Source organism: Amphiura filiformis, chromosome 2 (assembly GCF_039555335.1).
Source record: "Amphiura filiformis chromosome 2, Afil_fr2py, whole genome shotgun sequence".
In the NCBI taxonomy this organism is placed as follows: domain Eukaryota; kingdom Metazoa; phylum Echinodermata; class Ophiuroidea; order Amphilepidida; family Amphiuridae; genus Amphiura; species Amphiura filiformis.
In genome coordinates, this window is record NC_092629.1 from 59585861 (window position 1) to 59730039 (window position 144179).

At 37.3% G+C, this 144179-nt stretch overlaps 5 protein-coding genes and 3 long non-coding RNA genes across 11 annotated transcripts in view; 7 read left to right on the top strand and 1 right to left on the bottom strand.

Moving 5' to 3' along the window:
• The window catches only part of LOC140146474 (lysyl oxidase homolog 2-like), a 35439-nt gene extending 3510 nt beyond the window's left edge, over nucleotides 1–31929 (top strand). For both annotated transcript variants that reach the window (XM_072168333.1, XM_072168334.1), the window contains exons 2-5: nucleotides 2880–3175; nucleotides 19871–20218; nucleotides 28774–29115; nucleotides 31421–31929. In XM_072168333.1, coding sequence (XP_072024434.1) covers nucleotides 3124–3175; nucleotides 19871–20218; nucleotides 28774–29115; nucleotides 31421–31620 — 942 coding nt within the window. In that variant the 5' untranslated portion in view covers nucleotides 2880–3123 and the 3' untranslated portion in view covers nucleotides 31621–31929. The remainder of the gene's footprint in view (nucleotides 1–2879; nucleotides 3176–19870; nucleotides 20219–28773; nucleotides 29116–31420) is intronic.
• Nucleotides 6186–10186, top strand: LOC140136370 (uncharacterized). Its single transcript, XR_011856654.1, has 3 exons — nucleotides 6186–6239; nucleotides 7857–7954; nucleotides 8996–10186. It is a non-coding gene; the product is annotated as an uncharacterized lncRNA (long non-coding RNA).
• An 8193-nt stretch (nucleotides 31930–40122) lies between the features above and the next one.
• Nucleotides 40123–64373, bottom strand: LOC140146475 (scavenger receptor cysteine-rich type 1 protein M160-like). 2 transcript variants are annotated; one of them, XM_072168335.1, is made up of 9 exons: nucleotides 64168–64373; nucleotides 56750–57058; nucleotides 55189–55506; nucleotides 54109–54426; nucleotides 53048–53356; nucleotides 50882–51187; nucleotides 47484–47789; nucleotides 42230–42729; nucleotides 40127–41515 (listed from the first exon to the last, which is right to left on the bottom strand). In XM_072168335.1, exons 1-8 carry the CDS (start codon nucleotides 64226–64228, stop codon nucleotides 42596–42598), a joined length of 2061 nt encoding a protein of 686 aa, XP_072024436.1. In that variant the 5' UTR covers nucleotides 64229–64373; the 3' UTR covers nucleotides 40127–41515; nucleotides 42230–42595. The 2 variants fall into 2 exon arrangements, with proteins under 2 accessions (XP_072024437.1, XP_072024436.1); XM_072168336.1 differs by lacking the exon at nucleotides 47484–47789 and having other exon boundaries at nucleotides 40123–41515.
• Nucleotides 64374–77602: 13229 nt separating this feature from the next.
• On the top strand, nucleotides 77603–82054 carry LOC140136377 (uncharacterized). The gene is made up of 3 exons (XR_011856655.1): nucleotides 77603–77686; nucleotides 79717–79865; nucleotides 82010–82054. It is a non-coding gene; the product is annotated as an uncharacterized lncRNA (long non-coding RNA).
• A 2583-nt stretch (nucleotides 82055–84637) lies between these two features.
• Nucleotides 84638–97835, top strand: LOC140171730 (neuronal acetylcholine receptor subunit alpha-9-like). Its single transcript, XM_072195047.1, has 3 exons — nucleotides 84638–84816; nucleotides 85572–85885; nucleotides 97300–97835. The coding sequence occupies exons 1-3, from the start codon at nucleotides 84737–84739 to the stop codon at nucleotides 97833–97835; spliced, it is 930 nt and encodes a 309-aa protein (XP_072051148.1). The 5' UTR covers nucleotides 84638–84736.
• On the top strand, nucleotides 86014–94137 carry LOC140171739 (uncharacterized). Its single transcript, XM_072195059.1, is given in 5 exon segments — nucleotides 86014–86043; nucleotides 89278–90060; nucleotides 90104–92361; nucleotides 92417–93531; nucleotides 93534–94137. Coding segments are annotated over 5 exon segments (4227 nt in total). The 3' UTR covers nucleotides 93575–94137.
• A 16306-nt stretch (nucleotides 97836–114141) lies between the features above and the next one.
• LOC140136395 (uncharacterized) lies at nucleotides 114142–133727 on the top strand. Of its 2 annotated transcripts, none has more exons than XR_011856656.1 (4): nucleotides 114142–114790; nucleotides 121199–121282; nucleotides 122056–122219; nucleotides 133641–133727. It is a non-coding gene; the product is annotated as an uncharacterized lncRNA (long non-coding RNA). The 2 variants fall into 2 exon arrangements; XR_011856657.1 differs by having other exon boundaries at nucleotides 122071–122219.
• Nucleotides 133728–137782: 4055 nt separating this feature from the next.
• Nucleotides 137783–143289, top strand: LOC140136406 (neuronal acetylcholine receptor subunit alpha-10-like). Its single transcript, XM_072158134.1, has 4 exons — nucleotides 137783–137890; nucleotides 138745–138972; nucleotides 139232–139545; nucleotides 142721–143289. Exons 2-4 carry the CDS (start codon nucleotides 138893–138895, stop codon nucleotides 143254–143256), a joined length of 930 nt encoding a protein of 309 aa, XP_072014235.1. The 5' UTR covers nucleotides 137783–137890; nucleotides 138745–138892; the 3' UTR covers nucleotides 143257–143289.
• The last annotated feature ends 890 nt before the right edge of the window (nucleotides 143290–144179 follow it).

Genomic DNA, 144179 nt, shown 5'->3' on the forward strand with positions numbered 1-144179 from the left:
TGTAAATCAGCTATATCTAGCTTTTCCGTCGTTATTTTTTTCTTTCGGGTCAAATTATTTTACCCTTTGCAATAAATGCCACTATTTTGCAAGAACAATTTTCCTGGTATTTTCCGGTATGGCGACTTGTAGATGTCACGTGCGTATTTATAAAAGCGCATTTATAAATATAACAGAAGTACACTGACATTTACAAAAACGTTATCCAAAACTGGATATCCCTAAAAGTAACAGCATCTCATAAGCGTCAGCGAGGGCAGTTGTCTTTAAGACCTTGTTTTTTAAAATCCCAATTAGCATTATTATAAATATATATATTTTTCATGTCGCGTCTATTTTCATTTATTGCGATTAATGGGATGTAAACCTAGTCTTTGTCAAAGACCTCGCGATCCTAGGGGGCCGAGCCGCGAGGTCTTTGCGCATATAACATTTACTCTGTGCAAGCATCGAATGTCAATCAAACGATGTCGTCATGGAAAGCCAAAAATAGTACCGCCCTATTTTTGTTGAACACAAGTAGTTCCGTAGTAAAAAAAGTTCCATTCCTGTACAGAGAAGATCGTATTTTTAAATAATATTGCAAGGGCTAAAAACACATTGAAAATAATATTTCGTCAGAAGCATGTCCAAAATATGGTTAAACAGGCAGGTTTTGACTTTTGGATTCAAAATCGAATAATAAAATACGAAAATTCTGTATGATTTTCACCGGGGATTTTCAAGCCGGTACAGCGCTCTGCTGCTGCGTGTGTAAACCAGCTGTGGCGATCTTTTAATGAAAAATTATCGTATTTTTCCTTCGCAAATACGGTCTAAATAACAATGTTTCACTTTGCCCAACAACTTTATACTTCAGAATATCAAAGATTGATATGTTTTTTTCTTGAAAAATAGCATAGTTATAGTTTTTAGCCAGGACTTCTTCTCCATCTCACCATTTTGCCATGCACAAGTTATTTATGGTCGACCACAAGCAGGTCGCGACCTTTCGAGTCTGATTGGACTTTTCCCAAGGTCATCCAAGTGATGAATATTCAATACTTCATGTACTAAACGGGGGGTGGTAGGAGTGGTGGGGTGGGTTGAGGAGTATGGGGTTGTTATTGAAAAAAATAACAATAATTATTATAAAAGGGCAAATAGTATGAAACGTGTGCGACTAAAATCAGTGGTTTAAGATAAATTAAAAATACAACTTGTAATCACATCTGTCTTGCAATTCAACATTAATAATTGCAAGTAGGGCCTACGGTAATTACTTAAAACATTACATTATGGGTGGTGTAATTCAGAGCGGGGCCAATTTAAGGGGGAAAGCAATTAGTGACTGACAGCCCATAGTGGGGGAGGGCAAGAGGGACCCCCCATTTTTTATTACCCCAGTAAGCAATAAGCATAAAAATCCATTATTTTGGGTAAAATCACTTTTTATTTTGAATTTTCTAATTTTACACCTTCCTCAGAAAAAAAAACTTGCTCCGCCACTGCAGAATTGTAAGAATTTGGCAATGCCGAGAGGGGCATTTTTTGATACCCCATTAAAAAAAATTACACCAGGGGTAAATTGCACAGCCCATTGAGGAACACACCATTCGATACTCAGGGGGCATGGGACTTGGGGCTGGTGGAATTCTTTTTCGCTACCCAAAAAGCGGCAATTAAAAAAAATAATGTATACCTTTATACAGAGTTGGGTGGGGAATTTTTTTAAAATCATCAGTGAGGTAAATTGTTTTCTCACTAGAGGCGGAAATATTTTTTCGTCTCGCTAGCAAGCGAAGTTTTTTCATCTTCAAAACTCTCGGAAATAAAATGGTGCACCCCGAAGCTGCAAAATGTACTTTCTTCTGTCATATCTTGAATTCCATGGCATCTTGGTATTTTAAAAACATTATTTTTTGTATATTTTTTAAAACATTCAGTAATTCTATTCGTATACTACTTATGGATGGATGCCTTCAGTGGAATATTATAGGTGGCGCTCCCACTACGGTGGTCCAGGCAGAGCCTTGTTGAAAGGCTAATGTAAACCTGACTATGGGATTGTACATTATGGAATGAACCGAAACAATGTAAATAACAGCCAAAGTGTTGCCAAAGCTATGAGATATTGGATGCATTATTTAAAAACATACATCAACACACAGGAAAATCTGAGCCTGAACAGATAATAATAAGAAGTAAAAATCAATGCGAATAAAGTGCAAGAGTTGAGCTATTATATATCAAACAATGTAAATAATAACACCCAAAGCTACGATTTGAATCAGATATTGGATGAATTATTTAAAAACATACATCAAAATACGGGAAATTCTGAGCCTGAACAGGTAATAAGAAGTAAAAAACAATGCGAATAAAGTGCAAGAGTTGAGTTATTATAAAGTCTGCACTAAAAGTAACTCAGCTGTTACAAATACGCCTGTAGCTTCAGAACTAATAATTATTTTTACAATATTTCAACAAGGATAGAAGGATGATTTATTTACGCGCATTTTGATACCCCATTTGTCAAATTTTGTTCAATATTAACAAATCAGTAGTGATTTTAAAGAAGAATACCCGAATTTAAAAGTTGCAGTTTACAGCGATCAATGGTTATTATGCTAGCACTGTAGCACGTAAAGCCCTCCATTATCTTCGCGCTTACTTCAAATCAATACAAATAGCTGCAACTTTTAAAATTGGGTATCTTTGTGTATCAAAATGCGCGTAAATAAATCATCCTTCTTTTTATGTTGAAATATTGTGAACATAATTTCTGAAGCTATAGGCGTATTTATAACAGCTGAGTTACTTTTTGTGCAGACTTTATAACGCACCATCACCGCTTCTACCTGCTTACAATAATTATGTTTGTCTTCTACACCACACAGGTGACATAATGGCCACTCTGTGATATGCAGCCTCTGCTTTATAACCATTACGGTTTCGTGGTTGATTAATACATTACCATCTTTCAAAAGATACGATGATATGTTGAAACTGTGCGTATTTGCCATCGCTAACTGCCAATTCTCACCTGAACACTAAGAAAGTATAATAGCTGTCTCCATTTTATGCACTGGAATACAAACCTGTCATCATATCGTATCCACCTGTATTGCGAACTTGGACAACATGTTGACGTACGCCTTTATAGTGACTATTGCCTGCTTTCCAACTGTGCTCGGTAAATACGATAATTCTCTTAATTAAGGCGAATGGGACTGAGGTCGGTCCTTTTGAACTGCTATGACCCCGGGCTATGACCTTCCCGCACGCACGCCATGTATGTACAGTGTTATGAACATCGCGTACGCGTTCGACTATTTTTTTCTGGCGTAGTAATTAAACGACGTAATCCGTTGTTTTATTCAAATCTCAGATTTTTTTTTCACAACTACGGCATCTAAAGCCTTGATTTTGGCCTTGAAAACCTCCACAGCAACACACACTATTCATCTTGGTGTCAGCTTTATTTGTCTCAATATCATTGAGTGCAAATACAACTAGGTCATATTCCCCTCCCACCCGCCTTAAATAGGATAAGAGATAAAAGGAGAGGAGCGGAGGGCGAGTAGAGGAGGGAGGAGTTCAGTTTATTCTATTCAGTTTAAATTTAATATTTCCTTAAAGTTGATTATAGGCATACTGCTATACCTTGTGCAAACTAGGTTCGTGGATTATCCTTCTATTAATAGCTCGATGGATATACCGTGTGGCGTGTGGCGTAAGATTATCAATATTTGGGCTTCCTAAACGAAACTGATCTTCTATAGAACCATGTACAAATGGTATTTTTCATATTTCATGAGCGGGAACTCACATAATTTGCGTCATAATGATATAATATGGAGAATTTTCGAGAACAAGAACAACAAGTTGATGTGTTGTAGTGTAGGAAAGTCAAGGACAATGAAGTCAAATTACATATCAACTCACTTAATCCCTTGCGTTTTCGTTTCTGAACAAAATACGAAAATCGAAAAGATAAAAAGGAGAGGTGTGCATGAGCATTTGAAGCTCCCGTCGGCCATAGGCCCCTTTAAGACCGCATTTCGTCTCATTTTATGCAAATAAATGAATGAACTTGACAATGCATCCACGGAGCTCTTTATCTGCTCTTACAATACAAACTCATTAGCAGTATTATCGTAGACGCCTGCGTTAGACTGTTGCCTTTGTTGTATGGCCAGTATGGGGCTTGTAAAAGAGACGATACTAAACATTATTGCAATGGATATTCATAACATAAGATTTTTCGTGAGCTGGGAGAAAGAGAGCCAGTCGGTGGATATGGCTCTACAGGCAGAACTTAAGTCACCAGCTTCTTTTGTTATGCATAGTCGCACCAAAAGTAGATCGATACATATTGAAATCAACACAATTCAGAGATACATCTTTTTGCGATGAAATTTATTTTCTCGGTCAAAATTAAATAAAGCAATATTTTCCCTTCAGAAATGTCAGTTAAAAAACATAGAGCTTGGATAAACATTTAAAAACAAATCCCGGTGTTAAAATTAGTGTATAAAGCGTTTTGATGTTTATAGGCTTTAACTTCGCCTGCGAGCTTTTTTCGGAATTCATTTTTTAGCGTTTCAAACTAAAGAAAGATATTTCCCACCTCTGTAAGGCACATCGTGTGGGTCTATATATTATAGTTTTGTCAGAATATCCGTTTTGATTTCACCCTTTTTCGCTTGCGACTGCCAAAATGTCCAACTCAGTATTTCGTTTCTAACAGCAGAACTAATCGATATTTCTATTTTGGTTTGCAAAATCATCCATCCATGGGTATATTCGCGAGTTGACTTTGACAACATTGGTAGTCGGAATTGAAAAATGGTGCGATCCAAACCGAAATTCTGACAAAACTATGATATATAGCTCACGGTGATGTGCGTTAGAAAGGTCGGAAAAATCCTTCATAAGCGAACTATATTACTTTGAAAAGCTAAAAGGTTGTCTACGGTTCTGCCTCTCTGGCAATGGAATAAACATCAAACAATCTTTGATTTCATAATTACTGCGTGATTATCAGTCCTGAAACTTCGGTTGGAGAAGTTAAAGTTGACGTTCGATGGCGATACAGTGGATCTGTTTATTTGACATCATGGATTGTCTTGTGCAAAATAAGAGGTATTTTAGCGCCGTATAATACGCGACGAGTCAACATCTGAAAATGTTTGTGTCAAAGTTCAAGTTCAACTCCCGGATATCACTACCTAGGTTGGATTTTACACTGATTTTATGCTATTTATTGGGATGAATTGGATGAACTGAACTCAGGGCCTCAAGGAAGAGCATAAGATTAATTGTGTTTTCAACTGATTGAGTGTCCCAGGTTAATGAAGAAGGCTAGGCTAGTCCTTACCTTACAGTTTGTGTGTGGTATTAAGAACTAATTTATAGTCATTTGGTCAGCATGTCAAGATATGTGTGTGGTTTAAGAAAGGCACCGCCCATGGCACGCACAATGTTTGAGCTCTACATAATAATATTGTTATATACGGGGGTAGTCTAGCCATAGCTCTATTTTAACTTTGATCGACATGCACTTGTAAAACTTATAGAAACTAAACACAGCCTCCCCCACATAGGCCTAACACTAACAGCACTATAGGAGCCATTAGATGATATCATATATCAATGCCTTTATGCGTTACTTTACGTAATTCAAACGCCCAGTCAGATGTACTTCACACACGGCATCTTTCGGCAAGAAAAAAGATTGCCCATGCCCATGATATCGCGGTCCATGCGGTACGCAAATAAACGGTTACCGCCCATCCCTAATACATTGAAAGCCCACGTAACTGCACGTAATGTAGCCCGAAATGGCCATTTTTTACATTCTTCCTAGAAGAAGATTTAACCAAGAGGTTGTAATGATATAGCTTAATTATAATATTTAAAGTGTTTACTTCACATTTTTTAATGAATCGTCCCGGGGCCAAAAAAAATTAAATGTATTTCATTCGAGCAAAATACACCATGTTAGGTGGTTTTGTTTACTCTTAATCAGCTGTTGTTCATTTCACACCCCATTCAGCGTAATTGGGTGTAATATTGCGATAAATTGGGCGTTAATATTCATCGACGACTTTCGCGTACGTAACAGTAAACGTATGTGGGTGCATTATGTTCTACATTGGGCGCAAAAGTGGACGCTCGGGTGTATTCAGAGTCAGACTTCAGACGCACGTGTGATGTTGTTATACGATTTTCTTCATCAAATCCCAATTGATTCCGTAAGTAAATCACACAATTCGTAATATAAACAGGCTTTTATTGTCTCATAGTTTAACCATATTACTTTTGAACGATCATGGAGTGCACCAGGCCGGTTATAACGCTTGGAAAAGTGGGACATGTTTATAACTTGTTGACTTGTCCGGAAAGCTTATAATTTTTTTCTATGTCAGTGCAGTATCAGTATTGCAGCATAGCCAGCTGATCAATATTGCAAAACAATCACGGTAAACTTTACATGATACAAATTTATACAATGCGCAGGGCTGTCAACTTTTTGGACTTGCTTGGCGTGAGACAAGCATGACAAGCGGCGACTGTACCAGGATTTGCCGACTCAATGGGGGGGGGGGTAGGAGCAACAAATTATTCATGACGATGCGTGAGATTTTGCTCATTTTCCAGCTTTTAGCTTGAGATTTACTACATAAGCGTGAGATTATACTACCTTGGCGTGAGAAAGTGACCCAGTGCGTGCAGCGTGAGACTCACGGCCAATGCGTGAGAGTTGACAGCCCTGAATGCGTACATTTTTCAATGTAAAATTAGCATTTTCAGTAGTTTTCGGTCTTCTCCAACAGTGCTCGAGGAAACGATGAGGCTTTTTTTTTTTTTTTTTTCATATGTGAGATTCTGAGGGATAAATCCCCCTAGAGTACCACAAAAAGACTTGGAAGTGATGCTTGTTCTCTAATAAACTTATTTATATGTATGAAGATTTCATAAATCATTCCAAAGTCTAACAAAATTGAAAAATCTAAAAAAAAAAAAAAAAAAAAAAAAAATCTGACAAATCCCAGAAATTGAGGAGGGAGGGGCGAGAACCAAAATATTAATTTTACACTAACACGGCCTTAATGAGGGGGGGGGGGGGGAGACCTCTCTGATACAAAGATGCCCAGCTCGGCATGGAAGTCGAAGGGGCCTATGGGGATTTTATGGAGTTGGCATACAGTTCCCTGTAGTTGCAAGGGTATCCGAGACCCGGTCGTACAATTAGTAGCCCCATTGATGTTGATGAGGTACATTGTATGTGTACATTCATAACCTCATTAATATATGCGAAACCTGTGATCCAATCAAAAGAAATTGATTGCCTGACCGCGCACTAATTGCGAGGTCATTAATAACTCACAACGACTCCTGACGTGCTACAATGACTTCTGCGCGCGCGTGCATGTATAAAGCTAAGCGTTATTGCAACGCATGCGCCTACGCGATGCCACCGCGTTTCTGTGATTGGTAGCTCTTGTTGTCGGCGCGAATGTTAAAATCGCAGGGTTGATTTTTTGTAGGGTAGGTCACAACAATAATTAAAACTGGTTATATTTTAACAACGTTTTATGGCATAAAATAACATAAAATGCTATTTTGATTTGTTCAAATTATTAAATACGACGGTAATGAATGACAATAATAACTTTGCACCATCTATTTTGAGTTCATTGTGTGAAATTGTCGGGTTTTGTTTTGGGCCTTGGTATTTTACCCTCCGATTTCACACAATGACCTCAAAATAGATGGTGCGCAGTTATTATTGTCTAATTAAATACCAACAAAGAGAACAGTTTTTGCAGTTAATTTACCGTAACTATATTCCACATTGTTATTTTCAGGTGTCATCCAATAATGGAAAGTTATAGTTGCCATTATACCAGAATAGGCCTACTGCAAATTGATGGAGTGTGATTACTACGTTTATGACTAAGTATCGGTATGTAAATGCAAGTTTATAATTAACAATGTGTTGCAATCTAAAAACCAATATAAATTCTAGACAAAAAAAAACAACTTTTCTACTGGGCCAACGGTCCCATGAGATTTTTTGTGGGTAAGAAATATAAAAAATCCTGACAGACCATCCCTACCAAAGTCCTTCCGCAGTAGAGCAGGGTTTGTTGATGTTGTCGTCTAGAATTATTGTTTTAAAAGTTTGCAACACTTTATTGTAAACATGAAAAAAAAATGGTAACTAAGGCATGCATTTTCGAGTTATTTTGTATCTGGGTACCCTACACATTTTTCGGGCAGGTAATCAGGTACCTGAAGTTGCATAATTGTGTCCCTGGACCTAGAGCTAAATGTTAGGATCATTTATGACTGACTGACCCCCCCCCCCCTCCTCCCGCAAAAAAAATTAATCTATCACAACATTGTTTTTGTCAACCATGAATGATCGTCATATTAACTATTTAGCATAGGTCCAGGGACACTCCAAAACCAAGAAAATAAATAACATAAATAATTTTAAAAAAAACAAACAAAAAACATGATGCTGACTCTCTTACCTGGGTAGTGAAATCTTGGTTGGGTACCGGTACCCGAAAACCGGACCGAAAATGCATGTCTTAGCGGTGCCTCAACAATGGCAAGATGGGCCAGGAACATGAGCCTGGATCTTGTCTGGGACTTCAACATGGGGCCAGGACTTTGCAGGGATTCACCATTCAAAGAGTTCATCCTGTGGACAACGACTAAGTCACTTGGGAAACTTCACCGTGGGCCGGGATTTAGTCGGGGACTTGTGTTGGATTTGTAACACTGTCCATGTCCCTGTGTTGCCCAGGGGACAGTGCAGTGTTACAATAGAGAAGGTGCATTGCAGCATTATACAAAGTAGATGGGGGAATATTAATAGAAGCATATTAATGAAACTTCCATTGCATTGGTTAGATATGTTTGGGTTCTTACAGTATCGGTTTACAAGAAATTAACTAATTTCCATTTTTATCCTTTTCATTTACACATGATGCAGGTGTCCAGAATTTGATATTGATTCAGCATGAGTGTGGCTTGACATCGCTGTATTCCTGACGCCATTGGGCACCGATCTGCTTTGTTACCAAAATGGGACTTGTTTGGTCTTTTAACAATACGAGCACAGTCAATTACAATCATGGATGTACATGTACCATTTATATGCAGGATCCATTCAACCAACTACATGTACTTGTGTACCAAACACAGAGCCATGTATATACACACAAATTCCATATTCTGGGCCATTTTTTACATCATCGTTGGGCAGGAAAAACCTCCTATGTGTCATTGGCCCCTGAACATGTTTAAAGCAAAACCTCCTATGTAACCTTTTTGCGGTTTTGTTTTAAACATGTTCAAGGGCCACAAGTACATAGGAGGTTTTTCCTGCCCAGTGACGATATGTAATTATGTTAACATTATAAAAAATAAGCGCCCACCCAAAATGACTTTCTTACGCTCCCTGGGTTGTTAATGGAATGAATATGGTAGGAGAAAATTGTTCACAGTGGACAGATATGGTGGATTGTTGAAAATTGTAAAATATTCCTGTTTCAAAGGAAAATATTATAAACTATTAAAATTTAGTAACAAGTTAGACAATCTGTCTTCAGTTCCAGTTACATCGTACTTTGTGTCGTTCACCCACACGGTCTTTGTATACCATGTATACTGCCTCTACATGTGTGTATTGACACTGTCAGCTATGGGGGACTCTTTTGCGAAATTCAGCAACCATACATGTAGCACCTACAGGAACAGAAGAATGGATGAGAAGACAACAAACCAATTTTATTTGAGAACATTATGGAGAAATAATGTCATATGCAAGTATACCCCAGTATGCTTGAAAAATGAATGTGCAGCAATTTACAATGCATGTATTATTGTACAATGCACTTTGAATTTAGTAAAGGGGGAAATGAACATACCAACATATATATACATATGTACACACATACATGTGAACATATTGAGCTAAATCCTTGCTCCACAAATTCATTTAGATGGATCAAAGAAATACTGATACAACTTGTGTCAACTTTTTTTCAGGAAAGCCCATGCTTTAAGGTAACCCACCACATGGGTAGCATCATGTGACTAAATTGTGCCAGCTGTGTTTTCAGGATTTTTTTAAAATTCATTTTATTGAGCCACAATCAATGATAAAATTGGAAAACAAACAAATTGTGTATTTGTATCTTTAATTCTTTAGTGATTATAGCGATAACATTGAAATTGAGAATTTGATTTCAATGTTCCGTGCCTTTTACGCAAAGCTTTACGAGGCCTAAAATCTCGATAAATTCCTTCATTTCAATGTGCCGTAGCTTTATCGGAATATTAAAATGGAGAATTTTATCAAGATTTTAGGCCCTAAGTTTTTACAAAAGGCCTAAAATCTCGCTTAAATTGAAATTGAGAAGTTTTAATTGATTTTAATGTCCCGTAGCTTTTACCCAAAACTTACGATGCCTAAAATCTTGAAAAAATGCTTGATTTCAATGTGCCGTAGATTTTACGGAACATGGACAATTTTATCAAGATTTTAGGCCTCGATTTATTAGGCCTTATCTCTCGATAAAATTGAAATTGAGAATTTTAGTTGATTCCAATGTTCCGTAGCTTTTACGCAAAGCTTTACGAGGCATAAAATCTCGATAAAATCCTTGATTTCAATGTGCCGTAGCTTTTACGGAACAGTAAAATCAAGAATTTTATCAAGATTTTAGGCCGTTTAAAGTTTTATTAGACTTAAAATCGTGATAAAATTGAAATTGAGAATTTTAATTGATTCCAATGTTCCGTAGCTTTTACGCAAAGCTTTACGAGGCATAAAATCTCGATAAAATCCTTGATTTCAATGTGCCGTAGCTTTTACGGAACAGTAAAATCAAGAATTTTATCAAGATTTTAGGCCGTTTAAAGTTTTATTAGACTTAAAATCGTGATAAAATTGAAATTGAGAATTTTAATTGATTCCAATGTTCCGTAGCTTTTACGCAAAGCTTTACGAGGCCTAAAATCTCGATAAAATCCTTGATTTCAATGTGCCGTAGCTTTTACGGAACAGTAAAATCAAGAATTTTATCGAGATTTTAGGCCTCTTTAAAGTTTTATTAGACCTAAAATCGTGATAAAATTGAAATTGAGAATTTTAATTGATTCCAATGTTCGTAGCTTTTACGCATAAAGCTTTACGAGGCATAAAATCTCGATAAAATCCTTGATTTTAATGTGCCGTAGCTTTTACGGAACAGTAAAATCAAGAATTTTATCGAGATTTTAGGCCTCTTTAAAGTTTTATTAGACCTAAAATCGTGATAAAATTGAAATTGAGAATTTTAATTAAATCCAATCTTCCGTAGCTGTAAATCAAAGCTGTACGAGGCATAAAATCTCAATAAAATCCTTGATTTCAATGTGCCGTAGCTTTTACGGAACAGTAAAATCAAGAATTTTATCGAGATTTTAGGCCTCTTTAAATAGGGGGGTGATCTCTGAACCACTTTGTGAGGTATTTTTTCAAAACTTGTGGAAATAGTTGTAGTGGCATTGTGTTAGTGGGAAAATGCCTTTTGTTTCATCCCATTTGGTTATTTTACCCCCTGGACATGGGGTCTGAAGATATCGAGCTTTTTTGCATGTTTTAGCACAGGCCATATAGGGCCAATACAATAATTATTTCTATGTTATTTTTGTAACATCACTTGTTATTAAATCTTTTACAAAATGGTATCAATGTATATCGGAAAGTATTTTCATTCTTTTGATATCAAAAGCGGAAAGATCCAACACCCCACTTGACATCACAATGACGTCATAATATAAAATTTAGATGTCATATTTGTGGGTTGCACCAATTAAACGCATGGAAGGTGGTGCGCAATGCTTTTTTTCCACCCCATATTTATGTGTACCCCAGGGTCAATTGTGTGTGTGTGTGGGGGGGGGTGGCAATGCTTTTTTGGCAGGTCGAAAAAAGAGGGGGAGGGGCAAGCGATTTTGGCACATATCTTTTGGGCACCACGTTTCTATATTATGCTCTAAAAGGTGTAGGAAAATGTTCAAATATGCAAAATCACTGTTCTGGCATTATATGATAAGACAATCTAAGGTTTTAAACTTGGGTTCCCCAAAATCATGTATGTGTAAGGGGGGGGGGGGGCAAAGAATCTTTTGTTTTGGGCATGTCAAAGGGTGGTTGGGCAAAGGTTTTTGGGGCAAAGGGGGGGTTTTTTGGCACAGCCAAAGGGGTGGGGTGGGCAAACGATTTTTGGCAGACCATTTTGGGAATTGACCACCCCGGGGTACACATGATTATTGCACCACCCCTTATAAGGAATATACTCTTAATTTCGGCGTCTTAGATCAAGTTTCTACCATAAACAATATGCCCAAATTTGTGTAGGTGTAAAATGTATAGATTAGAATTGGGTATTTTATGTTCCATATTTGAAACAAACAATCTTAATTGCAATATTTCGTGCCCAAGAACCAAAACTGGGTTCTATACTCTGAAAACATTGGGGTACAAATATACAAGTTCCAAAGTTGGCAATATGGGTCTGCTTTAATTGCATATTCATGACTTTCTTGTGATGGCCTTCAAGAGATGTGGCTATTTTCAGAAAAAGAGATGGGTTTTTTTGTACTATGCTTGAAGAATTTAGGCAAATATGAATAAGTGGCAGATGTATGATTTGTTTATGGATGACATTTGCTGTAATCAAGGAAATTATGTAAATGACTCCACACATGTGGCCAAAATTAGAAATGAAATAACCCCAAGAGGTCAAAGTTCCATTGATTTTAGTAGTCAGTCTCTCTCTCTGTGTCAGGTGGCGCTGTGTAGCGCTGCTGTGGTCTTCACAAGAGTACGCCATCTCACTCATTACATTACATTACATTACATTACATTACATTACATTAGTCCAAGATGTTGGTGGACGTCCTCTTCCTCGTTTGCCTTCCATGGCCCCTTGCAAAATCTGTTTTTCTACACCTCCATGTTTCCTGACAATATGGCCAAAGTACTTCAGCTTTCTCTCCATTATGCCGCTTCTGATGGTTAGACTTGTACCAATCTTGTCAAGGATCCAGGAATTTGTTCTCCTGTCTTTCCATGTCACTCGTAGAAGCCTCCTGTAACACCACATCTCAAAAGCATCTACTCTTTTCCTATCATTCTTGGTCATAGCCCAAGACTCGCATCCATAAGTGGCAATGGAAAACACAGTTGCACGAAGTAGGCGTACCTTGAGGTCAATGGATAGGCCTCTGCTTTTCCATATGCTTGACATGCCCTGCACAGTTGTCCTTGCAATAGCCAGTCTTCTCTTAATTTCAGTTGTGCTGTCACCACTGTTGTTAATCATTGAACCCAGATATTCAAATTGTAGTCAGTATAGTATTATATTATGGGTGATAATTGGTTGCGAGCACATTTATAAGGGATCCAATGCTGAAGGTCGGTAGAACCTTCATATGGAACATGGGGAAAGTAAAAGATAATATTCAATAAAATGGCTGAAAATAACTGGACAATTTCCATGTAAATCTTCAAGGTAAAATTGCCCGTCCCAGGTCACTGTTCAACAATTTTACAGATTTTCATGGCCTCTTCTCATGGATATTTCATTGGTTTCCGACCTCATATAGGGCCACCTCTCGACCGGAGTAGAGTGGGTGGTTACCCAGGCTGATGTACAAGTTGCATCCACCCCCCCCCCGATTTTTTGTTTACATTTTTTTTAATCATGACATATTTCGCCACTACCAATGATTACCTACACTGATTTAATTCAATTAGGAAATGTTTAATAATACTCTTGTGGAAGGGGTTGGATTAGGGAGTCAAAATGTTTTCCCGCCGCATTTCAACTAATCTTTATAATTAAGAGATTAAAATTCAGAATCCAACCAACCCCTACCATGAAAATATTTCTGAATATTCCATCAGAAACATCAGTGATTCTTATTATTCATTAGTCTGAGAGCACTGAAAACAATTATCATAAGTTAAATCACATAATTTATAGGGAGAGTTTCAAAACACATCTGCCGGTTGCTCGCCAGTTCCGCCCGGTTCTACCCGGTTATATCCGGTTTGCATTGTTCTAAACAATATGGAATACGGTTCAACCGCCACTATACTGCCAGTCAACCAGTGGCTGAGTTTTGAAGCCACCCATAAATTTTAATTAGCTAACATGCAGCCTATATACTGTACATTACAATGCACTAAAATGGGCAAAAAACGGGAAAACTTCAGAAGCCATGTCCAGGGGTAAAATGTCCAAATTGAATGAAATAAAGGCCATTTTCCCACTCACACCAAGTCACTACAAAGATTTTCACAAGTATTTTAAAACTTTGGTTCGAGATCACCCCCCTACTTTAAAGTTTTATTAGACCTAAAATCGTGAAAAAATTGAAATTGAGAATTTTAATTGATTCCAAAGTTCCGTAGCTTTTACGCAAAGCTTTACGAGGCATAAAATCTCGATAAAATCCTTGATTTCAATGTGCCGTAGCTTTTACGGAACAGTAAAATCAAGAATTTTATCAAGATTTTAGGCCGTTTAAAGTTTTATTAGACTTAAAATCGTGATAAAATTGAAATTGAGAATTTTAATTGATTCCAATGTTCCGTAGCTTTTACGCAAAGCTTTACGAGGCATAAAATCTCGATAAAATCCTTGATTTCAATGTGCCGTAGCTTTTACGGAACAGTAAAATCAAGAATTTTATCGAGATTTTAGGCCTCTTTAAAGTTTTATTAGACCTAAAATCGTGATAAAATTGAAATTGAGAATTTTAATTGATTCCAATGTTCCGTAGCTTTTTAAAGCTTTACGAGGCATAAAATCTCGATAAAATCCTTGATTTTAATGTGCCGTAGCTTTTACGGAACAGTAAAATCAAGAATTTTATCGAGATTTTAGGCCTCTTTAAAGTTTTATTAGACCTAAAATCGTGATAAAATTGAAATTGAGAATTTTAATTGATTCCAATGTTCCGTAGCTTTTACGCAAAGCTTTACGAGGCATAAAATCTCAATAAAATCCTTGATTTCAATGTGCAGTAGCTTTTACGGAACAGTAAAATCAAGAATTTTATCGAGATTTTAGGCCTCTTTAAAGTTTTATTAGACCTAAAATCGTGAAAAAATTGAAATTGAGAATTTTAATTGATTCCAATGTTCCGTAGCTTTTACGCAAAGCTTTACGAGGCATAAAATCTCGATAAAATCCTTGATTTCAATGTGCCGTAGCTTTTACGGAACAGTAAAATCAAGAATTTTATCGAGATTTTAGGCTGTTTAAAGTTTTATTAGACCTAAAATTGTGAAAAAATTGAAATTGAGAATTTTAATTGATTCCAATGTTCCGTAGCTTTTACATAAAGCTTTACGAGGCATAAAATCTCGATAAAATCCTTGATTTCAATGTGCCGTAGCTTTTACGGAACAGTAAAATCAAGAATTTTATCGAGATTTTAGGCCGTTTAAAGTTTTATTAGACCTAAAATCGTGATAAAATTGAAATTGAGAATTTTAATTGATTCCAATGTTCCGTAGCTTTTACGCAAAGCTTTACGAGGCATAAAATCTCGATAAAATCCTTGATTTTAATGTGCCGTAGCTTTTACGGAACAGTAAAATCAAGAATTTTATCGAGATTTTAGGGCTCTTTAAAGTTTTATTAGACCTAAAATCGTGATAAAATTGAAATTGAGAATTTTAATTGATTCCAATGTTCCGTAGCTTTTACGCAAAGCTTTACGAGGCATAAAATCTCGATAAAATCCTTGATTTCAATGTGCCGTAGCTTTTACAGAACTTTGAAATCAAGAATTTTATCGAGATTTTAGTCCTCGTAAAGTTGGCCTAAAATCGAGATAAAATTGAAATTAAAAATTTAAATTTATTTCAATGTTCCGTAGCTTTTATAAACTTTACGATGCCTAAAATCTTGAAAAAATCCTTGATTTCAATGTGCCGTAGCTTTTACAGAACTTTGAAATCAAGAATTTTATCGAGATTTTAGCCATCGTCAAAAAGCTTTACTAGGCCTAAAATCTAGATAAAATTGAAATTGAGAATTTATTGATTGTTCCGTAGCTTTTACGCAAAACTTTACGATGCCTAAAATCTTGATAAAATCTTTGATTTCAATGTGCCGTAGCTTTTACAGAACTTTGAAATCAAGAATTTTATCGAGATTTTAGTCCTCGTAAAGTTGGCCTAAAATCGAGATAAAATTGAAATTAAGAATTTAAATTGATTTCAATGTTCCGTAGCTTTTACACAAAACTTTACGATGCCTAAAATCTTGAAAAAATCCTTGATTTCAATGTGCCGTAGCTTTTACAGAACTTTGAAATCAAGAATTTTATCGAGATTTTAGTCCTCGTAAAGTTGGCCTAAAATCGAGATAAAATTGAAATTAAGAATTTAAATTGATTTCAATGTTCCGTAGCTTTTACATAAACTTTACGATGCCTAAAATCTTGAAAAAATCCTTGATTTCAATGTGCCGTAGCTTTTACAGAACTTTGAAATCAAGAATTTTATCGAGATTTTAGCCATCGTAAAGCTTTACTAGGCCTAAAATCTAGATAAAATTGAAATTGAGAATTTATTGATTGTTCCGTAGCTTTTACGCAAAACTTTACGATGCCTAAAATCTTGATAAAATCTTTGATTTCAATGTGCCGTAGCTTTTACAGAACTTTGAAATCAAGAATTTTATCGAGATTTTAGTCCTCGTAAAGTTGGCCTAAAATCGAGATAAAATTGAAATTAAGAATTTAAATTGATTTCAATGTTCCGTAGCTTTTACATAAACTTTACGATGCCTAAAATCTTGAAAAATCCTTGATTTCAATGTGCCGTAGCTTTTACAGAACTTTGAAATCAAGAATTTTATCGAGATTTTAGTCCTCGTAAAGTTGGACTAAACTCGAGATAAAATTGAAATTAAGAATTTACTTTGATTTCAAGGTTTCGTAGCTTTTACGCAAACTTTACGATGCCTAAAATCTTGAAAAAATCCTTGATTTCAATGTGCCGTAGCTTTTACAGAACTTTGAAATCAAGAATTTTATCGAGATTTTAGCCATCGTAAACTTTACTAGGCCTAAAATCTAGATAAAATTTAAATTGAGAATTTATTGATTGTTCCGTAGCTTTTACGCAAAGCTTTACGATGACTAAAATCTTGATAAAATCTTCGATTTCAATGTGCCGTAAGCTTTTACAGAACTTTGAAATCAAGAATTTTATCGAGATTTTAGTCCTCGTAAAGTTGGCCTAAAATCGAGATAAAATTGAAATTAAGAATTTCAATTGATTTCAATGTTCCGTAGCTTTTACGCAAACTTTACGATGCCTAAAATCTTGAAAAAATCCTTGATTTAAATTGATTTCAATGTTCCGTAGCTTTTACGCAAAACTTTACGATGCCTAAAATCTTGATAAATTCTTTGTTTTCATGTTGCCGTAGCTTTTCCAGAACTTTGAAATCAAGAATTTTATCGAGATGTTAGTCCTCGTAAAGTTGGCCTAAAATCGAGATAAAATTGAAATTAAGAATTTAAATTGATTTCAATGTTCCGTAGCTTTTACAGAACTAAAATCTAGATAAAATTGAAATTAAGAATTTAAATTGATTTCAATGTTACGTAGCTTTTACAGAACTTTGAAATCAAGAATTTTATCGAGATTTTAGGCATCATAAAGCTTTACTAAACCTAAAATCTAGATAAAATCCTTGATTTGTAATGTAAAATTTTATTTGCTAAGACTAAAATCTTGATAAAACTGAAATGAAGAATTTTAAATAACTTAATAGCCAGCCACCCAGCATTTCCACTGTGTATAGATTAAGCTTACCTACATGCTGATGCTACAGTCAATGTAGGCTAGTGTATAAATCACTGTAGAAGTCCAGATTTAAAATAAAATATAAAATAAAAACACTCGAAAATGTCTCAAACGTGTTTATATTACTAAAATTTGTGAAATAGTATGGCTATTCTGACACAAAAACCTAAACGGTTTCAACAATCAGACGTGTTTGTATGCATTGTGGTGGTCTTTACACTGCGCCGTAACTCGCGGCTGCGGTGACATGCATAACACGCGCTGTACGTAGATATGCGAATTGCCCCGTACTATAATGGCGATTTCATCCGTAAATACTGAACAAATCATGCCAAATTTATTCATCTTGAAGTTCTGTCCCCGGCGCACTTTTAGTATTATTGGAAAGTGTGTAGTGCTCTTTTCCATTTCCATACCACACATTCATATTTCTTTGTTGTTTTTTCTTTAAATTGATGAAATTCTGTACACTATTCTCGGTAAATTGAAAATGTTAATATTGTGCGCGCTATCGGCGGAAAACACGTCTGCCGCGGTATGATTTCAACGTACAATTAATAATTTGTTTAACTCTTAATATTTATTATATAGCAATTTTACAGCAAAATAAAGTTATTACTACATGAAAATTGAAACGTTAGGTAATTATTTATTTTATTCTTTGAGTTTGATGCATTTTTCCATCTGCAATTTTGTGCTTTCGTTCGTCTTTGCTTGCGCTGCGGGGAAGCCCTTGTTTACGTCATTTGTGTGACGTCACAGTAGTGCTTTCGCGAAATCCCTTACTGGAGGAAACAATTCACTCACCAATAAATCCAAATACTTTATTATCGAAAATGCGTGTATTGGCGATGCCGTGCACACGTGCCAAGCACAAGTCACCCAATTTCGAAAATTGGACGTTGAATGTACACTCTCATGAATATTGATTGGCAACATTTTCCAATATGTCAGCGCTCAAATCGGACACAATAGAACAATAGACCATGCAGTGCGTTGCCGACAAGTGCCTTATTTTGTAAGTTGTACGCAACTGTATGTAAACGCATAAGTAAATATCGACACGAGTGACAGGAGAAATTATGATCCTTGTTATATCATGTGAGGGCTAGTGATATATTGTTCCTTTGTATTGATTGATCGATAAATGTTAATTTTAGGGACAGTTGGCTAGTCTCATTCACAGCCGATTTCTGTAAGTCCTAACATTCATAGTTCGCAATAGACCATGTAGTCTGGGCGCGAGACTAAGAATCTAAAGCTATCTAGGTTGCGTTTACAAAGTAATGAGGTGAAGATTCGTTGTTTTAATTTAACTGATGACGAGCACACTTCAAGCAAGTGAAATATGCAATTATAATAATTAAAATGATTGATATATATGGTTTCAGACCTTACTGACCATGAGCACTGATGCATAATAGTGGAACGAGTACAATGGGAACAATGGGACATGGCGCGGCGTTATACCAAAGGATTAAACTCTCATTTTCCAAAAACATGGCTTTGCCACTGGACCATGAGAAGTAAACTACCATCTTTTATCGTCACTGGGCGGGAAAAACCTGTACTTTTGGCCCTTGAACATGAATAAAGCTTTGTAGGTGTAGACTTTATGTTGAAGAGTTTGCTTTATCCATGTTCAAGGGCCAAAGTACATGCAGCAAAAAACTCATCTTTACTTTTGGCCCTTGAACATGGATAAAGCCTTATAGGTGTAGACTTTATATTGAAGGGTTTGCTTCATCCATATTCAAGGGCCAAATGTACATATGAGGTTTTTCACGCCCAGTGACGATATGGGGAAAGAAGTTGCTATTTGATCATGTTGTTCGGCTTCATTAATCTCTTAGAAACATAATTTAAACATAAGTGATGTATAGCTCGACCCTGGTCGATGAACAATTTATACAATGAAATATGTTTTTCGATTCCCCAACATTGGCAATTTTCTTTTCTTCCTTATTTTATTTCACTCAGGTAAATTATTTAAAGTTCGCCTAGCGGATGGACCGTCTTCGTCAGAAGGCCGTCTGGAGGTTCTCATCCAAGATGAATGGGGTACTGTATGTGTTGATAGGAACTACGGCCGTGTTTTCAATAACTTCGAAGCGGACCTGGTCTGCAGGGAGCTTGGTTTTGATATAGCTATTGAAGTTATAGGTAGAAATTCATCCTACGGAACAGGCACTGGACCTATTTGGTTGTCTGATATTGACTGTACCGGTGAAGAGACGTTTTTATGGCAATGTTATTACGAGACCAACTCCGAATACACGAACTGCGATCATTCTCGAGATGTAGCGATTCGATGTGCTTCAGTGAAAGGTAATCTTCACTTGCAGCTTATAACAAAGCGTGGGGGTTACTAGTGTGCATGGAGATGGAAGCAGTGTTAGTTTGTGATGCGTGTTCTTACTAATAATGTTTACACTTTAATACGGGGGTAGCATATAAACATCTAAATAAAAAGTAACTAGCCCCCTTAAATAATGGCCATTATTCAAAAACGTATTATAAATGTATTACAAATCTGTAAAATGCGTTGGAAGCAGAATTTATTTTTGCACATTTTGACACCTCATTTGTAGCAATTGACTTAATATTGACGTCAAAGCGTACATTTAAATCAATGTAACCCAAGATTTTAAAGTTGCAGTAAATTCTATTGATTTGTATTCAGTAAAATGGAAGGAAATCTGTCTAATGATATCTGAGTGTTTTTGTATTGTTGTAAGTGCAACTTTCAAATCTGGACCTCACTGCATTACATTGTCCGGTGTTTTATTGTTTGTAATAAATTCTGCTTCCAACATTACAGATTTGTAATACATGTACAATCAACGCTCTGCAGGGTCTATTGTTCTATTGTTTCCGATTAGAGCGCTGACATATTGGAAAATGTTGCCAATCAATATTCATGAGAGTGTACATTCAACGTCCAGTTTGCGAAATTGGGTGAGTTGTGTTTGGTAGGTGTGAAATACATCTGACTGGGCGTTTTAATTACGTAACGAATAAAGGCATTGACATCGTCGAATGGCTGCCCAGTGCTGTTATGTGTTTAGTTATTATATAGGCCTAATAATTATCATTAAATGTATTCATCATTCCTTTCTTTTCCCTTCTCTGTACTTATTCTTTCCTAGGCCTACACTTTATCACTCCCTCGCTCTCATTGTCCCCTCTCACCCTCCCTCTCTCATTCCCATCATTTTCCTTATATTTCTATTTATCTACTTGTCTTTATTATATCTTTTTATCTCTCCCATCCTCCAGCCCTCTCTCATTCTTCATACCCTCTCCTCCCCTCTTCCTCCCTCCTCCCCTCCCAAGACTTCTCACAGAGGTGAATCTGCCCCTACCCAACCCCCTCCCCTCTTTGGGTACGCCACTATTTCTATACCTACCTACCTACCAGTCAGCTTCATGCATTTCTGCACATGCTGCCTGGCTCAAGAGATGCTTCCAAATCCTACGGTCCAAAGCTGCAACCTCAGCCTCCTTTACAGTCCACCCTAGGTCCAGCCTTGAGATGTCTCTGTGGATGACGTCTCTCCATGATGTCTTAGGACGACCAGGTTTGCGTTTCCCATGGGTTGGCTTCCAATGATAGAGCCTCTTTGGGGTGCGGTCTCCATCCATTCGTTGCAGATGGCCAAACCACTGTAGGCGGCGCTTTCTGATAACTGATGTGAGTTGGGGCTGTTTGGTCTTGGATCGAATACAGCTATTTGATATATGTTGTGACCATATCACTCGAAGAATTTTGCGTTGGCAGCGCATGTCAAAGGCATCAAGTCTAGCCTCGTCCCTCTCTGTGAGAGTCCAGCACTCAGCGGCATAAAGGAGTGTGGAGATTACACAAGCATTGTAGAACTTCAGCTTGGTCTCCATGTTGATGTTACGATCCTTCCACACCTTGTCCAGCTCTCTGAAGGCTCCTGTGGCTTTACCGATTCTGTTATTCAATTCTTTGACAATGGACCCGTCAGCACTGCAGTAGGCACCAAGGTACTTGAAATGGTCAACTACTTTGATGAGACCTTCATTGCCTAGGTGAACAGCTGGTTTTGTAACATTGGATCGGCTAATGGTCATGATCTCTGTCTTCTTATAGCTCATCTGGAGTCCTAGTTTACCGGCAGTAACACGGATGGCTTCTGTTGTCTCTGCCATCTTGACATCAGTCTCTTCAAGGAGAGCTATATCATCAGCATAATCCAGATCAGCTAACTTTTCTTCTGGATATCTTGAACTCCTCCTTGGCAATAGGATTAATCCTCTGTTGTTTTCATCAACAGCCCTCTTCATGATGAAGTCAATGGCTAAGCCAAAGAGTAATGGAGACCAGATGTCACCCTGTCTGACTCCGGTGATGATCTTGAACCAGCTAGAAAGGGTCCCTTCTGCTTTCACTGCACATATTGTGTCCCGATATGAACTCCTTATGATGTTAATTATCTTGGGAGGTATTCCATAGATGCGGAGAATTTCCCACAGGGAGGGCCTGTGCACTGAGTCAAAAGCAGCCTTGAAGTCAATGAAATTAATGAGGCAGGGTAGCTGTTGGTCCAAACACTTCTCAATGATCTGGTTTAGGCTGAAAATTTGGTCTTGACAAGAACGGCCCTTTCTGAAGCCTGCTTGGTTGTCTCTCATTTTCAGGTCCACTTCATCTTTTACTCTCTGGAGTAGAATGGTTGAAAACACTTTTCCAGCGATGTCAATAAGGGTGATGCCTCGGTTGTTACTACAGTAGGAGAGGTCTCCCTTCTTTGGCAAGGGTAGTATTATGCCTTTTCCCCACTCTGCTGGTGTAACCTCGTTCTTCCATACATGCTGGCAAATACGGAGCAACCATTCTCTGATGACATCTCCGCCATCCTTTAGGATTTCGGGAGTGATATTGTCTACTCCTGGAGCTTTGTTTCGTTTTAAAAGACCAAGGGCTTTATCAACCTCCTCCCTAACTGGTGGATCCATATTGATGTTTAGTTCTTCTGCTTGGGTGAAGACAGAGAAATCTATGGTTTCCTCAGGTTCATCAGCATTGAGAAGACCTTTGAAGTACTCGGACCATCTCTGAAGTCGTGCAGCTTCATCCTTGATGATGTTGCCATTGACATCTCTTATCTGAGATGCTCTCCTGGAGGTTTTTCCAATTAAGATGTTCTTCATTTGATATACTTCTCTCATGTTGTTACTTCTGGCAGCAGACTCAAGATCATCAGCAATCTTACTGTACCATGCTTTCTTATCATTCCTTAGACTTGCTCTTGTCTGCCTATTGAGCTCCCGATAGTCACTGCCAAGTGATGGTTTGGCTCTCTTTCTCCTTGATATCAAATCCCTAGATTCAGAGGAAATCCATTCTTCTTGCTTCCCTTTCCTGTATCCGAGATGTTCTCTTGCTGCCGAGTTCACAGTATCAGTGAAGTTGGCCCACTCTTCGTTAATATCGGAGGTATCGTCCAATTCAGCAAGGATGTTGAATTTGCCGCCAATTGTAGCATTGAAGCTTGCAAGTATGTCTCTGTTTGACAGGTTTGAGGAGTTGAACTTCAACTGCTTCTTTTGTTGTTTCAGGACTGCCAGAGATAAGCGGACGGTTGTGATAGCAAGGTTGTGATCGCCTCCAACATCAGCCCCTCTGTATACTTTAACATCTTTCAAAGAGTTTCTCCATTTTCTGTTAATCAAGGTGTGGTCAATCTGGTTCACTGTTTTACCATCTGGAGAGTTCCATGTCAGCTTGTGGATGTTCTTGTGCGGAAAAAGTGAGGAGCCAACAATAAGGTCATGTGCGAGGCAGAAAGTCAGAAGTCTGATGCCATTGTCGTTTAGGGCCCCTACAGCATGGCAGCCAAGTGCAGGTTTCCATGTATTCACATCATCTCCCAGTTGAGCATTCATGTCCCCAACTACAAGTTGTATGTCATGTTTAGGGATGTTTGATACCACATCATCCAGTTGGTTATAGAAGGCATCCTTATTTGCAGTATCACCAGGACGGGTTTCACTGTTGGTAGGAGCATAGCATACTACTATGGTGAGTTTCACATGCTTGCAGTTGAATCTTGCTATGAGCAGCCTGTCAGAAATGCATTCATATGACAGCAGGGATTTTGCAGCTGTGTGGGATAACAAAAGGCCGACGGGTTTCTCTCTTCTGCTGGTGTCTGGACCGGAGTGTATGATCTCCCAATTCTTGTGTCTACTCCTTCCTTGGCCTGGCCAGTGCAGTTCTGTCAGAGCGACTAAGTCCAACTTATATCTATCACATTCATCAATCAGCACATCGATCTTTCCTGGGGCATTGAGGCCCTGAACGTTCCAGTTTCCTATCTTAAGTTTGGTTTTTGTGATGTTTATTGAAGTTGTTTCTTTTGGGTTGTACCTAGTCTTCCTCCCTCTCATCGAGTTAGTGGCTTCCCTGGAGGGGCTTTCACCACTACCCTTCATATGGACTGGTTTAGTCTGAGGTGGCTTTTCGGTACGAGTTTTGGTAGTTTCTCTTTTGTCAGGTTTCGTAGTGAATAGGTTTTTTACACTGGATGGGACACTAGCCTGTCGCAATAACCTATGCCTGGATGATGTATTTCAAGAATACACCTTGGTTAGGGGAATCCAGATAGGCTGCTCCCCCTTTGGACACTGTGGTAGTTAGAAACGAGCTGTTATCAATGTGTCCTTACTCACATAATCACGAAAACAAGGGGGGAACCCTTGTTGGTTTAAATTAGGGTTTTCCTTCCCATACCCAGAGCCCCGTCTGTTTCCTCAGGCCGCAAAGCCTGAGTTATCCGCCTGGTACCAGCTAGGAGGTGGGGTTGAGTTGCAAGCAGAGTGGCGATTATGGACAAGTGGGCTGATGGAATTGCCACCTGTACATACAGCTGGGAGAGTTAAAGTGAAATTAGAATGAAGAAGAGTATAAAGGGGGAAGGCATGCAAGGAGAAATGCAGGGGTGAAATAAAACAGAGGTGAAAAATAAAGAGGAAAGCAAGCTGGAATTGCGCTTCTACAAGCCATATACCAGGCACTATTTCTATACCAATCTCCTTCTTAAAATAAAATGAAGTGGAAATTTCTTAAAAACAACCTTTATAGGCCTATACTTATACTTACATGTATACGTATAGCGATTACCATTATAGTGTAATATAGATATTTGGACTGGACATGGCAGCCTTCATACATTCTAATGTGTAATCGATCACCAAGAGCATTCAATTTATTTAAATAAAGCCTCCTTATTGTCTTCAGACCCACACAAGCACACATTTGGGATACATGAGTACAATGGTACCACTTTATTCGAAACAATGGTACCACTTTTATGAATAGCCTGTCGCAACTTCTAATCGGCATCAAACGAACAAAAGATTATATAATCTATTGCGACTCTATTTCTATTTAAAAGCTCTTTGTGTACAATAGTCCGTTTTTGAATAATGACCATTATTTAAGGGGGGTTAGTTACCTTTTTTTGAGATGTTTATTACACCGTGTCAACCGTGGCAGACTTATAAAGAAACAATGTTGCTCCAAAAACAATAGAAAACAAGCTTAAACTATAAATTAGCCCTCAATAGAGGACAGGGCCTGAAGAATGAGGGTAATTATGAGTATGGGTGACGGGTTCTCGATAACATAATCTCTTGCTAACAGGTTACTCTTGCTTTCTTGCCCTGCGGGGCCCTTATATTGGGTCCAACTTGGAGCGTTTAGTCGTCGTATGGGAGTCGCCGGCCTCGGGCCTGCCGGCGTGGCGGCCTTGATGTTTTTGTTGATACTGGGCCCAGTATGAGTAACCTTAAGTAGCAATAAAAATATTTTTTGTATTGTAAATGTAAAAAAATTGTAAAAGATTCTAACATACTTTGGGACACCCTGTATTCCAAAGTCAGTAGGCTCCCCTATCCTCTCACCAAATGAATGTTGTTTACTTCCAGTTTATTACTGCAAGTTGGGAATTAGGAATGCATTAAGTAATCCATTTTTATTCCACCCTGTATAACTTGAAGGCCACCCTGTATAATGAGTTTAAATGTATATATGTCAATTGCTTAAGCCTTCAGTTTTTCAAAAATGTATAATTTTGCTAGCTTAAGGTTGATAATAATTGTGGAGATAATCTAATTAGAAACTCGATTGGTATAAAAATTCATAATATTTGTGATGTAACGCTAAGGGTGGCGAGTTCAGGACACACGGTCATATAGAATACTCATCCCAGCACAGTATTTACCGTGTCAATACGATCGCATGCGCATTGACACAATGTGTTTCGTGTACATATGAAATTGTGTGTATTGGGTCCTTTGTGTACACCACATAGAGGAATATAGTTATCCACAACACGTTTTATCATAGCGTTAATTGTAGTTGTAGGCTACTCATAGACTAATCACCTAGACTTATGAGTGACAGGTAAAGCCACGTGTCCATGTCGATTTTGACCGGGTTACCGGAGTTATACCCAGCTAGCCAAAATACGTTTTTAGAGCGTTAAAAAAACGTTCCACTTTGGTTGCGAAAACGTTTCAATCTCTCTCTCTGTGTCAGGTGGCGCTGTGTAGCGCTGCTGTGGTCTTCACAAGAGTACGCCATCGCACTCGATCCGATGCCAAGTGTGTTGCACCTTGTATTCCCTGGTTAGAAACCAGCTTCACGTCATTAGTCCAAGATGTTGGTGAACGTCCTCTTCCTCGTTTGCCTTCCATGGCCCTTGCAAAATCTGTTTTCTACACCTCCATGTTTCCTGACAATATGGCCAAAGTACTTCAGCTTTCTCTCCATTATGCCGCTTCTGATGGTTAGACTTGTACCAATCTTGTCGAGGATCCAGGAATTTGTTCTCCCGTCTTTCCATGTCACTCGTAGAAGCCTCCTGTAATACCACATCTCAAAAGCATCTACTCTTTTCCTATCATTCTTGGTCATAGCCCAAGACTCGCATCCATAAGTGGCAATGGGAAAACACAGTTGCACGAATTAGGCGTACCTTGAGGTCAATGAATAGGCCTCTGCTTTTCCATATGCTTGACATGCCCTGCACAGTTGTCCTTGCAATAGCCAGTCTTCTCTTAATTTCAGTTGTGCTGTCACCACTGTTGTTAATCATTGAACCCAGATATTCAAATTGCTTCACCTCCTCAATCTGCTGTCCATCTATCACAAACTCATCACTTTTTCTCTCTCTGTCTACAACCATTATTTTTGTCTTCTTTGTGTTCAGGAGAAGGTGTTTTTCTTCACTGGCCTCTTTGATGCGCTTCAAAAGATCAATCAGCTCTACTCTGCTGCTACAAATAAGAGTGGTATCATCGGCGTACCTCAGGTTAGTAATTCTTGTACCGCCAAACTTCACTCCACCTTCAAACCCCTCCAAAGCTGTTCTCATTATGTCTTCAGAGTAGATGTTAAATAGGTTTGGTGATAGCACACAGCCCTGTCATAAGCCTCTTCCAATCTTGAACCAATCTGTGTCTCCACTACTTGCTCTGACTGCCGATTCTTGGTCTTCATATAAGCAGCTGATCAGATCCACAAGATGACTTGGAAAACCCATCTTTTTCATAGTTTCCCACATCTGAGGGTGGCTATTACGTTTAAATAGCAATTTTAATAAATAGTAAATAGTAATTTTAATGAATAGTAAATAGTAATTTTAATATTACGTTTAAAAAACGTAAAAGTGTGGAGTTTTGATTACGTTTAAATAACTTTCGCATGAAACGTTTCAAAAACGTTCTCATAACAATGAGTAACCTTAAGTAACAATAAAAATATTTAAAAACCCTTAATGTTAAAGCCTTAAGTAACCTTAATGTAACGACCTTGAAATGTAATTTTAAAAATACTAGTTTTTATATTCTATAGTGTTAAAAACTTTGACCACGTTGAAAATACATACTAAAGTGAATTATGACCAACAGAGGGCGCTATTACTGTACATAAGTATGTGGTATTTTGACAACGGGGTACACCGTGACCAAACGTATGCTGTAATATTGAAAATTCATCCCAGCACAGTATTTACGGAATGTGTTTCGTGTACATATGTGTGTATTGGGTCCTAGAGGAATATAATTATCCACAACACGTTTTATCATAGCGTTAATTGTAGTTGTAGGCTACTCATAGACTAATCACCTAGACTTATGAGTGACAGGTGAAGCCACGTGTTCATGGTGATTTTGACGGGGTTACCGGAGTTACTAGGCGCGGAGAAATAATGCGTGCATGTCTGGAAAGAAAGACTCGCTCTTGTTTGCATGATTTGCTGCGCCGTTATGGCCCGCGTCACATGCAACATGTTCCGTAGACGCGAACATGTCTACTTGTTTGCGTCTGGGTTTGCATCCTTGCCAAAATTGTTGCTATACAGGGTCGGCTTCACTACGCGAACCAAAGTCATTGTTTAGTCTAGGTGCTCGTTTATCTTGGGTGTACCTCACAAAGAGGGCCCTGCAAGGCCGGGTAATCTATCTGAATTGACATAATGTACCCCACTATAAGATCATCATATACCCTTATACGTGCGCGTGTATGGGGGTGGGGGATACTCTGCTCTCCTGGGGACATAATTGTTTGCATGGAAAGTTTGAATAGGTTTAAAGTCTCCTGGAAAAGGAATACAGAGTTTATTGCTGAATAACATTATTTGGATTCTGGCTGCGAAAGTTAGTATCTACATGCAGCCTAAAAATAAGTAGTACTGAGTCTGTGCAGCGTTGTGGCCATAAGAAATTCTCAGTGGTTTATCGGGTGTCTTTAGTTACCGAGTTAAGTTATTAATTGTACTTCATTGATCTGTTGTTGTTCTCATACTACGAGCAAAAATTATAATGTCATTATTTCAATCGATATGCAGATGGTGAACTACGTATTCGCTTATTCAAAGGTGACTATGAACCTAAACAAAACGTTGGCAACATGGAAGTGTTTTACAACGGGACATTGGGTCACATATGTAGTTACGGTTCCTCTTGGGGTATTAATGAGGCTAATGTTGCCTGCAAGGAGCTTGGATTCGAACGGGCATCTAAAGTAGACGCTCCGGAAAGACACGTGGAAACTATATATCAGCCCAATTATATTATAACAAAGATAGATTGTGATGGAACTGAAGACCATTTAGCCGAATGTGATATCGACTACTCGAGTAATTGCCGTTCCACCAATGTCGCTAGTGTGACCTGCACTAACACGAAAGGTAAGGGTGTGTTGATTGATGTAAAGCGAGGGAGCGAGCTGGTGGGGTTGTCTTTTTGAGTGAGTGTAAGTGTTTTTGGAGGGTACACCGTCAGTCCGAAACACCGCTAATCCGAATTTCAAGCTTACCTAACCCTAACCATAAACCTAACCCTGACCTTAAACCTAACCCTAACCCTAACCCTAACCCGAAACCTAACCCGCGAAACCTAACCCGAAACCTAACCCGAAACCTAACCCTAAACCTAACCCTAACTCTAAAAATTCGGACTAGCGGTGGTTCGGATTGACGGTGTTTCGGACTGACGGGGAGACCCCTTTTTGGATAGGATAATGAGTAAGTAGCATATGGCCTTGAACTACACCACATTTCGCCATAATTAATTCTAGAAACGCTTGCTGTTTGAATAAGAAAAATTTTAATGCTAAATTATTGCACATTCTAGGGAAGCGTGGTTACCGTTTTGAAATAACCGAGTGAGAGGGTTTTCAAGAAAATATTTTTCCTGTCAAAACTGAAGCATCCTCTGTATAAAAGAAAATATGAATATTAACTGCACATCATATATAACGATTCGTGATACCCAATTGTGGCACATTTGATGTCGTTTATGAGGCAGAGAATTTTATTTCAATTTTATATACGCCAAAATATTTTTTAATTGAGCAAGAATAAGGATAGAAAAAACGTTGAAAATTCTATGTATAAATAACATTAGACCCGGTAAAAGATTACTGTTTCGTTTTGATGGTAATCTAATCTTTTATTTCCTGAAAAAACATTTGGGGTCTAAAATGGATTTTTTATGTAATTGATAAAAACATCGAACGACATACAAGAAAAATGGTAGGTTCCTCTATTGTATTTTACTGACTATGGAAATGTACTGACACCGTGCGAGCACATGTCAAAATCGATATAATGTATTGTCCATATAGACGCGCATTTATCATGTTTATTGTCGGATTAACAACAATTGAGCGCTATTAATACACATTAATGTTTTTAGGAAATAAAATTCCAAAATATGGTACGTTTTCTGCTTTTGCTTGTCACGTGGTAGGCCTATATTGAAGTTGCGATTATATCTTCAAATAAGTTTCAAATGGATTCCATCAAGACAAGTGGCCGAGTGGTCTAAGGCGCTAGGCTCATAGAGCATATCCAAAGCGGCTTGGTGCGCCGTGAGTTCGAACCCCGCCTCTGCCAAACTTTAAAAGAAGTAAAATTAAAATTAAATTTTAACTTTTTTTAAATTTCATATTGGGGAAATGTGACTGGGAGAATTTATGTATGGCGTGGAGTGGTGTGGCCTTGAACCATGCCAATATGACTTTAAAGTCATATATTGTAATGGACGGAAGCGATATCTCCATTTTGATGTCGCCATTGAAATCTCCACAAACAATTCTAATGTGTTATATGCTGCATGCAAAAACAAACTTACGTTATTCTAAACCATTGGCATTCGAAAATTACCCCCATTGTATTATAGTATGTTGTTTTTCAATTTGTAACTGCTAACCGTCTATTTTGAACGGGCTGTCTTGTAGTTTGTCAGCCCGTACGTCACGTGTTGCGTGTCCTATATCGTCCTATACCGCCCTCAATGTTTTTCAAAATTCTATTTGTTTTCACGATTGTTATGTACTTTAATAAACTAACACACCCTGTAAAAATCAAAGTTTTAGGTTCTGTAGTTGTGACAAAATCTGAGATTTTGAATAAAACGACAGATTGCTTCGTTTCATTATCACGATCGAAATAATCGAATGCGTACGCGATGTTCGTAACACGTACATGGCGTGCGGGGAAATCTTAACAAGACAAAAGGACCGAACTCAGTATTGGTCAACAGAGATACGCATTGTTGACATGCGCTGGAATTAAATAGCGATTTTCTTTGCTTTGCATCATCTGTCTGACAGTGAAAACCAACATTTGTGGAAATGAAATACATTAAGTTGCAGTTCTAATGAAAATACTGCTTTAAGAAGTGTTTAAGTTGGGATCAGCTGTTGAAGGATTTCAATATTTTTTTCTATAGATAGGCGGAAAGAGTTATCGTCGACATTAATTTACTGCTCATAAAGATGATTACTACTGATGATGACGACGATGACAATTATTGTTAATATTATGCATTATTATGTATTATTATGTATTATTATTATTAGTAGTAGTAGTGGTAGTGGTAGTGGTAGTGGTAGTGGTAGTGGTAGTGGTAGTGGTAGTAGTAGTAGTAGTAGTAGTAGTAGAATTATTATTATTACTATTATTATTATTATTATTATTAAATTTACAGCTGGACTGTCTCCTGGAAAGGTTGCCGGTATTACAATGGCCTGTCTACTTACAATTACTATGTTCATAGTCGTCGCGGTACTCATCTATGTCTGTAGGAAAAGGAAAGCAATCCCACAGCAACCAAACCAAGAAGACGAAACTCAAGTAGTCTTTACCAATTCCCCAAGCAATATGCAGCAGCAGATGACGATGTCGTAGCCATAAATGGGCAGGCAGGGGAAATGGGCAAGCTGCCATGCTGCACACAAATCTGAAATATGCCGTAACAACCAACATAATCCAGCAAAAAGTAGTGTAGCATATTGTAGCGTATGAAAAACTATATATATTTTGGGGGCAGTTGGTACTCGAGCTCCCCCACTAGATCTGGCGCTTGCTTGACTTGAAGCAATTGACTTGGTTTCATTGTATTAATGTTTACTAAAAATGCTTGATATAAGTAAAGTAGCTGTATACCGTGTAAGTCAGGAATTGACGTTCAAAGTACAGGGTGTCCCAAAAAAAAGAGGCCCTCATTGCGCCCTCTTTTTCGCCTATTTCTGAAAAGTTGATCAAATATATTTTGGTATGTAAAGAAACCTTGAGTCGTTAGCTTAAATAAACCAAAACAATTATATTAATCGGCTCACAACTTTTGAAGATATACTCTTTAAGAGAAATGTACCCGTTTTTCACTCTGTCCACGGAGAAGGTTTCGCTACTTCAAAGATTGAAAAGGAGTACACATACCATGCATGAATATCAAACATTCCTCAATGATAACTTTATAAAATAACTTTATTTATGGAATGGGCTTTACAAGTGGGTTTATGGGCAATGGATTTTGTTAATAGTGTCAATAATTTGTGGGTAAAATGGATGCCGAATGGGACTTCTTTTGCTTTACTTGCAATTACTTATTTTTTCTTGGTTATTTATGCCTTTTTGTTTTATTATGTTTCTTACTTTCTTACTTTGTTGTTTCTTGCTTCTTTTTTTTATTTACAACATAAGTCAATTCTCTTTTTAGGATAAAAGGTAGCCCTAAAAGGCTGTTTGGTTTGTCTTTAGTTATTCTGAAGTGAGTTTACTGTGCTGCTCTGCCCTCTACCTGGTTGCCTCCTTGGCGAATACAGGTTTCAGCCCTGGTCCTCATTTCATCAATTGCGTTGTGTACCATCCTTGTGCGCCGGATACTTGCGAATGCATTCAGTAATACGTTTACGAAGATCTTAATAGTGGATTTTGCCACAAAGGAAAACAATCAAGTGGTGTGAGGTCGTGCAGGCCACTCCATAGCATGAGCCATCCCAACCACTCTGTTTGCTATCCGTGGACAGAGTGAAAAACGAGTACTTTTATTCAAAAGGGCATATCTTCAAAAGTTGTGAGCCGATTGAAATAATTGTTTTGGTTTATTAAAGCTAACGAATAAATGTTTCTTTACACACCAAAATATATTTAATCGATTTTTCAGAAATAGGAGAAAAAGAGGGCGCAATGTGGGGCCTCTTTTTTTGGGACACCCTGTACAATGTAAATGAAACGCTGAGTAGCCGGACTTTTTTATGTATGAAAAATCTGTTAAAATTAGCTCTCTTTTACGAGCGAAAAATCAATCTATTGTTGTCAAAAACGGCTGGTTTTACATTCGTACGTATGCAGCAAAAATATATCCCCCAAACCGCAAAATATGGCTCAGTCGGGCCGGTAGAACAAATTTGTTTTTGTCGCCTAAACGTAATAATATCCAAACATCAAAGCCATACGACTGCTAAAGACTCTTCAGTAAGAGGGTACACTCTACAAAAAAGTGTTTCTTTTTGACATTGTTTTTTGCGACTCCGTTCTTATTAGGTATACATAGTACAGATTCATCCCCCAATTCTGCGTATAAGCCCGGGCGGCGTATAAGTGAGGAAAGATTGAATCATTTCAAACAAGGTGAACAAAGGCTTGTTCGATACAAACCACCCGAAACGAGTATAACACGTTGTTCTCCTTGATAAAAGAGGTACACCCAGCAAACACAACACGTTTCGGACATCATTCGCAAAATGTTAGAAAAGGTTGTCAGAAAACGTTTAAATGTCGGGTTATATAAAGTAAAATGCTTTCATAACATTCAAAAACATTCGATGATATTATAAACCTAACTGCAAATATTCTAACATAATGTTATTTAAATGTTGACAAAATATTTGGCACAAAACCTTTGCAAAAATATTTTACAATAACATTTTGAAAACATTTTAAAAATATTGTTGTAGTGTGTTTTTATACAAAACGTTTTAAAAATAATGTTTTCTGAACCTTTAACCCGACATTTAATGTTATTAAAACGTTTTTATTTATTTAAATCAAAACCCAAAATATAACCTATTTAAAACGTTGTAAAAAGGTTTTTGTGTTTGCTGGGATCACTTCTCTGACCCTGAACCAATCTTCTTCACGGTCCAGAATACGCACACCATCTCAGTCGATACTATGTTGCTCCTTAGTGATGTGCTCGCCAACTGGGGATACGGGAGGCCCCATCGCTGCACCTTCAAGCTGGTTGTAGAATTATTCACCACGATACTGAAAATATGTGGTGGTCAGCTGAAACCGGAGCAGTTCAATGATTTGATCAACTGTTTAATCGAGTGGCATTTTAATACCTTACTTGGATTTACTTATTGGTAAAAGTACATTTTACCAGAAATGCCTCTACTGATAACATGACCAAGGCACATTCCTTGATAGATAGGGAGCCCCCCCCCCCACGTTCTGCGTTCAAGTAGTCGAACTGTTTGAATCAGTGAATTGATTGTATTGATAAGAATGCTCACATTCTGTTTGCAAACTTTAGGGTACAAATAAATCTTTCATGATTGAAAGAGTTCATTTATGAAACTGCCTCTAGCAATTCCGTTAGGGAAGCGTCCTTTGAACTACCATGAATCATGAGAGTCATTATTAATACTGGCTCCACATTCTTGATAGAATGTTGTTAACGTGTTATAAATTTCAATATAACAAAGCCGAGTCAGGATTGCTGGGCTCTTGATGCAAAAAATGTTTTTCTTTGGTTTTGGGCATGTTTGGTTTTCAAAAGGTATTACTACTAATAATTGGTTTTTGTCTCGTATTAACGCTTTGTAGATATGGCGCTTTCAAAGCTCTTTCGGCTCCAATTATAAATTTAGATATTACGCTGTTTTCAAATGTTTTTGAGGTGGTTAGGTACGAAGGTGCCGGGCGAAGGTGTCCGTCTTGAAGAAAGATTTTGCAGAGTTTGCAGTTCGGGTTTAGTTACAGATGCGCATCATTTTGTACTTGTATGTAACTTTTTTATTTTAACCAAAACCCTAGCTTTTTAAAATTGAACATACCAATGTTAGCTTCAAATAAGTATACTTTAAATAATCTGGCAAAATTTATGCTACTCATTTCCAAGAAAAGAAATCCTGTGTATACTGTAATAAAATCCACTTATGAGGAACAAAATTGAAAATTTATACCATTGCCAGTAAAGGTAATGTCTGGTGCATAGTATATATAATATAACACCACCCACTACATGTACAAATTACGTCATTATTTAAATAATTTGTTGTTTTTGTGACTACATCTTTTTGCAACACCTTTCGCAGTGCCCGATTTGGCGTAGTTTACGGCGTAAATATGAAAGCGGGTTCTGATTGGTTAATTGAATCACGTCATTGTCACATCAGCACCTCATTCATCTATCAATCTGCGTAGTATCGCGTGGCGCAGGCGTGATCTAGGTCTTTTTACGCTATCGGTGGGCAGCAGTGCGAAAGATTTTTGCAACAGCCTGTGTAGCTCATAGCCAACTGCTGTAAACGTGACAGGACGTTACCAATACACGCGTTTAAGTTGAGAGTTGTGTTGTTTTTGCAAAGTTGGCCGTACTGCCACAACACGATGTTACCAATCAACATCAAAGTTGAGACTACCTTTTTTCATATTATCATTTTATACAAACACCATTAATTAGGTCCATAATCACTTTGATGTTTGAAATATACTTTATTATATACTTAAAAATACATATTTACATGAAACGTTGTATATAAGAATTAAGGTGCCAGTTATGTTCACCAATACCTGTACCCCTTTGATTTAAGACCTCATTGCTGAAATCGGTTTGAGAATTAAAGAAATGGTGATCGGAAACACACGGAAAGAACGAAATCAGAAGTTGCATCATTTTAATGCTCAAATCAATGCAAAGAGCACGGCGCCAGTTCTCTTATTCGAGAACGCTTTGTGTACAAATCAATAGGACAACTTTTAAATTTGCATCTACCGCGGGATTTTAGATCCATGATGCAGTCATGTCTCCAGTTTACCACGACCTTTGCAGGACTTAAATCCCATTAAAAGCTATTAAACCAAGATAACACTCATTGAAAACAGCTCAACTAATTAAATCATATCTTCTCTGGTTAAATCCACACAACATATGTTTCTGCTTTACTGTGCAATGGAGGAATGAGCTGGTATTATAGTTTCAGTTGGGTGAACGATTATACAGCGAACGCTAGAGAACAATTCTGTGTGGGCTTTTGTTTACGAAATGAGACAATACTCTGCTTATTGTTAACCAGCGTTCTTGAAAATGAGAAGCATGGTGGTTTGCAGACTTAACACGGTTTGGAAATAATTTCTTCATATTTTTTGGTGTTATCTGTCGTTTACATATCCTTCCTAAAACACCAAAGTACGAATATTTCCAAACACCTATAAAAATTTAGGACATGTTACAAAACTATATTTTCTAGAATTTGAGTACTTTTAATATTGGCCGGTTATTTTTCACACAGCGACGTTAACTAGGCAAATCCCCATACTTCTAACATACGCTATTTGTAGAGGTTACGCGTCAATGGTAAGAGCAGTGTGTATTGTGTATAGGAAAACGGACAGTAACTGCAGTATGCATCGGTTTTTTTATGTCTTGACTGATTTCAGAGTTAAAAGATGCAGCTATTTTGGCTGCTGGTACTAATTATGACATCTGTGTTTATTTATGAGATACAGGGTGAAATAACTGATTACATGTATTATGATGCCTGTATGCATAGATGATATTTCCAAAAAAATTATCATACAAAGCTTAAAAGTGTTTCTAATTTGCATGTCAACATGGTACCACTTGACACAAATGAGTCGCAAAACAGTACGCTTTTTAGTATTGCTATATTAGCTATTGCTAATTGGATACTGCCTTTTAATTTTGAAAGTAAGGCTATTATTTCCAAAATCACATGGAAACTAAAGTTGGGTGAAACGCGCATGATATGTGTGTACAAAGGCATTTCAAGTTATGAACACAGGTGAATGCAATTCCGTAAAAATATATACATGTTAAATTTTAGACTGCGTATACTCATGTTTTAAGCATCAGAAATCTTATTACTTGAAAGTAAGGCTATTATTTCCAAAATAACATGACAACTAAAGTTTGGCGAAACGCGCATGATATGTGTGTACAAAGGCATTTCAAGTTATGAACACAGGTGAATGCAATTCCGTAAAAATATATACATGTTAAATTTTAGACTGCGTATACTCATGTTTTAAACATCAGAAATCTTATTACTTGAAAGTAAGGCTATTATTTCCAAAATAACATGACAACTAAAGTTTGGCGAAACGCGCATGATATGTGTGTACAAAGGCATTTCAAGTTATGAACACAGGTGAATGCAATTCCATAAAAATATATACATTTTAAATTTTAGACTGTGTATATTTTAAGCATCAGAAATCTTATTACTTGAAAGTAAGGCTATTATTTCCAAAATAACATGGAAACTAAAGTTTGGCGAAACGCGCTTGATATGTGTGTACAAAGCCATTTCAAGTTGTGAACACAGGTGAATGCAATTCCGTAAAAAATATATACATTTTGCAGAAATCTTATTCTAAGGCCGATAGAGGCACTTTCGAGTTTGTGCCCTGATATATCACCATTACAATGTAATAGAGCACCAACTGAAAAATAAATGAATATATCTCTCTATTTGTTCTACATCATTCTACATGTCCAAAATATTATATCCTTCCATTTGAGGAGTAGTCCGTTGATTGCCAGTTTAAATTCGGTTTGGTTTCTAACAAATGATTAATGATATTTTACTATAATAAATTCGATGATTCATGTAAATTAGGCAACAAATGAAATGTTGCACCACGGTTATTTCATGGCATGTATACTATAACCATATATAAGCAAAGTTGAAAACTGATGGCGCTATTTAAATTCATGGAGCCATGGAAAGACGTATGCTGAACATAACTATACGTGACAAAATCAGAAACAGTGACATAAGAAATAAAACTGGAGTCAAAGACATCATGGAAAGGATCGGTGAAGCAAAATGGAGATGGGCAGGACATGTGGCAAGAAAAAACGACAACAGATGGACAAAAAGAGTCACACTGAATCGCGTAGACGATGTTGCTTTGCTTGCATACTGCAGTTACTGTCCGTTTTCCTATACACAATACACAGTGCTCTCACCATTGACGCGCGACCTTTACAAATAGTGTATGAAGAAGTATATTGCATTTGCCTAGTTAACATCACTGTGTGAAAAATAACCGGCCAATATTTTAACTATTCTCCAAACTTCTAGCAAATATATTTCTCTAACATGACCTAAAATTACAGCTAGGTTAGATGTTCAGAAGGGGTCGCACTTTCGTAGAATATGAGTGAGGGCAAAGCATAGCTAGCTCATAGCTAGCCAACTCCCCGTGTTAATTGAATGGAGATTTGACCGAAAATATTGAGCTATATTGGTAACGGACCGCTCCGTTCTGAAGGATGCCACAAAAAAACGGTACAAGCTACATTTAAACTATTCTATGAAATTCTAGAAAATATAGTTTTGTAACATGTCCTAAATTTTTAGCTAATTTAGGTGTTTGGAGAGGGTCGCACTTTTGTGTTTTAGGAAGGATATGTAAACGACATCCAAAAATATGAAGAAATTATTTCCAAACCGTGTTAAGTCAACAATCATTATGTTGCTCATTTTCAAGAATGCTGGTTAACAAAAAGCAGGGCATTGTCTCATTTCGTGAACAAAGGTGCACATACCATTGTTCCCTTCCGTTTCCTTTATAATCGGTTACCCAACTGAAGCTATAATACCAGCTTTATTGCGATATCGCACATTGAAAACAGACACATGTGCACAACCAGAGAAGATCCGATTTAATCAGTTGAGCTGTTTCAATGAGTGTTACCTTGGTTTAATAGCTTTTAATGGGGTTTAAGTCCTGCAAAGGTCGAGATGAATTCTACTGTAGACATGACTGCATCATGGAACATCACTATCTCCTACGTCTCCGGACTTTCAGAGAAACTCCGTCGGATTTTTCGTGACAAAGGGGTACCGGTATCTTTCAAACCCAAGAACACTTTACGCCAAGCGCTAGTCCACCCCAAATATAAACAACCTAAAGACAAGCAAAGCAACATCGTCTACGCGATTCAGTGTCAAGACAGTGGATGCGAGGAGCTTTATATTGGGGAGACTAAACAAACGCTTGCTAAACGCATGTACCAGCATAGACGAGCCAGCACTGGTTGCGGTGACTCGGCCGTCTACACGCATTTGGACATTACAAAACATTCCTTTGACAACAAAGACGTTAAAATCTTGGACAGAGAAAGCAGATGGTTTGAGAGAGGGGTCAAGGAAGCGATTTACGTGAAACGGGAGGAGCCTTCACTTAACAGGGGAGGCGGCTTACGTCACAACTTGGCCGAAGCCTACAGTTCAGCGATCAGGAAGATACCTCTCAGGTTGAACTCAAAGGTGGTGACCTGTGATACTACAACATCCGTTTCACAGGTCAATGAACTTATGCCGCCAGATGATCAGTAGGGCTGATGATGCGTTCAGGATTGGACGTGAACATTTCCCACTCAAAACAGTAAGTCCAGTTGACTAGATTATAGTTCAATATTATTATTGTTTACTACCTGGATGAATGATAATTTTCACAAACGTATTAAACAGTAATATAATTTTTGAACTCGCACTTACTCATGGTCATGAAATTTGAACGAATGTTTAGTGGAAGATTGTTCCATAGCATGCACCCGCAGCTCTATATTGGGCTATTACAGAAGAAAAAGGCACATACCCTATAGAAGACAAATTTGACACATCTAACCTCGTAAATCAAAAAAAATTTATTTTGGGAATCCCATGTCTTCTATAGGGTAGGTGCCGTTAATTTCTGTAATAGCCCATTATGTATTTATTTATTATTTCCCCCCCCCCCCAAAAAAAGTTCATAATGCAGAACCATTTCCCACCACGCTAGTAGATGCCATAGTTAAGTAGTGTTTGAGTTGGTGTGGGTGGGGGAGGAGATATAATTATAGATAGTCGATAACCGATAATCAATGATCAATCAGTTATCAACGTTCAGTTAAATTCTAAACCGTAGCACGTAAATGATGAAAAAGACTCTCATGTTCAAATGGCTAAGGATGATATCCTTGTGGATACTGGGGGGTGAGTGGGTATTGATTATCGATAATCAATTATCGATTATAGATAATCAATAATCGATAATCGATAATCAATGTTAAAAAATTTATAGGCCTACGCAACCGACAAAACTGGGAATCGCTAAGGATGATTCCTTCTGGGTATGGGGGGGGGGTTTGTGCAGGGAATTAATTATGGCTAATTAATTATCGATCATCAATTATCGATTATCGATCATCAATCATTAGTTTATCAATATCCAATGTTTAAAAATGTATAGACCTACGCAACCGACAAAACGGGATATCTGCATTAATTTGAAAATATGATTTTCTCCAAAGTGCTAGAAAAGCACACTCTTTGACCATTTCTATGCACATCGTATCTCTTGCAACCCGAAGGAACGAAATTTGTTTCCGTTTTGGATTTCAACAGCTTAAAATTGACATTTTTCGTAAAATGCACATCAAATATTTTGTTCTGAATTGGAAAATCTCTCTTGGTATAAAATGAAAAATATTTCCGATTTTGGTTGTCAATTTCAAACTTTTTTATATCAATCATCATATCCGTGGGCACGTGGTACTCTATTTTGAAAGCCATCCGAGTCTCCATTTTGACAAACGGATAAAAACAAAAATAGTTTTAACATTGTCATCTATGGAAGAAAAATCACAAAACTGCCTTTTTCTCAAGAAAAAAAAATGGGACTCGAAGATAAATTTTCTTCAAACTCGTTTTTAGAATCTTTATATATGCTTAATAACTTAAAAAAACGAAAAAAAAATCCAAGATGATACTCCATGTAAATGATTTCGTATACGCTAATCCGAACCCAAACCTAACCATTATCCTTCTAATAACCCTAACCCTAACCCTAATCCTAATTTCGTGTAAAATAAGGCCTACATGATGAAGAAATAACCAAACTATATTAGAATATTGGCTCAATTAACTCAATAATAGCCTCATACCCCAACTCTGCCTGCTGCTTTAGCTTCACTCTGGAATCTCTGTTATGGAACTGTGACAGAAGATTGATATGCAACCTCTCAGAGCGTCCGAAGTTTTGTGTCACGTGACCTTGCTCTGTATGGGCTATTTACAGAAAAAAAAAGGCACATACCCTATAGAAGACAAATTTGACACATCTAACCTCGTAAATCAAAAACATTTTCTTTTGGGAATCCCATGTCTTCTATAGGGTAGGTGCCGTTAATTTCTGTAATAGCCCATTAAATGGAAGATTCTTCTTCTAGCAGAATATTCCACTCAGGAACAATCAGGGCATTATGCGTTTGACTTTGTCAGCAGTTGAGTGCACAAAAGTGTCAATAGATAAGATGTAGGATGGAGCAATTTGTTTCAGACACTTGAAAAGAAGAATCAGTGATTATTATCCCATCTCCCGGTCACATCTACATTACCCAATGCCGGTCTTCCATCATTTTGTCAATTGGAATCGTCTTCATAAAGAAGCATAGGAGCAAGCTTGTTTCGCAGGACCTGGATCGCATTATGATATTAAGCATTGAAATTATTCCATACATAACTACAATAGTCAAAATGATGGAAGACAAGAACTTGTCCTTAAAAGGTTGGTCTGAACCCTGGAATTATGAAAACTTTCGGGCCTCATAACTGCTAAATTATTAGTCTAAACAATATAAAAGTATACATTTTTAGAATGGAAATGACTTGATGAATTCATCTGCGAGGTCCAATTTGGGCCAAAATGCTCATTTTTGGAGAAAATCCCAAAAACGGGTTTTTTGGCCCAAATTTTTTCATGCAACGTAACAAAAAAATTGTTTGGCCAAAAAATTTTTTTATTAATTTTTAAAAACTAGATAAAAATATCTAGGGACGGTTTTTTCATTTTTTTGAATTTTGACCAACTTCACCAAAAATATTTGAAATTTGGGCGAAAATCGGGCTTTTTTATGATTTTTTTGAAAATTTTGCATTTTTTGACCATTTTTGGTGCAAATTTCTCAAAGTTGGTCAAAATTCAAAAAAATAAAAAAATGGTCCCTAGATATTTTTATCTAGTTTTTAAAAATTAATAAAAATTTTTTTTTGGCCAAACAATTTTTTTTGTTACGTTGCACGAAAAATTTGGGACAAAAAAACCCGTTTTGGGGGATTTTCTCCAAAATGAGCATTTTGGCCCAAATTGGACATCACAGATGAATTCAGCAAGTCATTTCCAGTCTAAAAATGTATACTTTTATATTGTTTAGACTAATAATTTAGCAGTTATGAGGCCCGAAAGTTTTCATAATTCCAGGGTTCAGACCAACCTTAAAGAGCCAAATAGCATGACGTTAGTCTTCTTAATGTTTTGTGGAATTGTTTTTATATAAACATTGTAAAACATTTACACGACCTTTAAACTGCCCGACATTTAAATGTAGAACATTTTGACAAAAATCAAAACACACATAACACGTTTATAATGGTTTTAAACATTATTATGATTGCTGGTACCTTAACCACTTCTACAACTCATGAGAAGGAATTGCATCCAGCTTGAAAAGTGAGGTGCGATTTTTTGCACATCAAGAAAAAAATCTTAATACCAGGGCTGACTTTAAAATGAGCTGTACCCTACGACGTTGCCACCTCTTCCTGGGGTTTATCCGTGGTTGAGGAATTCGGCGGACACATTAGAGGTTGGGTAGCTTATGGAATTGGTTTCTGTTTTTACTGGCGTAGATGATTGCAGTGATTACTATCAACATGGTGACGAAAAGCAAACAGGCTATTGTTATACCTGCAATCGTACCCGTGGCTATTCCAGCTGTTGATTAAAAATAAAAAAATAGTTAGGCTTTTTCGGACCTAATAATAATAATAATTTTCTTTTGAAGGGTCTTCAAAGTATGACATCAATTATTTTTCAAGGCAAAATTAAATTCGTAAACTCGGCATCACAATTTGAGATATTAAGATTCCCCCGCCCAAAATTCCTAACATATAGACCTTTTCCCTTCTTCCCATCATGCACTATTCCAGGGGGTATGAGTGTCGTTAAATACATCATCTCCCCGGGGGAGTACAGAGTTATGTTCATTACATTCTGGAATACGGACATTTCGGCTGGTGCCTTCATCAGAAGAAAGGAATCACGGATAATGGTGCACGATCCCTAATACCTTTCGACATTTCTATGCCTTATTGACATGGTGTCGTCGCGAACAAAAGTTTCCTGTTATTGAAACCTAACTTTGTGTACATTTTATAGACCTAGAGGTGAAAAAACTAATGACGGGACACGCAGTGGTATACGGTCGGCGTCCGTTTCACTTTTTTCAGACATGAAAATAAAACATAAACAATAATCTCTTACACAGATGTTCTGCATTGCTCCGTAACTGCATCACTATTGTATTCAATAATTACATAATTAGTAACATCGATGGCCTTTACGATAGTCCGTATATATGGAATCAGTATGCCCATATTAAGACAAAATAATTGCAAAGACCACCAGATGTACACGATATATGAGGTTATTTGACTACGTCATTCCCCCCTGGAATAGTGCATGATCGGAAGAAGGGAAAAGGGTCTATAGTACCAACATTTTAATTTTTATAACCGCATATACCAATCTTAGAAAACTTTGCCAATAATCATAATGGAGAGTGGCGGTATTCCAATCTGTACAATATTTCTTCTCTTTTATGAATGCCATTTCCTTGAACTTTTTATGACTTTTACAAATTGAATATATGAATACAAAAGCCACCCAAGTCCATACTTTGGCCAAATTGAGTTAAGCATGGGAAAGTGTTGCTATACATAGGCCTGTCATATGTTTGAAAGAACAACTCAAATTCATCCTCTGTGTCTATTGAGCATGTGAAAAATAGCACGTATGAAAGAATCAACCCAAGTCCATGATTTGAGTCTTGTAACACATTGATTGAAATCCAGTATGTATAAAAGTCCACTTGTAACATCTTCATTGCTGCAGAGTGACTTAAAAAAAAAAATGGGTTTAATCAAGGAAAGTGTGTGGTTTATATTACATGGCAGAATGCTTATCAACATTATACAAACTGTGTGCTTTATTTTGTATTATCTTACTAGTGGTAATATCATTCCAACATTATTGTCTTTGTATATGATTCAAAAAACCACACAAGTCCAGAATTTAAAATGAACCCCACGGAGTCCCTGAAATGCTAATCGTCATACCAAATACAGTTTAACCCACCCATTTGCACGTACAACTTACCATATTGACCAGGTAAATCTAACTGAAGGAATTAAAATGATACACAGGTTTTTTTCTCAAAATCACTTCCCATGGACTTGGGTGGGTTTTGGATTGTATAATTATGAATCATTTGTAAATCGTTCTACTCATATTTTATATTTTATACTGTATTGAATTGTATTTTGAAATCTTATGGTTAAATACCACTAATAGGCCTGGGCGATGCATGGAAATACGACGAGGAACTATGTCTTTGTGTGGCATCTGAAAAGACTGCTAGTTTAAAGTCACTGAAAGTTATAGCCAAATTTGATCATGTTGATGCTTTGAAATAGTATACTCTCAATATATGACATTTTTGATGTAATATTACCAAAATTCACCCGCATGGCGTTGGTTTTTAGTAAATACTGTAACTTTCAGCTTCGAGGGCGCACTCCCATTCAAACGTGTTTACGGTTCAGTGCGTTAAAACAAGAAAAGTCTCAGGTCAACCTGTATTGAGCTGTTGATCATTTGGCATCTAAATCATTCTATTTTCACCTGATATGGTGGCGTTTAACTGTGACGGTTCTGCATTTGAAATTGGGGTTGGAAAATACCTTCCCCTAAATAACAGCTAATAACAGTATTGCGAACCTTCAGCATCCATGGTTCGATGTAGAGAGTCTTTCCTATTCAGAGGAAATATTGCAATTACACACCTTATTGCCTTTTAACAGTAACCAATGACACTAGCACGTAATTCCAGTCAAGCACCAATCTTTAATCCTATTGTTGAAGAGGATAATAAGCTTATACTTATGTATAACATTAGTAAAAAGCTTAAGTCTTTGTTTGCTTTGGCTAAATCCTGTTCAAGTGGTGGGCTAACCAACAATTAACAATGAGAGGACATTCCTGAACCTCGTTCAGTTGGGGGTGATTTGAAGTGACCGCCAATTATGACCATTTGATATTTAATACCAGCAATGTGGAAAAAAAGAAATAATGAAGTGCCAAAATAATGTACCCATTTACGGAAGGAGCAAAGTTTAAGAAGTTATAACTCCGCTTCTGCAGTACGAATGTCAGCGGCGAATGTCAGGTTATTTATTTCCCAGTCTTTAAAAAAATGCAGGCAGAGGTGGGAATCGATCTCGGTACCTCCCGGTTAAAAAGCACTGTGCAAAACCACTAAGCCAACTAAATATCTGTTGTGAGATGCTTGACATTAATCTTTGATATTGCTTAATGGAACAAATCGCGGAATTAAATTAGTAATAAAAGAAGTATATAGATTCTTATTTAGCGGTCAAATTGGATAAAAGGGGAAATATTTGTCCCTGCTCTGAAGAAAATATAGGTTAGAAAATTATCAAATAAATTTAAATTAAAAATTGAGATTTTATATTTATTTCTTTCACGAGGCGGCATTATCACAGACAAACACTGTATAAGCTAAAAACTCGACCCTCATCACTAGATGCTGTCATAACTCAATGGTAGAGCATCAGACTGCTGATGTCAATATCGTTGGTTCGAGTCCTTCTGCCAGCAATGGTTATATTTATGATTTTAATGCTACGCTACAATTTGTTCAATTTTTTCGTTTATTTATTTATTTATTTATTTATTTATTTATTTATTTATTTATTTATTTATTTATTTATTTATTTATGTTTATTTATGTAAAAAATTTGATATATTTGAAAGAGGTATTTGAGCAATTGACATTTTGATTTTATAATCCTATGGGGTCATTTTGAATCCCCACCCCTCCCAAATTGCCAAACGCACAACACCTATGAGTTTGCATCATACATGTCATCATCATAAAAAACATTCTATGTATACCTGACGCCGCACAGTGACATCGCCCCGATATCTTCATAGTAGAAATCGCCATGGTAGGTTGAATCCACAGCCACCCATGACCATTTTATTCGGACCTTATGAGATGCATATTATTAGCGAAGTGACCTGACTAAGGCTACTGACATAGACGGGGTAATTGATTTCTCGCTCTGTGAGCAAGCTTGTATACGACATTGCGGTCAATGGATATACTCTCTCCACTTGAGTGAGTGCCGCTATAGCCTGCTGCGCGCTGTAGTCCATACAAGACCAACGCAATATAAAATTGAGAGTCTTGGTCAAATTTTGAGTTCAAAGCCCACGGCCAATTTTCAAAGCGCACGCTAACGACTATAATATCTGTTCAACACGTATTTTCAAGTGTATGAGACCACATCTGGTTTCTTGAGAAAAATTCATTTACGGGAGATATTCATCATTTTCTAACTCAGTATCCGAAGATTTTCGTCTGATATCAAAATCGTGCATAGCAATTCACGTGTATCGATCCCGTGTATTCATTTTAATGTCACTGCTGCACCAAATAATTATTAGCCAGGCGATGTCGGTGTGCGCCGGCAACTTGACTACTATACAAAAAAATAGTATCACATCTTTCCTGCTCAATCAATATATTATAATACTTGCAAATAGATCATAGTTTACTAATCTAATCCTGTAATATAGACCTGTTATATCACCTCCGTATATATGTGATCATTGTATACATGGTTTGTTATGGTAGGGATTAGCGTCCGCTCTCTGTAATGTAATGTAAATGAAGCATATTGATATGCAGGAAGAATCGATCAGGGCGCCATCTATTAGGGAAAGATAAACACTATTCAAAATATCAATAGACAAGAATAAAGGGATGTAGAGATTTGTAATTGAGTCATGCATGATTTAACAGAAGGTTCTTTCCAAACCCCAAACGTAATGGAATATGAGAAAATTCCGCCCGAAATTAGCGATTTTCCCATTGCAAACTGTGTGATAGATAATTAGTGGTGTTGAGCCTTATGTTATCTTTAATTTAAAGTGTTTGCAAGTGTCCCCAATAAGTAGACCTTGGTGCATGTTCGGGATTCCCCTGTTAGATGTATTCCTCCTGCAATCAACCAATCAATTAATCAGTAAATCAACTAACTAATCAATCAATCAATCAAATACAAAATAATACATTTGATCGCGGAAGATGCTTCACTTCAAATTGAAGTTTCTCGGGTGAAGTGTGATTTTTGTGGAATAAAAAGTATGTGATGAGAAAAACGTCTGCTCTTTTACCTGGAATGACAATGAAATTTGACTATAAATGGGTGTTTTTGCTACACTTCTTCCCTTAAATCGATCAACGAATTGGATCATTCTGCTAAAAAAGGTTGTAGCTTTAACACCCAAAAATTTCAGTTGTGAACTAAAGTTCAATTCTTTATGTATTTGATTACCAATACACATGAACGTCGTGCTAAATAGGATATTTGATACATCACCTTGTAAAGATGCACAGCGAACCTCTACATCCCCGCAACCATAAGATTTTGATTGGCGGTAACACTCCCACAAATAAGTCCTTTCACCGTCACATGTAAGCTGCCAACCTGTCCCAATACTTTCTCCATAAAATGCGTTTTTCGTGAAATCGAAGGAATGGTTATAGCCAAGTTGCTGACAAGCCAAGTCAGCCACGTCGGACGAAAATTCCCTATCACAGACCGTTCCCCATTCGCCGTTGATGTAAACATCTAGGCGACCCTCCGATGGAGATGTACCACCACTCAGACGAACGTCAAATTTATCTACATGATAAAATGAAAGGAACATTATTATTGATAGCTAAGCAATGATCAAAATGATAGCAGTCATTTTATGTCAAATATAATGGAGATACTTTGTTAAATTGCTGCCCACAAAATATGTTATTTATGCAAATAACCACTAAGTATGTCATTTTGGCAATTTGTATACAAAGCAAGTTGATATTGAGCCACAGATGGTCACAAGTAAGGTTCCTAAAACTTCCCATTAAGACAATTCTCCATTGAGTGATGATGTATTGTGCATGTACTATCAATCAGTACAATAAGCTATTGTATTTAACATCCACACTACCCCTGTGGAAGATTTAGCTAAAGTCTTCCACAGAGGGAGTATGAGTTTCGAATAGAATAGACAGTTGGGTAACTTCTATTAAATACTCACTGCAGTTGTGGGAGAGATAGGTACAGCCATAATAAAGGGGAGTATGGCTTTTAAAATGATTAACCCTGACCAATTACATTTGAAAAACATACTCCCCTGTGGAAGATGTTTTCAAAATATGGGTAGTGTGGATTTCAAATGGAATAGCCCAATGGGACTTGAAGCCACATGAAACATTTATCCTAGAACCATCTTTCCCATCTGAGATCATATCTGCAAAACTGTTTCATCAAAACAGCTGTGTTTTTGTATAGTTTGTTGTTGTTGCTGCATATGATAGCAGGATGCTGGTTTTTGAACCATATCACAAGTTGGGTCTACTTTCTCTTGAAACTCCATCGTAATAGAATGTAATTTAGGTCAAGGAAAAATGTCTAACCATTCAAGGGTTTAAAAAAAGAGGGCCAGTGGATTGATTTTGTTTAGGTAATAGATATATATCAGAGAACGAATTCAAGAAAAATACAAAATTCTATACACCACTTGACATCATTGTTTTTTAACTATGCCTTATTGACATGGTGTCGTCGCGAACAAAAGTTTCCTGTTATTGAAACCTAACTTTGTGTACATTTTATAGACCTAGAGGTGAAAAAACTAATGACAGGACACGCAGTGGTATACGGTCGGCGTCCGTTTCACTTTTTTCAGACATGAAAATAAAACATAAACAATAATCTCTTACACAGATGTTCTGCATTGCTCCGTAACTGCATCACTATTGTATTCAATAATTACATAATTAGTAACATCGATGGCCTTTACGATAGTCCGTATATATGGAATCAGTATGCCCATATTAAGACAAAATAATTGCAAAGACCACCAGATGTACACGATATATGAGGTTATTTGACTACGTCATTCCCCCCTGGAATAGTGCATGATCGGAAGAAGGGAAAAGGGTCTATAGTAACAACATTTTAATTTTTATAACCGCATATACCAATCTTAGAAAACTTTGCCAATAATCATAATGGAGAGTGGCGGTATTCCAATCTGTACAATATTTCTTCTCTTTTATGAATGCCATTTCCTTGAACTTTTTATGACTTTTACAAATTGAATATATGAATCCAAAAGCCACCCAAGTCCATACTTTGGCCAAATTGAGTTAAGCATGGGAAAGTGTTGCTATACATAGGCCTGTCATATGTTTGAAAGAACAACTCAAATTCATCCTCTGTGTCTATTGAGCATGTGAAAAATAGCACGTATGAAAGAATCAACCCAAGTCCATGATTTGAGTCTTGTAACACATTGATTGAAATCCAGTATGTATAAAAGTCCACTTGTAACATCTTCATTGCTGCAGAGTGACTTTTGAAAAAAAAAATGGGTTTAATCAAGGAAAGTGTGTGGTTTATATTACATGGCAGAATGCTTATCAACATTATACAAACTGTGTGCTTTATTTTGTATTATCTTACTAGTGGTAATATCATTCCAACATTATTGTCTTTGTATATGATTCAAAACACCACCCAAGTCCAGAATTTAAAATGAACCCCACGAAGTCCCTGAAATGCTAATCGTCATACCTAATACAGTTTAACCCACCCATTTGCACGTACAACTTACCATATTGACCAGGTAAATCTAACTGAAGGAATTAAAATGATACACAGGTTTTTTCTCAAAATCACTTCCCATGGACTTGGGTGGGTTTTGGATTGTATAATTATGAATCATTTGTAAATCGTTCTACTCATATTTTATATTTTATACTGTATTGAATTGTATTTTGAAATCTTATGGTTAAATACCACTAATAGGCCTGGGCGATGCATGGAAATACGACGAGGAACTATGTCTTTGTGTGGCATCTGAAAAGACTGCTAGTTTAAAGTCACTGAAAGTTATAGCCAAATTTGATCATGTTGATGCTTTGAAATAGTATACTCTCAATATATGACATTTTTGATGTAATATTACCAAAATTCACCCGCATGGCGTTGGTTTTTAGTAAATATTGTAACTTTCAGCTTCGAGGGCGCACTCCCATTCAAACGTGTTTACGGTTCAGTGCGTTAAAACAAGAAAAGTCTCAGGTCAACCTGTATTGAGCTGTTGATCATTTGGCATCTAAATCATTCTATTTTCACCTGATATGGTGGCGTTTAACTGTGACGGTTCTGAATATGAGAAAATTCCGCCCGAAATTAGCGATTTTCCCATTGCAAACTGTGTGATAGATAATTAGTGGTGTTGAGCCTTATGTTATCTTTAATTTAAAGTGTTTGCAAGTGTCCCCAATAAGTAGACCTTGGTGCGTGTTCGGGATTCCCCTGTTAGATGTATTCCTCCTGCAATCAACCAATCAATTTATCAGTCAATCAACTAACTAATCAATCAATCAATCAAATACATAAATAATACATTTGATCGCGCAAGATGCTTCACTTCAAATTGCAGTTTCTCGGGTGAAGTGTGATTTTTGTGGAATAAAAAGTATGTGATAAGAAAAACGTCTGCTCTTTTACCTGGAATGACAATGAAATTTGACTATAAATGGGTGTTTTTGCTGCACTTCTTCCCTTAAATCAATCAACGAATTGGATCATTCTGCTAAAAAAGGTTGTAGCTTTAACACCCAAAAATTTCAGTTGTGAACTAAAGTTCAATTCTTTATGTATTTGATTACCAATACACATGAACGTCGTGCTAAATAGGATATTTAATACATCACCTTGTAAATATGCACAGCGAACCCCTACATCCCCGCAACCATAAGATTTTGATTGGCGGTAACACTCCCACAAATAAGTCCTTTCACCGTCACATGTAAGCTGCCAACCTGTCCCAATACTTTCTCCATAAAATGCGTTTTTCGTAAAATCGAAGGAATGGTTATAGCCAAGTTGCTGACAAGCCAAGTCAGCCACGTCGGACGAAAATTCCCTATCACAGACCGTTCCCCATTCACCGTTGATGTAAACATCTAGGCGACCCTCCGATGGAGATGTACCACCACTCAGACGAACGTCAAATTTATCTACATGATAAAATGAAAGGAAAATTATTATTGATAGCTAAGCAATGATCAAAATGATAGCAGTCATTTTATGGCAAATATAATGGAGATACTTTGTTAAATTGCTGCCCACAAAATATGTTATTTATGCAAATAACCACTAAGTATGTCATTTTTGCAATTTGTATACAAAGCAAGTTGATATTGAGCCACAGATGATCACAAGTAAGGTTCCTAAAACTTCCCATTAAGACAATTCTCCATTGAGTGATGATGTATTGTGCATGTACTATCAATCAGTACAATAAGCTATTGCATTTAAAATCCACACTACCCCTGTGGAAGATTTAGCTAAAGTCTTCCACAGAGGGAGTATGAGTTTCGAATAGAATAGACAGTTGGGTAACTTCTATTAAATACTCACTGCAGTTGTGGGAGAGATAGGTACAGCCATAATAAAGGGGGAGTATGGCTTTTAAAATGATTAACCCTGACCAATTACATTTGAAAAACATACTCCCCTGTGGAAGATGTTTTCAAAATATGGGTAGTGTGGATTTCAAATGGAATAGCCCAATGGGACTTGAAGCCACATGAAACATTTATCCTAGAACCATCTTTCCCATCTGAGATCATATCTGCAAAACTGTTTCATCAAAACAGCTGTGTTTTTGTATAGTTTGTTGTTGTTGCTGCATACGATAGCAGGATGCTGGTTTTTGAACCATATCACAAGTTGGGTCTACTTTCTCTTGAAACTCCAACGCAATTTGGGTTCGGTTGTTATTATTATCTTGGTGGTTTTTTTTCGGCCGTCCAGATTTCGAGTGAGTGTCCATTGACCCATGAATCTCCTTTTTTCTCAAATTATATCGAACAGATCCCTCGTCAATATTCAATAATCTTGCAATTTCACGGTTAGATTTTCCTTCACTATGATATGCTTCAATCATTCCCTTCTGGTGATCGGTAATTTTTGGCATTTTGAGCCTGATCTTATGTTAAAACTGAACAATTTTGGAAGTCGAAATTAAACTATAATGCGCTGCTAGATATGAAATCCCTGTAGTGAGGCTGCATAATATTAACTGAATGGAAGTTATCTCTTTTGCATCGTGGCAAATAACATAATCGCATAACAATTACTAATCCGTTGTAATCAAGGGATACCTTTATTCCTCTAGTATCACAATTCATAACCTTGATCATTTGTTATGCATCACATGTTTTAAAAATAGTTCAAATACCCCGGGCGTCATCTGTGGTCGTCAAGGACTGACGTCATAACTAGCTAATTAAGCATAGCGCCGCCACTTTTCCTATGGGGATTTTGTACAGGTTTTTCATGAGATCATAAAAAAGTTAGTTTCGTTATTTTCCAGGAATGTTTTGATGTTGAAAAGTTTATTAAAACTGATTAAAGGTATTATAGATGATATTGAAGTAAATAAATAGGTTTCAAGTTATTAGTATTTTCTAAAAATTCAACAATTGTTACTGCGGAAAGACATTTCGTCGGCAGAGTATATGTTATAAATTCGTCCTACATAATGGATGTGTTATTTAAACATATTCCTTAAAACTTTATAAGCTTCTTGTGGGCTCTTTTCTGGGCGTCAGTTTGCACGGCAGTCACGCACTGCTTGCGCATTGCTATTAAAGCAATTAGCTTCCGGAGAAGCAAAAGTAGTCATGTGATGAATTATAAAACAAAACTGGCAAACATGTGTTTGCGCATTTCCGCGCATGTGCAGATAAACCAAAACTTGCGTCCACAAAATGTTAATCAACATTATACTGATAAGTACCATTTTGATGCAGCCAGAATACACACATGAGTGCAATTTCAGTTGCAAAATAGTAAAATATTTAATACATCACCTTTTAAAGTTGCACAGCAAGCCCCTATAGTATTTCTAGTATTGCAATGATGTTGTTGGCGGTAACACCTCCTTAAAGAAGTCCTATTACCGCCACATGTAAGCTGCCAACCTGTCCCAATACTTTCTCCATAAAGGGCGTTCTTCGTGAAATCGAAAGAATAGTTATATCCAAGTTGCTGACAAGCTAAGTCAGCCACGTCGTAAGAAAATGCATAATCACAGACCGTTCCCCATTCGCCGTTGGTGTATACATCTAGGCGACCCTCCGATGGAGATGTACCACCACTCAGACGAACTTCAAATTCATCTACATGATAAAATGAAGTGGGAAAAATTATTGATAGCCAAGCAAATGAAAGCAGTAATTTTTTGGTTAAATGGTTAAATTTCTGCCTACAAATATGTCACTTGTGCATATAACCAGTAATTGTTAATGTCATTTTGAAATTTTCAAAAATATCCGTTACCCATATTTCACATTTGTTCACAGAAAGGGTATTTTTGGAGATTAAGAGATAATTTGAGCCACACACGGCCGCAAGTAAGGTTTCAAAAAGTCTTCATTGAGTAATGATGCAATAATTGTGCGTATGTAGTGACTTGAAGTCATAAAAAGTTTAACATTTATTCTGTAACCGTTTTATTTGTACATGTTAGATCATACTCTTTTGAAGAAAACAGTTCTGTTTGTTTTTTAGCAATTGATAGCTAACAGCTGATTGTTGAAACACATTTAAAATATCACAACAAGTTCGTTGTTTTGTGGGACCGCTTTTTCTAGCTTTTCTGCATTGTAATGATATGTTACGTTAGGTCAAGATACAAGTTGTTGTAATAGAAATATGTCAGGGAACAAATTCGACAAAAAATGTCGTCCCCATGTCGTTTTATGGGGGATATCCCTCACCTAATCCCAAGAGAAGAAATATTATAAATAAAATGAAAATTAATCGTTTCATATTTATACATGCTTAAAATGGCTTAAATCTTTATAAGCTTATTGTGGGCTACTCGCTGGACGTCAATTTGCAAGGTGGTCTTGCTTTCTGAGCAAATTACCTTTCGGAGAAGCACAGGTAATCATGTAATTACCGCTGTAGCAAGAATGGACTTCGTTGTGAGCACACTGCCATAAGGTGGTCTCTGTACCGTCGCATTTAACAAACCATCTTGGCCCGACTACTCCTGGGGCGCTAGTAGGATATGTAGCTTCAACGGACATAATATAGCCAAGTTGCTTGCAAGTCAAGTCGGCAATAGTGCGTGATGAAGATTCACGATTACAGACTATCCCCCATTTACCCTGGAAAAAAACTTCTAGAAGACCTTCCGATGGAGACGGTCCATTTGTCAGGCGGACTTCATACGCATATGCCTCTAAGGGATAAATTAATGGACGAAAAAAGTTACGGTTAGCAAGATTATTGAATTAGTGCCTTTTAATCAATCTAAATTCAATTAGTCCAGCCGAACTTTGGCTGCACTATTGTTTCTCAGTGGTTACTTCTTTTTAGTTCAGTCGAGCTTCGGCTGGACTATTATTTTTCAGCGGCTTCTTCTTCTTCCTGATATAATTGCTTTAACTCCTTAATTATTTGACCGATAATAACTAAACTTAAGCAAAAGCTTCACTACCCCTGACTTTATGGGAGGTTATTTTTAGTGGTGTTGCCTAATGTCCTCTAGCTTTCATAAAGGTAGAACTGCCGCCTCAAGGTCCCTTCCCTGCATATTGTATCCAATAGTAACATCGTACATGAATGTGCTTGCTAAACGTGTAAATATCTTTTACATAGCATGGTGTGGGTCTACATGGATCTGCCACGCAGCCTTTCGGATGCTGACTTTCTCTAATACCTACCTTTGGCTGTTTTTGTCACTCATACCAATTTTCACCAAAAAACACCCACAAACCACACAAATTTGCCATAATTGGGCGCTTTAATGGGCACTTTTGACCAAATTTGACCAATTGGGTGTATTGGTCACCTCTGAAAACCCACCCATCGATATACCTAAATCGCTGAAAAGGTACCCCCAAAACGGTGGCATATCCCCGTATAGCTTCAACCAGGAAGAACCCATCCGGGGAGTCAATTTTTTGTACGGTGGCTACGTCTTACTCGTTACACAAATTACCTTTTGGTGAAGCACAGGTAATCCTGAAATCATCACGGCAATAGTGGTCTTCGTTGTGAGTACATTGCAGTAAATTGGTCTCTATACCCTGACACGAAACACTCCATTTCGGTTCTGTGGTTCTAGTAGGATCAGGGATTTGACGATGTGTACTTTCAACATAAAACTTATAGCCAAGTTGCTTGCAAACCAAGTCAGCAATTTCAAAGCTTGGATATTCACTACCACATACTATTCCCCATTTACCCTGGATAAACACCTCTAGGCGACCATCCCATGGATACGGTCCATGTGACAGACGGACTTCATATGATGACTCTGCGGATTAAATGGATGAAGAACATAACGATTAGAGAAATTATTGAAGGATTTAGTTGCCCATAGGGTATGATAAAGTACATGTATATTGCTGCAAAGAATTCGGTAAATAACTGGTGCATGAGAGCGTTTGATCTGTAACGTATGCGTTAAGTTTCGCTGTTGTTGTTTTGCATTTATTCCTTATATTTATTTAATTTTTTATTTCACCCACATTTCTGTGGGTGCATGTAAACTCTGCTTTAAGAAATGAATCGGTTAAGTGAGTGGAATGTCACTTGAAACACTGGATATCATATCGTTATGAGCTCGGTAGAAAATCAAAGCCGTCAGTGCTTCAGGCGATTCGTCGATCGCGAGTAGCGATCAATATATTGTATTGTTTGATGGAAATTCATATACTAGTATTGTATTGTTTCATCTGCCAACGTTACAACAGAGGACGACGACGCTTCCTGATTTTTTTTACCAGTGAAAAGTTTATACTTGGATAAACAGAACCCTGTGAGTTCCTAATGGATGAAAAACACAGTCAAATCGTATTCCTTCTACAAATCCTGGAGACTGCGAAACGACCAGACATCATCATCTCAGAATATGCCAAGATAGTAATATGCTACTTTTGAACTGACGGACCATCGGGCATAACCCAATGTAAGAAAGATATGTAAATACAGTGAACTTAATGTGAGAACCGATCACAGTGATGTGAGAACCGCTCTTGAGCCACTCACTACATCCTAATTGAAATAAGAAGCTGGGGTTTCGACCACGTCCCTGCCGAAATGCCTGCACTCGACATATCAAAACGGAAGAGGAAGAAAATAATGGATCATGCGGCAAACAGCCCTGGGATGCAATCTGTCTTCAATAGCAGAAACTCCAGATGATCTCCAGCTATCCAGAAGATGTCCTTAGTACCAAAGCCGGGAAACAATTCAGACGGAAGTGGTCTACTTCTTATATTTTAGTGGTATATCATGATACCCTGTTTCACAAGCGGGTTCAAATCCTAGCTAATTTGTTTCAAGACAGGGAAAATTACTGATAATTTATTTGGCGCGAGATTTGATTTAGTCCTTTCTGATGGCTGTGTCTCTTTCAGACACCCTCCCTCTGGAATCCAAACCACGGTCCGCCCTCTTAACACCCCTTAAGTGGCTTAAAATTTAATTTGGTATGGGCGATTTGCTAAACATCAATTTACATGTTGACCACGCCCTGTTTGCAAAAGTAAAATTACCTTTCGGAGAAGCACATGTATATATGGCATCAAGAACGCAATTTTGGACTTCGTTGTGAATACATTGCGATAAACTGGTCTCTGTACCCTCACATGAAAAACTCCATTGCGGTCTGACTGCTACGGGGGCAGTAGTAGGACGTACTATTTCAACAGAAAAATTATAGCCAAGTTGTTTGCAAGCCAAGTCGCCAATTTTAAAGCGTGATGATCCTTCTCCACAGACCATTCCCCATTTACCCTGGATGAAAACTTCTAGGCGACCTTCCGATGGAGACAGCCCATCTGCCAGGCGAACTTCATATGACTCTAAGGGTTAAATAGATAAAATCATTGTTAGACAAATTATTTTTTTTAATTTCTAAGAAATGTATTAGAAATGGTGGCGCGTAAGCCAAAGAGGTAATTATGCAGGAAAATAAAGTTGAAAATGAGTTTGAGTCAACAACTAAAATTGTAAACGTGAATGGGATTGTTTGTTGCGTTACATAGCATCAGTAGACATGGTAGAGTTGTTGTTGTTGTGTTGTGTTGCGTTTGTTTGTTTATTTGATTGCTTGTTTGTTTGATATCTTTACAACAATGACAACCTTATTAAGACCGCACAGTGGATTGCGTGTACTCTACACTTGCTGTCCGTGGCATAGCTTGGAACTTTGCCAGAGGGGGCAAGCCTGTATGGGACGGAGCCCAAACCCACCAAAAAGGGGTAGGGGCGGGTGGTGCGATGCACCCGTCCACCCATCACCCAAATGAAGAAAAGAGTGCACTTTTAGCAGCCAATATTTTGCCTTGCGTGTATACCTTGCAAAAACACAGAACTATTTGTAAAACGTTATAAACTTAACAGCCTGTTTATGAATTGAATACCTATATCTACAGCCTGTCTCAAAAAAAATTGTGCAAGTAAAAAGCGCCCTCTGTGGCAATTAGAAAATACCCTTGTGACATAATGCTTACATCAACGTCAAGGGCATGATAGTCTTAGCTCTCAAATGCCGTTTAGTCTGTTAAATTTGCTTGTTTTAATCTCGAGATATGCTTACGAAAGGGTAAAATCACAATTCTCGCTATTCACAATAAGGGCGCCGCCAGCGGTTTGCGATGTAATCGTGATGTATCATGGGAAAAGGTCGACATCCAAGTCCGCGCAATACGAATATTACCATGCTATTACATAGGAACACGTGACAATATTTGTTAGTTTGTCAAAATAAAGGTGTTACACGCGAATCGATATGCAATAATACTAAATAATGTGATTTGAAATGTGCACAAGTCATTTTTTCTCTATTGATTTGCGTGTAATCCAAAAATCTAAATTACATGATATCAGAAGGACGTTAATTCCGAATGCAAGTTGGTGTAAGTACTCTCAGCTCCCAAAATAAATATCTGAAAACGTCACTATCCGAGCCCTTAAAGGAATATTTCGTTATCCTAGCATCCTCTTTTTATGACATTTTTCAGTAGATATTTACGAAAACAGCTTATTCCCAAAATTTCAGTTGATTCCGATTTTGCGTTTGCGAGTTACGCATGATTATGTGTATTACACTACTCCATAGACAATGTGTTGTAATTTCGTTCTAGGATTGTTTATGTCTTACATTTTGTGTTTTAGATGGTTGATTTAGTGTTAAGCTCATATCCCTAACTGTGGTAAACACGTAGTAGTGCTTAGAATGTGTTACAAAGTAAATTTAAGCGTTTACAATATGTTGTTAGGCCTAAATATATTTTGGCCAACATTTTGTTGACATTGACACAACAGCAACAGGGTCTTATGATGAGTGGTGCCCTGGTGAAATAGTTTTATTATATTCTTTACTTTTTCTCTTTCCTTCATTGGTAAGTGTTCTTTATACTAGTAAATCAAGCTATGCATGCTCATACAAAGGTGTGCATGGTTTATGGTTATACATGACACTGTAGGGCGAATTTCTCGACGGGTGGCTTATCAATTGGCTTGTCTAGCCTCAAGGCTTAAGAGGTCGTAAGACCAGGCTTAACTGAAAACGTATTTCCCGAAGCACGGCTACCATAGCCTCGAGGCTTCGTTAGCCCGTGGGCCAGGCTTGTAGGATTAGCCCCAGGCTTCAGTAAAATTTGCATTTCTCGAAATCAGTCTTCTGTAGCCGTAGTCGCAAGCCTGTTAGACCAGGCTTACAGCGGCTTTTCTTGGCCCTGCCTCAGAGCAGGTCTTAGGTCGTAAGCCTTGGTCTATTTCAATTTACAAATTATATAAATTGTAACGCAAAGTTTATCTTTCATAGTTTTGACGGTCTTTCAATTAACATGAGTAAGCAGTCGCGTAACTAGGGGGGAGGGGAGCTCTTGCCCCCCCATGAAAAAGGTAAATTAGGCCTACCTCTGTGAGTTATTAATTAACCTCATATTTTAACCTTAAGGTTAAATAAATTGCATTTATCCCACTTTTGTACCATTGGCCTATATGTCACCAGCTTTAATAGCTTAATAGCTTAAATATGGCATTTGTACCATATTTTTTTTTTTCAATCCCACCCCCATGTCAAAAAGAAATCTACGCCAATGTTCCGGGGACACATTCCAAGCAGATCCCATAACTCCTCAGACCCACTCCACCCCTTACAAACCCAAACAGCATGAACGATGCCTGCCCCTCATTTATTATGTTTGCCCCCGCTGTCCCCCACCCCACCCCCAAATGAAAATGTCTAGTTACGCCACTGTGGGTAAGTAATTGTTCAATTTAGTTGAACATTTCAGCATTTTATTTTAGTGTTCATTTGAGTTAATAGTTTTTTTAAGTAGCTGTTGCTATCATAAGACTTACTCATTTTGAATGATGATTTTTTTAACAACGAATATAATTTAAAAAAATTCTTTCATGATGATGATGATGATGATGATGATGATGATGATGATGATGATGATCATCATCATCATCATCATCATCATCATCATCATCATCATCATCATCATCATCATCATCATCATCATCATCATCATGAAGACCTATATGATACCACCTGTCCCTATCCAGGCCTTAATAGTTTGATACTCGTACTTTTCATAAGTAGGCCTATTACAATATAATTTTGGAGTGCCTATATTATACCAGGTTGGACATCAATTTAATACAATAGAAGAAGGACAAAATTGGTAAAGATATAGTAAATATTTGACACGAAACAATAATGCATACAGTATTAAAACTGAATTTACGGATAAGATGCATATAATATTGCTATATCTTCTACTTAAATAATTATAAATATTGTACCAACAGATAACTTCATGTGAGATCTGAGAAGACTACTGATATCAGCAGTAGATAGCACGTTGGTTGCTTTCCTTTTTAGGGAATCGCAGATTCCTTTCCATTAGGCTTACAGTTTTACCCTTTTTGGGATGCAAAGAAAAAATCACGAGTATAAAGCATGGACTCATAAAAAGTCAAGTGGAAATAAAATAATACATAAAAGACACAAAAATAGACACGATTTTCTTGCATCAAGTTGTGTACGGTATAAGCCCAAGCACAAGACCGCGGGTCCAGGCTAGTCTTTGCGCCGGGAACATTGCGACAATGAGACGGCAACCTTGTTAGTACGGTAAACCGTGAGGACCACAGCTTTTGTACATCTACCTCCAACAGCCTATACAATTAAGTCGCTGATTGAAAGGGACGAGGTTGTCAAGCGTTAAGCCTGCAAGGCCACTAATACTAGGTTGAATTTCCGTTGAAGAAATCCGGCTAGAGTTAAGACTCGGGCTTCGAGAGCGGGCTAGGCTTAGTAGCCTCAAGGCCACCTTAAGACTACGGCTTAATAAGACTCCTGTCGGGAAACTCGCCCGTAGTGTCTGTTGAAGATCGTAAGCCAGTTCGTGCAGGTGAGTACAGAGACAAATTGCAGGCAAGGTATGATGGAGCAAAGCCATTTAGGGCGAGTTTCCCGACAGGAGTCTTATTAAGCCGTAGTCTTAAGGTGGCCTTGAGGCTACTAAGCCTAGCCTGCTCTCGAAGCCCGAGTCTTAACTCTAGCCGGATTTCTTCAACGCAAATTCAACCTAGTCTTAGTGGCCTTGCAGGCTTAACGCTTGACAACCTCGTCCCTTTCAACCAGCGACTTAATTGTATAGGCTGTTGGAGGTAGATGTACATAAGCTGTGGTCCTCACGGTTTACCGTACTAACAAGGTTGCCGTCTCATTATCGCAATGTTCCCGGCGCAAAGACTAGCCTGAACCCGCGGTCTTGTGCTTGGGCTTATACCGTAGGCTATACACAACTTGATGCAAGAATATTGTGTCTGTTTTTGTGTCTTTTATGTATTATTTTATTTCCACTTGACTTTTTATGAGTCCAACTTGTATGAATGATACGTCTATGCTTTATACTCGTGATTTTTTCTTTGCATCCCAAAAAGGGTAAAACTGTAAGCCTAATGGAAAGGAATCTGTAATTCCCCTAAAAAGGAAAGCAACCAACGTGCTATCTACTGCTGATATCAGCAGTCTTCTCAGATCTCACATGAAGTTATCTGTTGGTGCAATATTTGTAATTATTTAAGTAGAAGATATAGCAATATTATTATGCATCTTATCCGTAAATTCAGTTTTAATACTGCATGCATTATTGTTTCGTGTCAAATATTTACTATATCTTTACCAGTTTTGTCCTTCTTCTATTGTATTAAATTGATGTCCAACCTGGTATAATATAGGCACTCCAAAATAATATTGTAATAGGCCTACTTATGAAAATACGAGTATCAAACTATTAAGGCTTGGATATAGGGACAGGTGGTATCATATAGGTCTTCATGATGATGATGATGATGATGATGATGATGATCATGATGATGATGATCATGATGATGATGATGATGATCATGATGATGATGATGATGATGATCATGATCATGATGATGATAAAAGAATTTTTTTTTAAATTATATTCGTTGTTAAAAAAATCATCATTCAAAATGAGTAGGTCTTATGATAGCAACAGCTACTTAAAAAAATTCAACTAACTCAAATGAACACTAAAATAAATCGAACAATTACTTACCCAGAGTGGCGTAACTAGACATATTCATTTGGGGGTGGGGTGGGGGAAAGCGGGGGCAAACATAATAAATGAGGGGCAGGCACCGTGTATGCTGTTTGGGTTTGTATGGAGTGGAGTGGGTCTGAGGAGTTATGGAATCTGCTTGGAATGTGTCCCCGGAACATTGGCGTAGATTTCTTTTTGACAGGGGGGGTGGGATTGAAAAAAAAAATATGGTACAAATGCCATATTTAAGCTATTAAAGCTGGTGACATATAGGCCAATGGTACAAAAGTGGGATAAATGCAATTTATTTAACCTTAAAAATTGAGTTTTTAAGGTTAAAATGACCAAATAATATGAGGTTAATTAATAACTCTCAGAAGAAGGTCTAATTTACCTTTTTCATGGGGAGGGGGGGCAAGAGCTCCCCCGCTTCCCCCCCCCCTAGTTACGCGACTGCTTACTCATGTTAATTGTTGAAAGACCGTCAAAAATATGAAAGATACACTTTGCGTTACAATCTAAATAATTTGTAAATTGAAATAGACCAAGGCTTACGACCAAAGACCTGCTCTGAGGCAGGGCCAGGAAAAGCCGCTGTAAGCCTGGTCTAACAGGCTTGCGTAGACTACGGCTACAGAAGACTGATTTCGAGAAATGCAAATGTTACCGAAGCCTGGGGCTAATCCTACAAGCCTGGCCCACGGGCTAACGAAGCCTCGAGGCTATGGTAGCCGTGCTTCGGGAAATACGTTTTCAGTTAAGCCTGGTCTTACGACCTCTTAAGCCTTGAGGCTAGACAAGCCAATTGCTAAGCCACCCGTCGAGAAATTCTGTTAAACATGGTATTTTTAGATCGTTGTTACAATGATTCACTTTTTGTGACCGAACTGAAATATTATTATGGTATTTTCACTACCAAAGAAGAGAAAGTAAATTTCATTTCAAAGTTTTTTTTCCTTATCATTATAAATTATCCTCACATATGCATTATAAACACTGTTATAACCAAGTCCTTGCGACCAAGCCAATTGCTAAGCCACCCGTCGAGAATCAGTTTTCACATGTAAAATATTGATACCAAAAATAGTTGCAAAAACGTAGGAACTTAATATCACATACAAATTTCCCATTGTAAATGTGGTGCAAAGCTGCCGAATTCGACAGGCCTATTTTTGAAAATTAAAATGGATTTACTCAAAAATTGCTTGATGGTAGAATTTTTTTCTTTTCATGGTAGATATCTCCATTTGTTTCAAATCAAATATCTAAAAAAAATTGAAAATCAACCTCCCTTAATGTAGGCCTATAGCTATGTATGGTCAAGTATAGCCATGCATAGCTATGTATGGTTATGTATAGCTATATATGCTCATGTATAGCCATATATAGCTATGTATAGCTATGTATGGTCCTGTATAGCCATGCATAGCTATGTATGGGCATGTATTATAATAGCTATATATGGTCGTGCATAGTCATACATAGCTATGTCAGGTTATGTATAGCTATGTATGGTCATGTATGTAGCCATGCATAGCTATGTATGGTCATGTATGGCTAGGTATGGTCACGTATAGCCATGCATAGCTATGTATGATTATGTATAACTGTGTATGGTCATGTATAGCCATGCATAGCTATGTATTGGTATGTATAGCTATGTATGGTCATATATAGCCATGCATAGCTATGAATTTGCATGTATAACTATGTATCGTCATATGTATAGGCATGTATAGGTAAGTATGGTCATGTATAGCCAATGCATAGCTACATAAGATTATGTATAGCTATGTATTATCATGTATAGCTATGTATGTATTTGGCCGGCATGTACATGCATGGTCATGTATAGCCATGCATAGCTATGTATTGGCATGTATAACTATGTATGGTCATATATAGCCATGTACATGTATAGGTATGTATGGTCATGTATAGCTATGTATAACCATGTATAGCTATGTAATGGCACGTATAGCTACATGTATGCATGTGTATAGTCATACATAACTATGCATGGGCATGTATAGCTATGCATGGTCAAGTATAGTCATCCATATCTATGTATGGTCATGTATAGCCATGTATAGCTATGTATACATATGTATGATCCTGTATAGCCATGCATAGCTATGTATGGGCATGTAAAGCTATGTATTGTCATGAATAGTCATACATAGCTATGTAATGTTATACGCTGCTAGTGAGAGCCTTCTTTCAGAATATATGTACCATATTTGACTGGTATTATTAATACGTACAAGTCATAGCTAAAGAACAACGCATTGTGGATCAACGTCTAGCGTTGTGCCTGTGCGTGGCACACTATAAATCATTGCGCTTTATGATGTAGCCTATAGCAGCAGACTTACCTCCTTGACAAAAGACATGCGGGAAACACACAAGAGCCAAAAAACAAACGTAGATTAACATGATATATGGGTTTGATTTATATTTTGTAAATCTATAACACCAGGAGCGTGTTCATTTATAATAGGCCGATAGCCAGCTTTTCCGTAATTTTTCGTTTAAGTACATGTACTACTGCGAAATCAATATCAAGTTCCGTATACAGCTACAGCAGTGATCGCCGTACGTCAGAGTTTCTAGAATGCTGCTAAAATAAGAAACATTTTAATGCTAATTTATTGCACATTCCAGTGAAGTAATTTTTGTGTTAAAACTGAAGCATCCTATGTATAAAAGAATATATGAATATTAACTGCACATCATTATATAACAATGTGATACCCAATCGTGCTAAAATTTATGTGGTTTAGGAGGCAGAGAATTTTATTTCAATTTTATATACGCCAAAATATTTTCTGTATTTAGTCAAAATTAACTCTGAATTGATGGTGAAAATTTTATGTAAATTTTAGGTCCCCACTAAAAATTACTGTTTCGTCTTTATGGGAATCTAATCTCCAATATCTGGAAGAAACTTTTGGGGACCTACGTGGAATTCTCCTATAAATTACAAAAAATCCAGACCGTATATACACGAAAAATGGTAGGCTCCATACTGAACCACATGTATATACCCGTATATTATAGGAGTATAGCACGTGCAGCCGGAGCAGCCCAGCGAGTTTAAATCGATAATGTATTGTGCATGTATATCTGCCCATTTATTGTCGGATTTCTGTATGTAGAACACGCAGATATCAACAATTGAGCGCTATTAATACACATTAATATTTTTAAACAAATAAAATTCCAAAATATGGTACGTTTTCTGTCTTTGCTTGTCACGTGGTATGTTAAAGTAATGAAGTCATGTGGCCGAGCGGTCTAAGGCGCTGGTTATATGTCGATACTGTATACATGATAGCGACACAGTGCAGCGTGGGTTCGAGCCCCACCTCTGCCGAAATTTAATTTCCTCTTTTTTTAAAATTCATGTTATGTTAGGGAAATGTGGCTGGGATAATTTATGTATGACGAAGAGTGGTGTGGTATACAGCCACTATAAATACGCTCCAGGAAGAGCCTGCTTGTCAGTGTTGCCAGCTTTCTAATGTAAATTCGCCCAAGATTCAATCCGTTTTGCAAAAACCCAAAAACTGGTTCCCGATGCATGCAAGTGCCCATTGAACATGTACACGAAGGAGGGCTTCAATTGAAAGTGGTAAAAAACCTCAATATAACGTGAAGTAGTTGCTCTCACTACTACTACTACTAAAATAATGAGCGAAGAGTGTGTGGGGGGGTGGATGTGTGTATGTCTGTCCGTGTGGTCTCACGAGGATATGCATCTGTGTGCCTTTTTTTTTTAGTACAACACTACCTTGTTAGTGTTGATTTTTTCTTGTGTGTCTAGGCACAGAAGTAAGATCTTGCAGGGGAGTATAGAGGGGGTATAGAGCTCATTTTTGAAGGTCTTAAAAAAGGCACACAAACTACAACCAGTGACAACAACAAAAAGACACACAAGATGAAAAAAAACACAAGAAAAGTGACACAAGTCACACAGACACACAAGTATACCGGAGCCGCGTGAGTACGTGTGTCTGTCTGTCTGTCTGGCTTTGCGTTTCGCCGCGCATCGATGCGACATTTCGGATATGGATAGGTACCTGGAAAAGCATGTCCTTCGTGTGATTTTAAAGGTCATCGGAGGTCAAGGTCAAAGGTCGTGGATATCAAACTTTGTCCGATCGGGCTCAAACTTGGTGGGCGGAATAGGATACATAACCAGGGGATTATAATGTGTGAAATGAAATTGAGGTCAACTGAGGCAAAGGTCATCAAGGAGGGTTAAAATTTCAAACTTCGTCCGATCATGCTTGGTGGGTGGAATCCTGCATATGAGGAGAACATGTAAAAAATATAATCAAGGTCATCCGAGATGCATCCAGTGACTGAATTTTAAACTTCACCCGATTTAGTGAAAGTAATTCTCCATATTACTAGAGCATGAACAAAATTAAACCGAGGTCACTTGAGGTCATATGGGGTCAAATGCTAGAGTATGCCCAATCGGAGAGTTGCTCTCACAGTTACTGGTGAACTAGTTTAAAATGAAAAATATGACCCAGTAATTTTTACAACACGTAAATTTCGAAAGGCTATTATAGCATAACAAAAGGGTAGTTCTTGATAGATGCACAAATCAATTAGCGTGTGAAATTGGTTATCTGCACATGAAATAACATTATAATCCTTTCCTAGCGCATGTGCGTATAAAATATGCCATGGTTTGGTTTGGCTGAAAAAGGTGAAATTTCACAAAAGTATTCTAGGATACTGTGAACATCTTCTTTGCCGTTTGTGGATTATGTGGATAATGTGGATAAGTATCTGACCTTTCTCTTTAATGAAAAATGTGCAAAATATCGATTTTTCACTAATTTGCCTCGAAAATCTTACCTGGTATAAAAATTCGCAAACAAATAGGTCTAACATGTATGACATACACTAAGCCATGGCATTTCTTACACATGATAGTTAATGGATGTCATGGTTACTTTTCAACAGGGCTAACCTGAAAAGGTCGCTACTATGAGACCCCATAAAAGACTGCAAACGCATCTACTATGTATTCACGTATGTTAAAGAAGCTTGCGATCTGAACAATGTTGAATGTTTTCAAAAATCTCAATTGCAATGTTGAAAATAAAAAACTGAACCTGAGTCAGGCCTTTTTTCACGTAGCAACACCTCGTTGCATTTTTAAATGTTTCTCAGATCCCACTGTTGCCTCGCTTAGGTTTAGTGAATTCATTATATGACATTGTCGGCCAAGGTCATTATTGTGCAGTGCTTAGTAGGCCTACTATGCATAACTTAAACTCTATGTACATAAATGACGTCATTGTTTTGTAGTGGTAGTCGGCGTTAATGTTGGGCTTGAAAACGACGGATGTGGCAACAGAGTGTTGTTGAGTGTCGTTTGTTTGTTTTTTATATATAATTGTCAGCCAAGGTCATGTACGTTGTTTAGTATGCATAAATAAACACACCATGCCGTCATTGTGAACTAATTGCCGTGTGTGTAAATTGATTGCCGTGCGAATTAATTGTGGTGTTTGTCAATTAATTGGGGTATGGGGTTGGGGTGGGTGTAAATTAATTGCCGTGTGTAAATTAATTGTCGTGTGTGTGAATTAATTCACGTGTGTGAATTAATTCACGTTGATATAATAATTAATATTACATTGCACTGGAGAAATTATTTTCACGTTGACAAAATAATTATTATTCCGAGTAATTGGCGGTGATAGTACACCTTAGTTTGGGGTTATTGAGGGGCTTTAAAACGACGGATGAGACACCACTATTTTTTGGGAGGGGGGTCAGTGAGTAAGTTTTAATACAGGGTGTCTCAATAAAAACAGAACCCTCATTGTGTCGTCTTTTTCTCCAATTTTTGAAAAATTGATCAAATATATTTGGTATGTAAAGAAACCTTAAATCGTTAGCTTTGGCTTACAATTTTTGAAGATATGCAACCGTTTTTCACTCTGTCCACGGAGGAGGTTTGGCTACATCAAAGATTAAAATGAAACACACGGTTAAAGACATGGAAAGATAATAGCATTCGGCTTTTGAACGCATTCACTATGAGCGAGAATCACAAACTACCCTCCAACATCTTCGTAACCGTATTACTGCTGCATTCATAAGTATACGGCGCACGCGGAGGGTACGCAATGCAATTGATGCAATGAGGACCGGGCGAAACCTGTATTCGTCAAGGAGGCAACCATGTAGAGGGCAAAGCAGTACAGTAAATTTCTTTAGAAGAACCAAGGACATACCAAACAACCCTTTTCAGGCTACCTTTTTATCTCAAAAAGAGAAATGACATGTTGTAAATAAAAAGAAAGCAAAAAACAACAAAGTAAGAAACAAAATTTAAAAAAAGGCATAAATAACCAAGAAAAAATAAGAAAGGGGGACAAGAATTGTATGGCTAGTCAAAAAATGAAGGTAGCAAACGTTTTGCAGGTCAAAAAATGGGGGATTCCTTTTTTATCTTACAATTTGTCATTTGTAATATTATCCAAAATAAGACATTATATACTAAGGGGTTGTACAATAATTATGTGTACCCCCGGAGTGGTGAATTCTCAAAGAGGTCTGCCCAAAATCGCTTGCCCCCCCTTTTTGGCCGTGCCAAAAACTCTTGCCCCCCCGTTTGGACGTGCCAAAAAATTCTTTCTCCATCCCCTTTTACACACTAAGATTTGGGGGAACCCGAATTTAAAACCGTAAATTGTCTCATCATATATGCGAGCACCGCGAGCTGGAATTTATGCATACTAGTATTTGAATGTGTTCCTTATGTTTTCTTATACCTTTTTAGGGCGTAATATAGAAACGGTGCCCAGAATATCTGTGCCAAAAATCGCATGTTCCCCCTTTCGACCTGCCAAAAATCGCTTGACCCCCCTTTCGACCTGCCAAAAATGATTGCCCCTCCCCTTTTGGCCTGCCCAAAAAATATTTTCCCCCCTATAATTCACCAGACCGGGGGAACACATAATTATTGCACCACCCCTAATGTTATTTAAAATAAATAGACTCAGAAATACTTCGCACAAATTAAACCTTATGCCAAAATTCCAAAGCTTAAAAAAAAAATGTTAACTTTGCTAAATGAAAAGTGAAGAGCTCGTCTCTTTTTGACTCTCGTCCCCAGCGGTGTATCAGCAGTGGGCAGCGATGAAATGTTCCTGGTGGGCATAATTTAATACATAAATACACACCCCACGCAAGTCCATACTTTGGCCAACTTGAGCATGGGAAATTGTTGCTTATACATAGTCCTATCATCTGTATAAAAGTTGAACCCATGCAAGTCCACCCTCTACGAGCGTCTATTGTGCATCTGCCCCGGGAGGGCCACTCAAATATGATAGTGTACGCATGCGTGACCAAATTTTCTTTAAACACCCCCTAAACGAGTTTTACCCTACCAGCAAATTTAGGCCCTTAATAAGGTAATTTAATATAAAATTTACCCCCAAATGAGTTTTTTGGCCAGTAAAAATTAAAAAATGTACCCTTTTTGGACTCGTAATTTACCAAAAATTTGAAAAGGTACCCTAAACAAGTTGTTCAGCTGCAGAAAACTACCCTTATTCTTGAAAATCAGTGTTTTTTAGACCCTAAATCATAAATGCGTCACTCGCGTAACTTGCCTTGCCTAAAAAAAACACCCCCTTTTCCTTGTTTTTTTGGTCACGCATGCGTACAGACCATTTATGTGAGTGATCCCCTCGGGGCATCTGCTCGTCCCGAGACTTTCCACCGGGGAGATCGTTGCCAGAATCGTTTGCAAAATAAATGTTCGACTGGTTACCACAAACTATACTTTTTTTGCATAGGATTTTCCGACTCCATCAGTCTAACTTTGTGGAGAAACTTCAATAATTTCTGGTCATTTGTCGGGCTGGAACTTGAATAGTATAGAAATATTTTAAGCACGGCTTTTTAATTCTCACTGCACGTACGTGCCAGGAGGCACGTTAAAATAGCCCCTGCTTATAGTTTAAGGCGTGGGGTATGGGCGAACTTGAAGTACAGGTATCTGGAGAGGGGAAGCAACGAGTTACCCAAAATCAAAGTGGCAGGTAGTCACTGGGCCGCCGAGTGCGAATATCTATTTATTTTGGCGTTTTTCCAAAATTTGACATTGTTGGTGATATTTCAAAAAAGCGACATGCCAAAGACAACTCTTTGGGCACATAGTTTGTTATAGTTATTGCAGTTCTTTTCCACATACCTACGTTACCATTTGCTTTGGTGATTTACTAATATTATATATTTTGTGACTGCAACTTAACGCGAAATTAACGCGAATATATAGTCACGCTGCTTTTAGAATTCTTACCTGATCGTCGGCTTTTGCAGGCAACATATGCAGATTGGCTCACGATAGATGTCGTATTCCTCTATGTGGGTCACTTGATGATAAAATTACTTTGAATTCCTTGTAACAAAAAACTGATTTTGGGACAGCCATAGACTTCAGCGCCGTATCAAATCTCATAAAAAGGTCACGATTGGCGAGTATGTTTTTATGTTTCCCGCACGAAAGCTTGCGTCAACATCTATACTATACTTCTTTGGAAACGTTGACCTTTGACCATTCTTTGTAAATGCCCTGCTATGACCTTGATATGTAGACTTGATTGGGTACAGTAAAAGCATCCACTTTACTGAGTTGTTTAGCACTTGGTCAGTAGATAATCCTACAGGGATACAGTCAGCATGGTCAGTAGTTTAACATGGTGTGAGCACGGTGAAAGACCCATTATTGATTAGGCGCGGATATTAAAGGCACAAGTCCTTTGCGTGTATAGCAGAAAAATATAATAGAATGTTTTGAGTTTTCTAACTAAAATACTAACTGCATTCTGCATTATGTATTTATCTATTTATTTATTTACTGACTTATTTATTTATTTATTTGGTAAGATATTAGTAATATTCCATGGCTCATCGATTTATTATTGATTGTTGATAACTTAAAACTTGATTGATTGGTCGATTGATAACCATTTCACATTATATTCCTAGTTTATAGGCCCTATGGAACGTCTATTAATTTTGAATAGCATCGTACATTAGATAAATAAGCCTATCAGTATTGATTTATTCTATTCAGCAATATCAAGGATTACTATCAAACTTCTCACAGCTTCTCAGTTGGCTTAGTGGTAAGGCAATGAGTTTTATAAAAGTGAAGTCCCGGGTTCGATACCCACCTCTTCCTATTTTTTTCAAGGCTGAGAAAAAAATGCAATTTCTGAATTACAAACTTATTTGGCGCGCGATCTGAGCTGGTCCTTTTCTGGTGGCTGTGTCTGTATTAAGGCACACTCCCTCTAATATCCAAACCAGGTTCACGCTCATTACACTTCCCTTAAAGGGCAGGTCTATTGCAAAAACAACATCATATCATTGGCAAGCTAATAATAAGGACAATGAAAATGACCCCTTTTTTGAGAAAATAAGACTTTCAAAATTGATATTCCGCAAAAACCAACTTAAGCGGTGAGTTCCTTCGAACGAGACAGATTTGGCCCAGAAAAAAGGTGACGTCGTGAAATGAGATGTGCCCGCTTTGAGAAAAGGGACTATAAACGCTCTCAATGGACAGAACGTATACTGTTGTTGTTCACAGAAAAAAACTCTAAATTAAGTATTCCAAATTTAATGTTTTTTAAATATATGGATAAAATCAGCCGCTTCATTTTTATATATTAGTAAATTGTGATATTACAATTCATATATATATCAATATCATGAGAAATATTAGACCTAAAAATAAATAAATAATTTGAGCTTAGAATTTTATCGTGATCATCTGAGACTAGCATATAAACGTCCACAAACTCATAGCCTTTCAACAAGGCTCTGCCTGGAGCACCGTAGTGGGAGCGCCATCTATATTATTCTACTGGACAACAAACAGTCTGCCAATGGCCACTTATAACACCGTTTCTGATTGGCTATACATATGTACACATAGAGCTGTACATACGGGAACTTGATTGATCTCAGTCAGCTGGCGAGATGGCGGGTCAAAATTGCTCATGAATAATGAAGTAGCCGTCTAGCCGATCGACCAATTGAAACCGTTAGCCAATCAAAAAGAACTCGTTCGTTATCATTGGCAGACTGTTTGTGTGGAGGGTGCGGAACCAAACTGGCTGCCGTAATGTCCGCTTCATTTACCTACGTCATCAGTCAAACGGGGGAAGAACACGTACGCTTCAAACGGGGGAAGAACACGTACGAGGCTGAACTTTACCCACCCAATTTCTCCTTTTTCAGGAGAAATACGGATAAAAAAATTTCAACGAGTGTCAACTTGTTATGTAATAATTATTCTCTTCGAATAGAGATAAACTTGTTTTTGCAATAGACCTGACCTTTAAGCTTGGTTCTTTGTAGCACTGCGGGGCAAGCTAGTTGGATATTCACATTTCGCGGTTAGTGGTTCTTGTTTTAATATTGATTTACTGAATATGCTGTACTATTGGGCGTCTTCAGTCTTCAGTGGGTGGCTTCCTTTAGCAGCTCGTTGAGCTAAACTGGAAGTGGGTTGTTTGGACCTCACAGTCGGTGCGGTGCTAAAAACATAAATTTGGTGCTGTACATCAGAAGGTGCGAGTAAAAAGTGGGCTGGCTGGTTTAAAGTGTCTTCAGGCTGGCCGATGGCGACAAAGCACTGATTGAACTCAGTGCTATGGGCTTGAAAGCACAGATGGAAGGCGCACATACAGCTGATTCGGGGAGATTGTTCCACACACGAATTGTCCGTGGAAAGAATGAATAGTTGTAGACATCTATAGTTGCACAGGGCTGGCGATAACACAGGGGATAGTTATGCCGGATGGGGGATGTGATGCACTGGTAACATGGAGGCAGGCTGATGTTGACAAGTTGATATTGGATTTTAAAGAACATAACGGATTGGTAGTATAGACGTCTGACTTGAAGGCTGTCCCAACCAAGCTTCTGGATCATTTCTGAGACAGAGGAGGTCCTTCGGAAATCTTGGAAGACAAAGCGTGCAGCCTGGCGCTGGATACTTTCGAGTTCTGAGTTGTTGTATGGGTTCCAAGCTTCGCTTCCATATTCCAGTTGCGGTCTTACTAAGGAGTGATAGGCTCTGGCTTTGACTTGACTGCTACATGGCGAAAGTGTTCTTCTAAGCATACCAAGGGTGCGACTTGCTTTGGCTGCAGTGTTTTGGCAATGGGCTGTCCAATTCAAATTGTCAGAAATGGTGATGCCGAGATAATCGTGCTGTGAAACTCTCTGCAGCTCTTCTCCATTGATGGAATATCGGAAGAGGCTGGGTTTTTTCTTCAGGGTCACTGACATGATGGCACATTTCCCAACATTGAAGGACATAAGCCATGTATCGGCCCAGGTAGCCAGAGTTTCAAGATCTTGCTGGAGGATGTTATGATCAGATGGAGAGGCGATTTCTTTGAACACAATGCTGTCATCAGCAAAATGGCGAATGTTGGACTGGAGATGTTGATTTATATCGTTTATATACAAGAGAAATAGCGCCGGTCCCAAAACTGAGCCTTGTGGGACACCAGATGTGACTTGTTCCCATGACGAGAGACTACCATTGACTGCCACCGCCTGTTGTCTTTCACTGAGGAAGGCTGTTATCCATTTCAAGGTTGGTCCACGGATGCCATAAAAATCCAATTTTGCAGCAAGTCTATGATGTGGCACCAGGTCAAAGGCCTTGCTAAAATCTAGCAAGACCAAGTCGGTCTGACCCCGGCGATTTAGAGTTGTGTATCAACTTTTACCGCAGTGTATCAACTTTTACCTTCCACGAGCGCTGATACCGGTTTAATAAAAGCACGCCAAATATTGTCAAATATGAATTTCCCTGGTCAGTGGGTCTTGAGGGTATTTCAATATCAGAATATTTCCAATCATATCACCGTGATGATAACAGTTAAATGTATGCACATGCAATATTCGGTTGTTATTACGGCTATTGGAGATAAACATTCGTCATATTAAAGCTGAACTTGCATTTCAGTCGCTGTGAAAGAGCGCCTGATAGTGATCATCAGTATCAAAACCAGCAATCTAATTCCCTACCCTCATTGGTCTAAAAAAATAAATGGCACGTCGCGCAGCGACCAAGTGTGAAGTCAGGTCTAATTTGTCCACCAAAAACATTGCGTCATTAAGGTCCATTATGCGTGGTTTCTGGGTTAAAAGGTTTGTGTTTGTGAAGCAACAAGCAATGATATGATTGTGCGTTGACCGTATTGAGAAAACAACTCATGTATTTTAAATCATAATATGAAACGATGTGATAAATCATTCTTATTGCGCTCTACGATGTGCCACTATAATTCACAACAAACACTGAGCTCGCAGGTTTGGCTGGCGCTCGGTTCTACCAATCACACAACACAAATCACTGGAAGTTCAACATAATCTACACCATTTTGGTACTCATTGCGCAGATGAATTGAAGACACTGAACAATTTTATTTCAAAAAGGGAATTGTTACTCCTCGCGTCCCAGCAGTTTGTTACTATGTACAGCAGATTGGGCTGGCGTTATATTTCTCACCAATCAATCAAAACGAATTATTGGAAGTTTAACGCAATCCATACCTTTTAGTACTCTTTTAATACGCAAATAAATTATAGACACTGAATAATTTTATTTAGAAAAGGGATTGTTAAACCTCGAGTCCCGGGCTCGAGTCCCAGCAGTTTGTTACTATACAGCAAGTTGGGTTGGCGCTTTGTTTCAACCAATCACGCAACACGAATTATTGGTAATTCAACGTAATCCACATCTTTTAGTACTCATTGCGCAGATGAATTATACACACTGAATGATTTTATTTTAAAAGGGAATTGTTACACCTTGAGTCTTGACAGTTTGTTACTATACAGGTGAGTGATTCGTTTTCCATGTTAAAATGTTACCTTCAAGGATCGTCCATGTCTTTCGTCTTGACTATAAATATATATAAAGAGTATCTCAATAAAAACGCAACTTTGACCCCTTTTGAACAGGTTTATTTAATGACAATGGTTAGAATTGCACATATTCTTAAGGGGTACTACACCCTCGATAAATTTGTGTCTATTTTGCATTTTTCTCAAAAACTAATAACACAGTGGTAACAAAAGTTATGTATATTATAGGGCAAGGAATCAATTACTACACTGGAATTTCAGTGACCCAAGACAAGCGATTTGTTATTTATGATAAGAAATAAGGTACCGCTAGGGTGTACCTCATTTCCTATCATAATCATATATACTGAACTGCTTGTCTTGAGTCACTGAAATTTCAGTGTATAGTAACTAATTGGCCTTGCCCCGACAATATACATAAGTTTTGTACCACTTTGTTATTAATTTTTGAGAAAAATGCAAAAATTGTCACAAATTTACCACAGGGGTGTAGTACCCCCTTCAGTTGTTAATGTCTGTGAAAATGTTTGACCAAATATTAATGAAATTTGCATACTACATCGTTGAGTTACGTACAATTAAGCATGTTTAGACAACATTAGTCAAATAAAACTCGGTAAAAAATCTCACAGAAAGTCCCACCAAACACACACAATTTTTTTTTAAACGTTTTAAACATGTTACATCTTGGATTTTGGTTTAGATAAAAACAATTTAATAACATTGAATGTCGAGTTATAAAGGTCATGGAAATGTTTTAAAACGTTTTGTATGAAAGCACACTACAGCAATATGTTTTCAAAATGTTATTGTAAAATATTTTTTTGCAAACATATTTTGCCAAATATTTTATTAACACTTAAATAACATTATGTTAGAATATTTGCATAAGATTATCAACAAATGTTATGAAAACGTTTTATACCTTTTATATGTCCTTTATATAATCCGATATTTAAACGTTTTCTGGCAACCGTTTCTAACCTTTTGCGAATAATGTCGAAAACGTTTTGTGTTTGCCGGGGTCTTACAATGATCCCTGATTGCATCATATGTTAATGTGAGCTACATGTATTAATTAATCGAATGAGGACTTCCCGGTCTGGTGTTACTATTTAAATAAATGTAAACATAATTTCGTGGCAGACTTTATTACAGTGTTGTTGTGGGCTGTTTATGTGATAATAGTCTATATACCTTCACAAAAAAGGTACTTACAAACCAGACATAATTCTATATTGTTGTCAATGTACTCAATATCCGATGACAACGGAAAAGATCTGGAGTACGCCAAAGTGTGCACCTCAACTAAAAAGGAAGATGTTCTTCTGTCAAATTGATGAAGTCTGATTTATGAAATGACACATCTCCCAATGCACGTGGGAACAAAGTGGATGAGTGCCTATTCTCGAAGAAGTGAGTGAATGGTGAAAGCAACACCTTTTGGAAATTATCATCTGTGGAAGAATTTGGTAGGCAAATGGCATATATTACGCAAGTAAACAGTAGTAACTGTATTAATTTTGCTTGATTTTGGACACTATCTGATGTTATGATGTTTTATGTATTACATTATTCTTGTTTTCATCCATTGTTTTTTGTTTTCATGAGCCTTAGTGCAAATTGTTTTGGTTTTCGGCGCGGTATTAAATGTCAAGTAGTAGTAGTAGTAGTAGTAGTAGTAGTAGTAGTAGTAGTAGTAGTAGTCGTAGTCGTAGTCGTAGTCGTAGTCGTAGTCGTAGTCGTAGTAGTAGTAGTAGTAGTAGTCGTAGTCGTAGTCGTAGTCGTAGTCGTAGTCGTAGTCGTAGTCGTAGTCGTCGTAGTCGTCGTCGTAGTCGTAGTCGTAGTCGTAGTCGTAGTCGTAGTCGTCGTCGTAGTCGTCGTCGTCGTCGGGCAAGTTTAAAAAAAAAGAAGATAAGGCAATAGAAAAAAATTACATCGATCTTTCGATCGACCATCGATGCTTGTTCGGTCCTTATTGTTTATAAAATTGGTTAATAGACTAGTGTTAATTATGATAACATATGAATCTTTGCCTGTATTGATAATGACCAATATAAATTTAGCATTAATTCTGTTTAATTAGGTGTTAGTTCATTAATAACAAACATCGAAGCAACATCGACGGTCGATCCAAAGATCGAACAAATTTGTTTCTGATGCCTAATTATGCATCAATCGCAAAGAACATTAATTCCAACGGAACTTTACAATCAACACAAGAACACTGCCGGATAAGTAAACACAGTAAATTATTGTAATTCAATGGTATGCATTCATGTTTATGTGCAAGAACACAATATCCAATCATACCATGCTTTTCTTAAGATTTAAATTTACTTGCTGTTGTTGTATCATTGTGTTTTGATGTGTATTCTGAAGTGAACTTGTGTAAAAGGTGAGGGCTAACTGAAAAAGAAAAAACCATGGTGACGGACAACCCGTAAGGGGAAGGAGGGGTCTATGGATGGTGATCTACGGTCTAGAGGGTTTCGTATAGAAATACATAGGTTTGCGAAATCAACAAACAATAATGCGTTCATTATGTTTTTATGTGTAATTTGGCTAAGTGAAGTATAACTTGATCCATTAGTATGACCACTTACATAACGCACTATCATCATTAACGGCCTACGCATCCTATTCCGTTGAAATGTTGACATTGTATTTAATTGTGTTTAATATAATAATGGTCATAATTATTCTTGATCTTGGCCGACCATGCGTAAAACCGTAAGTCGCTTCGATTCTCTAATTATATCACGATAAGCTACATGTCGCAATTTTGAATTGTTTGATTCTATTCTCTGTTGCTGGTTCTTTTTTTCTCCCTCTCCCTCTCTACATATATCTTTCTCTTGATTACCGGTATACTGTGGCCATCAGAAGCCATGATGATCAAAAGATACCATCTCCATGCAATGTCATTACTTTTACTACTCTTTTGTAAGGGTAAGTATTATTTTTTTTTAATATCAAAATGTTAAATTAAATGAATTGATTTTTTTTCATTTACTCTCGTTTGTCTAAGAAATCTATTGGCATTGTATTTGCGTGATATTCCAAATACAAATACACGTGAAATATAGGCCTAATAAGTAACACATCAACATAAACATATGAAACCAGTCAGTGTTTAAAAACGCGCTTTAAATGAGGAAATATAGGATTACTAACTATTTCAAACAATTCGAACAAATGTTAATAGGTTATGCGTAGCCTTGTTTGTTTTAAATATCTGGACCAATTATAGCGTCACATATTATTGCGTTCGGTCTCAATGGTTCATTATGTAAAAGAGGCCGTTTTAAAAGTTGCATCCGAGACCTCAGGAGTGAACTCTTAAACAATACAGTAGTCCAGATCTATTCATGCGCTTCTAACTAGGAAGTTAACTCCAATATACACTCAGGTACAACTTTCTACATAAGGCCTCGTATCCATAGGCTGTTCCCTTGTGGCTTGTGCCCTTGTTCCTTGTTTACATTTTCCCATGTGACCTGCCACACAGACAACGAACCTTTGTTTTGCTTAGTGGCCACTACGGTTCGTTTTCTGTGTGGCAGGTCACATGGGAAAAAGTAAACACGGAACAAGGGCACAAGCCACAAGGGAACAGCCTATGGATACGAGGCCTAATGAACCATTGTGACAGAGCGCAATGATGTGTGGCGCTATACAATTGGTCCAGATGTGTAAGACAAAAAGGCTGCACAAACCCTATTACATTTTCGTAAATTGTCGATTGATTTTAAAAAGCGTTAGGGGGAACTTATAAGTTGTGGTTTTGTTTGATGTACCAGTACCTTGTTACCCTGATAATATTGATAAGGAAGAACTGAAATAAAATACATGTCGGAATGATTCAAAAATGCCTTAATGACAATTGCGCCATTCTTGTGCACTGGCGATTATCCTGGGTGAAAGTCATTTGTATAAAAGCCTATAATATGACATTTTCAAGCGTTGTCATCGTTATTCGATGTTACTTACTGGAGAAACACCGTAGAGTCTAATAAAACCTGAGACGAATTTAACTAAAGAGACAGGAAGCAATGCACTTTTACCACTGTCAACTGTGAACCACCTTACGTGGCATTATTATACAAATACCTCAATCAATTTCTAACCCTATTATTTTGTGCAATCACTAAAAGAACATGCTCAGTACCTGCACAAATATTTAATTCTTCATATGAAAAAAAAATCAAACTCATAGGTTGCATTAACTTGTAAGGAATTGAACCACAAAATGTGTCATTAATGCGCTGCCTACTAGCCATGCGCTTCAACGGAAAAAGTTTTGAAATATTTTCTCAAAATATCAAGAGCTATCTTAAGAATACTGAACCAATACTAGGCTTGTTTGTACTCATTTTAATGCATTTTTGCATTGAAAATTTACATTTCTGAAATTTTTGAATTTTTAAATTTTTTTGAAACATGTCGTCTGCAGTCGACACCCGCGTGAAGAGAGTTAAATTATGTCAAAATGTAAAATTGAATTTTTTTTCCAGATTTTGACACAATTTAATGAATTTTGACCCACTTTGTGTATCAATTGCTGCCAAATTAATGCAACCTATGAGTTTGATTTTCTGATTGCACAAATGAAAAATGCGACAATTGAATTTAAGAAATTGATTGATGTATTTGTATAATAATGCCACGTAAGGTGGTTCATAGTGGACAATGGTAAAAGTGCATTGCTTCATATCTCTTTAGTTATATTTGTCTCAGATAAAACTGAATCAAACTTGATGGAATCAATCACATAAAAATTGTCAATATAACTATTATTCGTATATAATGTGTATCGAAAATCAACGACAAAATAACGTAATGATACTATGAAATAAAATACAAAATGTATTTCAAATTATGCAAAACTGACAAAGTAAAATATTAATTTTATTTTCCTTTTTTATTTACTTACTTATTTATTTCTAGTTTTATACTTTTATTTCCCTCAAACTTTACAGGGTGTTCCAGTCAAAACCATACGGCTGCTGTTAAAAGACTACACCACCATCTGTTTGATGACTACAGCAATGAATTTCGTCCAGTTTACAACAGCTCCACAGCAACCAAAGTCATTTTGAGATTGGTGTTTCGAAGTCTTCTGGATATGGTAACTACTAATACATAATTACTAAAATGCCAACCACATTACGACATGAGAGTTTGCTGTTAATGTTATTAGAATAAATGCTCGTTATGTTTGATACAACAAATTTGTCTAGTCTCATACAACAAATTATTTACAATGAGCTTCCAGCAGGCGATAACCGCTAATTTGGCGTCACCAGTCAGCACTACCTAATTGATTAACCTTGGCAAAAAAGCATAAAGCCGGTAGACCAGATTAACAGCCTCGTCCAACAAACAGCTATGTTCATTTAGATGGTATGAACAAACCCGTGGTAGCATCGTCCGCCACGAGGGTTTATCATCCTCATTTTTCTATGGGCATTTGCGATACACGTTTTTAGACAATAGACTGAACACCGACATCGCCTGGTTAATAATTACTTCCCAGCAAACACAAAACGTTTTCGACATCATTCGCAAAAGGTTATAAAAGGTTGTCAGAAAACGTTTAAATGTCGGGTTATATAAAGGGTACATTAATGGTATAAAACGTTTTCATAACATTAAAAAACATTTGTTGGTAATTTACTGCACAGGAAACACAAATGTTTTACAGAAAACATTTAAATGTTGGGTTATATAAAGGGTATAAAAACGTTTTAATAACATTCCAAAACAGAATGTTATTTTGGGGTTGAAAAAATATTTTGCAAAAATGTTTGCCCAAAATATTTACAATAACGTTTTTAAAATGTTTTCACGACCTTTATATAACCCGACATTTAAATGTTATTAAAACGTTTTGTAAGAACATTTCTGTGTTTGCTGGGTGCAAATATTTTAACATAATGTTATTTAAGTGTTGACAAAATATTTGGCCAAAATGTTTGCAAAAATAGTTTACACTGACGTTTCGAAAAACATCTTAAAAATATTGTTGTAGTGTGTTTTCATACAAAACGTTTTAAAACGGTTCCATGCCCTTTATATAACCCGACATTTTAATGTTATTAAAACATTTTTACCTAAATCAAATACCCAAAATATTACTTATTTAAAACGTTTTAAAAACGTTTTTGTGTTTGCTGGGTTGGTACAGCAGAGACACTAAAATCAATACCCGCGATCCATACACGTGAATGTGCTATGCAGGATTTGATATTCAGACGATAAATCTTTGGATACCGGGGTAGAAAATGATAAATATCTCCCGTAATTTTTTTTATTCTAAAGAAGCCATATTTTTTTCCTTGCACTTGAATATATGTGTTGAAAGGATATGATAGTCGTTATCTTGCATATTGCGAAAGGACCGTGCGTATTGAGCTCAAAAACTGACAAAAATTCTGAATTTATATGTGCCGAACTATAGCGCAGCGTAGGCCACTCGTACTCGTGGAGGCAGTTTAAAAGCAGATGACCTTATGGCGCATACCATGCTCACTCACGCACAGAGAGGTCAGTCACCGGGCTATTGTCAGTAGCCTTAGTCGGATGTTCCTCGGCCCATTATGCATCTCAAAATGGCCATGCGTGGCTGTGGATTCAACCTACCATGGCGATTTCTGCCATGAAGATATCGGGGCGATGACACCGTGGCCTGTGTAAACTACCTGATGATGTCAGCTAATTGGCACAGAACAGACCAGGGTATTAAACCCACTCAGCATCAATGGGCAGGAACTATGTACTTGTGGCCCTTTAACATGTTTAAAACAAACCTAACTAGGCCATGATTTACTTTTTTGGCGGAATTTATCTTACAGTAATAATCAAATTGTTTTGGGGCGTCCATGTAAGGTAGAAAAAGATCGAACCAGAAACTCATCACATATAGCTGACGGGTGAATGAATGAGTTCGTGCATTTGAATGAAACCACTTGCAACAAGTATTGTTCTTTAGGCTATAATTACAGCCTTAATGTACGATTTCCGTCAAATTTTGATTTTGTTTTTCTTTATGCAAAATGTTGAAATAATATTAGTAATAACTGCCGGGAAGTGTTGCTGTCCATTTTAGGTTGAAATAACAACGTAAAGTGAAAGAAACCCCACTGGTTATTTTGGCCATTTAACACGCAGTTCTGTGGGAGGACTTTGCTCTGTTGACCTACAAAGACAACAAATTTTGCTACTTGTTTTTACATTTCTATATTTTCTGAACGTATTACTTTCATTTTGCAGGATACCCGCGAGCAAACATTTGCAGTAGGCAGTTGGTTAAAATTTGTAAGTTAAAAACGGGTACGCTAAAACTGGTCACTTATACTTGCATAGACAATGATCACAATAACATCAACCAAGACCAACATGTATCTATAATCGGTCTGGTTTCAAGTTGACACCATTTCTCAGTGGCAGATTTAAATCAGTGCGTTTACCTACTGGTATTCAAAATCGCTCTCCTACGAGTGTGTATACTCCTCGCGGGATTGGGTTAGCGCGCTTGATTCGAATCTGCCACTGCGAAATCCAACATGGCGTTGCTCTATCAGACTATAATAGAGTACCAACTTCGGTGCGAGAAGTGACGTCGTCACTGCACTTTTATAGCAACAATTTCGGCAAACGAGAGCGTCTTAATTTTGAAACACATGTACATAGAGGGCTTCTATTTCTCTGCGCATGGTAACTCCTATCATGAGGTCAAAATCAGAATGGATACGTGGCTTCAATTAACGCCATGATTTGGGATGGGTGGTCGATGTTCTAGATACTTGTATGTCTAATTTTGTCTATGAATATTAACGAGAAGGACGACAATTCACAACAGTGTACATGTAGACGTGCTTAAAGTTTTCCCGGGAGTTTTCCAAAACGAAGAATCAATATCTGATCGGTCATTTCACGATTTCTATAACAATTTCTATAGTAAACAAATGTTGCATGTTTATTGGTACAATGGTAAGAACATTTTCATGAGATTAAATAATGGACTGTTGCATTTATCGAGGCTATATTTACTAAGCTGAATGAAACAGTTTATTTTTTCACCGAATGAAGTGAACGTATAAAAACATTCAATATTTGAATCAAAATTTGAATAACTATAAAAATTCTTTTTCTTCCACTTTATGTTATAAATAACCAAGAGAACGAAGTAAATTTTAGAAAATAATAGCTTTATAAACTATATTTATTTTCGACGTTGTCACCTCATGCTATATGCTCGAGTTTGTCAGCGATGCATGCATGATTGTTCCGTGTTTAGTGCAATGGGAATTTTATTATTGCACTCACGCGGATTGCAAATAGTTTTATTTTCAGCTGAAGCTGAAGCTAAAAATAACAAAGATAGTCAATAGAAATGGGCCAATCAAATGACAAAAATCTTTGTCTGGTTATATAGCTAATTTGTTATATTCATGTTTTGCACAATAGACATGGAATGACGAATTTCTCGCATGGAATCCCGATGATTTTGATGGGCTTGACCGGCATTTCGTCCCTGTTTCAAAGATATGGTCACCAGATATAACTTTGCATGATAAGTATGCACCTACATTAAATTTTTTTTTAATTTCTTCGGGTGTCGAGGTTGATCAGCGATCGCTTACAACTGGCGAGGTCTACTCCCCTTATACGCCCAATGGGTAAACCGTCTTGTTCAGTGTCAAGACTGTTGATCAGCCAATCAGCGTAATTGTTTATCACCTGTTTGTTTACGCTCGTGTACGCGATACGCACAGCTCCGACCACGAAAGAAAAATAACTTTAAAACCTACCAACAATGCTTCATATTGTATTATATTCTTTTTCCTTTTCTCCTCCTCCCGTCTTCTCATAACACAATTTCTTTTTTCTTCTAATCTAATCATCTTACCTTCGCTTTTTCTTCATCATGCTTGTTTCTTCATCATACTTCTTTACGCTCGTCTCTTCTCTTGTTTCATTCAATTTACTTGACGACGGACATTTACTGAATTTAGAGAATGCACTGCGACCACCACCTGAGTTTAGCAATACTTAGGCCTAATTATGCTTCATATGTCACTGTCAATGGAAACTATCAGGAAACATTAGCCTGAATCACTGTGCCCTCGTTTATGGGCCCACAATTGTGATGTGTGTTACTAGCTTCATAACACGCTATTTATGGCTTAACTACTGAGCCATTTTTGTAACATGGACTACGAAGAGGGGATTGTTGCACCCCCTAATTTTTAATTACAAATGTCACATGTTTATGGGATATGTTTAAATATAAAAGGAAATGGCTATTTTTACCTAACTAACAATGTCAGTAGCTCATGAAATAATTTCACAACCAATAGAAACCAATGGCGGGCTCACCAACCCACCCTCTATGGTCATTTATCTTTAATGACCGGACCTACCTCCGGCTAAGGTGCTGGGGTAAAACTTTTATCACTAAAATGAGCGCACAGGATGGATCTACGATTAGCTTAGGTAGACGTAAACGCGTGCCTTTTTATGACGCCCCCCTCGTAGTTCTAGGGTTAATGTCAATATCAGCATTGAGCCTGGCAGACTGGAACTGGACATTGAGTCCGCAAATTACCGAATTTGGCGAAAATATTTCAAGGGTATTGCGGCCCGTAGAGTAACATTTTGGTGGGCCCGCAGTGATTTTCACAGGCTTTTGGCCTGAGGAATTCGTATGGGTAGAGATCAGGGCAGAAATTATGAGGTGTTAAAGCTTTTTACCCTATAAAATAAATTTTCTTCTTGAGTGTTGCCCAGCTCTATGATCGTTATATGCACTAAAGTGCTTACTTTATCACATTTATTTTCTTCTAAAGTGCTGATTTTGCTTTTGAGCGCTACAGAGCAGACAGTGTCGCCCAGCTCTACCGAGATGGTACAATAATCTGGTTTGTTCCAGCAATTTACACATCAACTTGTATAGTCCGTGTAAGATGGTTCCCATTTGACGTCCAAGTATGCGAGATGATATTTGGCTCTTGGGCGTATGATGGTTTTGAAATCGATCTCTACCCAGAAAATAGCTTGGATGCATCAACAGTCAGGTAAGTTTGACCAGCGAATCACATACTTTACTGACACGAACAGCTTATTAACAATTTGATATGGCTACTTTAAAATTGATCTTTAAGAAATATAGATTATAAAACCTAGGGACTTTAGTAAACCTAGTACTTTGGCCATGGAAGAAATTTTCATCAAAATAAACTTCATAATGATGTAGCCTGTTGGGAAGGCAGTAAGCAATCAGTAAAATAATCTATTTGTTTTTGATGTTTTTCCAGAGGTTCAATAGGCCATATTTCAATACAAGCTTTTCCAACATTACAGCCCAGAGGGTGTATGGGCACAGATATGTATATAAAATTCACCTATAAAATATAGACTTGTCCAAAGGATGTGTCGTCACAGTCCAAGTACATAACACTATTAACACATACATTATTATAACATATATGAGTAACGATAGCTCAATCGATAAGGACTTTGGTGGGAGAGTTTGTGGGTTCGAATCCTTGTGGTGGTTTAGTACGCTCTCGTGACAAAATTTAGTTAGCCTGAAATTCTCCTGGACAAGGAATTTACTGCTGATTGCTTCGTTGTAACCCTTACGAAACTCACTCGGAGAGCTGATCCTGACAGCAAATCCCTAAGTTGTGGTGCCGTAGTGGTCAGCGACAACATGTAAAGTGTACTCAGACACTTGATTTACAAAATCAACTAGGCGTTATACCTGTGCGTGATAAATCAGAACTAGAAGCTACTAGGCTATAATGTCAACTTTGTATTATTGTCTTAGGTACCTGGCTAACGGAGTATGGGATATGGTTGCAGTACGTGCCAAGCGAGTGGTCAAAAAATACCTCTGCTGTCCAGAACCTTATCCTGAAATACATTATCTACTGGTGTTCAAACGTCACGCAGCATTTTACATCTTCTATATGGTACTGCCATGTCTATTCTTGTCCATTCTGTCGCTGCTGGTATTTTATCTACCTCCTGATTGCGGAGAGAAGTTGACGTTATCTATCACCAATCTATTGGCTTTGGTGGTGTTTCAACAATTAATTGCTGAGAATATGCCACCAAGCTCAGAAAATTCTCCAGTAATTGGTAAGTTCTTGCTTTGCCAGTTTCTATAATCCCTAATGACTTACAAACGGGCCAACCTACGGCCGAAATGAATGTTTTAATCGACAGTGGGTTAAGACTTGATTGGGTATTTACAAATTCCCCCAATAATGCGTATTAGTACTAACTTTGAGATGTACGTTAGTCTTACGTCTTTTAAGTTAAAACTCCGTGTGCAAAGGAGTATGGAACCCAACAGTTGATTTTTGAAGCTACATTTTGATTTTCAAACTTTTACACTTTATTTGTATACTTCTATTTGTAACAAGTATTATTTCTCAGGTGACTACCTTTGGAACATTGGGTATACCGATCATCAGACGGATAATTTGTCAGACGGATAATTTGTCATGGTTTCAACTTTCAACAGAAATGCGTATACATGTACCGTAAGAGAGGGTATACCGTGAAACTATTAGTAACGGTTGCCTTTCACAGAGGTCTATACTTTGAATTTGTTTCTACGCTCACCTGTAATGGGTTTGAGCACTTTGAATTCCAAAGCTAGTCACCTGATAATTAATACTTGTTATAAGCCCCCACTATTTATAGTGGTTGAGCACTTTCGACTACTTTTGGAGTAGAGGCTGTGCTGTGAGTGGCTCGGTTTGTCATGATTTTGACACCACATAATGTAAATACATGACTGTATACGCATTTCTGTTAAGTTGAAACCATGACAAATTATCTATATATTTATTTTATGAACAATTAATTAATTTATGTATTTATTAATTTATTTATTTTATAAACAATTAATGACAAATAAATTAAAAACCCTTTATATGAAGACAACAAAGCATCGAATTTCTATTGTACGATATTTTGTATTCATAAACAGATAAACAGATGAGTAGGAAAAAGTATCACTGCTGATCCTCAATCGAAAATGAATAACAATTGAATGTTGCGAAATCATTTGACCAAATACAATTATCTGTCCTTAATGTGCACTACTAGAACAAGTAGAAAATAACTAACCTAAAAAAACACATATTTACTAGATAACATTAGTATTCATTACCTGTACTCCATTATTATATGACACAGAAAAATGATCTATAATCAGGTTATGGTCCGGAAGGAATTATTTCAATATGAATTAATTATATTATATAGAAAAAAAAAGGAGGAGTATCGAGAATGTGACTGAAGCAGGACCGGCACCCTCTGTATTGCAAGTCCAATGTTATTGAATTTCCCCCAATCCCAGAATCCTTTACGATATATGTGCAAATCGATGCAAAGGTAGTCACTGCGCACCTTGGCCGATGAGGTGCGACGATGAGCGCATCGGCGTGATGTAATTTGGGTTTCAACCGCAAAAACTTTCGGGGTTTTCATGTTATATAGAGCAGCCTTCTAATGGCCGGCAAGTTTTTGTTATTTGCTGCTGTTGTTTTGCTGGTTTTTTTTCAGTTTTATTATGTTTGCTGATTTTTTTGTGCGTGATGTTTGTGTGCTTACTTTTATTTTGGTATTTCCTTTTGTTATAAATATTGAAAGAGTCCACGCTTTACCTGGGGGGGGCACCCACATAAATGATCTGTACGCATGCGTGATGTTATGTGCGCCCCAAAATATTCCATAATATTCATTAAAAGTTATGTATTTTGCCATCAAACATTAATTTTCACTTGTTTTGATATTTATCTCCATTTGTTTGTGCATGGAATATTCTAGAAGGTTAATGATTAAAGTGATCAAGAAATTCATATATCTAGTAATGTTGAGAAAGTTCTAGCAACAATTAGATCATACTCTAATGGCCATGATTACTTGATTAGTAAAGTGCTGGCACTGTGCCAAAAATCAGTGTACAGTGTCTGATTGGTTTGTGTTGAGGTAATGTGCTATTTTTAGAACCATGTGTACAGAGTGATTGATCTGATTGGCTTGTGGTGATTTCATGCACTATTTTGGGAATTGAGGTAATGTAATATGCCATATATGGGATGATTAAATGCTGTAATTTATGCAGATTATTCTAGAATATGTAGAATTTAGATAAAAGCCTGGAGGTTGAATGATTGAGGCAGCAGTCTGGAGGTGTAAGAGGAAACTCTGTGAAACTTATGTTAGCCAGTATTGGTACAAAGTTACCATTGAAGTCTTCAAACTTCGGTTCGCGGTTCTTGTGTGTGCGTGTTGGAGAGAATTCTTTACGCCAAAGGCGGTAGTGAAAGCCAATAGTGCTTTATTGTTTGTCGACTCAAAGAAGTGACAGACTGAAGTATCTCCATCACCGAACTGTGATATTTTGCTGGACTAGCATAGAGTGTTATCTGTCTGTCAAGTGGAGCAGAAAGCTTGCTCAAGAGATCTCCGAGAGAGGAGCTTATGGTCAACATAGAAGACCATTTGGAGAACACTAGCAGAGTAGCTAGGGTAGTGGAAGTATAGTCATCAGGACTTTGGACTGAGATTGTGGTAGATAGGATCGCGGACATTGCCGGATCTTGGATCAAGAACTGAGACCATCAACGGAATCTCATCAGAAAGCCAGCCAATCAAGATCTCCAGGCTTAGCTAAGTAACCATAGCATAAAGAAAGAGTTATTGAAAATTAAGTAATTGTTGTAACATTGTATAAGAATTGATTGATAGCCATACTGCACTAATTAATAAATAATCATAAGTGATTTAAATAATAAACAGTGTGTTTGAGTGTTTGGTGTTGCGTGAACCCGAAGCAGGTGATTTTGGCCTGGGTCATTTTGGTGACCATAACAAATTGGGGGCTCGTCCGGGAACTTTTTTAGGAAACACACTGAGACACTTCATATTGATATATTAAGTCTCAAAGAGAAAGTACAGTATGGCGTTCAATGCAGAGGAGTTTCTTGAAAGTATAACTAAAGGAAGCCTGATTTGGTGGAACTTGCCAAATATTACAAGTTGAAAGTAAAGCAGGGTACTAAGAAGCAGGAAATCAAAAATGCATTAATTGATGTTTTGGTACAGGAGGAGATTTTTGATGAATCCAAATTGCAAGAGAAAGGGGAAGTAGAAAGTGAAATTGGTGGGGCAGTTAAACTGAAAGAGTTAGAAATTCAATTAGAACTAAAGAAAATGGAAATGGAACAGAAGAAAATAGAAATCAAAAAGAAAAAATGGAAATGATTAAGTTAGAGAATGAAAAACAAGAAAAGATAGCTCTTGAACAGCAAAAACTAGAAATGCAAAAGTTAGAAATGGAAGAAAAAGTGCGCCTAGAAAAGATGGCAAATGAACTAGGCACTTGAGCAACAAAAATTGGCTATGGAAGAAAAAGAGAAACAAATAAAAGAACAAGAAATCAAGGAAAAATACAAGTTTGAACAAGAGAAATTAGAAAAACTTGGGGAAAAATACTCATAAATTTCTCCTCAAAGTCAGGCTTTGATGTCACAAAATATGTCAAGCTTGTGCCAAAGTTTGAAGAAATTGATGTAGACAAGTACTCTGAGCACTTTGAAAAGATTGCCACAAATTTGAATTGGCCTAAAGAGCATTGGACATTGCTTTTACAAAGTAGTTTTGTGGGGAAGGCCAGGGAGATTTACTCATCTCTGTCACTAGAAAAGTGCAGTGACTATAAAGAAGTCAAACAGGCAGTCCTAAAGGCCTACGAGCTGGTGCCTGAAGCCTACAGACAGAAATTTAGAGGGGCAAGAAAGCAAGCAGATCAAACTCATGTTGAATTTGCTAGAGATAAAGAGCAAATGTTTGATAGGTGGCTTGGCTCAAAAGAAATCAAAGATGATTTTGGCCAACTTAGGGAGTTAGTCCTCATAGAAGAATTCAAGAGATGTGTCCATGCTGACATTAAAACTCATTTGGATGAGAGTGCAAGCAAAATAAAAACTCTTCATGAGGCAGCAACAATCGCAGATGACTATGGGTTAACACATAAGTTGAATTCAGGCAAATTCAGTCATAACAGAAGTTTTGGAAACATGCCTAACCAACCCAAAACAAATCAAGGTGGTACCCAGTCTACTTCACAGCAAAGTGCAAGTGGTAAAGGGACCTCAGGGGGTTCAAATAGTAAACCAAAAGGTAGGCCTGACTGGAAACCCAAAGTAACTTGCAGTTACTGTAAGAGAACAGGACATACGATGACCCCAGTGTTATTCGTTAAAAAACAGAGAATCACAAAGGCAGCAGCCATCTACTAATAATACTGTAGGATGTGCAGTGTCACTTGGGTCACAAAAGCCAGTTGTCAGTCAGATCAAGAAACAAGAATCCCCACAAAAGGGAAGTAATGAAGACAAAGTTTCTGAAGAATTTGAACCTTTTGTGTTAGAGGGATTGGTATCACTTGATGATAAGAGTAGCCCACAGCCCATAAAGATCGTGCGAGATACGTGCTGTGCGCGGTCTGTGATCTTGCAAGGAACTTTACCCTTCAATGAGGATAGTTCAGTCGGAAATGCGTTAATCCAGGGTATTGGAATGGAAATACTCAATGTACCACTCCATAAAATGAACTTGGTCTGTGATTTGGTTTCTGGTCCTGTGACCATAGGAGTTAGGCAGGAATTGCCAGTGAAAGGAGTTTCCATGTTGTTAGGAAATGATTTAGCAGGGGGAAAGGTTTTTCCCGACACAATTGTCACAGATAAGCCCTCTTTGCAGGAAGATGATACTCAGGAAGATGAGATATTTCCTGCATGTGCAGTTACCCGGGCAATGAGTAGAAAAGCTGCATTAGAAGCAGATGAGGAATTAGGTTACAATTTGGAAGACACATTTGTATCAAAGTTGAGTGAGGAAGAAGACAAACTTCTTTCTCAGGGGCATAAAGAGACCCCTAAGGATGATGATATAGCTTCTGATGAGCAATTTGGGGAAACTATTAAAGACCCATTAACTCATGACAAGCTGGTTCTGGAGCAGCAAAATGATTCAGAACTCAAGGAGATTAATCAAAGGGCATTGACCCTAGAAGAAGCAGAAAAAGATTCTGTATGTTTTTACAAACAGGGTGGTGTGCTTAGGAGAACGTGGCGCCCACCTGATGCGCCTGCCGATGAAGAATGGAAGGTGGTGCATCAAATTGTGGAACGAAAAATCTACCACAATGAAGTTATCAACATAGCTCATGATAGTCCTATGGCAGGGCATTTAGGAATTAAGAAAACTCATGAAAGAATTTTGAGACATTTTTGGTGGCCTACACTTAGGAAAGATGTGTCGGAATACTGCAGGTCATGCCACACATGTCAGATGGTGGGCAAACCAAATCAGACAATTCCTGCAGCACCACTAAAACCGATTCCGGCCTTTAATGAACCATTTAGTAGGGTCATTATAGACTGTGTAGGGCCCCTACCAAAAACCAAATCGGGTAATCAGTACCTGCTGACAATCATGTGTGCGTCAACGCGATTTCCTGAAGCCATACCCTTAAGAAACATAAAGGCGCAAACAATAGTCAAGGCTTTAACAAAGTTCTTCACACTTGTAGGACTCCCCAAATCCATACAGTCTGACCAAGGGTCAAATTTCACTCCTGGTTTATTCCAAGAAATCATGTATCAGTTGGGCATAGAGCAATACACATCAAGTGCATACCATCCGGAGTCGCAAGGTGCTCTAGAGAGATTTCATCAGACCCTCAAAAACATGATTAGGACTTATTGTTTGGAATTTCAGAAGGACTGGGATGAGGGTGTCCATCTGTTATTGTTTGCTGCCAGGGAGGGTGTTCAGGAAACCCTAGGATTTAGTCCATTTGAGCTGGTTTTTGGACATACAGTGCGTGGCCCTTTGAAGTTACTGAACGAGAAGTGGCTAGATGAGAAATCAGACATAAATCTCTTGGATTATGTTTCAAACTTTAAGCATAGGCTTAAACGAGCAACAGAAATTGCTAAAGTAAATCTAAAGCAGGGCCAAGCCAAGATGAAGCAATGGTATGACAAAAGGGCCAAAACTAGAGAATTCAAACCAGGAGAAAAAGTTCTTGTACTTTTTCCAATTCCAGGGCACCCATTACAGGCTAGATATTCAGGCCCATATGTAGTAGAGTCAAAGGTGGGTGAAGTGGATTATATCATTAAGACTCCTGGTAGACGCAAGAGTAGACAGTTGTGCCATATAAATATGCTGAAAGAGTATATTGAAAGAAATGTCACTGATGGTTCAAAACCAGTCTGTTCAGTTACAAATGCTGAAGCAAACATGAGTAAAGATGCCAACTCGGACATCAGGAGTGATCAGAGTGATGATGTAACACACAAAGAGCACAATGTAAAGTTAGAAAACTCTGATGTGCTTGGAAAATTAGATGAAAAATTAGGTCATCTTTTGGAGGATCAACAAGATCAAATTGGAAAGTTGATCAAAGATTTTGAAAGTATCTTTCCTGATACTCCAAGCAGAACGAATGCTGCATTCCATGATATAGATATTGGAGACACGAAACCAATTAAGCAGCATCCATATAGAGTGAATCCATTGAAAATGGAGTATCTGAAGAAAGAGATTCAATATAATGTTAGATAATGATATAATTGAACCAAGTGACAGTGAATGGAGTTCACCATGTTTCCTAGTTCCCAAGCCAGATGGTTCATACAGGCTCGTGGCAGACATGAAATCTGCAAATTTGCATTCAAAGACGGATTCGTACCCTATTCCAAGAATTGATGATTGCATTGACAAGATCGGAAATGCAAAATTTGTGAGTAAGTTTGATCTTTTAAAAGGGTACTGGCAGGTCCCACTCACAAACCGTGCCAAAGAGATTTCTGCATTCTGTACACCATTTGGTCTTTACCAGTACAAGGTTATGCCTTTCGGCTTGAAAAATGCGCCAGCAACTTTTCAAAGAATGGTAAACCAAGTCGTAGCTGACATAGATGGTTGTGAGGCGTATGTTGATGACTTGATTGTTTACAGTCAAACATGGGAACAACACATGGGGCAACTCCGTCATTTGTTTCAGAAATTGTCTGAAGCAAATTTGACAGTAAATTTGGTGAAAAGTGAGTTTTGCCATGCCACAGTCACATACCTGGGACATGTGGGAGGTCAAGGTCAGGTCAAACCCATCCAAGCCAAGGTTGAGGCAATTGAGCAATACCCCACGCCTAAAACCAAAAGAGAACTCATGAGATTTTTGGGTATGGTTGGATATTACAGAAAGTTCTGTCCAAACTTTTCGGACATAGCATCACCTCTGACTGATTTGTTGAAAAAGAATGCCAAATTCATATGGACAGAGCAATGTGAGAATGCATTTCACAAGATCAAGTCAATTCTGATGAGTTCACCTGTGCTATCAGCACCTGATTTTCAAAAGCAGTTTAAACTAGCAGTTGATGCTAGTGATGTAGGCTGTGGTGGTGTTCTCATACAAGAGGGTGAAGAGCAAATTGATCACCCTATATGCTATTACTCAAAGAAGTTTAACAAGCACCAAAGAAATTACTCCACAATTGAAAAGGAGTGTCTTGCATTGCTTTTAGCATTGCAACATTTTGATGTATATTTGTGCATCACAGTATGCCCTGTGCTTGTCTTCACAGATCATAATCCACTCACATTCATCCACAGGATGAAGAACAAAAATCAAAGATTGGTGAGATGGAGTTTGACACTACAAGAATACAACCTGGACATCAAGCATATCAAAGGAAAGAGAATGTTATGGCAGATGCCTTGTCCAGAGTTGAATAAGACAAACAAAATTTACTTTAAAAAGGCACATGAGTGACAAGTAGTCACTGTATATGTACATAGTGTGAAAAGTAAACATGTAAGTTTATGAAGATTATGTCTTACATGAATGAAAGTAAAGAAAGTTTTCTTTGCATTCAAACTTTCTTCTTTTAAGGGGGAGGGTGTTATGTGCGCCCCAAAATATTCCATAATATTCATTAAAAGTTATGTATTTTGCCATCAAACATTAATTTTCACTTGTTTTGATATTTATCTCCATTTGTTTGTGCATGGAATATTCTAGAAGGTTAATGATTAAAGTGATCAAGAAATTCATATATCTAGTAATGTGGAGAAAGTTCTAGCAACAATTAGATCATACTCTAATGGCCATGATTACTTGATTAGTAAAGTGCTGGCACTGTGCCAAAAATCAGTGTACAGTGTCTGATTGGTTTGTGTTGAGGTAATGTGCTATTTTTAGAACTATGTGTACAGAGTGATTGATCTGATTGGCTTGTGGTGATTTCATGCACTATTTTGGGAATTGAGGTAATGTAATATGCCATATATGGGATGATTAAATGGTGTAATTTATGCAGATTATTCTAGAATAGGTAGAATTTAGATAAAAGCCTGGAGGTTGAATGATTGAGGCAGCAGTCTGGAGGTGTAAGAGGAAACTATGTGAAACTTATGTTAGCCAGTATTGGTACAAAGTTACCATTGAAGTCTTCAAACTTCGGTTCGCGGTTCTTGTGTGTGCGTGTTGGAGAGAATTCTTTACGCCAAAGGCGGTAGTGAAAGCCAATAGTGCTTTATTGTTTGTCGACTCAAAGAAGTGACAGACTGAAGTATCTCCATCACCGAACTGTGATATTTTGCTGGACTAGCTTATCTGTCTGTCAAGTGGAGCAGAAAGCTTGCTCAAGAGATCTCCGAGAGAGGAGCTTAAAGGTGAACCTCATTGAAAATAAAGTTATATATCAATGGAAAGCTTATGATGTCAGGATACTAAAACAATTTTTTCCGATTTTTTGATGGCCAATAAAGCTGAAAATTAAAAACCGAATGAATTTTTGGCCGTTTTTAAGGCGCCCAAAAAGCACCCAAATCAATCGTCTATGACCTTGGGAATGCTCGTAACGTAAGCTCAGGGTTCGCAGTCACGTGATCCTGCTCGGAAACATGTAAACAAGACTTGCTTCCTGTACTTTGCAAGCTGCCCGGCAAGTCTGATTTTCACAATAAAGCTTGAAATTAGAGGAATCTTCAAGTTGCTGGTTCCTTCTATATATATTAGAAATAATAGAATTATTGTCAACACGTAAATTTTCCGTAAATTTTGACAAAATCAGTCATAACTAGCTGGGTATAATTGGGTAATTGAGTTTGAATTTCGCGCTGGGATCAATTCCATGCGCAAATGCTTTGCTGCTGTCGTTCATGTCATGGACTGAATAAACATGATCGAATAACAAATTAAATACTTTCATGAAAGTTCGTATGTGTTGGTATAAATCATGATTTTGATTTAAACTTTTGATCCAAACACAAGGAATTAATTCCTACCTCGGAATTTTCAGATGGTACTCCATCTTTCATCAGCGAGTGAGTGACTGTATCACTCGCTGATGAAAGATGGAGTACCATCTGAAAATTCCGAGGTAGGAACTAATTCCTTGTGTTTGGATCAAAAGTGTAAATCAAAATCAAAATTAAATACTGGTTTGTGACATTCCCTATTCTTGATTCATTTTAAAATATCTGATTTAAAAAATATCGTCTTGCAGTAATCAAAAAATGAATAAAAAAAAGCCGCCGATTTCATCAAATCCAGCCCATATAAACTTGGTTTTCATATTTAGCGCATTGCGGTAATACATTCTTTCCACACAATCACGATTGAAAGAAACAGATATTTTATTTTAAAATAAATTCAATTTGGGCTTGATAGACCATTATTAATTTTGATAGAATTCTGAAATCTGAATAAAATTAAAATATTGTCACTTGTGTCACGATTCTTTAATGATAGTACAATCAGTATACGGTACTGAAAAGTGAACCATTCATGTTTTATGGATTACCGCACATGATGCGTAAATTGCTGCTCAAGAAATTGAAGGGACCCGACACTGTGGTTCCAGGGTTTATGCACAAACACAGCGACTCGCTTCGTCCTGCTTGCGTGTGTTTCAGCAGATTTGATCAACCGTTATCTTATATTTGGAACATTTACAGGAATAAATGTTGCTGATGAAGTAGCAATAAGTTGGAAATATCAGAATGTGAATATAAAATCGGTCAGTCTGAAATCGGTCATTTTGTCTGCAAGTACAGTACAGTCGCGGATACTGAACACTCGGCGCCGGACTCGGCGACCGAGTCTCGGTCAGTCACGCACTGAGTTCATCCCGTATGTATCTCACGAGTTCGCCTATCATACATGACCGGTTGTAAAGCTAAGAAATAATTGAAAAATCCTGTACATGTACCTTATTCTATTCCTTCATTTTCTCATTGTGATAAGTTCATCTCAACTTGGTGTGACGATCTGAACTGGTAGCACTAGCAATCTATTTTCATTCCGGTTCTTCGGCGAATCTTTGCTCTTCGTGCTTTGACTGTAATATTCCCTATGCATATCAGTGATATCGTGGATGGCTTGGCCTATCCCAAATCACCCCGGCCAGCACTTTTCCCATTTTTAAATCCACACACTTTATTCAGGAACTTCATTCTTGATTTGATCATGATGTTTCCTTCATGTTATTCTAATTTTATTTTTCATGTAAAGTAAGTTGACAATGACTGAATTCGTGCATTGGCCCGATGCATGCCACAGTAATGCATGGACATTGTGTTTACAATCAAACCCGGAAGTAACTGTGTGTCCCGGGCTGACGTCATCAACGAAAGCGCCCAATTTGAACGATTTCGTTTTGTAATTTAGGGGGGGGGTGCCAATATCCAATCTTTGCATGGAGATTATGTCTAGCCTGGTACGTTAGGCAAATAAAAAATATTGTTTTCTGCTTCCTGACATCATAAGCTTTCCATTGATATATAACTTTATTTTCAATGAGGTTCACCTTTAAGGTCAACATAGAAGACCATTTGGAGAACACTAGCAGAGTAGCTAGGGTAGTGGAAGTATAGTCATCAGGACTTTGGACTGAGATTGTGGTAGATAGGATCGCGGACATTGCCGGATCTTGGATCAAGAACTGAGACCATCAACGGAATCTCATCAGAAAGCCAGCCAATCAAGATCTCCAGGCTTAGCTAAGTAACCATAGCATAAAGAAAGAGTTATTGAAAATTAAGTAATTGTTGTAACATTGTATAAGGATTGATTGATAGCCATACTGCACTAATTAATAAATAATCATAAGTGATTAAGTAATAAACAGTGTGTTTGAGTGTTTGGTGTTGCGTGAACCCGAAGCAGGTGATTTTGGCCTGGGTCATTTTGGTGACCATAACAGTGACCAAAAAAACAAGTAAAAAGGGGTGTTTTTAGGCAAGGCAAGTTACGCGCGTGACGTATTTAGGGTCTAAAAAAATTCTATATTAAGTTACCTTGTTAAGGGGCTAAATTTGCTGGTAGGGTAAAACTCGTTTAGGGGTGTTTGAAAAAAAAAAATGATCACGCATGCGTACACTGTCATATTTGAGTGATCCCCCCGGGACGCTTTACAACTTAACAATTGAATTTATATGACTCTTGATACTTACAGGTACATACTTTTTATGCATGATAGTGATGGTATGTGCATCGGTATTCACAACTGGAATTGTCATGCATGTGAGTGCTCTATCCCAGCCTGTTCCCCGATGGGTGAAACGTGTGTTTCTTCAATTCTTACCCCGAATACTCTGCTTAACTTCCGGGCCGCTTGAAGACGATTTCTGCGTAACTGTTCATCCGACAAATACCATTCAGAATTCAAATGCGCAGGAGTTGTCACATGAAAACGGTATGAGTAAACAAGAAATTACTACTGGTATTATCAGTAATACCACCAAGACCTTGAAGGAACTTCAGGATGCTTTAGAAAACCTGCGCTCTGTGATGATGGAATTAACCAATAAGAATGCCCATAATGTTGAACATATGCAATGGCGGCGTGTTTCTATCATTGTAGATCGTCTGTTGCTCAATATTTTCGGCTTGTTCATGATAGTTTGTACGATATATTTAACTATTGAGATTGTAATTGGAAGTGAGGAGGAATATGACGCAGTTAAACGTGATCTTGAAGAAAATTGGTAATTTTGATCAAAAACATGTAAATCACTTAAAATGTGCAATCAAAATATGCCTTGACTTTGGAACGGCATCAGTCATTTACTATTAACCTATTTCTTTTACGTGCAATTCAACAGTAGGAGAGCGACTTCTGTCATTTTTATGCTTATATTTTTTTCTTTCAAATCTGTGCCTGCTTTTTCAATGTTAGCCCCGCCCTTCCCAGGACCCCATTGGAAATAAGTTCTTATTTATTTATTTATTTGTGACTTTCATGGGTGACCTGTTTTAACAACATTTTGTTTGGAATTGTAATCTTTTTATTTTTAATGCATTGTAATGTAATTTTTAAGATGTAGAAAATTGTGCAACATTGTTATCTTCTAATGTTGTTATTGCGAATAAATTCTATTAACTTGAATTTTTGTGTGCAGAAATTTCTTGCTTGAAGCATGCACACCCACGCAGAAATTTTTATGTCAAATATATATCAAAAGTATATCAAAAATATGTTAAATGGCATGTTGATACAAATTTGATATATCAAAACTATAATCAAATAGATTTTGACATATATTTGATTGTATCAAATATGTGTCAAAAAAATTGAAGTATGTCAAAACTATGTCAAATTTAACTTAGATTCTCAAATGAAAAGTATGAGGGTCAAAATTGTGTCAAAATTGTGTCAAATCTGTGTCAAATTTGACTTAAAAATTTTTTTGTATGTCAAATTTGTGTCAAAATTTACTTAGTCATTTTCCTGATAATTTCAGTGTGTCAAAATTATGTCAAATCCAACTCAGAAAAATTTTTTGTATGTCAAATTTGTGTCAAATTTTACTTAGTCATTTTCATGATAATTTCATTGTGTCAAATTTGTGTCAAATTTTACTTAGCCATTTTGTTGATAATTTCATTGTGTCAAAATTGTGTCAAATCCAACTTATACATTTTACTGACCAAATGCATGTACATTGTAAAATGAAACATTGTTTTATCTTTTTTTAGCATCATTGAATTTTTAGAATCAAACATCATGATCAGTAGAGAATATGAATTTAATGACCGCATAGAATATTTACTGTTTATCATGGTTTATTGAAACTACATATCAAGACATAAGATCAAGATCTGACATGATATAAGGCTTTGTATAATGTGAAAAGAAACTGAACAAAAAGGTGTTGTTCAACAATGTTTTAATATAAAAAATAATTCACTGACGTTTCGTACAAAACGTCAGTGAATTATTTTATATTAAAACATCGTTCTTTTCACTTTTACCATGCGATGTAACGTGGGACTCTTAATGTTTTTTGTATAAATTAAATTATGTGACCCAGTGTGTGCCCAATGCTTCTGGTGTGTCCAGGCCGGGGCACTCAACTTTAGAAGTGATAGTATGTGCCTGTCAATAGGCCCTCTTTTGAAGTTGACTATACCCGATGACTCCTTTTTCAAAAAGTCATACCCCTCTTTTTAGGTGCGGCTACCCAATGACCCCTTTTTTAGTTGCGACTACCCAATGACCCCCTTTTTCTAGAATGGTATCACTAAAATGCCACAACATAATGCAGCAACTTTCAAATTCTCTTATTTCAGCAAATTTGCATTGAAATTTGGAAAATTTTGAACAAGAAATAGGATTTTGCTCCATTTTTGAGGCAGCCAGATCAAAGTAATTACGATTTTTGGTCATTGCAATTTTGTCCCAGTATTTCGAGCCAGATGGAGCAAACTTGTTCCCCTTCCTCCTGTCCCCGGTCAGTATGCTTCTGGTGTGTCCAGGCCGGGGGCACTCAACTTTAGAAGTGACAGTATTATGTGCCGGGCAATAGGCCCCTCTTTTGACGGCTACTATACCCGATGACCCCTCTTTTGACTACCCAATGACCCCTTTTTCTAGAATGGTATCACCAAAATGCCACAAAATAATGCAGCAACTTTCAAATTCTCTTATTTCAGCAAATTTGTATTGAAATTTGGAAAATTTTGAACAATGAAATAGAATTTTGCTCAATTTTTTCAACATTTTCTAGCCAATAACCCCTTATTTGATATCTATACCCAATGACCCCTGCCCCCAATATTTTGTACCGATAGGCCCCTACTTCGTGATGCCAGTAGGCACATACCTTCACTTATAAAGTTCCCCCCGTCAGGCAGGGACCGTGTAGGGACCATCTCCAGGAAGTCTCATGAATTAAGTTGCTTTGAGGCATCATCGGAAGAGCTGGCCGGGCCTACTCATTATGATTTACATAATTTTTAAGGATGGCATTACTAGTTTATAGCTATAAGCTCGAGATGAAAAACGGATCATTCCTAAGAGCCGTCTTGCTGAATGATGTGCTATCAGAATTTTTACAATCTCGTGGTGAAAATTTATATGACCCCCCCCTTCTGCCCACACAGACTCAATCCATTGTTTGAACTAAGGGGTGAAGCGTGCAAAAACATTTATAGGCCTAGTAAGTGTCAGGAAAGGGAGCGGAAAATGGACAAAATTTTGCGCTCGATGATAAATATTTTAATTAACTCCTATTTTTGGTGTAAATAAATTATGACCCCCTCCCATTTTGGCATAAACATTATGACCCCCCCAGTATTTTCACGACCCCACCCCCATTCGGGAAAAAATGACAGCCCCCTATTACTAACAGGGCATTAATGCACTGGGCTAATGCAGCTAACCATTATCAGGGAATTTCTTGTTTCGGTGCTCCTACATAAAGGAGGAACTTCCATTCAGAAGAAGAAAAAGAAAATGGCAGCTTGTGGTGGTGGATTTGAATTTTAACAGTTCAATTTTCGTTTTAAAAGCTTAAAGCCAGTCTGTCATGCCAACGGAGGAATGCATCAATATCATCTAGTCATGAACATTATATACAATGTGTGATTCGGTGGACAGGCTTGAGCTATTATATAGTAAACGAATCTTATGACTGCACTGCAGTGTGACGTGAATCATGAATGCATGCAGCATGGTGGGACAATGGAGTAAGATTTTAGTTTTGGCTGTTCATGCTGCTACTGAGTACCAATCAATTTAAGACTAAACTGCATCATCGGATGCTGTATGTACTGGATAAAGCACATGGTAAGTATACAGTCAACATTTTTGAAAATTAAAAAATGTATTTTAAGCTTACCTATACTTCTACACATGACTACAGTACATCACTACATGTATCACTGTAGTCTGTACCAGTTAGGGTGCATCAAGTGCCCCTCATTTCAACCATATTTTTTGCTCCTCTGCCCGGAGATAAGAAATAGGATCTAATCCATTTGAACTAATTACAAATCCATTTGAACTAATCACAAAGGCAGCTATTTTCAGACATATTTGACGTTATAATAATAGCTGCCATGTGCATGTTTCTCTATTTACAGCCGTTTCTGCATGGAAAATGGGTCCATCGCGCACTACAAGCTTGAAGTTTGTGCATGGTAGGTGTTTTTAACTTAATGACAAATAAATCAGGCAGCTATTTAGTTTTCATTACATTATACTGCACATCACTGTGGCTGCCTTATGAATAACAATGTAATAAATGTACTTTTACCATTGCTTTTTATTTATCAGTCCATATATGATACAAGTTTGGTAAATTAGGTAGTATCATTCAGTTTACGCTTTCTCAGGTTAGGGGTGGTGCAATAATTATGTGTACCGGGGGGTGAATTCTCAAAATGGTCTGCCAAAATCGCTTGCCCCCCTTTGGCCGTGCCAAAAACCTTTGCCCCCCCTTTCGACGTGCCAAAAACCTTTGCCCCCCTTTTGACGTGCCAAAAATGTTTGCCCCCCCCCTTACACATACAAGATTTTTGGGACCCCGAATTTAAAACCTTAAATTAACATATAATGCGAGCGCAGCGTGCTGGAAATTTTGCATATTTGAACGTGTTCTTAATGTTTTCCTACGCCTTTTTAGGGCGTAATATAGAAACGGTGCCCAAAATGCTTGCCCCCCTTTTGGCCTGCCAAAAAATCTTTGCCCCCCCCCCCTATAATTCATTTATATCAAAATGTCTTGCAAGTGATGGAGCAAGATAGAAAATGGACACCTAATCTGAGAAAGCGTAAACTGAATGACACTATCTAATTTACCAAACTTGTTTCATATGGACTGATAAATATTAATTAGCAATGGTAAGATAAGTACATTTATTGCATTGTTATTCATTGAAGTATTACGGTACGGTAACGTACGCACCGTACATATTTATGCAGGTTGCCTTGAAAAAGCTTTTCTTTTAATTTTCTATGTATACCCGTGCTGTATGTAAAATTTGTATTGTATTTTTGCACCAATTTGGCTGCATGAGTATAGCAAATGTGTTAACTAAGGTTTGCCTATCATACCTTTAATAGAAATAGTTACGGTACTTGAGAACTAGGCATGCTTGAGAGCTTCGAAAATGTATTTTGGGTCAATCTGGGAGAAAAAAATCCCAGGTAATGGATTCTTCCCTGATGGATTCTAATTTCTAAAAAAGTAATGTGGAAATACCTGCCCAACCATATACTCTTGATGATCCTGAATTTCTTGTTGATGACACCAAATATTTTTTCAGTTGTTTCAGAAAACTACCAAATGTGTAAGCTTATTTAATTTGTAACTTTATGTTCAATTTGCTTTCAGATGCTATTGAAAAGGGATCCGAATGCGGCAGGAATAGCAACTCATCAATGGCGACTCATCAAGAAGAAAATGCTGTACATATCAGTTATGCAAAATGAGGAGTTCAGAATTCAGATTTTACGCAAAGAAGAATGTGAAAAAAGAACCTTGCTAATTTTGACTCGGACTGTTAAAGATCATGCAGATCTGGATCATGCACATAAAACTTAACTTTAAAGACCATTTTTCTGATTCATGATTTCAAATGGATCCGTCAAAACTTCGCACTAATTATGTGTCGTACTAATTATTGTTTAGAACTAGCGGGATACCCGCGCTTCGCGCGGGTCCCCGCTAGATGAGTAAATGGGAGCGTTCACTATATCTAAATCTGTCTCTTCTTTTTTAGTTTTTTCTGCTTAGCTTATGATTTTCCGTTTCCAACTTTCCATGTTATTTATTTATTTAACCCCGTTCCCATTATTTTCTAAATCTGTTCTTTCTTACATTTCCTCTTTTAGCTTCTTTTTTTTTTTTTTTTTTGCGATTTCCCGTTTCCATGTTTTTTTATTTAATTCTGTTCTCATTATTTTAGCTTCTTTTTTTCTTACATTTCCTGATTAGTTTCTTTCCTTCTTTGTTTCGTTCCCGTTTCATTTAGTTACTTTAACCTGTTGGCCTATATACCTTTTTTTGTTCTCATTTTAATTTCATTTTTCTTTATAGTACCGCTTCATGTTATTGTTATGGAGCCCCGTTCCCGATTTCATTATAATCGGATGGAGACTCCATGACCTCGTTAACCTAACCTTTTTAACTATTTATGAGTCGGCGCATTGACGACTAAGCCAGCTTGGCAAAGACTGCCCCGCCCTTGTTGAGTCAGTTGATTGCGAGCTGGCTGGTCGACATCACGTCTTTATTTAGTGAGTACATTTTATTCAGAATCAATTTGATTTGTAGTAACTTGAAATAAGAATTAAATATATTGCAAAGAAATTAATTTATTGGTTTCAGCTAGTTATTTTGTGTTAGATCTCGGTTTCCTCTTTTGGCGTTTAACGTCATAATAAATTGGTGGAGTTATCCGTGGTTTTCTTTTCATTAATTCTTAATCGACAGTACCACCTGTCCGCTTGTTTTCGCGCGTTTTTGCAGTGAGCTTTGTTCCGTGTACTATCCATTCAGTAGGCCCTATTATTATTCAATTCAGTTAACTGCACTATTCATTCATTGCTTGGAAGTATTATTAATATGGGCTATGTTTGTCGTGTAGTACCGGCCAGCTCGCAGTCTACTCAGCATATTTCGGCATATTTGGGTATGTAATTTTATTTATTTTAAATATTGTGTTATACGGGCGTGGCATTATCTTGTAGGCCTTGTTTATCGGAATTATTATACTGGGTATGAGTATAGCCCACAAGAATGTTGGTTATAATTATTTCCATCGTCTGTTGCCACACGTAAATGAAATATAGATGGAAATAATAATTCATTGCAGTGTATTCATTGCTATTTTAGCCGCTTTCCCAGTCTTTTGTTCAGATATTTTGGATAACGCTACGCTTGTTGAACCAATGCCAGAACAAGAGTCACCACCGATAGTCACCATGTCTAAATATGAAGGGCATTTTAAAGAATCGTATTCTGGCAAACCAGAAGAGAATTTAGAATTGTTTTTGGCACGATTTGAATTAAATTCTCAGTTGCGCGATAAAAAAAAAAAAAAAAAAAAAAAAGAGGCCGCCCAAAGACCGCTAATGCTTCTAGGTCGTTGAAGGTGTTAAAAAGTACTCTTCTTACCTTCTGCATGGTCCAAAGTTCAAAATTGTCACGGATCATCAAGCTTTGTGTTGGATATTTGGAAGAAAACCTGTCACAGGTCGGTTAGCACGTTGGGCTTTGCTACTGCAATCGTATGACTTTGAAATAATTCATAGGCCAGGTAGTACTATTCAAAATGCCGATGCTTTAAGTAGAATACATCAAAATGTATCATTAAGTTCTAGCCAAATTCCTATTGAATTGCCAAGTAATCATAGCAAAGTAGATGTCAAGTCAGGTCAAAGTAAGGATTGGATTCCTTTAAATTGGATTCCATTTGGGTTTGGTTCACTAGATGATGATATTTTTCCTTGCCATACAAAACCAAATGTCAGTACAATTCGTAATCTTAGGTTTCAACAAGGTAAAAGGTTAAGTGACAGAAATGAGGACAAGTTTGAAACTTATATACCCCACATTCATGATAGTGTTAATTTGTCTGATTTTAAGCAGGAACAAAGAAAAGACTCCTTTGCAGCCAAGATGATCAGATACCTTGAGATAGGCGATCTCCCAGATGACAACAAAGAAGCTCGTAATATACTGCTAGAGTCTGAACATTATTTCTTACATGAAGGTGGGTTATTTCATATCTGGTCCACTCCAGCAAAACGTCATTTTCCTGAAAGGACCACTGTACAATTGTATGTACCGTATAGTTACATTGATACAATTTTGAATGCTCATCATGATCAAGCCCTTGCTGCTCATTTTGGATTTCACAAAACTTATGCCAGTATTCGAAAAAGATATTTTTGGAGAGGTATGTACAAAGATATTGATAATTGGATTAGATCATGCGTTTCATGTGCTAGTAGAAAAACACCTAAGCATAAAGTAATTGCTCCGTTAATGACCATGGAAGTTCCTGGACCATTTGAGAGAGTAAGTGTCGATATTTTAGGTCCACTTCCTATATCTACTTCAGGCAGTAGATACGTCTTGTGTTTCACGGATCACTGCACAAGGTGGCCAATTTTGGTCCCAATAAAAAATATGGATGCTAGTACTGTAGCTCACTGTTTTTACAAAGAGGTGATATGTAATCATGGTTGTCCAAGGTTTCTTCTAAGTGACAGAGGCACAAATTTCCTGTCAAAGCTGATGCTCGAAGTTTGTCGTATCATGACAACAAATAAACTCAACACCAGTTCATATCATCCTCAGTGTAACGCAGTACAAGAACGTTTTAATGCTGTTATACTAGACACTATTTCTCATTATGTCAATAAGTTTCAAACAGATTGGGATGACTACCTGCCATCAATCCAGTTTGCGTACAGAACCAGTTCTACTGACAACAGCGTAGGATTCAGCCCGTTTTTCTTACTCTACGGAAGAGAAGCAATCTTACCAATGGATGTTGCCTTACTGGAGCCAGAACGTTTAACAGATAGAACCGTGAGAGAACACATCAAGCAACTGGTAACTCAGCTGGAAACGACTAGGGAAATCTCCAAGCATCATCTACAGCAAAATCAACAGACCATGAAAAAGCGGTATGATCAACACGCCACTGATGTCCAATATCAGGTAGGAGACAGTGTATTCATATATTTCCCAGTAACACAACCAGGATTGTCCAAGAAACTGTGCAAACATTGGTGCGGACCATACTTGATTATAAAACAATCAAGTCCGGTGAATTTCATGGTTAGAAATCTTGAGAACAATAAACTCTTGAAGGTGCCTATACATGCAAATAGAATGAAATTTGCATATAACCGGTATGTTCGCCCTGCAAATAATGAACTTCCTGTAGACCTTCAAGCTCAAGCACCTGTAGCAGTATTGGATGACACAGATCTTCCAAAAGACTCATTTGAGCCCTTACTGGCTAAACAAACTGTCAAAGATTCAGTTATTTTACCTGTGCCGGGATTACCTGCACATAAGAAACAAACTGACAAACTGTATGCAGTAGAAAAAAGTCATCAGAGGAAAATTCGTCAACGGTAAACTGCATTACCTGATTAAGTGGCAGAACTTTTCAAGCAAGTCTAATTCATGGGAACCTGAAGACCATCTTACTGATGCCACTCTGGACTTTTTGAAGACAAATCCTGTCAGGATAGCAGGAAAAGTGAAATAATTTAAAAAATGCCAAAACATGTTTATTGTGTGTATATATTTATTGGTAATGTCGTGAAAATTTAATGAAATGAAATGATTGCCTGCAAGAGGTACCGGAATCGGACATGTTATTCAGGCATTTTGTGTGAACATTTAAGAATAATTTGTGATGTCAACTTTCAGTATAAAATTGGCAAAATACGCAGATAAGTTGATTGAATTATGTCAGTATTTTAGAATAAGTTGACATTATGAAGATAAAAGTAATGGAGAAACAAATTATGAGATCAAGAAAATATTTGACTCAAGAAAATGTATGTTTCTGAAATGTATGTTATATTGTATTATGTATTGTAAATCATGTTATTGCAAGCTTGCTAATCAATTGTTTGTTTTGTTCTTTATTGAGTTTTATACAGAATGGAATTCAGAGGGTACCCTCCCCATGACCTTAGGATCTTCTAGTTCTTTCATCTTACTGGACTTGACGACAGCTACTTGTTCGATTAGCGGAGTATGCATATCCGCGCGGGATGCGTATGCTTCTTAGTTAAATGACTCTGTGGAAGGAGAACGGCGACTCTGGTTGCGCGCATTTTGTTATCAAAATTACTAGAGGCCCGTACTCCGGAAGCAAGAGTACCGCTGGTAGGAATATAAGGTCTTGGCAATTCAAACTCAATAGGAATTATTAAATTAAGTAAGTTTCATAAATGATGTCAATTAAAAAGTAAGTGTAGTGTAAAATAATGTGTTGATTAATTTAAAAAATCAAATCGTATGAGACGATTCAAAAAAGGGGAGGCGGATGTTATGGAGCCCCGTTCCCGATTTCATTATAATCGGATGGAGACTCCATGACCTCGTTAACCTAACCTTTTTAACTATTTATGAGTCGGCGCATTGACGACTAAGCCAGCTTGGCAAAGACTGCCCCGCCCTTGTTGAGTCAGTTGATTGCGAGCTGGCTGGTCGACATCACGTCTTTATTTAGTGAGTACATTTTATTCAGAATCAATTTGATTTGTAGTAACTTGAAATAAGAATTAAATATATTGCAAAGAAATTAATTTATTGGTTTCAGCTAGTTATTTTGTGTTAGATCTCGGTTTCCTCTTTTGGCGTTTAACGTCATAATATTATTTATACAACACACATCTTTTTCCCGTATTTATTACATCCTCTCTGTAGCGTGTCTGCGGAAGTGTTCACCCGTTATAATCCCGTAACCCGTATGTCCATGTAGGTAGTACCTTTTTGTCATTTATGTTTCCTTCTCTCCGTATTATCATGTCCACTGGTACTGGCTCGCAAGTCGCGTGGCTTTGCGCTGTTTACGCGCGCATTGGCGTAGTGCGAATTACGCACGCGGCGCCAACGCACTGCCTGCCAGCGGCAGTGACGCATAGGCTGCACCGATTTTCATAACAAAAACCCCGTTTTTACCCATATTTTTACTGTTTTTCAGCCAATTATTGACCGATTTCAACCAAATAAAGTCCAGTCCATTTCCCGTATATTCTTTGATCTCCCGTATGAATTTGGCGAGATTTGGATCCAAACTGACGGAGCCTTTTGATCTTCATACACAACATTAGCCTATTTATAGTAAGATACATGAGTGGCAAACTTAAGACTATTTTTCTCACTATTTGGCCCCCAAAAAAGTCAGATTGCTCTTTCCGACCGATCAACAACTTTATGTGAAATAATCTGTATTAAGGTCACAACAACTTTATGTGAAATAATCTGTATTAAGGTCACATGTGTTTGTTTTTGCATACCGTATTTGAATTTTAATTTGGTATTAAATAATACTCGCAAAATATTTTACAGGTCAAGCGACAAGTTTAAAAATATTGGTTGAGAGGTAGTCGGGTAAATAGTATATCAATAAATATTGGGCGTAAAGCATCCAATTCTGTCATTAATATGTTTTCATCAATATTTTCAGTGATTTTTGGTTTTCATTGGGCAAAACTTAAGCTTAATGGAAAATTAAGCCCCTCCGTGCCCCTCACCTTTGTGGTGCAGCCATGTGATCACATTCTGGCATACTTTTGACATAACCAAGAACTACATGTCAAATATGTATCAAATTTATTTTGACACAAATTTGACATATCAAAAGTACCGGGGTATGTCAAATATGATCCTGTTTGACACAATTTTGCACAAATCTGAATATTTGGTGGCATTCTTTTGCCCTCAAGTGGGATTTCCAATAACTTGGCACTGACTGGAAGCTGTGCATGCACCTGGGCAACAGGGTAGAAAAGGATTCCCTGTGCTGGCTCACCTCAACGGCAGCTCCACCACTGCATTCACATCAGTGTGTCAAATATGATCACGATTTGATACAATTTTAACATAACCAAGTACTATGTCAAATATGTATCAAATATATTTTGACACATATTTGACATATCAAAAGTATGTCAAATATGATCCTGTTTGACATAATTTTGACACAAAATAATATTTGACATGATTTTGACACAAATGTGATTTGACACACTTTTGACATAGAACTATGTCAAAAATATGTCAAATTTTTTTATACAAATTTGACATATGTCAAATTTATGTCAAATTGTGTCAAATAAATGTCCCAATTCTTATCGTTTTTGTTTGACATAATTTTGACATATGTCAAAATTGTGTCAAATTTTGGTCAGGGCACCATCATATTCAAAGTATGCACACCAATTATTGTTCTCTACCGCCTGTCTCAAAAAAAGTTGTGCAAGTGAAGAACGCCCTCTTTGGCAATTAGAAACTACCGTTGTGACATTATGCTTACATCAACGTCAAGGGCGTAGTCTTAGCTCTCAAATACCGTTTGTTCTGTTCAATTTGCTTGTTTTAATCTCGAGATATGCTTAGTTAACGACGAAAGGGTCAAATCACAATTGTGCCACTTTTACTAGGGAAGAGAGCTTTGCATGTAAATCAGCGATAGCATCAAGTTTATCCAGAGTTCCTTCGTGAAATCAAAAGAATGCATCAATTACACAATACAATTTTTTACTGTTTTTACTATTTTATCATGATGCAGGAATAATGATTCTCTTTTTCCACAGAAAAGATAAATAAATGTTTCACATTCTGCTGTAAAATTAAATACGTGTGCACGTCAATGATTTTATCATGGTAAATATTGTTCTCTTAGTCACTCAAGACATGTAACAAATATTGCACACTAAGGTCCGTATGCACAAAAGAGTTAGAGAGGGTCTAAAGTTAGACCTGGTCTAACTGGAATAAAGTTCCACCAGGGATGGTCCTTTACTCTTATTTCCTTCCTAGAGTAGCTAGCAAATTCTAAAGATTTTAATGCAACGTTCAAAAATAATACAAAATAACTTAAGCAAATGTAAAGGAAATGTCCTTTCTCATGGTCCTAATTCCACTCAGATCAGGTCTAACTTTAGACCCGGTTTAACTCTTTTGTGCATACGGAGTTTATATTACTTGTTGGGAGAGAAATTAGACAAAATAATGCGCGTGCGCTGATGTTGATACGATCTTATCTTTTTAGTCATCGTACTCCCTCTGTTTGTTGGCTTCCCAAGTGGACTACTTACTTTGCATTGCGGTTAACATGTTTAACACGGTTGTCTATGGATGAGATTGTCGGATTTCTGGCCTACTCAAATTGGACATGATATAATGCATCTTTAAATGGAACTAGCTTGTGATTGGTCGCCCAGATCTCATTATGGTTGAAATCCTCCGGGCACGAGCCATTACCATTGATAACTACATCGTACACAACTGTGCGGCGCTTTGTGTACTAGGTGTATGAGCGCGTCTTGTACGTACAGGCTTTGTGTTTGCGGTTAAACATGTTAAATTGGATTGATAAACAAGTATGATTGACAGTGTGTGTTCCCGGTGTTAGGGACTAAGTCCTAGGGCAAAGTCCGGCTCAACATGCAAAGTACAAAGTCGATTTTTAACTCGGGTTTTAATACAAATAAATATTTATAAACTGGTTGATTCTAAAATCAGAATTGTTCAGTATTGATGTGCCATTATAATTTATATCACTCATACATAAATTCTAGACAGTTCATTGGTTGATTACCATTTGCCATTGTTACCATCACCCACTCCGTGTGATAGTCTTTACCATCATGTGCTTTGCCGTAGTGCGCCTGCGCCAAGCCGTGCGCTGACTCTTGGACTCGCCGATTTAGTTTTGGGGTGGACCCCAAAATGTGAAGTATATCACCGCAAAACATGGTGTTATGTTGACGAATAAATGCATTTCCTACCTTAAATAGTATTTTAGTAATAGAATTTATGTATGAGTGATATAAAACAAATATTAACTGTCTTAAATTCGTGTAATGGTCGAAATATAATCACTCGGTGAAAGATGGATTGTTCCATTCCACTCGCCGTTCCGGCTCGTGGAATGGAACAATCCATCTTTCACCTCGTGATTATATTTCGACCATTACACTCATAGACAGTTAATATTTGTAAAATATTGCATTCAATAATATTATAAGCCTTTGCTTTTACTCTCACATATAAACTTTTTCATGTAATAAATATCAGTATAATTTCGCAACTGAATGCGTTCATCATGATTAATAACATATTTTTATTTATCAAAAATCGACTATGGCATAGTCTAAAGGGGGGAGTGCATTATACGCATATTTATGCACGGCTAGTATGGACAAAAGTTTGGAATATTTTAATTTTTGTATCAAATGCAGTTTTCAATCATATTAGGAACAGGTGTATTGTTCTGGAGTAGTGCTCAGTTGAATTTAATTGAAAGATACAAAATGTCCTTTGATGTTTACACCACGCAGTTTGTCAATTAAACACATTACCTGAGGAAGTGCATTACAATGGAATGATCACACAATCGCAGCACTTTTTGGTTGTCGCTTTGTATCACAAAATGAGATTAAAAACACTAGTAAACTTTATTGTTTAAACAAAAACTTAAACCTCTCACTGTAACATGTTCAGATAAGTCTCTTGCTTGAGTAAACACATCACAATATTTGGTGTGTCCACTTCTTGCCAGCTCAAGGTCATGTACGCGATGTGACATTCCCTCGACCAGGTTTACCAAGGTTCCTTGTGGAATATCTTGCCAGCAAGCAATGAGGGCGTGTCTAAGTTTCTGCAGGGTGATTGATTGGTTGTCAATGGTACCTAACCTACGGGATACTTCTGCCCTATAGGGTCCATATCCGGGCTCAAAGCCGACCAGTCCAGGTGTTCTACATTCTCATTTTCAAGGAATTCCCTCACGCGTAGGGCTCTGTGCGCCGTGGTGTAGTCATCTTGGATCACGAAAATGTTCCTGAAGTCTCTTCTTGCAAACGGAAGCATTACTGGATCAAGAACATGCACGTATTGGTCTTGGTTCATGTGTCCTTCTAGCATGTAGAGGTGTGAATTCGGCCTACTGTGAAATGCTCCCCATACTGTGATTCCACAACCATCTCCCTGGACTCTAGGCAGGATACAATCCTCAAGCAGAGCTTGACCAACCTGTCTTCGGACCTTGAATCGGCCATTTTGTCTGTAGAGGAAGAACCGGACCTCATCACTGAAGATCACATTACCTCAGTGGCCTACTGTCCAATTCCTGTGTTTCTGTGACCAACACAAGCGCGTATACCGATGCCTATGCAGGGGTATCGGCTGTCTTATTGGTCGTCTTGCGCGAAAACCTGCACTAACCAATATATTATTCACAAGTTTTCTTGTAACAGGCGCGTTTATGGACCTCAGCCATTCTGTTCGTAGTCGAGATTCAGGCTTCGTGCGGCCATTGCGCATAGTCTCAGCAGAGATCAGTCTTCCCTGGCGGTTGTCTTTCGTGGCCGACCTGACCTTGGCCTAGGTGTAGTAGTTCCGGTCTCTCGACGTCTCTTCAAAATTTTAGAAACTGCACCTTTTGTAATTCCTAAATCGGCACCAATATCCTTCAGTTTGTAGCCGCGATTACGTAAGTCAATGACGTGGGCGTGTAAATCTGCGCTCAACTCGTACCCCATGATCAGAAATATCGTATACAACAGACAGATGCAACAAAGTAAAGCTGGTTTCTTCACACGGTAATGCAAAAGCCAATGTAACCTTATGAATCATATCGCTAAAATAACTGCGAAAAGGAAGCCTAATGGTTCATTGGTCAGTCATAAGAAGCCATTGTCCTACCTTATGTATTTTGTGATATGGAATGGTACCTAAGACCTTACCAGACACCCGCGATCCATTATGCATGGCTGACGGGTCATTGATGGTAAGAAATTTGCACTTAAAAACAGGGCTATGCAAAAAAATAAAATGACAGTAATTTACTAACGTTTGCTCTGCTTGATTCTCACTATCTAGGAGCGTATGAAATATGAGTTAATGTCCCTGGTCAGTGGGTCTTGAGAACATTTTATGATCAAACTACGAGTGTATTTCCAATCATATCGTGATGATGATAACATGCAATATTCGGCTAGTATTCGCTCTATATTAAGGAATGGGATATTAACGTTTAGCGACGTTTTCACGTATTTTTTGTGAGAGTACACCAGACCTATCGAAGTGCATTCTGAATACGAGGAATGTCCTTCTGATATCAAATAATTTTAAAGTCGCGAGATAATACAAATTTTATGACAAATTATCAAAATTTGATATTTTTAAAATTTTTGATATTTAACAGTCCTCGAAGTAAACTTTATAAATCTAATGATATGTACTGAAAGTGTATGTAGCTGGGATGAAAAGCCGACGATCAATTGAAAATTTTGACCTTTCATATTATTTATATACATTTTTTCCCAAAAAGACCTAATTTTTTTGGTGTTTTGGGGAAAAATTCCATATCTTCAATACGAGAGGTCAAAATGTTCAATTGATCGTCGGCTTTTCTTCCTAGCTACATACACTTTAACTACTTCGAGGATAGCTCTTGATCAGAGCCCTCGCAGTACCTTAGAAGATCCAGTGATCCCCAAGTAAAATAAACACAAGCAAGTGACTAGTAGTAAAGAATATGTATATAGGCCAATCCCTGCCTGGTTAGACCATTCTGTAAAAAATTAATACCACCAAGCTTCACTATAGGCAAGCTATACATAAGTCACCAACAAGTAAAGTAGGACCACTGTGCAGTAGGACCACTATGCAGTAAAGATCACTGTCTACCTAAGATATTGGTCTACAAAACCCACCAACCGCGAAAGTCCACTCACCGAGCCGCCAGGCGAGTGGTCTTTACTATTAGTGTCAGAGGGCGTATGGCATGGTTTTTCATTTTTTCTTTCAATTGGATGGAAAATAGGTTGGCTTTGGAGCAAAGCTACTTCGAGGACTATTAAATATCAAAAACATCATTTTTTAATCATTTGCCATAAAATGCGTATTAATCGCGAATTTCAAAAAATCAAAATTATTTGATATCATCAGGACATTCTTCGTATTCAGAATCTAATTCGATATGCCTGATGTGCTCTCATGTCCCACAAAAAATACTGTCCAAACGTCCATACCCCATCCCTTAACATGACGATTAAAGCTGAATTTGCTTTTTAATCGCGCGTAAGGAGCGAGTGATAGTAATCTTTCACTATCGAAACCAGCAATAGATTGGTAGAAAAATAAATCGCCGTCGCTCAACGACCGAGTATAAAGTCAGGTCTAATTGTCAATCAATCAGCGACCAATAATATCATTTGCATCATTAAGGTCAATTATGCGTGGGTTTGGGGGTAAAAGTGCTTAAAAGGTTCGTGTTTGTGAAGCAACAAGCAATGCTATGATTGTGCGTTGACCGTATTGAGATAACCATGCATTTTAAAGCATAATATGAAACGATGTGATAATAATTAGATCATTCTCATTGCGATGCGCCATTAGGTAGCTACTTGACAACATACAGCTACATACACTGAGCTCGCATGTTGTTCTGGCTCTTGATTTTCACCAATCACGCAACACGACTCATGGAAGTCACCAGGTTGGAAGTTCAACATAATCCACACCCGTTTAATAGCGCTCATTACGCTAATGAATTACAGACACGGAAAAATCTTATATAAAAAGGAAATTGTTACACCTCGATTCTCGGCAGTTTGTTACTATATAGCAGGTTAAGGTGGCGCTAGCTTTCCAGCAATCACGCAACACGAATCATTGGAAGTTCAACACAATCTACACCCGTTTAGAGCTCATTGAGGACACTGGATAATTTTATTTTAAAAAGGGAATTGTTACAAATCGATTCTCGGCACTTTGTTACTATACAACAAGGTTGAGCTGATCGACGCTTTGTTTCCAGCAATCAGGCAACACGAATCATTGGAAGTTCACAATCTACACCCGTTTAGCGCTCATTGAGGACACTGGATAATTTTATTTTAAAAAAGGGAATTGTTACACCTTGATGCTCGGCAGTGTGTTACCATACAGGTGAGTGGTTTGATTTCCGTGTTAAAATGTTACCTTTGTGCATCACCAATGCCTTTTGTCTTGATAGATATAGATATACATGTAGATAAATAAAGAGGGTGTCTCAATAAAACCCAACCCAACTTTGAACCCATTTTCACAGTCAATGGTCAGATTTTGTACATATTTTAAAACTATATTGTCTTATATCGTACATATTGCGTCGTTGAGATATGACAATTTAGCATGTTGTCATTGTGTCTTTTTATGAATATGATGATGCACTAGACCTTCAATCATCTTTATATGATCCATTCTTCAAAACAAATTTGAATATCTACGATTTGTAACTGAATGCTTTCATTTGATATAGGGGGCCTACCAATCGCCATCTCAACTAACACAAAACGTTTGACTGGTAACGTCTATAATAATTTATGTCGCCTATTTTTAGCCAAATATGACAAAGCAGCGAAAAACGTGCATTTAGAGAGTGACGATGACCGTATTTGCCGGAAGCCCTAACTCTAACCCTAACCCTAACCATAACCATAACCCTAACCCTAACCATAACCATAACCATAACCTTAACCATAACCTTAACCCTAATCCGTTCCGGCAAATACGGTCACCTCTCTACTGTTTATGATGACGTTTGATGGAGATTGACTTTTTGCATTGGCATACTTTTTATTCAAATTAAAAAAAATAAATGCGTGACTTACCATGTAAAAACAAAAAAGTAACAATTTTGTTTGTTTAATATATATTTAATATACAGGGTTCACAAAATTTAACTTCCCCGCCGGCGCTAATACATTTTAGTATAATAAAAAAACTACTTGAAAATTCTCTTGTTTTCAATTCTCTGCATTAATTAAGTATCAAGGGGACTTACAGCTTGCAAACCCTGTACATGTGACATGTATTCTCCACAGCAATTATGAAGTTTACACTTGATTTACTTTCTAAGTTGATACTTTTAGTAAACAAAAGGTTACCACCGTCTACCGTCTAAAGAAAATAAAGAAAAGGTTCTCCACCGTCTAAAGAAAATAAGTTAAAAACCAGTGAGTACCTTACAGAAATGGATGATTTTGTTCGTGAAATTTACATCACTCCCACAAAAGCTGTGCTCTTAGGAGATTTTAATATTCATGTGGACCAAGTTACAAAGTCTGACACAGTACACTTTATGGATTCATTAAATTCTGTTGGTGTGCACCAATTTGTTTCTGGCCCTACCCACATCAAGGGCCATACTTTAGATTTGCTTATTGCTATAGACCTGATGATAATTTAGTGAAAAGCTGTGTCGTTCTTCCAAGCTTAGGTTCAGATCATTTTGTTGTAGATTGTTGTATCAATTGCTGCAAACCACCACCTCAAAAATCTGTCAAATCTGTGCGTAATTATAAACAAATGGACAAAGACTCATTCAAACAGGCTCTATCTCAAAAATTGGACACACACAACCCAAATGGGGATGTAAATGGTCGTCTTGAGTTTCTTACCTCATCACTAACAGAGGTTTTGGATGACCATGCACCATCAAAACCTTGCGTCCGATCCATTAGAGATCGCTCCCCTTGGTACAATACAGAAATACATACTGAACGTAGAGTTAGGCGTAAACTTGAACGAAAATGGCGTAAACATAAGACTATGGACAATCACGATGAGTACTTAGAACAACACACAAAGGTAAATAAGCTAATTCAAAATGCAAAAGAGGTGCATTATAAGAACATCCTGGCCACAGCTGATAGTAAGAGCATGTATAGAACATTAAACCAGCTGTTAAACAATGGTTCTAAAGTGTTACCAATTTCAGATTCGCCACAAGAACTAAGTGATAAATTGGCTAATTTCTTTTTTGAAAAAATAGGTAAGATCAGAAAAAAGCTTGATGCTGAAGTTGAAACAGAACAAGAGTGCATACAGGAGAACCCAACTTTTCAGGAATACACACAAGAGAGTGGTAATCAAGTATACACACAGGTGAACCAATTTCAGCAATTTGAGCCAGTCACTGAAGAACAAGTAAATAAGATCATAGGTGGACTATCAAACAAATGTTGTGTTTTATATCCAATCCCCATGTGGCTCCTCAAAGAAAATATTGAATCTATCTTGCCTGTACTTAATACTGATATTGTAAATGAATCTCTTGCCAGTGGAATTTTCCCAAGTGTGCTTCGTGAGGCAGTGGTGTCGCCAATTTTAAAAAAGCAATCACTGGACCCCAACAGCTTGAAAAATTATCGTCCAGTGTCAAACATTTGCTATTTCTCAAAGATCATTGAAAGAATTGTTGCTGATCAAATCAATAAACACCTGAGTGCTGACCAACTATATGAGCAGTTTCAGTCGGCATATAAGCCGCAACACAGCACAGAAAAGGCATTACTTCGTGTAAAGAACGACATTTTAGCTGAAATTGATAATCACCGGGTTGTATTGTTGGTATTATTAGATCTTTCTTCAGCGTTCGACACTGTTGACTATGACATTTTATTTCACCGGCTTCAAGACACTTTTCACATTTCTGGTACCGTTTTACATTGGATTCAAAATTACCTCCAAAATCGCACTTTTCGCGTGACTGTGGAAAATGATTTTTCTGCTCCTCAGCCCGTCGAGTTTGGTGTTCCTCAAGGATCCGTGTTGGGCCCGCAATTATTTAGCATGTATACATATACCTTGGGACACATCATAAGAAAGCATGGCATCAGATACCATATATATGCTGATGACACACAGATGTACGTTTCTTTTGACCCGCGTGTACCTGGTGATGATGAACGTGCTCTTTCTAGACTGTCTAAGTGTATTGACGACGTAAAATGTTGGATGACAAGCAATAAATTGCAACTAAATGAACAGAAAACTGAGTTTTTCGTCACATCAACTTCCTACAAATTAAGCAATTTACTTGAGCTTAAACTCAAGATTGGAGATGCAGAAATTGCCGCTTCACCCACTGTAAAGAACCTTGGTGTTACTTTTGACACAACTATGTCCATGTCCAAGCATGTCAGTGATATGTGTCGCTCTATTAACTTCCATCTCAGGAATATGTTTAGAATACGTCGGTACATTGATTTTGACTGTTGTAACCATCTTGCTAGGTCGCTGATCACCTCTCGTTTGGACTATGCCAATGCTTTGTTGTACGGGGTCAAAAGCAGAGACCTTAAACGTCTCCAGTCGCTTCAAAACAGAGCGGCTCGTTTGGTGTTTCGTGTTCCCCGAGACCAGAATGCGGAAGTTCTATTGTCTGATCTGCACTGGCTGCCGGTGAATGACAGGATTTTGTTTAAAACCATGCTCTATGTGTACAAGTGTCTTGACCATGAAGCTCCGTCATACCTTTCTGACTGTCTGTGCAAACGCTTACCTGGAAGGGAAGGTATGAGATCTGGACATGATTCTACACGACTGTACGAGCCGCGAACCAACTTAGTAACAGCGGGTGATCGGTCATTCCAGGCGTTTGCTCCAAGGGAATGGAATAAGCTGCCGATCACCCTCCGTGAATCAATTTCTGTGTCAAGTTTTAAAGGGAAATTAAAAACCCATCTCTTCCCACGTTTTTAGTTTGTGTATGACACTACTGCCCACGTGCTTTTAAAATTATGATGTGTATTTTATGTATAGGCTTTTTAATTGCCTATTTTAATTTGTCTTAATTTTGTTTTTTTTAATAACTATGCGGTTCATATTCTTGTGTTTTTAAAAATGTATTAATATGTACAATGCTTGTATTATGTATATATATGCGCTGTGATCGCTTGAAATGGCGCTTAATAAATGCCTTTGTAATAATTAAAAAATCATAAAGACTGCATTTTCAACGCAATTATCTCCGTTCATGTCACTAACTAACTGACCACCCCGGCTTTGATCTGTTTCCCTATAACTCATGAACATGAGGGGTAGATGTATAGAGAAACCATTTTTTGACCACATAGTTGTAAAGTATAAAGTACATGGATTTTGCAACAGATAATGTGAGTTGCTGGAATTATTTGTGTAATTATTAATTTGAAACCAGTCACTTGTAATTTGAGGGTTGGCACTATGTTGCACAATAGATCATGTACTAATATTGTTGTTTTTGTACTTTCTTTCTAGGTTCTGGAAACGCTAAATAAATTGGATATTTCTATAAGAAAATGACAAATCTAAAAGTTTGGGATGTAAAAAACATGTTCTCAGTGATTCCAAATAGAGATTCAGCTTCCAGTGTTTCTAGATGATATGAGAAACTGCACTGAAATGTTGGTGCAATATGTGACCAGCTCCAACAAAACCCGGAACAAATCGCCAGGCATGTTTTTGAATTATAGGCCTTTAAAGATGACATTTCCATAAAAAAAAACAATTTTGGAATTCTTAATTTCATGGTATTTGACCTTGGGACTGAGTGGACTTTCAATTCCTTGTACTTATAAAAAAGAGATTTAATTAATCAATAATTGACAGTACTCAGACTATCAGTTCGGCAAATATATCAAGGTATCATTTACAAAATATCCATATCTTGAAAAGTATTGATGCTATGTATATCATTTTGGTATCATTTTGAAGCTTATTGTCCCGTGCTTACATTTTTATTCAAATCAATTAGTCGTTTAAACCTGATTGTACCTAAATCTTAGATAATCATTGATATTCCTGATCAAATAACACATAGTGTTGATAAGCGCAATGATCAGATGATTTTTGTTGAGAATGAACTAAACACCAGCTTTACAAATATGTTTTAAACGCAACTGTTTTGAAACCAGTAACAAGTCGGTTGAAAAATAGGTGAGAGTTAGGACCATATTACAACCACCCCTTCAAACCTTTGAGATGCGAGGAATACTTTGGTATAGTGACGTATCCCAAGTGATTGCTAATGCCAATGTATATGTGCAAGTGGCGTCACCCTACTATGTTGTTTATGGCAGAAGATGCATTTTGAAGGTATTTCATCTCGGACCAGAAGTGACCCTTTGACGACCTACAAAGAAAGAAATAAGAAAGAAATGGGAACGAAACAGTAGAGTCTAACTGGGTGTGTGTTGGTGTTTTATCTGACCCCTGCCAAATGTTCTAGGAATGTTCTTCTAATCATGAGGTTTGTTGACACCGAGCCCCATACACCTTACATAATATCAATAAAATGCAATTCTAAGATTTGACCCCCGGACGACCTTTGACCTGACCCCTGCAAAATGTTCCAAAATGTTCATGAGCTTTGTTGTCACCAAGTTGTCAAGATAATGCAATTCTAAGATTTGACCCCAGGTGACCTTACATATGTCTAGAAAATGCAATTCTAAGATTTGACCCCAGACGACTTTTGACCTGCCCCCTGCAAAATGTTCCAAAATGTTCCCCTGGTCATGAAGTTTGTTGTCACCAAGTTTGAGCCCCGTACCCCTTACAACTGTGCAGATAATGGAATTATGAAATTTGATCCCAGATGACCTTTGATCTGACCCCTGCAAAATGTTCCAAAATATTACACTGGTCATGAAGTTTGTTGTCACCGTAAAAGCCGCGTACCCTTTACAGATGTCCAGAAAATAAATTTTTTTAGATTTGACCTTTGCATGACTTTTGACCCCAAATCTGTGATCACCCTAAAGGTGGTAATAATAATGCATGTATGCAAGTGGCGCAACCTGCTATTTTGTTTGTGGCAGAAACAAAGAAAGAAAGAAGAAGAAAGAAATAGGAAAGAAACAGTAGACAGTCGTGACTGTCGTGACTTCGTCAACGACAAGAATTGTTGTCTCATTTATAATAATTATGATTAGACTGCCCAGTTTATGATTGTTGATCATTTTGTGGAGCAATTAGAAAAAATATTATTTTGTACAGAAAAGCTCTGATTGTAAACATGGTAAATGTAGGATACTTAAAATTATTGGCGAAATCAACATACATGTACAATAATGCGTTCATTATGTATTTCATGTGTAATTTGGCTTAAGTGCAGTATAATTTTGTCAATTAGTATGACCACTTATATAACGCACTTATCACCATTAACGGCCTACGCACCCAATTGCTTTAAAATGTTGACTTTGTATTTTATTTTGTTTTGTGATAATAATGGTCATCACATTCTTGATCTTGGTCGACCATGCGTAAAACCGTAGTCGCCTCATTTCTCTAATTATATCACGATACGGTACATGTCGCAATTTTGAATTATTTAATTCTACCGTAAAAATCGATTTCGATAGTAAGCATATGTGCCTATTAACGAGTTGCTCGGACAAGAACGAATTTTTAGGGTAGTTTGTTGAACCTTTTCATTTTTTTCTTTTAAATTAGAAATATATCTGTAACACTGATATTTGTAAAAAAAAATGAAAGTTTAACAAAATAGGTACATTTCTTTTTCCTCGCCATCTCTCTTGATTGCAGCTATACTATTGCCATCAGAAGCCATGATGATCAAAATATACCATCTCCATACAATAACATTACTTTCACTACTCTTTTGTAATGGTAAGTATTAGAAAGTTTTTTGAATATGAATACATTTCTTTGTCATTTATTCTCGTTTTTTTCTAAGAATTCTATTGACATTTTATTTGCGTGGTATTTCAAATAAGAACGGTATTCCTAGTTTAAACATGTTATTGCACATGAAATAATAGACTATGTAAAAAGAAGCCGCTTTAAAAGTTGTATCCGAGGCCATAAAAGTTAAATTCATAATGTACGATCTTATAATATGAATTTGGTTAATTTTTTCAAACCTGATTTTTTGGCATATTTGTAATGTTTACACATGTCACAACTTGCACCTAAATGGAATCTGCTTAATTCGTTGTGTTTGTAGGTATACAGAGCAAAGTTCGACATAAAGTCATAATTCAAGAAATTATGACTTTATGTCCTCCCATAGAACTGCTTGTTAAACGGCCAAAATAACAAGCAGTGTTTCTTTCACATTACCTCGTTATTTCAGCTCAAAATGGACAGAAACCATTCCTGATAAATATTACTAGTATTATTTCAGCATTTTGAGTATATAATGACAAATTTAAAATTTGAAGGAAATCGTACATTGAGCCTTTAACTCTCAAACAATACATTAGGCCAGGTCTATGCACGCGCTTGCTAAGGAAAAACGGTCTTATTTTCCACATAATGAACCATTGTGACCGAACGCAACGATGTATGACGTTATAATTGGTAGAATATTATTATATTTGTCATTTTTTATTTACTTACTTATTTACTTCTAGTTTTATACTTTTATATATTTCCCTCAGTCATTTTTCTTACAGGGTGTTCCAGTCAAAACCAAACGGCTGCTGTTAAAAGACTACACCACCATCTGTTTGATGACTACAGCAATGAATTTCGTCCTGTTCACAACAGTTCCACAGCAACCAAAGTCATTTTGAGAACACTTTTTCGAAGTCTTCTAGATATGGTAATTACTAATACATTTTAAAATATAATTATTAAAATCCCAACCACACTCCAACGTGAGAGTTTGTTGTTCATATGTTACTGGAAAAATGAAGAGCTTTCTAGGCAAAACAAGTCCACCCATGGTCGAAATTGAGTTTGTAGTATGTTAATATTTGTATGTTAAAATACATCTTTTTGGCTTTGTTTGAGATTCATTATCATTTTCTGTTGCTGAGATATTCAAATTCTTGATTTCCAGATATCCTCGTTATCGGGTGGAAAGAGATATAAAAGACCAATCATCACAAATTGAGCAGAAACCAAAATTTTATGATTTTTCAGAAAATCACAAATAACTGAGAATTTTAGTCATGTTGGCTAAATGTTAAAAAAGAAATCATAATTAACTAAAAAAGGAAATGACATTTTTGATTAATTCTTTTTGATATGAAAATCTGTTGGTAAGCTCTTAAGAGTGACACACTAGATTAAGATTATAAATGGTCAAAAGGGGGGTTTCTAGACAGGGGTCAAACTGTTTAGTGGCAAAACGTCCACTGATATTTTTAAATAAAAGATGTAATAAAAATACGAAGTTTAAGAATCAATAAATGTATATTTTTGTAGGGAACATACTTTAATATATTATATAAAATAATTAATAAGTTTAATTAACACATCATGGCCACTACTCCAAGTTTCATGCTACGAGAATGTAGCAATCATCAGGTGGAATGACATGACAATGAACACAGTCTTATTTTTACTTAGCACGGTTGGCTGGTTTGTATCCATGACGACATTTAGATACTAGCTCTGATCTTTTATTAAGGGTACTTGAGCTATTGTTTTTTTAGCAAGTAGAATTGCAAGCTTTTCATCAATGCATAAATTACAGTAACCAGATTGCCTCATACAAGTATTTGATTTGTGCACAATTATATTTTCTTGACTCCTTGCATGAAGGTATACCCGGATAACCCAGGGCGTAGCCAGCTTTCTTGGTCGGGGGGGGGGGGGGGGCAAAAAGGTTTTTTGGTATTTTCTTGCAGTATAGGGTCTAACTAATAACATATCAAAAGTTTAGAAAAATTGAACTTGGGCGAAGGGTCCAAATGTGACGTAATCAAAATGGCTGCCAAAAGCTGGAAAAATACCCATTAATCTACTGATTTCGTCAATGTTCACTCATTATTGTGGGTTCCACTGGTGACAACCTTGTTCAGAAGTACTTTACTGGATGTAATAATAAATCTCTATGTTGTGGTATTCAGATGGTTCACTTTGACAACCATAATGAATTTCAAAATGGCCGCCATTTTGGTATTTTGGCTTATGAAGTCAAATCATGGACATAATTGTAAGGAGAAACTTAAGGCGTTAGATTTTCTAGAATAGCCAATATCCTTTGCACCATTATTCCCATTCAAATTTATATAGAGGTAGGCATACAAACCAAATTGGCAGCAAGAGTGAATTTCAAAATGGCCGCCATTTTGGTATATGTTGGCTTATTGAGTTTAATTATGCACGTATTGTAACTTAAAACTTAAAGTGACAGAACTTTTAAAATAACCAACATCATTTGCACCCACAGCACCATTAATAGTATGCTTTCAAGTAGGCATATGTACCGACTAGCTTTTCTCTACCTGGGGTGTTGAGCCGTAACTTGAAGAAGATGATGTACCAATTTGGCAGCCATATTTACATTTCAAAATGGCTGTCAGCTATAATCACCATTATAAAAATCAATAGTATATTCTTGAAGTAACACACAATTCATCTTGCTATACCACGATGCGATGCCTTTGTTTGCAGTAGTAACATCAACCACATTGTATTATACGTCGTACATGTATGTTGGAATTAGTTGTCATCATCATCATCATCATCATCATCATCATCATCATCATCATCATCATTATCATCATCATTATCATCATCATCATCATCATCTGAGAATAATTCTTGATCCAAATTCTCAAATTGGCCTATATGTGCAATTGAGTCTATTCTTTCTGCAGCTACATTTCACTGTGATGTATCCTGCAGAACAATTGAATACATGAATCCAAAACCCACTCAAGTCCATGGGAAGTGATTTTGAGAAAAAAACCAGTGTATCATTTTAATTCCTTCAGTTAGATTTACTTGGTCAATGTGGTAAGTTGTACGTGCAAATGGGTGGGTTAAATTGTATTAGGTATGACGATTAGCATTTCAGGGACTTCGTGGGGTTCATTTTAAATTCTGGACTTGGGTGGTTTTTTGAATCATATACAAAGACAATAATGTTGGAATGAGATTACCACTAGTAAGATAATACAAAATAAAGCACACAGTTATGTATGTTGATAAGCATTCTGCCATGTAATATAAACCACACACTTTCCTTAATTAAACCCATTTTTTTTTTCAAAAGTCACTCTCCACCAATGAATGTGTTACAAGTGGACTTTCATACATACTGGATTTCAATCAATGTGCTACAAGACTCAAATCATGGACTTGGGTTGATTCTTTCATGCATGCTATTTCTCACATGCTCAATAGACACATAGGATGAATTTGAGTTGTTCTTTCATACATAGGACAGGCCTATGTATAGCAACACTTTCCCATGCTTAACTCAATTTGGCCGAAGTATGGACTTGGGTGGGTTTTGTATTTATATATTCAATTGCATTGAATCATCTTCAGCGATGATTCTGGTGCTGGACTTCTTTTCATCATAAGTGGAACAAATTTGTCACCTTGAACAATCCATCTCCATTAAGTTGGATTCATACCATCACTTTTACCCATCAAATGCATGACCTGTAGATACGTTCTTCTGGAGTAAAGCTTTGCCGCTGTGAGTGGAAGTCTTTCAGGTTTAACAAAGCTCTTTGCTGTGCAAACCTCTTTGGAAAGAAACCTGTAGCGTAAGAACTCCAAAGACTCTGATTGCTGACCATTAAACAAGGATACATTGCTTTGCAGCCTTCACTTTCAACATATTCTTGATCAATACTGTGAGTGCAAAATGCCTTGTGACGAACTTGTAATACAGGATCACCATTGATGATTTTGTGTAATACAGACTTCATACCTACGCCAAATATTCTTGAAGTAGTGTCGCAACCTGAAACCCCATGGGCAAACAACAAATCCGAACAAATGTCATCACTGAGTAAGCGTTTCTTGCCAGCAAATTGCCAGCATCTAATATGTCTACCTTATTTGCAACCCGACTCTTGTGGCGCTGATGCGTGTTATCCTTTGTGGTTGGTCCACCAGTGTATCCATCAAAGACAACTGTGGTCTTGCCATAGTGATCAAATGTGAAAGATGCATAATTATCAGCAAGGGTGCTTCCTTCTGCCCACTTCAAGCGATGTAGAAGAGAACCTTCATCAAGAACATAGTGATCAGTCCTTGGAACTGTCTCAGGAGCATGGCTTGTAGTAGTGGTGCTTTATCTGGCTTATGTAAAACATACTTTGCTTCAAACAAAGATGGTGGATATGGTGATAGTTCATGATAAACTTCCTTATCTAAGCACATAATTAACACATCATGGCCACTACTCCAAGTTTCATGCTACGAGAATGTAGCAATCATCAGGTGGAATGACATGACAATAAACACAGTCTTATTTTTTACTTAGCACGGTTGGCTGGTTTGTATCCATGACGACATTTAGATACTAGCTCTGATCTTTTATTAAGGGTACTTGAGCTATTGTTTTTTTAGCAAGTAGAATTGCAAGCTTTTCATCAATGCATAAATTACAGTAACCAGATTGCCTCATACAAGTATTTGATTTGTGCACAATTATATTTTCTTGACTCCTTGCATGAAGGTATACCCGGATAACCCAGGGCGTAGCCAGCTTTCTTGGTCGGGGGGGTGGCAAAAAGGTTTTTGGTATTTTCTTGCAGTATAGGGTCTAACTAATAACATATCAAAAGTTTAGAAAAATTGAACTTGGGCGAAGGGTCCAAATGTGACGTAATCAAAATGGCTGCCAAAAGCTGGAAAAATACCCATTAATCTACTGATTTCGTCAATGTTCACTCATTATTGTGGGTTCCACTGGTGACAACCTTGTTCAGAAGTACTTTACTGGATGTAATAATAAATCTCTATGTTGTGGTATTCAGATGGTTCACTTTGACAACCATAATGAATTTCAAAATGGCCGCCATTTTGGTATTTTGGCTTATGAAGTCAAATCATGGACATAATTGTAAGGAGAAACTTAAGGCGTTAGATTTTCTAGAATAGCCAATATCCTTTGCACCATTATTCCCATTCAAATTTATATAGAGGTAGGCATACAAACCAAATTGGCAGCAAGAGTGAATTTCAAAATGGCCGCCATTTTGGTATATGTTGGCTTATTGAGTTTAATTATGCACGTATTGTAACTTAAAACTTAAAGTGACAGAACTTTTAAAATAACCAACATCATTTGCACCCACAGCACCATTAATAGTATGCTTTCAAGTAGGCATATGTACCGACTAGCTTTTCTCTACCTGGGGTGTTGAGCCGTAACTTGAAGAAGATGATGTACCAATTTGGCAGCCATATTTACATTTCAAAATGGCTGTCAGCTATAATCACCATTATAAAAATCAATAGTATATTCTTGAAGTAACACACAATTCATCTTGCTATACCACGATGCGATGCCTTTGTTTGCAGTAGTAACATCAACCACATTGTATTATACGTCGTACATGTATGTTGGAATTAGTTGTCATCATCATCATCATCATCATCATCATCATCATCATCATCATCATCATTATCATCATCATTATCATCATCATCATCATCATCTGAGAATAATTCTTGATCCAAATTCTCAAATTGGCCTATATGTGCAATTGAGTCTATTCTTTCTGCAGCTACATTTCACTGTGATGTATCCTGCAGAACAATTGAATACATGAATCCAAAACCCACTCAAGTCCATGGGAAGTGATTTTGAGAAAAAACCAGTGTATCATTTTAATTCCTTCAGTTAGATTTACTTGGTCAATGTGGTAAGTTGTACGTGCAAATGGGTGGGTTAAATTGTATTAGGTATGACGATTAGCATTTCAGGGACTTCGTGGGGTTCATTTTAAATTCTGGACTTGGGTGGTTTTTTGAATCATATACAAAGACAATAATGTTGGAATGAGATTACCACTAGTAAGATAATACAAAATAAAGCACACAGTTATGTATGTTGATAAGCATTCTGCCATGTAATATAAACCACACACTTTCCTTAATTAAACCCATTTTTTTTTTCAAAAGTCACTCTCCACCAATGAATGTGTTACAAGTGGACTTTCATACATACTGGATTTCAATCAATGTGCTACAAGACTCAAATCATGGACTTGGGTTGATTCTTTCATGCATGCTATTTCTCACATGCTCAATAGACACATAGGATGAATTTGAGTTGTTCTTTCATACATAGGACAGGCCTATGTATAGCAACACTTTCCCATGCTTAACTCAATTTGGCCGAAGTATGGACTTGGGTGGGTTTTGTATTTATATATTCAATTGCATTGAATCATCTTCAGCGATGATTCTGGTGCTGGACTTCTTTTCATCATAAGTGGAACAAATTTGTCACCTTGAACAATCCATCTCCATTAAGTTGGATTCATACCATCACTTTTACCCATCAAATGCATGACCTGTAGATACGTTCTTCTGGAGTAAAGCTTTTGCCGCTGTGAGTGGAAGTCTTTCAGGTTTAACAAAGCTCTTTGCTGTGCAAACCTCTTTGGAAAGAAACCTGTAGCGTAAGAACTCCAAAGACTCTGATTGCTGACCATTAAACAAGGATACATTGCTTTGCAGCCTTCACTTTCAACATATTCTTGATCAATACTGTGAGTGCAAAATGCCTTGTGACGAACTTGTAATACAGGATCACCATTGATGATTTTGTGTAATACAGACTTCATACCTACGCCAAATATTCTTGAAGTAGTGTCGCAACCTGAAACCCCATGGGCAAACAACAAATCCGAACAAATGTCATCACTGAGTAAGCGTTTCTTGCCAGCAAATTGCCAGCATCTAATATGTCTACCTTATTTGCAACCCGACTCTTGTGGCGCTGATGCGTGTTATCCTTTGTGGTTGGTCCACCAGTGTATCCATCAAAGACAACTGTGGTCTTGCCATAGTGATCAAATGTGAAAGATGCATAATTATCAGCAAGGGTGCTTCCTTCTGCCCACTTCAAGCGATGTAGAAGAGAACCTTCATCAAGAACATAGTGATTAGTCCTTGGAACTGTCTCAGGAGCATGGCTTGTAGTAGTGGTGCTTTATCTGGCTTATGTAAAACATACTTTGCTTCAAACAAAGATGGTGGATATGGTGATAGTTCATGATAAACTTCCTTATCTAAGCACATATCTCCAGATTGTGATACAACCAGGAACCTTTGAAACAACAGAGCTGGAGCAATGGTTTGGTCATCAGTGACCTGGACCTTACATTTTGACTCTAGCCTTCCATTTGTAGCTATATGAAAGGACAGCCTGTCCTTCTATTTGTTTGACTGTATCTTTACCTACTTTGAACAGGTTTTGCACATTAACATCCTCATCAACATTTATCCCTTGCATCTGCTTGGATTGTCAAGGTCACTGATGACCAAACCATGCATTGCATCACTATTACAAGCCATACAGGATCGTGCGACTTATCAGAGGCTGATGGCCCTGAGATAATTCCGAGGACTGATCACTATGTTCCTCTTCTGATAATCATGCATCTTTCACAAGAGTCGGGTTGCAAATAAGGTAGACATATCAGATGCTAGCAGAAAGAAGCCTTTTCTCAAATGATCTGAACAAACAGATTCTCATTTAACTAATTTGGAACCGTATGCAACAGAAAGGATACCATGTGATCCACGCCGAAGAAGATGCACATGTTGATACAGTGAAAGCAGCAGTCGCAATGACATCATTTAAGTCAACAACCCTAATTGTAGAAGACACATCTGTTGGTATTACTTACTTCATTATGCAGAAAAGGACGGTAAGGACCTGTACCTGTACCAGCGCTTACTCAGTTATGACATTTGTTCGGATTTGTTGTTTGCCCATGCGTTTTCAGGTTGCGACACTACTTCAAGAATATTTGGGGTAGGCAAGTCTGTATTCAACAAAATCATCATTGGTGATCCTGTATTACAAGTTTGTTCCAAGGCATTTTGCACTCTCAATATGGATCAAGAATATGTATTAAGTGAAGGCTGCAAAGCAATGGTGTCTCTGTTTAATGATCAGCAATCAGACTCTGTGGAATCCTTACTCTACATGTTTCTTTCCAAAAAAGTTTGCACAGCAAAGAGATTTGTTGAACCTGAAAGACTTCCACCCACACCCTCTGCTGCAAAGGTTCACTTCAGGAGAATGTATCTACAGGGCATGCATTGGATGTGTAAAAGTGATGGTATGAATCCAAGTGACTGGGGATGGATTGTTCAAGGTGACAAATTTGTTCCACTCATGATTAAAATAAGTCCAGCACCAGAATCATTGATGAAGATGATTCGATGCAATTGTTCTGCAGGATGCCATCACAAAAAAATGTAGATACAGAAAGAATGGACTCAATTGCTCTGGAGCATGTGGACACATATAGGCCAATGTGAGAACATGGATCAAGAACTATTCTCAGATGATGATGATGATGATGATGATGATGACAACAACAGACATGTATAATACAATGTGGTTGATGTATACTACTGCAAACAAAGGCATCGCATCGTGGTATAGCAAGATGAATTTTGTGTACTTCAAGAATATACTGCAAGCAACATATCAATATGGTGATTATAGCTGACAGCCATGCTATATGGCTGCCAAATTGGTATATATGCCTACTTAAAAGTGGTACTATGGGTGCATAGGATGTTGGTTATTTTAGAATTTTTGTCGCTTTAAGTTTCAAGTTGCAATAAGTGCATAGTTTAAGTCAATAAGCCAACATACCAAAATGGCGGCCATTTTGAAATTTACTCTTGCTGCCAATTTGGTTCGTATGCCTATATAAATTTTAATGGAATATGGGTACAAAGGATATTAGCTATTTTAGAAAAGCCAACGCTTTAAGTTTCGCTTTACAATTACGTGCATGATTTGATTTTAAATGTCAAAGTACCAAAACGGCGGCCATTTTGAAATTCATAATGGCTGTCAAATCGATCCATCTGAATATCACAATATAAAGATTTATTACTACATCCAGTAATGTACTTCTGAACAAGATTGTCACCAGTGGAACCCACAATAACGAGTGAAAAATGGATGAAATCAGTAGATTAATGAGTATTTTTCCAGCTTTTGGCGGCCATTTTGATTTCTTCACAGTTGGACCCCTCGCCCAAGTTCAATTTTTCTAAACTTTTGATATGTTATTTATTAGACCTCATACTGCAAGAAAATACAAAAAAACCTTCTGTTGCAATTTTTTTGGGGTCATGTGGCAGCTGTGTCATATTTTGATCCTACTATCATGCAATTTTTGTTTTTTACATGTCTTCGAGCTTCCAAAAAATGGTTTATTGGGCGCACATTTTTGAATTTGACACTATTTTTGAACATGATCGGGGCCGGGGTGAATTTTGATGGAAATGGGGCTCCTTGCCCTTTTTCTTTTCATTTGCCTTCCAAGTTTTCTCTTTCATTTTTGTCAGAGGGGCACTTATTTCTTTTATTTTTTGTCAGGGGGCAGTCTGGCCCCCTGTCAACCCTCCCCCCGCTGGCTACGCTACTGAGATAACCGCTATCTTGGTGTCCCCCGTCAGCACATAGGACTAACTGTTGTTAATGAGTTGATCATGGCCTTGGCAAAACAAAAAGCATAAGGGGGTACTACACCCATTGCATTTTTTTTTTGCATTTTTGCATTTTGTGAAGAAATGAGAAAAGAAATTGGACAAAGTGGTATGCAAAATGAAGGGTAAATCTTCTCGTTCAATTGGTGGCATCAGTATCAATGATGCGTACATGCTTCTAATGGTATAAGCCAAAAAGTGGTACATCACTGATGTTTTAAATTCACTTCATTTTGGAAAGCTTACTATCAACGGATTTCGTTAAAATTTGGATATGTGTTGCTAACACATTAGGAAAATAATGTTGATATGTAAAATGGGAATAAGTGGTCCCTGATTTCTTTTATGACTTCATGAAATTGGTGCTCCACAACTATCAAAAAAAACCACGAACCGGTTAAAATTCTTCTATTTTCAATGTTGAGCTATATTTTGTATTTTGAACTTGCGACACTATTTCACTGAAACTTATTTAAGCTATAGGTAACAGGTTACCACAACCACACTACAGCAATGTTGAAAAAGATTGTATTTTTTGTCACCTATACCACCATATTAGGTAGTTTTCCGTAAGCTTCATTTTTGTGATTTTGGTAACTATTTTATATTTATTTGCCCAATCCATCTCAACTAGGCAATCTAAATTGTATTCACCATTTACATCCCAAGGTATTTTAGTATATCCACCTGACACATTTCCATTATATATCCAGTAACAGACAAAATATCAAAATTGATGCCTCATTATGACATGTATGATATCACAGACTATCACATGTATTCAAAATTGATGCCTGAATTTGACCTGAACCAATTGACCTATAACCTGACCTTTGATGACCTTGTAGCCTTTTTTAATCTCTTTTCCTAACAACACATTATAGAAGATACATACATTGGGTAGTATTAAATTGTCTATGTGGAAGAGATTAGGCCTATTTAATTTATTCAGTGTTATAATCAGTGAGTACATTTCTATAGATACTATTTAATGTATTCTATTCATGTATTCTACTTGGACATGTTCAATAGAATAAATTATGGTTTGTTATGAAACACACATCTCAGTTACTAGGATACAGTAAACAAAAAAAAAATATATAGGGCTAAAATGATTTTCTAAAATGGTTTAAAAGCACTTTGTATGTAGAGATATTTTATAAGTTCAGGACATGAGGTGATGAACATATTTATATACTTCATAAATTTGCAACAAAAGAAAGAAGATTGGTACTGATGAAAATCAGGGTATTATATCCTTAAAAGCGGAAGACCCGATTGACAGCCTTGTTCCCCAAATAATTGACATGTGAAGAAAACCTTTCTCTTTCTTATAACCCCACTAAATGTTTAAGCCTGAGACACTTCAGTTCCTTTAGATGGTATGAACAAAACCGTTTGTAGCCTCGTCCTTCACGAGGGTTTACCCCCCGACCCCCCCCCCCCCCCGCCCTGTTTTCTATGGGCTGTTGCGATACACGTTTTAGCTTCTTATAGCCTGTGTAAACTGGTCGAAGATGTCAGCTACATTGGGGTATTAAACCCGCCCATCGTCGTTGGACATTAAAAACCGTCTTTGTACTTGTGGCCCTTGAACATATGTGACTGGACACTACGAATCAGCCGTAAAGTCGGCCCGGTCAATTTTGTTTTATTTCGTGTTTAGAAAACATTAAAATAGTATATCATTTGACTTCAAACGATATCCAGAAGTGGGGGTATGGTTTGTTGAACTCTGCTCCTTCAACAAAATGGTACCCTTTTTCGGGTCTACATGTGTCTCTTTTTCCACATTGCTGGTAATAAAGTCATAATTTGCGGTCATTTCAAATCATCCCCAAGTCAACGAGGTTCAGGAATGACCTCTCATTGTTATTGTTGGTTATACATACCTAGACAAAATACAATGCAATTGTAACCCACCACTTGAACAGGATTTAGCCAAAGCAAACAAAGACTAGAGCTATTTAATGATTCTATTATGTAGAAGATTATTATCCTCTTCAGCAATAGGATTATTGATTGGTTTAAACGCTATCAAATGAGAAACATGTCGCGCATAAATGAGACACCTATGAATACGACCTTCACGCACATTTTGCACTGTATCTTAGAATACAATTTGCCGAGTTTACGGCTCATTCGTAGTGTCCCCTCACATATTTAAAACAAAACTAAACTGCCAAGTAGTTAAAGAGGATTTGCCTTAAACATGTTCAGGGGCCAATGACACATAGAAGGTTTTTCCTGCCCAACGACACCATGGTTTGCTCCTTCGGAAGGATCATTTAAAACAAACAAATTTCAAACCCGTGTGCGGAATTTATCTTATAAGTAGTTATCTAATTATTTTCGGGCGTCCATGTGAATTAAAAAAATCGAACCAGCAACACATCCGCCACACATAAGCTGATTTATCTTCATGACAATCCATGTATTCGAATGTTATATTAACCACTTGCAACAAGACAAAGTAATTTGCTTTAACCTGTAATCAAATGAGTATTCGACTTTCTGCTACTTTTATTTACATTTCTATATTTTATTTGCTGCATTACGTATAACTTTAATTTTGCAGAATACCCGAGAGCAAACATTTTCAGTAGGCGGTTGGTTAAAATATGTAAGTTAAAAACTGCTACGCTAAAAATGGTACATTAAGCTTAATGATCACAATATTAAACATTAACCAGTCCAACATATATATATAGTTTTCTGGTCTCAAGTTGAGAGTAACGCAATGTTGGATTTCTCAATGACAGATTTGAATCAGTGCGTTTACGCGGTTGCGTCTCCAGCGTACGGACAAATCACTTTTTACGCGTGTGTATACTCCTCCACGCGGGATGAGATTAACGCGCGTGATACGAATCTGCCACTGCGATATCCAATATGGCGTTGCACCAATACTGAAATACAGGGGAATATAGGATTGAAAGAAAATTACCGAAATTATTGTTTTGTCCATGGCTACTGTGTTTGATACCTGTGCAAATATTGTTCAGAAAGGTTACAACATTCTGGATATATTTTATGCTTGTATTTTAATACTACCAATGGTTTTTATATATTTTCCCAAATTGTGACATTATGGGCCTCTAATGTAATGATTGCCATGCCATGGATATACAGCCTGTCTAAAAAAGAATTGTGCAAGTAAAAAGCGCCCTCTTTGGCAATTAGAAAATACCGTTGTGACATGGTGCTTGCATCATCGTCACGGGCGCAGTCTTAGCTCTCAAATGCCGTTTGTTCTGATCTGTTCAATTTGCTTGTTCCAATTTCGAGATATGTTTATTTAACAACGAAAGGGTAAAATCACAATTGTGCCACTTTTACTAGGGAAGAAAGCTGTACATTTAAATCAATGATAGCTGATGTTGATGCGTCTAATGCACTCCCTCTTTCGGGGCGCATGAATTAGACGCATCAACATCAGCGCGCGTGCATTATTTTGTCTAATATCTCTCCCAACAGGTAATTCGCGTTCATTAATCTATAACAATTATGTATAAGTGTGCAATATTTGTTTGTCTTTTAACATGTCTTAAGTGACTACGAGAACAGTATTTACCATGATAAAATCATTGACATGCACGTGTATTTAATTTTTTACAGCAGAATGTGAAATATTTATTTATCTTTTAATCTCTCTTATATGTGGAAAAAGAGAATCATCATTCCTGCATCACGATAAAACAGTAAAAACAGTCAAAACATTTTGTGTTGTGTAATTGATGCATTCTTTTGATTTCACGAAGGAAGTCTTGATAAACTTGATGCTATCACTGTTACGTGTAAAGCCCTTTTTCCTAGTGGCACAATTGTGAATTTACCCTTTCGTCTTTAACTAATCATATCTCAAGATTAAAACAAGCCAATTGAATAGAACAAACGGCATTAGAGAGCTAAGACTACGCCCTTGACGTTGATGTAAGCATCATGTTACAACGGTATTTTTTAATTGCCAGAGAGGGCTCTTTTCACTTGTACAATTTTTTTGAGACAGGCTGTATATTGTCAAATACATATATCATAATTATACCAACAGTTTAATGCATTATGAAGTCATGTTGTTATGGCAACAAGTTTGTTGGAATGATCGTTGAGCCTGCATTTATACTTTCATTTTATCATAAACTGTCATTACAATATAGGCTATATTAAGGGATCTGTAATGAGCGTTTCGACAGTATTTGTTGTTGGACATGAGAGCACATCAGACATATCGAATTGCATTTTGAATACGAAGAATGTCTTTCTGATATCAAATCATTTTCATTTTTTGAAATTCAAGATATAATAAAAATTTTATGACAAATTATGAAAATTTTATATTTTTCACATTTTCATATATAACAGTCCTCGAAGTAAATTTTATAAGTCTAATGATATATTCTTAAAGTGTATGTAGCTGGGAGGAAAAGCCGACAATCAATTGAAAATTTTGACCTTTCATATTGAAGATATGGATTTTTTCCCAAAAACACCTAATTTTTTTGGTGTTTTGGAAAAAAATCCATATCTTCAATACGAAAGGTCAAAATTTTCAAATAATCATCGGCTTTTCATCCCACCTACATATACTTTAATTATAAATCATCAGATTTATAAAGTTTACTTCGAGTACTGTAAAATATCAAAAATATCAATTTTTAATCATTTGCCATAAAATGTGTATTACATTGCGAATTTCAAAAAAATCGTAATTATTTGATATCAGAAGGACATTATTCGTATTCAGAATGCAATTCGATATGTCTGATGTGTTCTAATGTCCCACAATAAATACTGTCCAAACGTTCATACCCCATCCCTTAAATGATTTGCAATTATTTGGAAAATGGCTATATTATATTTTGTATAACTATATGCATAATTATTTCCATTTGCTTTAATGAGCTATTGGTAATTCATTTCTTTTTAAACAAAATAATATGCTGTACAATAAGGAGTTTTCTCGGATCGACTTGGTGCCCTCGGAGAATTATTATTATATGGCCTGTTGCACGGGCATATATAACTTTTGCATTACTTTTCTACCCACTGCTCCTTTCAACATGGATTAACATGATTAAGAACAGTGGCGTAACGCCTGTGCGCTCTGGGGGCTGCGACCCCGGGTACCCGGGCTAAGGGGGCACCCAGGCTTGAATACCCTTTCGACACGATAATACCTTGTAACAGGAAAGAAGAGGAAATCTTAACCCACCGTGTATAGAACTACTCTTCATTAGGGTGCCCCTTCCCCTTCAACACAAACTATTCGCGCGCTTCCCGCTCATTGCAACATAATTTATCATTTGAAAGACCGAAATTCAACTTGATTATACCAAATTAGTGGTATTTATGCATATTTACCCACTCCCGCGAGCAATTTTTTTAGGAAGAGGAGTATTTTGTATTCATGCTCCGGGGCACCACAACCCATAGTTACAACAGCTAGTGATGAATCTTCGAAAGTAAAGACATTGGTGAAGATTGAACATGAAGTTCATTGCACATTAAATAAATTTGATCTGAAACATTATTTCTAAGTTATTCGGTAGGTTTATATTGCTTTCAATAGCAAAATTGATTTGATTTGCACCATGCAAGGGCATCAATCTACTTTCGCCCCGGGTACCCTGATCCAAAGTTACGCCAAGTAGGTGCTTGGCTATGGGGGGGAGAGTCATTCTTGCGCAATAGTCTTTTTTTCAGCTGGAGCTAAACATAGCAAAACCAATCAATAGGCTAGTCCGTCAAGAATGACTCTCGGTTGAGATCAAAAACTATATAGCGAGGCGGCGCGTATGCACGGCATTCGGTCTCACCGCGCAGCGTCAACGCCAGGTAAATAATGATTTTAGTACAGGCTATACGCCCTGTATCTACCCTATTGTTATTAATGACAAAACAGAATGAAAATCATATTGTTGAGGGGGACAATAAAATAAGCAGTGTCTCCCCGTCTCTATAGAATTCCTGAACGATCAGACCACATGTTTGCAATGAGATGATTTCAAGTGACCGCTCGCCCTCTTGTCCTTTTCAGGTGGGCTAGAGAAATTGGGCTAGCCGAGCTTGTGCATGGCGTAGTGTGGTGTATCTGCTGTTTGATATTCAGACGATAGATCTTTGAATACCGGGGTAGAAAATGATGAATATCTCCCATTATTTTTGGTTTCTATAAAAAACAATTGTAAGGCCTTGCGCTTGAATATATGTGTTGAAAGAGCATGGCAATCTTCAATCTGGGGCTGAAAACCAAGCCTGCGTATTGAAATCAAAACTGACAAAAACAAATCGGATTTTATATGCAAAAAAAAGTCCTTCAAGCAGATGAGGGGCTGCCGCGCATGCGTAGTGGGGAAGAAATGTACCAGGCTCACTGACCTTAACAGAGGTCAATGATCAGGCAAAAGCCTTAGTCGGAGGTCCCTTAGCCCATAGTCTCAAAACTATTAAACAGGTCGGAACAAAATGGCCATGCGTGGCTGTTGAAGAACTAGTGAATTCGGCTTACCATCATGGGGATTTCTGCCATGAAGATATCAGGGCGATGACACTGTGTGCTGCTCGTCTTCTGGCCTCGCTGCTCGACTTAAACAACCCTCCCCTTCTGGTTGCTCAACTTTGTCAACCCCCATAGCCCAGGTCCTTCTCGAAGGACTATAATTGGCTAAACGAACTACAAATTTTTTAAAAATACGAGTTATTCATTTTTCACACATAGACCTGGACTGATGAATTTCTCACATGGAATCCCGACGATTTTGATGGGCGTGATAGGCACTTCGTTCCTGTTTCAAAGATTTGGACACCAGATATAACTTTGCATGATAAGTAAGCACCAAAACCTACCAAGAAAGCTGCATACTTCTTGTGTTTCCCTTCTTCTTGTAACATTGTTTTTTCTCCTAATCCCCATTCGTCATCTCATCTTCATTTTTCTTCATCGTTCTTGTTTTTTCTTCATACCTCTTTCTTGCTTCTTTGCGCTTATTTTGTATCTACTCAATTTACTTTCTTCAGGGCTTTTTTATATCTTTGTCAGCTTCTGTTACCTCTCACTACTTTAAAAGTATCGTTTATAAATCACACAATTGTATTTTTCTTGCGACACATCCAACATGGCCGCCAATCAAAGTTTTCAAAATCTGTGGAGTTTAACAATGCTTAATTATGTTCTTCATTGTCATTGATTCGCATTGGAAATTATCAGAAAACATTAACCTGAGTCAGTGTATAAAATTTATCAACATGATCAAGGGCCCAAACAAAAAATTGTGCCGTGTGTTGCAGGGTTTGCTTCAAACCGCACTATTTTTGGCTACCTGCATACTGCTTGCAAATCAACAACAGGTAATGCCAAGGATTAATGTTGAAGTCAGCATTGAGCCCGGCAGATTGGAGCCCGGCATAACTCCGTAAATTGCTCAATTTGGGCACAAAATGTCATGGGCACTGCGGGCCCGCAAAGTAGTGCTTTGTGGGCCCGCAGTAATTTGTACACGCTTTTGGCCTAAGGAATTATTTATTTTTTTATGTAGGGATCAAGGCAGGAAATGTGATATATATATAAAATGTTAAATATTTCTTATTCTTACAAATCCATGTATTTCTTGAATGTTGCCTAGCTCTGTGATCGTTACATACAATAGACTACTGACTGTATCACATCTCTCTTTCCTCTAAAGTGCTGATTTCGCCTTTGAGCGCTACAAAGCAGACACTGTCGCTCAGCTCTATCGAGATGGTACGGTAATCTGGTTTGTTCCAGCAATTTACACAACAACTTGTATAGTCCGTGTAAGATGGTTCCCATTTGACGTCCAAGTATGTGAGATGACATTTGGTTCTTGGGCTTATGATGGTTTTGAAATCGATCTCCACCCAGAAAATAGCTTGGATGCGTCGACAGTTAGGTAAGTTTGACAACTCACATACTTTACTGATACGAAAATCACCCCATTGGCGGATACACATGATATTTGCTGTGACGCGTTTAAATTTGATCTTTAAAGTCCGTATGCACAAAAGAGTTAGACCGGGTCTAAAGTTAGACCTTCTTCTAGGAGAATGACTAAAATAAAAAATAATAAAACTAAAAAGTGTAGTGATTTATAGACGTTGATCCGCATGCCTCAGCATACTTTACTAGACAACTTTGTATTATTATCTTAGGTACCTGGCTAACGGAGTATGGGATATGATTGCAGTACGTGCCAAACGAGTGGTAGTAACATACCTCTGCTGTCCAGAACCTTATCCTGAAATACATTATCTACTGGTATTCAAACGTCACGCTGCATTTTACATCTTCTATATGGTACTGCCTTGTCTGTTCTTATCCATTCTGTCGCTGCTGGTATTTTATCTACCTCCTGATTGCGGAGAGAAGTTGACGTTATCTATCACCAATCTATTGGCTTTGGTGGTCTTTCAACAGTTAATTGCTGAGAATATGCCACCAAGCTCAGATGATTCTCCGGTAATTGGTAAGTCATTGTTTAGCCAGTTTCTATAATCCCCAATGATTTACAAACGGTCCAACCTATGGGCTTATTTGGATATATTAATCCACAGTGGGGTTAAGACTTGAAGAAGTACTTGATAAGGTCCGTAGAAAGGGGCTTACTTATAATTTCACCGAATGATGTGTGTTAGGACTTTAAAATGTTCGTTAGTCTTACGTCTTTTAAGAGTTAAAACTCTTACGTGTGGAAAAGAGCATGAGACCAAACAGTTGGTTTTGGAAGCTAAATATTTTCGCCTTTTTTAAATTGTTTAACTTTTGGATACACTTTTTTTCATGCAACAACAAAAACAAATACGGAGATGCGTTATTGAGATACTTTGGTTGGGTCCCAAGGATCCCATACTTCTTGTCCAAAAACGGCGTGGGGACAACATAAAAATAAAAACGGCCGGGAAATAAGGAAAAATGTGGTACTTTTATGTCCATGTGTATGCCATCAAACAGCGCTTCGAATCCTCTGAAAAAATGCGCTATATAAATAGATAATCTATTATTTATTATTTTATTTATTTATTTATTTATTTATTTTTTTATTTATTTATTTATTTATTTATTTATTTTGTGCTTTATAAACAAATTTTTTTTATATACATATATTTATTTATTTTATAAACAATTAATAACAAATAAGTTACAACCCCTTTATATGCAGACAAAGCATCTAATTTCTAGGTGTACTATTGTATATACGACATTTGATATTCCTGTACAGATGAAGAGAATCACTGCTGGCCCTCAAGCAAAAATGGTCCGAAATGAATAATTGAAATAATGTTGCGAAATCATCAGACCAAACCTTAATTATCTGCCCATATACGTCTAGCCCTCTTCTTTTGTTCCATTATCTATTGTATTTCTTTTGTTCAAAGTCTGGTCAACTGTCGATTATATCAAGTAATGTGGACAGGTCAAGATAATCTGGACAGGTCAAGATAATCTGGTCAGGTCAAGATAATCTTGGTCAGGTCAAGATAATCTTGGTCAGGTCAATAAATTTTGAACAAGAGAAGTACATGTTCATATTTAGAAACACTGGCCACATTATTTGACTTTTGGACATTTCAACAAACTTAAAATGCATCAAAGTTTAATATATTTTACACGATCAGCATAAATTATTATGCAAGTTTATGCATATTAGATTTAAATGAAGATGGTAAACAATACTTGTGTGTATTGAATGACACCAAGAACACCTTTATTGAATAATGCAAATTAGTTTGTATTATGTCTCTTGAAGCCTGTATAATTAGGACGAGGATGTCAATCTACCTTTGTCCCCCCTCTCCCAACTAACGCAGATTACGACAAAGTAGGTAACAAAACAAGAGCCATGAGTTCTTACAAATTAAGTTCAACCAAGGATATTTTGCACCTAAAATGCAGTACATTACAGGCCACAAGACTAGATGTAGAAAAACTACAACAATCTGCGGCCTAACCCCAACCAAAATAGGTCGAGGAGGGTACCCAGGAATATGCGTTGATTTGGTTTTTGTTTTTTGTTTTTGGTTGATTTGTATGGCGCTTGCAACTACTGAGGTTATTTGCGCCAGTACTCTCTCCTTTGCCAAGTTGCACCTGTATAATTCCATTCAGTCAAAATACATAATTATCTGCTTCACTGCACCTTAGTTATTTCTATCTTCTTCATGCCTATCTCGTTGTATATCTTTTGCTGTTTGCTCGTACGATGAATCCAAATTTGTTTCCTTGTCGACGTGGTAAAAACCAAACAGTGTCTCTTCAGAGCCACCACAGGCTGAGTCAGCCGAGGAAGGGCTAAAACGTGGTCAAATTACTTTGCATGATCCTACGCTAGCTTGACTTCCCCGCATCCAAGCCTGTTCCCCAGAGCCCAAGTTAGCGTTATCCATCCGACACCACGTGGAGGTTTGGGTTGAGTTGCCCGCGAACAAATACTTTGCCAGCTCTACGGGCCTTGTCGGACGTTGATTTGGTTCAGGACATTTGTTCTATAAGTATATTAAAGATAAATATAAATTCTATGGTGTTAAATGAGTTACCGTCATGTCTAGGTAAAACACACCCACTTTGGTAATTTGACCTTTGAACTATTTACATATTCATTATTAATATTACGAATATGTATAAAGAATTAATAAGGCTATCGAGTGGGACAGGACCACAAGTGAATTGAATAGAATCTCCCGTTAAAATCAATGCTGTATTGATTTGATTAAATCACTTGCAATTGACACTAGATAAGACTCATAGACTCGAACGCAGGACACACGGGAAGACTATTACACTGTCTCGGTGTGTTTTTATTTTTGGAAAACCCTAAACTTACACAAGATAATCATATCAGCTTTTCCAGCTTGTCTTTTGGAAAATGAATAAACCATAACAACAAATTCGTTTATTTTGGCTCACCGTATATGTAAGATAAACGGTTCAAAACAGACCATTACCATAGATAATCGGTGTCTTGTTGAGGTATGGTTCGCATGTTAGTCGCTCAGAAGCGAGCGACTTCCGAGCGACTAACATGCTCACCATACCTCAACAAGACACCGATTATCTATGGTAATGGTCTGTTTCTCACCCTTTATCTACTACTTAATATGTACTACTATAACAAGTAGAAAATTAATAATCTGAAAGGCCTGTTTACTAGATAATGTTTAATGTAACATTAGTATTCTCTATCTGTATTCCATTATTATGACACAAGAAAATGATCTAAGCAGGTTATGGTCCGAAAAGAATTGATTTGAAAAAAAAGGAGGAGCAACAAGAATGAAGCAGGACTCAAAACCGGCACCCTCTATATTGCGAGTCCAATTTTATTGACTTTTTTGCCAATCCCAGAATCCTTTACGATAAATGTGCAATTCGATGCAAACATAGTTACTGCACATGATGACTGAGGCGCGGTGATGTGCGATTAGGGATGACGTAGGGGCTATTGTGGGTTTCTTCTTCTTTTTTCTTCTTTTTTCTGTTGTTGTTTTGTTGTTTGTTGGTTTTAGTCCGTTTGCTGATTCTTTTGTGTTTGATTCTTTTAGGTTTTGTCTTGGTTTATTTTGGTATTTTGTCATGGTAAAATATTGAAATAGTCCACTCTTTAAAACTTAACAATTTAAATTATATACTCTTGATACTTACAGGTACATACTTTTTATGCATGATAGTGATGGTATGTGCATCAGTGATCACAACTGGTATTGTTATGCATGTGAGTGCTCTATCCCAGCCTGTTCCTCGATGGGTGAAACGTGTGTTTCTTCACTTCTTACCCCGAATACTCTGCTTAACTTCCGGGTCGCTTGAAAACGATTTCTGTGTAATTGTTCATCCGACAAATATCATTCAGAATTCAAATGCGCAGGAGTTGTTACAGGAAAACGGTATGGGTAAACAAGAAATTACTACTGGTACTATCAGTAACACCACCACGACCTCGAAAGAGCTTCAGGATGCTTTAGAAAACCTGCGCTCCGTGATGATGGAATTAACCAATAAGAATGCGCATAATGTAGAACACATGCAATGGCGGCGTGTTTCTATCATTGTAGATCGTCTGTTGCTCAATATTTTCGGCTTGTTCATGATACTTTGTACGATATATTTAACCCTTGAGATTGTGATTGGAAGTGAGGAGGAATATGACGCAGTTAAACGAGATCTTGAAGAAAATTGGTAATTTTGTTCAAATCAATCAATCAATCACACATGTTATATAAACTGCTCAAATAAAGAAAGTCCGCAGTCATGTAACCCGTCCTACACCAAAACCTGATCGTGTTATGAACATTTAATTGATAAATTCGTGTGCAGAATCTTGTTAGCTCCAACTTGATACCAAATTTGCCACCAAAAACTCTAAATTCAGAGAGATTGAGACCAGTATATGAAATTTGGTGCATTTTCAAAAGTTGCAAATTAAAAATGGACCACGCGGAGCTGTAGAGGTGAATGGCACAGCGCGACCATTGACATAGCCCGAAACAACCGCTAGGTCATATCGATCGCATCGTGCCCTAGTATTCATCAGTAAAGCACTGTAGCAATCCATGCGTTTTAAATTAACAATTGAATAAAGCGCGCACTTGGGATAGTCGACATGGGTTCATCATGGGCAAGCAAGCTTGACCACATTGCCACGCTAAGGAATTTCGACCGCGTTATCATTTTGATTTGCAACTTTTGAAAATGCACCAAATGCCATAAACTGATATCAGTCTTTGTCACTTTTGAGTGTTTGGTATCAAATTTGGTATCAAATTAGAGCTAACAAGATTCTGCACACAACCGTATCAATCAAATTTTCATAACAAGATCAGGTTTTGGTGTAGGACGGGTTACATGACTGCGGACTTTCTTTATTTGAGCAGTTTATATATATCACCATATTAAAAAGGGACATCCATGGTGCGCTTTCTAATCCTGGTTGAGAGCCGGGTATAAACAACGTTTATAATGGTTGGTTGCTTTAGCGTGGTGATTGCTGCAAAAACGAAATACACCAGGCACAAAAAGAAACTCTTCATTTATAGTCATCCTTGCTGTTTATTCTGAAATATATATTCTGAAAGGTTTGCGATTTTTCGGCATTATTTCGGGCGT

What these genes read in the sequence shown, in the direction of transcription:
- LOC140146475 (XM_072168335.1), bottom strand. Translation starts at nt 64,228, where the DNA reads ATGTTAATCTACGTTTGTTTTTTGGCTCTTGTGTGTTTCCCGCATGTC. An exon ending in TTGCTGTGCAACTTTAAAAG is followed by an intron (nt 51,188 to 53,047) that starts GTGATGTATTAA and finishes TTTATCATGTAG; the next exon opens with ATAAATTTGACGTTCGTCTG. An exon ending in TCGCTGTGCATATTTACAAG is followed by an intron (nt 47,790 to 50,881) that starts GTGATGTATTAA and finishes TTTATCATGTAG; the next exon opens with ATAAATTTGACGTTCGTCTG.
- LOC140171730 (XM_072195047.1), top strand. Translation starts at nt 84,737, where the DNA reads ATGATATTTGGCTCTTGGGCGTATGATGGTTTTGAAATCGATCTCTAC. An exon ending in TTGGATGCATCAACAGTCAG is followed by an intron (nt 84,817 to 85,571) that starts GTAAGTTTGACC and finishes TTATTGTCTTAG; the next exon opens with GTACCTGGCTAACGGAGTAT. An exon ending in AGAAAATTCTCCAGTAATTG is followed by an intron (nt 85,886 to 97,299) that starts GTAAGTTCTTGC and finishes TGATACTTACAG; the next exon opens with GTACATACTTTTTATGCATG.
- LOC140136406 (XM_072158134.1), top strand. Translation starts at nt 138,893, where the DNA reads ATGACATTTGGTTCTTGGGCTTATGATGGTTTTGAAATCGATCTCCAC. An exon ending in TTGGATGCGTCGACAGTTAG is followed by an intron (nt 138,973 to 139,231) that starts GTAAGTTTGACA and finishes TTATTATCTTAG; the next exon opens with GTACCTGGCTAACGGAGTAT. An exon ending in AGATGATTCTCCGGTAATTG is followed by an intron (nt 139,546 to 142,720) that starts GTAAGTCATTGT and finishes TGATACTTACAG; the next exon opens with GTACATACTTTTTATGCATG.